Source organism: Macaca thibetana, chromosome 3 (genome assembly GCF_024542745.1).
Source record: "Macaca thibetana thibetana isolate TM-01 chromosome 3, ASM2454274v1, whole genome shotgun sequence".
In the NCBI taxonomy this organism is placed as follows: Eukaryota; Metazoa; Chordata; class Mammalia; order Primates; family Cercopithecidae; genus Macaca; species Macaca thibetana.
Window position 1 is genome coordinate 19,768,580 of NC_065580.1, and position 103,768 is coordinate 19,872,347.

Here is a 103,768-nt window from a genome sequence, read left to right on the forward strand (position 1 = left end):
GTGCCTGTAATCCCTGCTACTCAGGAGGTTGAGGCAGGAGAATCGCTTGAATCCGGGAGATGGAGGTTGCAGTGAGCCGAGCTCATGCCATTGCATTCCAGCCTGGGCAACAAGAACAAAACGTCTCAAAAAAAAAAAAAAAGTCCGATGTTGTTTGTCGATGTGATTTTTGATTGTTTGCAGCTTGCGCCCACCTCCCCCAATGATTGAGTTCTCTTTGTCTCTGGTGTTCCTATAATTTTCTTTTTCAATTTCATTGACACCCTGGAATGATACCCAGGTCTAATTCTAGTCTCTGGTTAGTAGTTGTGACCATGGAGAGTGAGCACTACTGAGATTGGAAAAAATAAACCTGAGATTTAAAAAATAGCTTTACTGTTTTTTTTTTTTTAATTTTTTATATATTTAGGGAGTATAAGTACAGGTTTCTTTTTTATAATGTTTAATTTTTGTGGGTACATAGTAGGTATATATATTTATGGGGCACATGATATCTCATACACAGGGATACAATGTGTAATAATCACATCAGGGTAAATGGGGATAGTCATCACCTTGAGCATTTATCCTTCATGTTAAAAACAATCCAGTTATATTTTTTGTTATTTTAAAATGTACAACTAAATTATCATTATTCTTTTTTTATTTTTTGAGACAGGGTCTTGCTCTATTGCCCAGGCTGGAGTGTAGTAATATGATCACAGCTCACTGTAGTCTTGAACTCCAGGGCTCAAGGGATCCTCCTGTTTGTCTTCTGAGTAGCTGGAACTACAGCCCTGCAACGCTGTGCCTGGCTATTTTTATTTTTAGCATCTGTTGTGCTATCAAACACTAGACCTTATTCATTCTTTCTATTTTCTTGTACCCATTAACCACCCCCACAGCATGCCCCACCCATATCCTTTCTAGCCTCTAGTAAACCATCATTCTACTCTCTATCTCCATGAGTTCAAGTGTTTTAACTTCTAGCTCCCACAAATAAGTAAGAACATGTGAAGTTTGTCTTCCTGTGCCTGGCTTATTTCACTTAACATAATGACCTCCAGTTCCATCCGTGCTGTTGCAAATGACAGGATCTCATTCTTTTTAAGGCTAAATTGTCCTCTATTGTGCGTATGTACCACATTTTCTTTATCCATTTGTCTGCTGATGGACACAGGCTGCTTTCAAATTTCGACTATTGTAAATAGTGCTTCAATTAACAGAAGTGTGCAGATGTCTCTTTGATAAACTGATTTCCTTTCTTTTGGGCATATACCTAGCAGTGAGATTGCTGGATCACATGGTCATCCTATTTTTAGTATTTTGAGGAACTTCCAAACTGTTCTCCATAGTGGTTGTGATAATTTACATTCCCACCAACAGTGTACGAGGGTCCTTTTTCTCCATATCCTCTCCAGCATTCGTTGTTGCCTGTCTTTTGCATAAAAGCCACTTTAAGGGGGTGAGATGATCGCTCACTCTAATTTTAATTTGCATTTCTCTGATGATCAATGATGTTGAGCACCTTTTCTTATACCCATTGGTCATTTGTATGTCTTCTTTTAAGAAATATCTATTCAGATCTTTTGCCCATTTTCAAATTGGATTATTACTTTTTTTCCCTATCGAGTTGTTTGAGTGCCTTCTTTTTTTTTTTTTGAGATGGAGTCACGCTCTGTTGCCCAGGCTAGAGTGCAGTGGCACCATCTTGGCTCACTGCAACCTCTGCCTCCCAGGTGCAAGTGATTCTTCTGCCTCAGCCTCCCGAGTAGCTGGGACTATAGGCATGTGCCACCACCCCCCGCTAATTTTTGTATTTTTAGTAGATACGGGTAAGGGAGGAGACCACCCCTCATATTGTCTTATGCCCAATTTCTGCCTCCAAAGAAAGAAGATGTAAAAACTAAAAGGCAGAAGTGAAATCCACAAGCAGACAGCCCGGTGCCACACCCTGGGCCTGGTAGTTAAAGACTAATCCCTGACCTAATCAGTTATGTTATCTACAGATTACAGACATTGTATAGAAAAGCACTGAGAAAATCCCTGTCCTATTCTGTTTTGTTCTAATTACCAGTGCATGCAGCCCCCAGTCATGTACCTCCAGCTTGCTCAATTGATCATGACCCTCTCATGCGGAGCCCCATTAGAGTTGTGAGCCCTTAAAAGGAACAGGAATTGCTCACTCAGGGAGCTCGGCTCTTGAGACAGGACTCTTGCTGATGCTCCCGGCCAAATAAACCCCTTCCTTCTTTAACTCCATGTCTGAGGGGTTTTGTCTGCGGCTTGTCCTGCTACATGGGGTTTCACCATATTGACCAGGCTGGTCTCAAACTCCTGACCTCATGATCCACCCACCTCAGTCTCCCGAATTGCTGGGATTACAGGCATGAGCCACCAAGCCTGGACCTGAACTCCTTCTATATTCTGGTTATTAATCCCTTGTCAGATGGGTAGTTGGCAAATATCTTCTCTGTTCTGTAGGTTGTCACTTCTCTTTGTTGATTGTTTCCTTTGCTGTGCAGAAGCTTTTTTCACTTGATGTGATCCCATTTGTCCATTTTTGCTTCAGTTGCCTGTGCTTATGGTTTTTACTCAAGAAATCTTTGCCCACACCAATGTCCTGAAGAGTTTCCCCAATGTTTTCTTGTAGTAGTTTCTTTGTCTGAGGTCTTAGATTTAAGTCTTTAATCCATTTTGATTTGATTTTTGTATAAGGTGAGAGATGGGAATCTAGTTTCATTCTTCTGCATGTGGATATCCAGTTTTCCCAGTACCAGTTTTTAAAGAGACTGTCCTTTCCCCAGTAGATGTTCTTGGCACTTTTGTCAAAAATGAGTTCACTGTAGATGTATGGATTTATTTCTGGGTTCTCTATTGTGCTCCATTGGTCTACATGTCTGTTTTTATGCCAGTACCATGCTGTTTTGGTTACTATAGCTCTGGGGTATATTTAGAGGCCAGGTACTGTGAGTCCTCCAGTTTTGTTCTTTTCTCTCAAGATAGCTTTGGCCATTCTGGGTCTTTTGTAGTTCCACATAAATTTTAGGATTTTTTTTTTCTATTTCTGTGCAGAATGTCATTAGTATTTTGCTAGGGACTGCATTGAATTTGTAGATTACTTTGGGTAGTTTGGACATTTTAACAATATTGATTCCTCGAACCAATGAACATGGCATATCTTTCCATTTTTGTGCGTGTCCTCTTCAATTTCTTGCATCAATGTTTTATAGTTTTTATTGTAGAGATATTTCACTACTTAATTCCTAGGTATTTCATTTTATTTGTAGTTAATGTAAATGGAATTACTTTTTTGATTTCATTTTCAGTTTGCTTGCTGTTGGCATGTAGAAATGGTACTGGTGCAACTTTATTGAATTTATGAGTTCTAACAGTTTTTTTTTTTTTGGTGGAGTCTTTAGGTTTTTCCAAATATAAGAGCATATCATCTGCAGACAAGGATGATTTGACTTATTCTTTTCTACTTTGGATGCCCTTTATTTCTCTCTTATCTGATTGTTCTAGCTAGGTATTCCAGTACTATGTCGAAAAACTGGTGAAAGTGGGCATCCTTGTCTTGTTCTAGATCGTAGAGGAAAGGTTTTCCATTTTAGCCATTCAATATGATACTAGCTGTGGGTCTGTCATATATAGCTTTTATTGTGTTGAGGTGTGTTCCTTCTATACCCAGTTTTTTTAGTTTTTTTTTTTAATCATGAAGGGATATTGAATTTTATGAAATTCTTTTCACTGTCAGTTGAAGTAGTCACATGGTTTTTGTCCTTCATTCTGTTGATACGATGTATCCCATTGATTGATTTGCATCTATTGAACCATCCTTGCATTCCTGGGATAAATCCCACTTGGTCATAATGAATGATCTTTTCAATGTGTTGTTAAATTTTGTTTACTGGTATTTGGTTGAGGATTTTTCCATCCATGTTCATCAGAGATATTGGCCTGTAGTTTTCTTTTTTTGATGTGTCTTTGTCTGGTTTTGGTATCAAGGTAATACTGGCCTCATAGAATGAGTTTGGAAAGATTCCCTCCTCTTCTCTTTTTTGAAATAGTTTGAATAGGACTGGTATTATTTCTTCTTTAAATATTTGGTGAAATTTAGTAGTGAAGCTATTGGGTCCTGGGCTTTTCTTTGCTAGGAGAATTTTTATTATGGCTTCGATTCTGTTACTTATTATTGGTCTGTTTAGGTTTTGGATTTCTTCCTGGTTCAATTTTGGTAGGTCATATGCATCTAGGAATTTGTCAATTTCTTTAGGTTTTTTGGCTTGTTGCTCACAGTAGCCTCTATGATCCTCTGAATTTCAAGTCCAGGTTTCTTACCTGCATATATTACATAGTGGGGACGTCTGAGCTTTTAATGTACCCATCACCTGAATAGTGAATATTGTACCCAATAGTAATTTTTCAACCCTCACTCCACTCCCTCAAAAATAGCTTTATTATACAAAGAAACCCACCTATTTAAAATGTACATTGCTATGAGAGTTGGCAAATGTATACAGTCATGTAATGACTACCAAATACATGTACATTAATGATATCCTCAGTCCTTTCCCAAAAGGACCTATCACCATTTACTCAGGGACAGTACACTAGGGAATACCCAACTATTTTGAGGATTATGAGACACAGGGTTTTAGTTAATATTTATACACAGAGACCCAAATGTCATCCTGGTTTCCTTTGTTGGAGTTGGCAGACGAGGTAATAAATGCAGTCCTGGCCAAAGTTCATCTTACTGTGGATTCACTGGGTCCCCAAGACCATTGGGTGGTCATTTCTCCTTCCAGGAACCTATGCCAGTAATCACCTACTTCCAGTCTTTTGGTTATACCAGAAGAAAATATCTTTTCTTCAGCTACTCTTAGATAGATGTATAATGATTATTAATAAAAGTCTAAATTTAACTTTTCATGAGCATCCTTCTTGATGTCTTTATGCATATACAGACAAATGTATATGCACAAATGAAATCACGTGTGTCTTAGTCCATTTTGTTCTGCTATAACAGAATACCTGTGATTGGGTAATTTATAATGAACAGAAAGTTATTATCTCACAGTTCTGAAGGCTGGGAAGACAAAAATCTTGCTGAGTTCTCCCATGAAGGAAGGCAGAAGAGCAAGACAGAGCAAACCCGCTCTCCAAAGCCCTTTTCATAGTGGCATTAATCCATTCGTGGGGGCTGAACCCTCATAATCTACACACCTCCCAAAAGATCCTACCTTTTAACAATGTTGCAGTGGGGATTAAGTTTCCAACATAAGAGTTTTGGAGGATATATTCAAACTATAACAACAACACAAAGTTATTTTGTAACCTACTTTTAAGACTTATCAGTATGTCTTATAAATGTTTCTAAAGTGTTTTTAGTTTCCTATTGTTGCTGTGACAAGTTATCACAAATTTAGTGGCTTAAAACGACACAAATTTATCTTACAGTTCTATAGGTCAGAAGTCTGAAAATGGGTCTAACTGGGCCAAAGTCATATTGTTGGCAGGACTGCAGTCCTTTCTGGAAACTCCAGGGGAGAATCCACTTCCTTTCCCTTTCCAGCTTCTAGAGGAAGCCTACATTGCTTGGTTCATGGCTTTCTTCCTCCATCTTCAAAGCCAGCAGCTTCAGCTGAGTCATTCTCATGCTGCCATGACTTTGGTTCTCCCTCTTCCGAGGACCTCTGTGATTACACCACGTCTGCCTGGATAACCCAGGATAACTGTCCCATTTTAAGGCCAGTTTATTAGCAACTTTAGTTCTGTCTGAAACCTTAATTCCCCCTTGCCATGTAGTTGCATGTATTTTAAGGTTCCAGGGATTTGCATATGGACATATTTGTGGGACCATTATTCTGCCTACCACAGTCATTAAATGTAAATCTACCTCACCATTTTTTAATGATTGCAAAGTATTATTATTTTTTGAAATAGGGTCTCACTCTGTCACCCAGTCTGGAGGGCAGTGGTGTGATCACAGATCTCACTGCAGCCTTGACTTCCTGGACTCAAGCAATCCTCCCACCTCAGCCCTCTGAGTAACCAGGACTACAAGCCTGGGCCACCATGCCCAGCTAATTTTTAATGTTTTTGTAGCAATAGAGTCTCACTATGTTGCCCAGACTGGTTTTGAATTCCTGGGCTCAGGCAATCCTCCTGCCTTGACCTCTCAAAGTGTTGGGATCACAGGCATGAGCCATTGTGCCCAGCTTATGATTGCAAAATATATTTTATAGATGCACCTGTATTTATGTAACCAACATCTTGTAGCTGGATATTCACTTATTAGTTCACCTAACAAATATTCACTGGATACCTACCATATTGCATGTTAGATGCTAGGGATATATTTGGGAACAATCATTTATGTTGTTTCCCTTTTACACTACTATAAACAATATTTTAATCATCAGGTTTGTGCCTATATCTTTATGCATATATCTCCAACTATTTCCTTAGAATACATTCCTAGATTTGGAAATGATGGATCAAAGGATAGTCTACATTTTGATACATTTGTCATACTGCTTGCCAAGCAAAGGTAGTATCTATTTATTTTCTAATACTTGGTGCATGAGAGTTTTCTCTACTCTTTTCCCGCTGGTTATTCTCAAATTTTTAACATTTACCCAATACAGAAGTGACAAAATTTATAGTTGCATATCTTTGCTTTCTAGTGAGACTGACTATATTTTTAAAATATCATCCTTATCCTGGAGATTGAATATTTTGTCATATGTTTATCAAAAATTTTAAGTAAATTCCAGGCCGGGCGCGGTGGCTCAAGCCTGTAATCCCAGCACTTTGGGAGGCCGAGACGGGCGGATCACGAGGTCAGGAGATTGAGACCATCCTGGCTAACACGGTGAAACCCCGTCTCTACTAAAAAATACAAAAAACTAGCTGGGCGAGGTGGCGGGCGCCTGTAGTCCCAGCTACTCGGGAGGCTGAGGCAGGAGAATGGTGTAAACCTGGGAGGTGGAGCTTGCAGTGAGCTGAGATTCGGCCACTGCACTCCAGCCCAGGCGACAGAGCAAGACTCCGTCTCCAAAAAAAAAAATTTAAGTAAATTCCTAGGTACAAATGCCTTAGTCATACAAGAAGGAAGAGGCACTTATAAGAAACATTTTAAGGCCAGGAGTGGTGGCTCATGCCTGTAATCCTAGCACTTCGGGAGGCTGAGGCAGGAGGATTGCTTGAGGAGTTCAAGACTAGCCTGGGCAACATGGTGAAACCCCATCTCTACCAAAAATACAAAAATTAGCCAGGCATGGTGGCACACACCTGCGGTCCCAGCTACTCAGGAGGCTAAGGTGGGTGGATGGTTTGAGCCCAGGAGGCAGAGGTTGCAGTGAGCCATGATTGTGCCACTGCACTCCAGCCTGGGTGACAGAGCCAGACTTCGTCTCAAAAAAAAAAAAAAAAAGAAAAGAAAAGAAAAGACAGAAATAACAAAAGAAAGAAAGAAAGAAAGAAAGAAAGATTTTAAAAATCAATATGGACCCTAGCTTTCCTCAGAAGAATGAATGATTCCAAGTCTAGGGTAGAAAAGGAACAAGATGAGTCAGAGACAACTTGCGTCAGAGAGCAAGGAAATTATCAGACTGATGGAGTCATGTCAAAAGTCATAGGAAGCCAGGCACGGTGGCTGCTGTTGGGTACCTGCTTTGGAAGGCATTTGAATGATTCCATCTAAACACATCCTTATCTTTTTCTCACTGAAATAAAATGATCAGGGTAAAGAATTATTCTTTTCTTCTTGAGACAGAGTCTTGCTCTGTCACCCAAGCAGGAGTGCAGTGGCATGATCATAGCTTGTAGTAGCCTTGAACTCCTGGGCTCAAGCGATCCTCCCATCGCAGCCTCCTGAGTAGCTAGGACTACACACATCTGCCACCATGTAAGGGCAATAATTTTTATTTCTTTTTTTTTTTTAGAGATGGCATTTTGCTATGCTGCCCAGGATGGTCTTGAATTCCTGGGCTCAAGTGATCCTCCCACCTCAGTCTTTCAAAGCCCTGGGTTACAGGCATGAGCCACTGTGTCTGGCTGGTAAAGGAATATTAAAGATTCCTTTGTTCTTAGGTTACATTAAAAAGTACAATGTAGGCCGGACACAGTGGCTCATGCCTGTAATCCCAGCACTTTGGGAGGCCGAGGTGGGCAGATCACCTGAGGTCAAGAGTTTGTGACCAGCCTGGCCAACATGGTGAAACCCCATCTCTACTAAACATACAAAAATTAGCTGGGTGTGGTGGCATATGCCTGCAGTCCCAGCCACTCGGGAGGCTGAGGCAGAAGAATTGCTTGAACCCAGGAGGTGGAGGTTGCAGTGAGCCAAGATCATGCCACTGCACTCCAGCCTGGGTGACAGAGCGAGACTCTGTCTCAAAATACAAACAAACAAACAAAAACAACAACAATGTGGAGCCAAGCACGGGGGTGCGCACCTGTGGTCCCAGCAGGCATGGGGGTGCGCACCTGTGGTCCCAGCAGGCAGGGGGTGCGCACCTGTGGTCCCAGCAGGCATGGGGGTGCGCACCTGTGGTCCCAGCAGGCATGGGGGTGCGCACCTGTGGTCCCAGCAGGCATGGGGGTGCGCACCTGTGGTCCCAGCTACTCAGGAGGCTGGCGTGGGAGGAAACTTCGCATCCAGGAGTTAGAGTCCAGCCTGGGCAACACAGCAAGACTCCATTCTCTAAAAACAAAGTTCACAGGACAGGAGTGGGTGTGAAGATTGTTTGGCAAGAGGAAAAGAGTTCTGGAAATTAGTTGCACGACAATGTGACTTTATTAAAACAACAAGGAGATATAACCTCATGCCTGTTAAGATGGCTACTATCAAAAAGACAAGAGATAATACGTGTTGGCAAGGATATGGGCAAAAGGGAACCTTTGTACACTGTTGCTAGAAGCCATTATGGAAAACATTATGGAGATTGCTCCACAAATTAATAATAGAACTGCCATATAATCCAGCAAGCCCATTTCTGGGTATATATCTGAAAGAAATGAAATCAGTATGTCAAAAAGGCATCTGCACTCCCATGTTCATTGGCAGCATTATTCACAATAGCCAAGACACGGAAACAACCTAAGTGTCCATTGGTAGATGAATGGATACATTGTTATATATATACATATACACATGCACACATGTACATATAGAGACACGATAGACTATTATTCAGTCACAAAAAGAAAATCTTGCTATTTGCAATTACATTATTCGTAATAGCCAAGAATAAACCTTGAGGGCATGATGCTAAGTGAGATATGTCAGACAGAGAAAGACAAATACTATATAATCTTACTTATATGTCAAATTTAAAAAAGATGAACTCACAGAAAGAGTAAAATAGTGGCTGCAGGGGCTAAGAGGTAGGGGATATGGGGAGATGTTGGTCAAAGGATAAAAACTTTGTCATAAGATGAGTAAGTTCTGGAGATTTAATGTAGCATAGTGACATTATTTGATAATAATGTGTACTTGAAATTTGCTAAGAGACTAGATCTCAAGCATTCTCATCACAGATACACACACACCTGGTAACTAGGTAAGGCAATAGATGTGTTAACTAACTTGATTGTGGTAATTATTTCACAATATAGACATATATAACATAATCACTTTGTACACCTTAGTTTTATACAATTGTATTTGTCAATTATACCTCATAAAGCTAGGGGAAAAAAGAATATGGTGAAAGAAAGATTAATAACCATAAAAAGTCTTCATTAAGAGCTACTTCTTATTGTAACTTTTTTTCTTTTTTTTTTTTTTTTTTTTTTTTTTTGAGATGGAGTTGCGCTCTTGTCACCCAGGCTGGAGTGCAGTGGTGCGATCTCGGCTCACTGCAACCTTCGCCTCCTGGGTTCAAGCCATTCTCCCGCCTCAGCCTCCCAAGTAGCTGAGATTACAGGCACCCACAACCATCCCCAGCTAATTATTGTATTTTTAGTAGAGACAGGGTTTCGCCACGTTGACCAGGCTGGTCTCGAACTCCCGACCTCAGATGATCCACCTGCCTCCGCCTTCCAAAGTGCTGGGATTACGGGTGTGAGCTGCTGCTCCTGGCCTAACTTCTTCATTTTTTTAAGACAAGGTTTTTGTCTGTTTACCCATGCTAGAGTGCAGTGGTGCCATCATAGCTCATTGTAGCCTCAAATTCCTGGGCTCAAGCAGTCCTCCTACCTGGGCTTCCCAAAGTGCTGGGAATTACAGTTGTGAGCCACCGCGCCTGGCCTATAACTCCTCAGGTTACTTGATAGCCTTATGCAGTTTTACAACATGCGCTAAACACAAATGAAGGGCAGATAAAAACATTATATTTAAAAACCCAATGTGAATGTACTTTACACCACTGAACTGTATACTTAAAAATGGCTAAGATGGGCCGGGCTCATGCCTGTAATCCCAGCACTTTGGGAATCCAAGGCGGGCAGATCACCTGAGGTCAGGAGTTCAAGACCAGCCTGGCCAATATGGTGAAACCCTGTCTCTACTAAAAATACAAACATTAGCCAGGCGTGGTGTCACGTGCCTATAGCCCCAGCTACTCGGGAGGCTGAGGCAGAAGAATCACTTGAACCCAGGAGGCAGAGGTTGCAGCAAGCCAAGATCATGCCACTGCACTCCAGCCTGGGTGACAGAGCGAGATTCTGTCTCAAAAAAAAAAAAAAAAAAAAAAAAGGCTAAGATGGGATTCTGGAAGAAATAAGAGTGTGATGTGAGTGTGCAGAGGCAAAAGAAATCAAGGAATTATGCAACCATGAAGCCAATGCTTAGTCTCAGACATCAGAGGCTTAAAGAAAGGGATCGATTAAAACCTAAAAAGGAAGAAAAGAAAGAATCCAACATACTAAAGGAAAGAGAAGTTCCTCAACACCCTTCCTGCTTATTTTTCCAATATAATACACAGCTGGGCCACCTTACCACATCCTTGTTGACACCAACTTTATCAACTTTTCCATTAAAGCCAAATCAGACTCAGTGCAGTCAATGATGAACTGTCTGTAGGCCAAGTGTATCCCTTATATAACTGATTGTGTAATGGCTGAAATTGAGAAATTGGGGCAGAAGTATTGAGTGGCTCTAAGAGATCTCCACGGATCCAAGGTTTGAATGATTACCATGCACACACAAAGGAACCGATGCAGATGACTGCTTAGTACAGAGAGAAACTCAGCACAAATGTTGCATTGTGGCCACGGTTGACCAGGACCTTAAAAGAAGAATCTCCAAGATTCCAGGAGTTCCAATCATGTACATTTCTAACCATAGATACAACATCCAATGAATGCTAGATGATTATGAAGTCCCTGGGTTCTAATTCTTACAAGACAAAGTTTCCCTGCCTTTCTTTTTTTTCTTTTTTTTTTTTTAAGAGATATTAAATGCTTTTATTTTCAATATTAAAAATCAGTATTTTAAATATTAAAATGGCGCTAATTTTAACAAAATGGCAGAAAAAAACCCCAAGGTACAATCTACAGGGAAACTCATCTTGACGCCCCCACCCCCCGCAACACACAGACCTGACTAGGCCCCAGTTGTGGGTGCCCAGCAGAGCTCCCAGTCACATCCATGTCCACACACACACACTCATGACAGGCTGGGGACTGGCCCAGGAGCAGGTACCAAAATAGTTTTAGAAACAACTGTCCAGTTCAGGCACTAGAAAAATACTCTTTCCAAAGTGAGGGGAAAGGAGAGTGTGTGTGGAGCGGGAGGTGGCACAAGGTGCTGGGCCCCACCTGTCCTCTTCCTTAGGCAGCAGGCCCCCAGGGCAGCCAAATGCCTGCAGGAGGGCTCAGTTCTGGCCCAAGTCCCAGGCCCACACTCTGGGGCTGGTGCTGCCTTTCTTTGACCAATTTTCCTCTTGTTACCAGTTTCCTCTGCCTTTCTTTGACCACTTTTCTCTTGCTGCCAGTTCATTGAACATGTAATAGCATGAATTATTATTCTATTCACCCATTTGCTCTATTATGAGCTGAGTATGAATAATTATGCTCACTTTTTTTTATGCTGCTTTGAAATTGATATTTTGTCTCATTTAAAAATTTTAAGGCTGGGTGCAGTGGCTCACACCTGTAATCCCAGCACTTTGGGAGGCCAAGGTAGTTGGATCACTTGAGGTCGGGAGTTTGAGAGCAGCCTGGCCAACATGGTGAAACCCTGTCTCTACTAAAAATACAAAAAATTAGCCGGAGGTGGTGGCAGGTGCCTGTAATCTCAGCTACTCGGGAGGCTGAGGCAGGAGAATCACTTGAACCCAGGTGGCAGAGGTTGCAGTGAGCCGAGATCATACCATCGCACTCCAGCCTGGGCAACAAGTGTGAAACCCTGTCTCCAAAAAAAAAAAAAAAAAATTTAAATGATAGTCAAGGTACAAAATCTCAGGAAGGATACGTTTTATACTTTGAGTTCTGTTGTACAATATGGTGAATACAGTTAATAATAGAGTGTTTTTTTTTTTTTTTTTTTTTTTGAGACGGAGTTTTGCTCTTGTTGCCCAGGCTAAAGTGCAATGGCGCAATCTCGGCTCACCGCAACCTCTGACTCCCGGGTTCAAGCGATTCTCCTGCATCAGCCTCCCAAGTAGCTGGGATTACAGGCATGCACCACCATGCCCGGCTGATTTTGTATTTTTTAGTAGAGATGGGGTTTCTCCATTTTGGTCAGGCTGGTCTCGAACTCCCGACCTCAGGTGATCCGCCCGCCTCGGCCTCCCAAAGTGCTGGGATTACAGGTGTGAGCCACCGTGCCTGGCCTAATAATAGAGTATTATACATTTCACAGTTGCAAAGAGTAAATTTCAAATGTTCTCATCACAAAAATATTAAGTATTTGAAGTGATGGTTATGTTAACTAGCTTGATTTTGTTATTCCACATTGTACCCAACAATTATGACATCGCTCTGTGACCCATAAACTTATACAATTATAAATTGTTAATTTACAATAAAAATAATTTGTTGCAAATAATGGTTAAGATGGTAACTTTTATGTTATGTGTATTTTAGCACAATTTAAAACATTTTTTTACAGTTCACAGGAGCCAGTTTAAAGGAACTCTTGCCGGACAGCTCAAACATCAAAATAAATAATGTTTGCAATTAATTGATACATATAAAATATGTAACACGCCATGGTTTCAAGGCTCATAATCCCAGCAAGCAGGCAGATTGTTTGAGCCTAGGAGTTCCAGAACAGCCTGGGCAACATGGTGAAACCCTGTCTCTACCAAAAATACCAAAATTAGCCAGTTTCATAACCCAGTCTCAAAATAAATAAATAGATAAAAAATTTTAAATACAATTTTAAAATTAAAAATAAATAAATACAAATTTAAAAAATCTCCATGGTTTCATGATACTTAAAAAAAAAAAAAAAAAAAAAACCTTGTTGGTTACTATAGAAGCTTGCTAGGGCCCTTGTTTATTTTTTTGAAAACTGATAAAAGAATTTTTCTTCCTCTCACCTTCCCTGTATAAACTGATTTTGAGAGTAATCAAATAGTTCAATGAGAAAGTTCTTCTTTACAGAATTTCAGTCAAAAAACAGATAACGAATGGCAGAATTAGGAACTCACTATTTTGCAACCCTAAATAAAAGAAGGCCTCTCAGCATGATGATCACAGCTGCTCCAACAGTTAAATGAAAGGTTGAAGGCGAGCTTTGCAATGGAGGGATCAGAGGGAGCCGACTGATTCTTAGCACCACCTAAGAAGCATAAAGTAACTGAACTTGAGTCTACTCAGCCTTTACATCTAATTACCAGTGTAAAGGCAATCTGAGTTACATAGGAACATGTTCAACAATCCTACATGGTATCAGCCAACCAAATTTGTAACATGGAGCATTCTACAACACAAATGACTCAGTTTCTCCAACAAATCAATGGCTTGGGAGAACAGTGGGGAAAGTATAGCCATTAAAAAAATAAGTGGGCCGGGTGTGGTGCCTCATGCCTGTAATCCCAGCACTTTAGGAGGCTGAAGCAGACAAATCACGAGGTTAGGAGTTCGAGACCAGCCTGGCCAACATGGTGAAACCTCTTCCCCACTAAAAATACAAAAAATTAGCTGGGCGTGGTGGTGGGTGCCTGTAATCCCAGCTACTCGGGAGGCTGAGGCAGGAGACTTGCTTGAACCTGGGAGGTGGAGGTTGCAGTGAGCCAAGATCACACCATTGCACCTCTGGCCTGGGCAACAGTGCGATATTCTGTTTCGGAAAAAAAAAAAAGTGTAGGCCAGGTACAGTGGCTCACACCTATAACGCCAGCACACTGGGAGGCTGAGGCGGGGATGATCGCTTGCGGCCAGGAGTTTAAGACCACACTGGCCAACACAGCGAGATCTCATCTCCAACTTAAAAAAAAAAGTGTAAGGGATACAATAGCTAAATGTAGTGTTGTACTTAGTTTGAATCCTAATTCTAGTAAACCATTTTGGAGACAATTGGAAAAATGTGAATAAAGACAAGGTATTAGATGATATGAAGAAATTATTTTGCTAGATATAAAGATTTCTTTTTTTTTTTGCAGCCTGGGCAACATGGTTCTACCAAAAAAAGTAACAAAAATTAGCCAGGTGTGGTGGCACATGTCCATAGTCCCAGCTACTCCGGAGGTAGAGGTGGCAGGATCGTTTGGGCCTGGGAGGCGGAAGTTTCAGTGACCCAAGATTGTGTAACTGCACTCCAGCCTGGGCAACAGAACGAGACCCTGTCTCAAAAACAAAACAAAACAAATTTTTTTGATGATACAAATAACGTGTTGATTGTAGAAAAATCAGAAAATACAGAATACAGAAAGAAGAATATACAATACCCAGTTCCATCATTTGAAGATAATCATTGTTCTTATATTTAGGAGCGTTTCCTTCTAGTTACATATTTATAAACTTAGTTTTGTTTTACCTCAGTTGCACAGGATTGGGTTGGTCATACTCTCTGGCTCAAGATGACACTCTCTCAGCAGTGGCCCTCTTTTATTTAACTATTTATAGTTTTTTTTAATTGTATGTTTATTTATAGTTTATTAAGGAATAAACCCCTGTGGCTCATCATCTACATGAAAACTAGAATCTGATAATAATCTAATATGGTATGATGAATCCTGATGATTATCTATGTGGCCTCCTCTCCATCTCAGCCGCTCCTCCCCAACTTGGTAACCACCATGCTGACTAGAGTTCATCATTCCCCTGCTTTCCTTCTGAGTGTATATGTTAGCTGTCTTTAACTTATAAAAGGTTACTGCTCTAAGAAATATATTGTTGCAAGAAACTGTAGTTCATTTATTCTATATAATATTCCTTTGTGGCTTTACTACAATTTATTTATCCATTCTCCTGTGAACGGATATTTGGGTTGTTTCTAGGTTTTCCTGGGAACAGTTCTGACAGGTAGTTAAATTTCATACTTCAAATTTCATCTTAAGATACACTACTTCCATGCCACATGCCACCTTTTCTTTTTATTTCCATAGGTTTTTGAGGAACAGGTGGTGTTTAGTTACATGAGTAAGTTCTTTAGTTGTGATTTGTGAGATTTTGGTGCACCCTTCTCCTGAACAGTATATACTCAACTTGTGGTCTTTTATCCCTCACCCCCTTCCCACCCTTTCCCCCTGAGTCCCCAAGGTCTATTGTGTCATTCTTATGCCTTTTGCATCCTCATAGCTTAGCCCCCACTTATGAGTGAGAACATATGATATTTGGTTTTCCATTCCTGAATTACTTCACTTAGAATAATCATCTCCAATCCCATCCAGGTTGCTCCAAATGCCATTAATTAATTCCTTTTCATGGCAGAGTAGTATTCTATGATACCACAGTTTCTTTATCCGCCTGTTGATTGATGGGCATTTGGGTTGGTTCCACATTTTTGCAATTATGATTTGTGCTGCTATAAACATGCGTGTGCAAGTATCTTTTTCATACAATGACTTCTTTTCCTCTGGGTAGATACCCAGTAGTGGGATTGCTGGATCAAATGGTAGTTGTACTTTTAGTTCTTTAAGGGATCTCCACGGTTTTCCATAGTGGTTGGACTAGTTTACATTCTCACCAGCAGTGTAGAAGTGTTCCCTTTTTACTGCATCCACACTAACATCTATTATTTTTTGATTTTTAAATTATGGCCATTCTTGCAGGAGTGAGGTGGCATCACATTGTGGTTTTGGTTTGCATTTCCTTGATCATTAGTGATATTGAGCATTTTTTCATGTTTGTTGGCGGTTTGTATATCTTCTTTTGAGAATTGTCTATTTATGTCCTTAGCCTAGGGTTTTCTTTTTTTTTTTTTTTTTTTTGAGATGGAGATTTGCTTTTGCCCAGGCTACAGTGCAATGGTACGATCTCAGCTCACTGCAACCTCTGCCTCCTGGGTTCAAGTGATTCTTGTGCCTCAGCCTCCCGAGTAGCTGAGATTATAGGTGCCTGCCATCACGCCTGGATAATTTCTGTATTTTTTAGTAGAGACAGAGTTTCACCATGTTGGGCAGGCTGGTCTCGAACTACTGACCTCATGATCCGCCCGCCTCCACCTCCCAAAGTGCTGGGATTATAGGCGTGAGCCACCATGACCGGCCATCTCCTTCCTCCTTCACCACAACCACCAAATCAGCCCCTAGGTGTATTTGGTATTCAGATTTCATTTAAAGAAAAAGTTTTGATGGCAACAAATGTGCAAACTTCTCTACACACTCCACACTCAACTGATGACATTCATTTTGTTGTGTGCTGTCTTATATTCTTCTCATACTCCTGAAGCTCCATGTTAAGGTAGTTTACAGGCACGTCACTAAGTCCCTCGCTCTGCTGCTCTGAGACCATCTTAATAGCCAGGAGTACTGTTTGAACATTATCATAAAGTACATACTGTAACCTTGAACCCTTGGTCTCAAGTGATCCTCCCTTCTCAGCCTCCCAAGTAGCTGGATGACAGGAATGTGCCACTACAGCTGGCTAATTAAAAAATTTTTTTTTTTTTTTTTTGTAGAGACAGGGTTTTGGTATGTTGCTCAGGCTGGTCTCAAACTCCTGGCATCAAGTGATCCTCCCACCTCAGCCTCCCAAAGTGTTGGGATTACAAGCATAAGCCACCGTGCCAGCCTAGAATTTTATAGGATGAAGAAAAGAGAGACAAGATGACTATTCATCTAAGAGAGAGATGTTCTTAATACAGGAACTAATCACTATTTCATTTTTGCCATTAGAAAGAAGATTGTGATATCATGCCTGTTATCACAATATCAACTATTGTGATATCATGCCTGTTTGCTAGCACCTTTCTGAAAGTGCACTAAGCCATAGAGGAGGAAAGCAGTCCCTTGGCTTCCATCTACTTGGATGCATGTGATGTGTGTGGCACACGTGGCAGAGCCATGGGCATCTTGCTAGCTGTTGAGCTTTGGGATCCATTCTGATTGCTTCTCCCAAATGAGGCAGGAAACATCTCATTCACATGGATACAAACATTCCATTGCCTTCTTTTATTGCTTAGTACTTTATTTCCACTGATGACATCAATCACATTATTGTGTTTAGTTGTGTATACTTCTGTTAGAGTTCCTTAAGAGCCAGGCCTGTGCATTATGTATCTTTGCATCCTAAGTACCTGGCATATGCTTAGCACACAATAACATAATAATTAGACGGGAACTGAATATATGAGGTTAGACCTCAGAAGTCACTTGCTCTACCAGTTACTGTATGTTTAATTATTCAGTCAACAAGTATTTGAGAGCTTTCTATATGTGATGTCCTACACTATGTACTGGTGATTTAACTTCTGAATGGGTTATAATTCAGCATGAATGGGCTGTAATTCAGCAAAAAGCCAAGCCTAGTATGATTCAGCAAGAACCACCAGCCTCTTAGTGGAAAGGGTTTCTTGGGGAATATGTACTTTCCTCTCTTTTAAAGAGTAACTTATGGGGTCCAAAACTTTATTTCTCTCCTTTCATTCTAGGGCTAGGAAAAAAAGGATAGAAGGCACATGATGTACTTAGGTCCCACCCTCATCACACTCAACAGAATATCATACTAAGAACCAAATAATAAACTTTAATTTGAATAATACAGTAGAATATAATAATTATTTTGAGGTACAAAAATAATTATAAAATATTTTTCCCATTTGCAAGTAATGTAGGCTATAGACTATAAATAGTACCCTGATGCTAGAAACTGTACATATTTCACTACATGCCTAAGTCTGAGTCTTCCTCTCTCCTCTATCATCACATGTAAGAAAACCAGCTGTGCAATACTACTTTGCAATCTTGAAACTCTGTTAAGACATTTCAGAAGTAGCTATCTTTAATAACAGAATGAGATGGTACCTTTCTTTATGTATGTTTTTTGAAGATGAAAAACATAGATGAAAAAGTTTACAAAACTCAGATTTCTGCCATTTTTGGAATATCTGCTTTTTTTCCCCCCCCAAAAACAGGAAAATGTCAGAGAGAATCTAGAGTGTTGAATTCAACAAAAGCTCATTTGAAAGTAAACCTCCATCAGTGGAAAAGCTTTTTGACTACAGGCAATTTGAAAATAATAGCAATTCACTGGAAGACAAATTTCACTGTGAAAACCTGCTGACGAGTTCTGCCTGTCTTTTTCTATTACTGTGTTTCCTAATATTTTAAGTGAGGTAAGAATTATAAGAATGATTCTAAAAATTATAGCAGGTTCTACATAGATGGGACCCCATCTAGTTCCTAAGATGCCGAGAGCCATTTATTATTTAAAAAGTAAGAACAACATGAGGAAACAGAAGCTTTGGCATATGAAAAAAGATGTAGCTTTGCTTCCTAGAATTCAGTTATTTAGGCCAGTTTATTTTGATTTGTGCTCTGAGCTGATTATATATGAGTCTAAGATAAAAGACAGAAAAACTGGCCATCTTCCCGAGTAGAGGTGAAATAACCCCTTGTGACAGTCCTGAAGGTGAAGGCGATCTTCAGTCATTGATCTCTTCTTGGCTGCTTTCACTCCTGCCATTTTTTCACCTCCTTTCTATACAACTCCTTCATCCACAAGTGGAGTGCTGGGATAAGTGGAACAGCTAATACAGTACCTATGGGGATTTTCCTGACTTCAGTGCTTGAGGAATTCTTTCTTTCTGTTCTCTTCCCATCTATTCTCTTCTAAGTAGGGATGGCTCTGCATTTTCTAGACCTTAAACTAGAAACCTAAGGTAACACTAGGTACCTTAAACTAATAGAAAAAAACTATATGGTGTAAAAACAAAGATAGTATAAAACGTAGAAAGATGTGGGTCTGTTTTCTGGAAATAGGTTGTGAGCTTAAGAATGCTCAGTTTGGCCGGGCGCGGTGGCTCAAGCCTGTAATCCCAGCACTTTGGGAGGCCGAGACGGGCGGATCACAAGGTCAGGAGATCGAGACCATCCTGGCTAACACGGTGAAACCCCATCTCTACTAAAAACTACAAAAAACTAGCCGGGCGAGGTGGCGGGCGCCTATAGTCCCAGCTACTCGGGAGGCTGAGGCAGGAGAATGGCGTGAACCCGGGAGGCGGGGCTTGCAGTGAGCTGACATCTGGCCACTGCACTCCAGCCTAGGCGACAGAGCGAGACTCTGTCTCAAAAAAAAAAAAAAAAAAAAAGCTCAGTTATATAATAGGTTTATGTTATAAGAGCTCAGAAACATGGGCTGGAATACGACTTACGACAGAGAGCCTAGCCATTAGGAGGTTCCCTCAGAGGACTTTACACAATTCATGTTTTATTATTGTTACATTAATAAGTGCCCGTAATGCATATAAATAATCACTGTAGCCCTACTTTCAAAACTGATGTTTGTTCAGAAAGATACATTAACAAAAACCTAACCTGCTTTGTTACCTAAAATATTATGGTACCAAAATATAATGGACTAGTGAGATTCATAAACATTGTTTCTTGAATACCTTTAGAGGTACTGCAATTTTTTTCATAGTACTCACCTTTTAAAACACTGCAGTACTCATCTTACTGCACTGTAACATGTCATTATTATCAACAATTTAATTACTGAAAGAGTAATCCCACAAATCTATCCTATTAATGACTGGACAGTTTGATAAAGGAACTTACTGCTATTCTTAGAATCACATAGCTAGTTATTCTTCCAAGATTCAGAGGTGCAGTTATAAAACCCCTTATGGAATTCCCCAATAAAATGGGATAATGTACAGAGATCCCTTAAAGTTAAATGATAGAATGATGCTGATTCTTGAACATCAAAGATGTTTGTTATTGCAGCCAGGGGACAATGCCATAAAACACTAACAAAAAAAAGTTATACTGTTTTCCTTAAAGTCAGTAAATTATATAAAAGTACTCTGAGCATTTTTGGAAGAAAGGCACCAGATAAGTCCAAAGTCTTATTGCTAGTAGGATCATACAGGGTCACAGACTATGGCACTCTGTTCAGCCAGGAGACTAGGTCTCAGCAAGTCAGTCTCTGACCTTGAGGCTTAAAGAGCAAGGATGGAAAATGTCAATAAAACAGAGCCCTGTATCACAGATTAAACTGGAGTGAAAATGATTTCCAGTTTTATGCCAAAGTAGAAGCTGGTTCCTAGGATGCTGGAGCTATTTTAGATGGGCACTCTGTTTTCTTTGGCCCATTTCTTCATGATCCGGATCATGTATTCTACTTGGGTGTTACCTGTGCTTCTCAGTAAATGGAGCACTTCTCGAAGGGTCTCTCTGAGGAGAAGATTTAAAAAGACAAAATGTTTCAATGAAGAATGAAAATTAAAAAACAAAATAAACTCTGAACTGTCCTTCATACTGTATGCCTTGTGGGGCATTTTTGGTAATAGACTCTTCCACTGTGTATTTATAAAGCAATTACAAACTTACTAGCCTTATGTTTTCACGGTGGCATAGTAAAATGGAAATTATGTGAAATCTTTCTTACCAATCCAAGTATTCTTTGTTTATCCATACTACCTATATACATACTGATAATCTTTTTGTCCTTTCTGAGATGATCTAAATATTCCAATTTCTATTCTTATTCTGCATGACTAGAAAGGGTATATCCAGAAGTTGGGGTTCAAGTTCTAGCTCTAACAGCAGCAAGTCACTTAGTTTGTCTAACTTGTGGATTTCTCCCTTGTTTAAGGTGGTAACCACCATCAACTAGGCATCACTCTCAAATTTATAAAATTTTACAAAGCCAAAGGAATAAGGGATTTTTTTCAAGAAAAATAATACATGAATAAATATGGAAGAGAGGAACATTAAGGACTAAGCCTAGCATTTATGTCTGAAGTAATTTAAATTTAATTAAAATTAAAACATATTTTAAGTAATGCATGCTAAAACTTCCCTATTGCCCTAGCAAATCTATAGGCGACTGCCTATGATCCTATTTGCTTAAGAGTCTTCTCATATTTTCTATTTCTTTTTCCCCACAAACAACCTCTTTCACCTAACCAAATGCTTTTAAACTTTTACTTAGAACTAGAAGTACTATAAGGTAGGAAGTAATGTTCGATAGATTATTTTCTTACAAAATTATCACATTTCCTATTCATATATGTATCAGTAACAAATACATTCCATGAAGTTATTTTTAGAAAATGGATTCAAGTTGGTTTTAATGTTTGTTTCAAATGAAACTATATGCTGGGCATGGTGGCTCATGCCTGTAAGCCCAGAACTTTGGGAGGCTGAGGTGGAAGGATCACCTGAGGTCAGGAGTTTCAGACCAGCCTGGCCAACATGGTGAAACCCTGTCCCTACTAAAAATACAAAAATTAGCCAGGTGTGGTGGCACGTGCCTGTAATCCCAGCTACTCGGGAGACTGAGGCAGGAGAATCACTTGAACCCAGGAGGCGGTGGTTGCAGTGAGCTGAGATCACGCCATTGCACTCCAGCCTGGGCAACAGAGCAAGACTCTATCTCAAAAAAAAAAAGAAGAAGGTATAAACCACTTATTTTATGTAAACTAATGTCTCAGTATTTCCTAGAATATGAGAAAGTGAAAGAAAACAAAAGAGTTATCAACCACATCTACTCCATTCCTAATTCTTTGAGACCTAAAGGACACAAGAAAAACCCAATAGGCAAAAAAACAAAAAACAAACAAAAAACCCAAAAGAGTAGAAGAGTTAAATAAAAACACTTTGTTTATAAAAATGGCTATTCATTTGGAACCAAATATACATCCTGCTCTTATATTTGGAGACTGTTAGTGTACTCAATGTATATATGACTTAGAATGATCTGATCCTATTATATATGATTTAGAATTATCTGATTCTACAAAATGAAAGATTTCTGGAGGAAAATGGTCAGACAGAAATATTTAACATCAACCTTTTTTTTCATCATTCTAAAACATCATTAAAATTGTGTGTTTTCAGAAGATATCATCCAAGAGAACAATTATTTTCCTGCACAAACAAGCAAATGATTAGAGGTAGTATTTCTTGCCTGTTTACTTACTTGGGTTCTCTCCCAGCTACGATCATCTGGAAAATGCCCACACAGGCACCCCTTTTGCCTTCCCAATATTCAGGGTTGGGATCCAGTCTCTCAAGGACATCAAAAGCTTTGGCAGAATAGTAAAACTGGCCCATCTGAGTAAGAGAAAGTATGTGGTAATACTTGCAGTAAAAAGATTGCACAGAAAGAACCTGAACATAAAGATAACATGAAACGGAACTGTATGAAGTAAGTGCATGGGTACTGACAACATTTTCAGTTAGCAAGTTAGAAAAACTTCAATTCCTAATTAAAACAATAAGAAGGAAAAATACAATTTGGGTACATAGGTTCAGTTTACACCACCTTATGTTCACTCGGTTTTCAACAGTATAACATTTTTTCTACATAGAGTCAAGTTATGCTACAATCAGCACTTTTGCCATTTCTTCTAATTGTATTCTAATCTTGAGGATAAGCTCTGATGATTGTGATTTGAACTGAGTATTTTTCAAGTCTCTTCAATACATTCTTTTCAGATGACTACTATCATTCATTTTATGCTAATTTGATCATGTTCAACTCGAGAACAGTCTTTCCCTAGTCTTGTTCCTAAATTCTCAGAATGCTTAGATGTATACTGACTACTATTCTAAACACTAAATCTTTCAAATGTTTAATGCATTTTGACAGACATTTTTCCCAAATGTACTACACATATCCTTGGCCTCATAGAACATGTTGAATGCCATTAAATTTTGCTTAGATTAGTTTTCTTTTATTTTAAAAAAAAATTTTAATTCATTATTTTTTTAGAGATAGGATCTGGCTCTATTGCCCAGGCTGGAGTGCAGTGGTACCATCATGGCTCACTGCGACCTCAAATTCCTGGGCTCAAGAGATCCTCCTGCATTAGCGTTCCAAGTAGCTGAGACTACAGGTGCACATCACCATGCCCAGCTAATTTTTAATTTTTTTCAAGACAGGCTCTCACTATGTTGCCCAGGTGGGTCTCAAACTCCTGGCCTCAAGTGATCCTCCCAGTTTGGTTTCCCAAAGTGCAGAGATTACAGGCTTGAGCCACTGCGCCTGGCCAGATGAGTTTTCTTACTTGGCAATCGTAAATGCATACTGTTACCAATTTCACCTAAGGCTTCAAATTGCTGGGCAACTCTCTTTATGGTTTATAACTTCTTTATTTCTGACAGATGTGTTTCTAAATCTTTGACAGTTTCCTTAAGACAGCCTTCTTAGCTTAGTCTTATTCTGTACTTCATAGGGAAAACACAACTTTCCTCTCTTCAATTCAAATTATATTTACACCTTCATTCATCCTTTCCTCCTTTCTGCCTAATCTCACGTGAAGCTTTTTTTTATTATGTTCAAGGTTTTTCCTTCTATTTATGTACTTTTTAAAAAAAGAGTCTTTATTGTGAAATAACACACATATAGGATGGTATATGAAACATTCACGTACAGCTTACTAATCATAATGTGAAAATACTGTAAACACTACCCAGGTCAAGACACTGAGAGCAACACAAAAGCTCTCTGTGTGTCACTTCCAGACCATAACTCCCTCTTTCCATACCCAGAGATAACTACTCTTCTGACTTTTATGGTTATCAGTTCTTTGACTTTATGTTCTCTCTTATGTACACACATCTTTAAACAATATAATTGAGTTCCGCTTCTCAGAACTTTATATGAACGAATACTGTAAATATTCTGTCTTGTACCTATGATTCAACATTATAAGACTCATCTATATTGCTGTATATAGCTGTAGTTGATTCATTTAAAAAAAATTTTTATTTGGAAGTATTAATAATTATAGATCCATGGACAAAGATAAGACAGAGGTCACGTGTACCTTTCACCTAGTTTCCTCCAAATGTTACAGCTTACATAAGGATCGTAAAATATCACAATATAAAAATCAGGAAATTGACACTGGTATCGTGTATGTTGATGATGGTCCTGTTATTTCATCCTGTGTGTAGATTCATGTAACCACAACCATGCAACTATCAAGATATCGAATTACTGTTTTGTTTTTGGACACAAGGTCTTGCTTTATCATCCAGGATGGAGTGCAGTAAAGCAATCACAGCTCACTGCAACCTTGAACTTCTGGGCTCAAGTGATTCTCCTGCCTCAGCCTCTTGAGGTAGCCACCATGACCAGCTATTTAAAAAAAATGTTTTATAGGACAATGTCTCACTATGTTGCCCACGCTGACCTTGAACTCCTGGCCTCAAGCAATCCTCCTGCCTTGGCCTCCCAAAGTACTGGGATTACAGGCAGTACTGGGATTACAGGCATAAGCCACCATACCTGGCCAAGATGCAGAACTATTATATCACCACAAAGATTTCCCTTGTTACTCTTCTACAGTCATATGCACAGCCCTCCCTGCTCACCATCCCTAACATCTAACAACCACTAATTTGTTCTCTATCTCAATAATTTTGTCATTTCTTTTCTTTTCTTTTCTTTTTTTAAGATGGAGTTGCGCTCTTGTTGCCCAGGCTGGAATGCAATGGCACAATCTCGGCTCACCGCAACCTCTGCCTCCCGGGTTCAAGCAATTCTCCTGCCTCAGCCTCCCAAGTAGCTGGGATTACAGGCATGTGCCACCATGCCTGGCTAATTTTGTATTTTTAATAGAGACGGGGTTTCTCCATGTTGGTCAGGCTGGTCTCAAACTCCCAACCTCAGGTGATCCACCCACCTCGGCCTCCCAAAGTGCTGGGATTACAGGCTGAGCCACTGCGCCCGGCCAATTTTGTCATTTCAAGAATGTTACATATATGAAAGCTAACAGTATGGGACCCTTTGAAACTGGCTTTTTTCCATCAGTATAATGTCCTTGTTATTCCCTGTTAATTCAAGTTACTGTGTGTTCCAATAGCTTGCTCCTGTTATGGTCACTCTGCAAATTCAAGAGGGACTCCCAACCAAAGTTTGGTTTGGATGGTGAAACTGAGGACACCACACACACACAGCAAGAGGATATGAAACATTTTCTTACACAGTTGAAGTCTAGGGAGAGTAGAACGGCCCTATTAAGCAGATCTGAAAAGGCCTGAGAGAGCACGGAAAGAAGACTGGCCTTTGTGTTTACTGTGGTTAGGAGGTGGGGCCGTGGTGAAGGTTCCTGTGCATGGGCAGGGACTTGTGTGGTTTAAATCACCCTATGGTGCCAAAGGAGGGAGCACGTAGGTTTTCTTATCATTTTGCCCAGATGTGGGGCACAAGGGGAAGAAGTAGGGGTGAGGCTTAAAAGCTGTCAGCAGTCAAACATCCAGAAATGGAGTCAGACTTCTCATTATAGTTCCTTTTTATTACTGAGTAGTATTCCAGGCCAAACCAGTCTGTTTAACTATTCACCTACTGAAAGACTTTGACTGGCTCCAGTTTTAGGCTATTACAAATAAAGCTGCGATTAACATTTAAATATTAAAATTTGTGTTACTAACATTTATGTATTTCTGTGGATATAGGTTTTCATTTACCTGGGATAAATACACAGGAATGCAATTGCTAAGTCATATGGTAAGTATGTTTATTAAAGAAACTGCCAAACTATTTCACAGTGGGTTTTTTTTTTTGATCCTTTTAATTTTGACCTATGTATATCAATATATTTAAAGTGAATTTCTTGTTGAGAACACATAATTGGGTTATGTTTTTTAATCCACTCTCTCAATAGATGTCTTTTAATTGGTATACTTAGACCATCTACATTTAATTATTGACATGTTAGGGCTTAATTCTGCCATTTCCCCCCTTATTCTCTTTGTTTTTCTTTGGCAAGGACATCACACATATGCTGGATAAAGACATGATTGTGTGATCCCCACAGAAGGAAGATAAGAAAAACCTGTATTTGACTTTTCTAGCCTTCACCTACACCTATCTTTTTCCTGCTGTTCCTGTAGTGTGATAAATTTTAGCCATGAGTATAGCTTTATATTGAGTCATATGAGTCCTTCTAGTAAATCACCAAACTAGTGGGTCGTCATGCGACCACTGAGACACTAGGTAATGCCAACTTGTTTTTCAAGTAGTTATCTTCCTTTGATGTTAACCCTATTCCCCTCTCATCTCCTCTAGGGCCTAACTCCATCAAAAATGCCCTATCCTCCTGAATTTTTAATCTGCCTGTTCAATGGCTCATTTTCTTCCGCCTACAGATATACTCCCCTATCCCCACTCTGAAAGAACTCTCCACCCCATCCCCCCCAATCCCAAACTCTGATTTTCCATTTAAGTTAGCACTACATTTTTCCTCATCATCAATATCAAATTTTTTAAGACTCTGGTCTACATGACACTCGCTGCATCTGCTTTGTAATCTGACTCTATTCTCTACCTGTTACTGTCTTCTCAGTCCTCATGCATTTCTATCCAGTTGCAGATTTGACAGTCTCCTGCCTTGGCTTTTGATTAAATAGGAGCAAGGAAAAGTAATGAAAAGCATTTTTTTTTTTTTTTTTTTTTTTTTTTTTTTTTTGCCTATTCTCATTGTTTTCCTTCTCTTGCGGTTCATCCTCTCTTTCATTTACTCTTGTTTCCCTTTCTAGACCTTAAACACTGGTGTTCCGCAAGGTTCCTCACCCCATTTACTGGTTAATCTTATTCTCTCTCATACTCTGCTATTGCTGCTGCTGCTGCTGCTGCTACTACTACTACCACTGCTACAACCATTGTGATTACCACCACTAACTACTGTTAACTTCTAAATCTACATTGTTAACTACTAAATCTACATTGCTAATCCAGACGAATACCAAAGCTCCAAGGACAGCCTGTTAATTTCCTACTTCTATTATCTCTGCTGGGAGCCTCAAAGACACTTCGGATTTAATATATCTAAAACTGAAATAATTTCCTGTCTTCTAATGTTTTCCTTCCCTCTGCCTCCCCTAATTTATTTAAGGGCATTGCCACCCACCAAGTCATGTTAAACTATTGTTTAAGTTTCCTATGTCTTAAAATCTTTTCCACTGATAGTGATTCACTTCTTTTTTTGGTAATGATTCACTTTGAAATGAGCTTTTGTTGATTAATTTAATACAAGATTCTCTTTACCTGACACTTACCTGTATTTTTGACATTTTTGGAACAGATATTCCAAAAATAGGAACTTCTAGAATTTGAGGCTGATTTTTAAAAAACATTAATCTATAGGCTAGGTCCCAAAACTACTACCTCCTCCTATCCTTTCCAACTCCCCCCAGCCCCCCCCCCCACACACCAACATATACACAAAACAGCCATTCCTTTACTAAATCTGACTAATTTTTTGTTCTCTTTTTCTGGTTCCTTTGTCTTTCCTGTCTGCCATTTGTACCTCAAAGTTTGGTTTGCATCTCTTCTCACTTTACATTGTACTTGGGTAATCTCACTGTTTTTCAGGGCTTCAGTTAATCCAGTCATGCACTTCACAACAGCATTTTGATCAATGATGGGCAGCATATATGACTGTGGTTCCGTATTATATTTTTACTGTGCCTTTTCTATGTTTAGATATGTTTCAATACACAAATATTAGCCATTGTGTTATAATTACCTATGGTATTCAGTACACGAACATGCTGTACACGTTTGTAGCCTAGGGAGCAATAGGCTATATCATATGGCCTAAGTGTATAGTGGGCTATACCATCTAGGTTTGTGTAAGTGCACTCTGATGTTTGTACAATGACAAAATCACCCAATGACACATTTCTCAGAACTTATCCCCATCATTAAGCAATACAGGACTGTACTTAAATGTTGATGACTCCCAATCTATATCTCTAGATGTCAGAAGACATCTTTCTTGAGCTTCAGTAGCAAATTTCCAACTACCAGATGATTATCTGTACATCAACACTACCTAAAGATTCATACCCTTTAGAAATCTAAAACTTCCTCTCTAATCATTTCATATACACGTAAATCTCTGAAATACTGCCTATCTCTGAGTTCAGTTCATTCATAAAAAGAATGGCTTCTCTTATAACACTATGTGAATCCTCTCGCTACTAGCCATTTAGTCTGTAGGACATTTTCCCCTAATATTTAGCCAATGCAGCAATATGATACTAATCTTCAATGTCCCCTTTAGTCTCAGTCAGACTCACCTTGTAGCAGTCATTAGCAATGAGCTGTAAGAGACTGAAGGACTCGCCAGAGGTTTCCATCTTAAGATAAAGTTCCCAGGCTAGTCTTGGTTTCTTATTCATAATATCTGCAAAAGGAATCAAAGATTTGTAAACAAATGAGTCATTTTTACATGTACAAAAAATAATTTCTGCACCTTATTATTCTATGGATTTGGTTCCGTATTCCAAATAAAGTGGTGGAAAGCTTTCATGGAAAGCTTGCAATGTTGGTATTCAGCTGGCTCCCTGCCAGAATTCTACCATACTTAAAATATTTAAGTTAGGAGTCACATAATTATGTCTTTCAGATCGGATTGACTTCTGGTAGTTCCTACTTTGCTCATATGCTTAAAAGAGGATAACTATCATTCATTCAATCCTACTCATAGTTTCAATCTCACTTAGAAGATATGATTGCTAAATTTTCCTCTGACTACAAAAACTCAGTGAACATTTTACTTAATTTTGTTTTTTTATTGAGACAGAGTCTTGCTCTGTCACCCAGGCTGGAGTGCAGTGGTGTGATCTTGGCTCACTGCAACCTCTGCCTCCCAGGTTAAGTGATTCTCGTGCTTCAGCCTCCCCAGTAGCTGGGATTACAGGTGTGTGCCACCATACCCAGTTAATTTCAGTACTTTTAGTAGAGCTGAGGTTTTGCCATGTTGGCCAGGCTGGTCTTGAACTCCTGACCTCAAGTGATTCGCCTGCCTCACGATCCCAAAGTGCTGGGATTACAGGTGTGAGCAACTGTGCCTGGCAAACATTTTAAATCTTGAGTTTTAAAAAGGAGCAAGAAAAGATAGTGAGTGAGAGAGAGAAAGAGACAGAAAGTAAAGTTCTATATCAAAAAATTACATTTTTGACATTTTGCCACTTTTCAGACTTGACCCATAGTGAAAAGTTACAATTAGTGTAGCAACATCATTTCACAAACAACACTAGAAGCTGAGACTCTGGAAACTGTAATGAGACTTTAGAAAGAACTTGACATTTTTCAGGCTATAAGTACTAGGTCAATGCTATATGGTAGAACTAATCACAGGGTAAACTTGCATGACACATTTACATGGCAACACTTACTGAGTTGCATTAACAACCCTTAATTTCAGTGTTTACTCATTCTCAGAACAAAATGCAAAATCAAATTAGAAAACATTCCATGCCATTTCCGAACAGATTATGTAACCAAAAAGAAAAAGAGGATTCTTCTTGTAACATTTAAAAGAAGACTCACAGCACCGAGCTAACCAGCTGAGGTAAATGTAATCATTTTTCATTTTCTCACTTTGGATCAAGAGGAACGCCTGCAAGAAGAGGAAAGAAAGGGAATACAGATGAGGATGGTTTTGCAACAAAAATACCCATTATTGGCTTGCCTTAGATTGATAATCACTGTAGCATTATAGATGACCAAATTCTAGGCAGGCTGCTAAGAAAAGTAAGGGACAAAATTGTGGCGATTTTAAAATATTGGCCGGGTGCGGTGGCTCATGCCTGTAATCCCAGCACTTTGGGAGGCCAAGGTGGGCAGATCACGAGGTCAGGAGATCAAGACCATCCTGGCTAACATAGTGAAACCCCGTCTCTACTAAAAATACAAAAAATTAGCCAGGTGTGGTGGTGGGCGCCTGTAGTCCCAGCTACTTGGGAGGCTGAGGCAGGAGAATGGCATGAACCCGGGAGGTGGAGCTTGGAGTGAGCCAAGATCACGCCACTGCACTCCATCCTGGGCGACAGAGCAAGATTCTATCTCAAAAAAAAATAAAAAAAAATAAAAATAAAAATATTACACCAGAAATTGATACTACAAGCTGACAAAAGTTGGTAAGGATATAGAAGATTCAAACAGAATAATTAACAACTGTATGATACATATTCTTTTTAAGCATATATGACCATGCTACACACAGGTCAGTAAGGCAAACCTCAACAAATGGCACATGCCACCATACTCAGCTATTTAAAAAAATTTTTTGTAGAGATGGTGTCTCACTATATTGCCTAGGCTGGTCTCGAACTCCTGGGCTCAAGTGATCTTCCCACTTTTCAGCCTTCTGAAATGTTGGGATTATAGGTGTGAACTAGCTCGCCCAGCCCAGACCACATTCTATGACCACAAAAATACAATTAAGTTAGAAATCAAATAAGTAAAGAAACATATTGATAGTCATCAAGCTGTATACTTATGATTTGTATACTTTTCTGTACATATGTTATATTTCTATAAAATTTGCTAAAAAGGGAAAATTTTAATATGGTTATAAAATCTATGGCTATTCACATTGTACCTTTTTTTTTTTTTTTTAAGAGACAGGGTCTCACTATGTTGCCCAGGCTGGAGTGCAGTGGCTATTCACAGGCATGATCATAGTGCACTGCAGCTTAAAACTTCCAGGCTCAAGCCACTGTCCTGCCTCAGCCTCCCAAGCAGCTGGGAATACAGGTGTGTGTCTCTGCACCTTCTCCACAGTGTACTTTTTAATGCATCCTAAGAACAGAGGAATCTTTAATAATCCTTAACCCTTGACCATTTTATTCCAGTGAGAAAAAGATAAGGATGTCTTTAGACAGAATCATTCAAATGCTTTCAAAAGCAGGTACCCACCTCTTCACCCTCACTGGTATTGCCTGTTGCAGCTTTGGCTTGGGCATAATTAAAGTTAAAGATGTCATCATTATAGAAGTAACTCTGAAAAACATCCCAAGAACAGGTCACATTGAGAATGAACATACAAAATATAAAACCATCAGTTATACCAGATAAACACAAAACTAACCTTAAGGATTAGTTGATGCCACTAATGCCACCATAGAAAATGGGCCATCTCTAACGATATCTTATCTTCTCTGATACATTCTACAGTATTTTGTATATAAAATCTTGTAGATAATTCTATACTGACCTTAAATGAGTTGAGGTAAATCAAGACATCATCAAATTGCTTAAGCAGGAAGAAACAGGAAGCCATGCACTGCCTCCCTGGTATTGTATCTGAAATGGAGCGGGAAAAAAACCCACATATATTCATAAAACTAAAATCCTCTTTAGCTGAAGTTTGAGTTATTTAATAATTTAGAGACAGGAAAATATTCCAAAATATCTTTCTAGATTCTGAAATTATATATTTTGTTCAGTGGACAAAACCCCAATATAATGGAGGTCACAGTCCTTGAGAGTGACCAATAATCTTTCTGGGGATTAACTCCCAGAGTCCAAAATGAACACACGCCCTGCAGGTTCACTAACTACATTAACCAGGTCATTTTCCAAGGCTTTGATTCTCTCATCCAACATGTGCATATTCAATTAGTGTGGCCTGGTTTCCATCATCACTTTTCTAAATCAACCTAGCACTTCCAATCTCAAATGGAAAAATAATTTGCCATGGAACCATCTGATTCTGATCCTGATCCAACTTTTTGCCTGATATCAGATTCCTATTTGAGTAGTGGAGGATTAGTGTAACTCCCACGCTTGCCACAGGCATTCCTAAAGCTCCTTATCCTGTTTCATTTTTTTCCTTTAACATTTATCACAGTCTGATATACTATGTACATCTGATATATATATATACACACACGCGTGATATATCTAATCAGATATACATATAAAATTTAAAACCATCAGTTATACCAGATAAACACAAAACTAATCTTAAGGATTAGTTGATGCCACTAATGCCACCACAGAAAATGGTGGCATTTTGTGGTGTATCTGATGAGATGTACATACATATAGTATGTGTATATATATATATCTGATATACATAGTATATCAGACTGTGATAAGTGATAAAGGAAAAAAATTAAACAGAATAAGGAGCCTTAGGAATGCCTGTGGCAAGAGTGGGAGTTATACTAATCCTCCACCACTCAAATAGTAATCTGATATCAGGCAAAAAGTTGGATCAGGATCAGAATATACATATCAGATATACATACGTAGTATAAATATATATGTACACACACACACTATATATATACTATATATTATTTCTTTTCTTTTTTTTTTGAGACAGAGTGTTGCTGTGTTGCCCAGGGTGAAGTACAGTGGTGTGATCTTGGCTCATTGCAACCTGTGCCCTGGGTTAAAGCAATTCTCCTGCCTCAGCCTCCCGAGTAGTTGGGATTACAGACACGCACCACACTTGGCTAATTTTTGTATTTTTAGTAGAGATGGGGTTCCACCATGTTGGCCAGACTGGTCTCGATCTCCTGACCTCGTGATACGCCTGTCTCGGCCTCCCAGAGTGCTGGGATTACAGGCATGAACCACAGCGCCCGGCCACTATATATTGTTTCTAGTCCATCTGCCCTACTAGACTTAAGTTCCACAATGGTTGGGAGTTTTGTTTGTTTACTGCTGTATCCTCAACAGCTCAATAAATTTTTATTGTATGAATGAATGAATGAAATGGGGAAAATAGTACGCAATAACTGGTATTGGTGAAACATTTGTGAATGTCCAGGAGTGATAAAAATATTTAATATGGCCGGGCGCGGTGGCTCAAGCCTGTAATCCCAGCACTTTGGGAGGCCGAGGCGGGCGGATCACAAGGTCAGGAGATCGAGACCACAGTGAAACCCCGTCTCTACTAAAAATACAAAAAATTAGCCGGGCGCGGTGGCGGGCGCCTGTAGTCCCAGCTACTCAGGAGGCTGAGGCAGGAGAATGGCGGGAACCCGGGAGGCGGAGCTTGCAGTGAGCCGAGATCGCGCCACTGTACTCCAGCCTGGGCAACAGCGTGAGACTCCGTCTCAAAAAAAAAAAAAAAAAAAATTAATATAATTTTCAGTTCAGCATGAACACTGTTACTCAGAATAGATGCCAGACATAGACAACCAGTACAGGCAGCACCATATTGGTTCATGCTGGCTAGCTAGCATCTCTTTTTATACCCCTTTCTCAAATCTTTCACTGAATCTTGGCTGATGAAATACTTTAATCACAAAAATGAAGTTTCAAGACTACTAGTGGGCAATATAGGTGACTATTATATAACTGTGGCAGAAAGAAAGCATTTTCTAAGCTTAATACCCATGCAAGTAATCACTATAGAAAAGAAAAACTTAATTAAAAATGGTTTTAATATTTTTTATTAATCTACTTTATTTGTTTTAAATTTTTGTGGGTATGTAGTCCATATATCCATACTGCATATGGACATCCAGTATATTTTCATACAGGCATACAATGCATAATAATCACATCAGGGTAAATGGGGTATCCATCACATCAAGCATTTATTCCTTCTTTGTGTTACAAACAATCCAATTATAGTTTTCTAGTTATTTTGAAATGTATAATAAATTATATTGTTAACTGTAGTCACTCTGTTGTGCTATCAAATACTAGATCTTATTAATTCTAATTTTTTTTTTTTTGTAGCCGTCCTCACTGTCCTCCCACTCCACTACCCTTCCCAGGCTCTGCTAACCATCACTCTACTTTCTATCTCCAAGAGTTCAAGTGTTGCCGGGCGCGGTGGCTCACGCCTGTAATCCCAGCACTTTGGGAGGCCGAGGCGGGCGGATCACAAGGTCAGGAGATCGAGACCACGGTGAAACCCCGTCTCTACTAAAAATACAAAAAATTAGCCGGGCGCGGTTGTGGGCGCCTGTAGTCCCAGCTACTCGGGAGGCTGAGGCAGGAGAATGGCGGGAACCCGGGAGGCGGAGCTTGCAGTGAGCCGAGATCGCGCCACTGCACTCCAGCCTGGGCGACACAGCCGAGACTCCGTCTCAAAAAAAAAAAAAAAAAAAAAAAAAAAGAGTTCAAGTGTTTTAATATTGTTTAGCTCCCACAAATAAGTGAAAAGTGTGTCTTTCTGTGCCTGGCTTATTTCACTCAACATAATGTCCTCCAATTCCATCCATGCTGTTGCAGATGACAGGATCTCAACTCATTCATCTCATCGCATCCTTTTTATGGCTGAATAGTAAGTATTCCACTGTGTATATGTACCACATTTTCTTTATTCCTTCATCTGTTGATGGATGCTTAGGGTGCTTCCAAATTTCTGCTATTTTGAATTGTGCAGCAATAAACATTGTTGTGCAAATATCTCTTTGATACGCTGATTTCCTTTCTTTTGGGTATTTATCTAGCAGTGAGATTTCTGTATCATATGGTCATCCTATTTTTGGTGTTTTGAGGAACTTCCAAACTGTTCTCCACAGTGGGTGTGCTAATTTACATTCCCACCAACAGTGATGCATTTCTCTGATGATCAGTGATGTTGAACACCTTTTCATACATCCATTTGTCATTTGTATGTCTTTTTTTTCTTTTCTTTTTTTTTCTTTTGAGACGGGGTTCCACTCTTGTTGCCCAGACTGGAGTGCAATGGCGTGACCTCGGCTTACTATAACCTCTGCCTCCTGGGTTCCAGTGATTCCTCTGCCTCAGTCTCCTGAGTAGCTGGGATTACGGGCGTCACCACCATGTCCAGCTAATTTTTTGTATTTTTAGTAGAGACGGGGTTTCACCATGTTGGCCAGGCTAGTCTTAAATTCCTGACAGGTGATCCACCGGCCTCAGCCTCCCAAAGTGCTGGGATTACAGGCGTGAGCCACGGCACCCAGCCTTGTATGTCTCCTTTTAAGAAATGTCTGTTCAGATTTTTTGCCCATTTTCAAATTGGATTGTTAGATTTTTTTCCTATTGAGTTGTCTGGGCTCCTTCTATATTCTGATTATTAATCCCTTGTCAGATGGCAAATATTTTCTCCATTCTGTGGATTGTCACTTCACTTTGTTGATTGTTTCCTTTGCTGTGAAGAAGCTTTTTTGACTTGATGTGACCCCATTTGTCCATTTTTGCTTTGGTTGCCTGTGTTTGTGCGGTATTACTCAAGAAATCTTTGGGCCAGGTCACTCACAAATGGTTGGGAACCTCATGTGTGCTCTGTCGTTACTGTTTGCACCCCCTGAAGGGGCCGCCAGTGGAGGAGGCCTCTGGACTAGGGTTTCTGTCTTTGTGTTAAATCTCTCCTCCAGTGTGGCCCAGTGCCAGGTGGGCTCCCGTGGGAAGCCTGCCGTCAGAACCAGATTGTTATTGTTGGGAAAGACAAAAAAGGCAGAAAGATCCCAGAATATCTGATCTATTTTAATGGCTGGAACAGAAGCTGGGATCAATGCGCGGCCGAAGATCATGTGCTTCATGATACCGATGAAAATCGTAGAATACAGCATAAATTGGCAAGAAAAGCTGTAGCTCGCCTGAGGAGCACAGGAAGAAAGAAGTGCTGCAGGTTGCCTGGTGTTGATTCTGCTTAAAAGCCTCCTCATTGACAAAAAAGATGAAAATGATGAAAACTCATTAAGCAGTTCCTCTGACAGCAGCAAAGTATGAAGAAATAAGTGAAGAAAGTGATACTGAAGAAAAGACTGAAGTGAAAGAAGAACCAGAGCTTCAAACAAAAAGAGAAATGGAAGAAACAACAGTAACTACAGAAATTCCTGAAGTTCTGAAGTAGCAAGAGGATGATTATTATTACATTAACAGAAGGAAATGGTTAGTGAAACTTTCATGCCAGACCAACATCATAATGATCTTGGAAGCATTTTGCTCTCAATGCAGCCTTTTCAGCCAATGAGAGGCCTCGTCACCATCATGCTATGCCACATGCCAGTAGGAACGTGCATTATATCCCAGAAGAAAAGAATGTTGACCTTTGTAAGGACATGGTGGATGGATTAAGAATAACCTTTGATTACACTCTACTGTTGGTTTTACTCTATCCTTATGAACAAGCTCAGTATAAAAAGGTGACTTTGCCAGGTGCGGTGGCTAACGCCTGTAATCTCAACACTTTGGGAGGCCGAGGTGAATGGATCACCTGAGGCCAAGAGTTGGAGACCAGCCTGGCCAACATGGTGAAACCCCGCCTCTACCAAAAATACAAAAATTAGCCGGGGATGGTGGCAGGAGCCTGAAATCCCCAGCTACTCAGGAAGCTGAGGCATGAGAATCGCTTGAACCCAGGAGGCAGAGGTTGCAGTGAGCCAAGATCACACCACCGCACTCTAGCCTGGGTGACAAGAGCGAGACTCCATCTCAAAAAACACACACAAAAAAAAACAAAAACAAAAAAAGGTGACTTCATCCATGTTTTTTTTTCTAATTAAGGAAATTGCCACAAACCCTAATACGATCCAGGAGGAACTCTCTCCCAGCCTGTCTTTGTTGAATTCATCCATGCCACAGTCCACAGAGAGTCAGCCAACCATTAGTGAACCAGACACCCCCAAAAGGCACAAAGCTGAGTTGGAAGCATTGCAGTCTCTGAGGCGGTCCATGAGCCACACCACCAACTGTGACAGACTTTCTGACAGCAGCACCTCACCTCCGCCCAAGGGCCAGCAGCAGCACACATCCGCCAGCATACCCAAGCTGTTTCTGCACCTGGAAAAGAAGACACCTGTGCACAGCAGATCGTCTTCACCTATTCCTCTGACTCCTAGCAAGGAAGGAAGTGCAGTGTTCGCTGGCTTTGAAAGGAGAAAAACTAATGAAATGAACGAGGTCCTATCCTAGAAGCTTATGCCTGATAATTACCCACCAGGTGACCAGTCGCTTCCACCTGTTACATTTACGGGGCATAACATTTGCTGCAATTGTTTGTAAAACTTCCAGAAATTCTTGGAAAGATGTCCTTTTCTGAGAAAAATCTGAAGGCTTTATTGAAGCACTTTGATCTCTATTTGAGGTTTTTTAGCAGAATACTGTGATTACTTTTTCCTAGAGTCAGCTTATGTCACTTCCTGTGAGGTGCATTACACAGCAAGAATCTCCGGGCTATTTATTACAATGTTGATGGTTCTGTAAGAACTCCTCTGTCTAGCTTGGTGCTCTGGGTTTCAGATGAACAACTATCAAGGTGGTGGGTCTTTACCCAGAGCACAAACACAATGCCCACGTGGGGGCTCTGACAGAGGTGGGCCCTGTTGTTTGAGTTGCCCACATACTGTAGTTATTCTGTTAGGAATTGTTTCCTGGGTGCCTATAGTGCTCTGACACAACACTTGCTACTGTGTAGGCCATCTGTGATAGCAGGAAAAAAGCAACTGGGTTCACAGTGAAATGTTTGTGGAAGCATACATAGGTTAGGCTATTTCAATAGACATTGCAGTTCATTAGCGAGAACCACATTATTTTGTTATTTGCTAGCATTAAATAAATTTTTTTTTGCAAATTGGTTTCATTCTTTTGATGAAGCTGGGCAACTCTGTCCAACAAGGTTTAGTTTGTACTTGGAAACCACAAAGTAGCCTCAAAGTATGTTAGAGGAACTCGATATTGATGGCAAAAGAAAATTTGCAGCTATACATTTGCTTCTAACAGTTCCCTCTCTGTGAAACATTATTTTTGGTGATCTAAAGAAAGCATTGCCTTTCTTGTTTGAGATTTTACAGCTATACTTTGCTGTGTAATGTTATGGTTACCTGTCTGTAAAATGTTAGTTTTAGTGATCTAAATAAAGCCTATCTTGTTTGAAAGAAAACAAAAACAAAAACAACACAAAAAGAAGTCTTCGCCCACACCAATGTCCTGGAGAGTTTCCCCAATGTTTTCTTGTAGAATTTTCCTTATTTGAGGTCTTAGATTTCAGTCTTTAATCCATTTTGATTTGATTTTTATATAGGGTGAGAGATGGGAGTCTAGTTTCATTCTTCTGCATATAGAACTCCAGTTTTCCCAGCACAATTTATTGAAGAGACTGTCCTTTCCCCAGAGGTTCTTGGCACCTTTGTCAAAAATGAGTTCATTGTAAATGTATGGATTATTTCTGGGTTCTCTTAATGTGCTCCATTGGTCTATGTGTCTGTGTTTATGCTAGTATCATGCTGTTTTGGTTACTATAGCTCTGAGGTATAATTAGAAGTCAGGTACAGTGATTCCTCCAGTTTTGTTCTTTCTGCTCAGGACAGCTTTGGCTATTCTGTTCTTTTGTGGTTCTGTATAAATTTTAGGATTGTTTTTTCTATTTTTATGAAGAATATCATTGGTATTTTCATAGGGATTGCATCGAATTTGTAGATTGCTTTGGGTAGTATGAACATTTTAACAATATTGATTCTTCTAATCTATGAACATGGAGTATCTTTCCTTTTTTGTGTGTCCTCAACTTCTTTTTTTTTTTTTTTTGAGATGGAGTCTCGCTTTGTTGCCCAGGCTGGAGTGCAGTGGCGTGATCTCGGCTCACTGCAAGCTCCGCCTCCTGGGTTCACGCCATTCTCCTGCCTCAGCCTCCGAGTAGCTGGGACTACAGGCGCGCACCACCATGCCTGGCTAATTTTTTGTATTTTTAGTAGTGACGGGGGTTTCACTGTGTTAGCCAGGATGGTCTCGATCTCCTGACCTCATGATCCACCCACCTCGGCCTCCCAAAGTGCTGGGATTACAGGCGTGAGCCACCACGCCCAGCCTCTTCAACTTCTTGCATCAATGTTTTATAGTTTTTATTGTAGAGATATTTCACTACTTTGGTTAATTCCTAAGTATTTAATTTTATTGGTAGCTATTATAAATGGGATTACTTTTTTGATTTTCACAGTGTTTGCTGTTGGCATGTAGAAATGTCACTGATTTTTGTTTGTTGGTTTTGTATCCTGCAATTTTACTGCATTTGCTTATGAGTTCTAATAGTTTTTTGGTGGAGTCTTTAGGTTTTTCCAAATATAAGATCATATCATCTGCAAACAAGGATAATTAACTTCTTCCTTTTCAATTCAGATGTCCTTTATTTCTTTATCTTGTCTGATTACTAGCTAGGACTTCCAGTACTATGTTGAATAACAGTGGTGAAAGTGGGCATCCTTGTCTTGTTCCAGATCTTAGAGGAAAGGCTTTCCACTTTCCCCATTCAATATGATACTAGCAGTGGGTCTGTCATATGTGGATTTTATTGCTTTGAGGTATGTTCCATCTATACTCAGTTGTTTTTGGGGGGGTTTATCATAAAGGGATGTTGAATTTAATCAAATGCTTTTTCAGCATCAATTGAAATGATCATATGGTTTTTGCCCTTCATTCTGCTGCTATGATGTACCCCTTGATTTGCATATGTTGAACCATTCTTGCATTCCTGGAATAAATCTCAGTTGGTCACGATGAATGATATGTTGTTGAATTCTGTTTGCTAATATTTTGTTGACAATTTTTTCATCCCTCTTCATTTGAGATATTGGACTTTAGTTTTCTTTCTTTTTTTGATGTGTCTTTGGTTTTGTTATCAGGGAAATACTGGTCTTAATGTGTTTGGAAATATTCCCTCCTCCTTTCTTTTTTGGAATAGTTTGAGTAGGATTGGTATTAATTTTTCTTTAAATGTTTGGTAGAATTCTACAGTGAAGCCAACGGGTCATGGGCTTTTCTTTACTGGGAATCTTGTTATTATGGCTTCGATCTCATTACTTGTTACTGGTTTGCTCAGGTTTTGGATTTCTTTATGGTTCAATCTTGGTTGGTTGTATGTGTCTAGGAATTTATCCATTTCTTCCAGGTTTTCCAATTTATTGGCATATCATTGCTCATAGGAGCCTCTGGTGATTCTTTGAATTTCTGTAGTATTGGTTGTATGGTGTATACATATTTGAGATGGGGGTCTCACTCTGTTGCCCGGGCTGGAATGCAGTGGTGTAATCATGGCTCACTGCAGCCTCAACTTCCTGGGCTCAGGCAATCCTGACACCTCAGCCTCTCAAGTAGCTGGGGCCGTAGGTGTGTGCCACCACACCTGGCTAATTTTTTTTATTATGATTTGTAGAGATGAGGTCTTCCTATGTTGCCCAGGCTGGTCCTGAACTCCTGGGCTCAAGCCATCTGCCAGCCTCAGCCTCCCAAAGTGCTGGGATTACAAGCCTGAGCCAGCATGCCTGGCTGGTTTTAATATTTTTATATGGAAAAAAATATCATAGGCAAAGTTTAAAGGCAAATGACCTACCAGAATGTGACAAAAGTTAATGCTCAAAAGAGCTCTTGAAAACTCTCACGCCTGTAATCCCAGCACTTTGGGAGGCCGAGGCGGGCGGATCACAAGGTCAGGAGATCGAGACCACGGTGAAACCCCGTCTCTACTAAAAATACAAAAAATTAGCCGGGCGCGGTTGTGGGCGCCTGTAGTCCCAGCTACTCGGGAGGCTGAGGCAGGAGAATGGCGTGAACCTGGGAGGCGGAGCTTGCAGTGAGCCGAGATCGCGCCACTGCACTCCAGCCTGGGCGACAGAGCGAGACTCCGTCTCAAAAAAAAAAAAAAAATAACATTTTATATCTAAAACTGATTCAAAGTTTTAAAACTCTCAGGAACAAAACAGCACATTTACTCTCCTTTATTTATTCTCTGATCCCACTTTCGCTGAGACGTTGAGAAGAACCAATTCCAATATTCTCTCTTATTTCTGACCTCCCACTTTATAATGTGAAGCCTAATAGATACATCCCTAGAGAGAGAATCAAACTTCACAGTCAATATATGCCCCATTCCAATTATAAAGCAGATTGTAAGTCCAGATTTCAGACATACCACATTCACTAGCTGATCCTCCCACCAACTGGAAGAACTGCTGGGCAATTTTCATATGATCCCTCTGAAAAACAAACTGAGCTGATATAGAGGAATAAGGTAAAAATATTTTTATCATACTTTATGGTTCTAACACATTTGTCAGGATTTAACATATACCCTTGTTTTAAATATTGCCCCAAACAATGCTAATTCTCATTAACATAACAACTAGACCCGAAACTGAATTAAAACCTGTGCAGGGACGGGAAGAAAAGAAGAAAAATAATCAAATCCTTAAATTCTATCCTAAAACTTCATTAAATGAACTCAATCATTCTACAAATATCTATTGCTCTTTTACCATATATCAGACCTTGGAACAGGAGCTATAGATATAACAAGCAGTATTTATTAAACTCATTTATTTAATAAATATTTGCTGCCTATCTATTATACAAGGCACTGCAGAATGCACTTGAGATAAAAAGATTTATTCATATCCCAGTTTGTTCCAAAAAGAACAAAGAATGCTACATTAAGATGGATAAGAGCAATTTTAGACAGTGTTTTGGTGTTTATAAAACTAACTTCTCCAGAGAAATAATTTTCCTCACTTTACAGATGCCAAAATTACAGATATACGGAAGTTAAAAAAAAGTCCCTGCAAATAAGAATGAAGTTGCACAATGATTTTTAAGTTTATTAAATAACTTGCTATTTAAAAATTGGACCCTTTTAAGAAAGCAGGAGTCTTCAGGGTTATAAGTGTTTTTTTTTTGTCTCTAAATAACACAACATTCTTTTCACAATGGAGTCTGGATTGGGGGATATGGAGAAATAAAAGGAACTACAGGAGAGCCTATTGCTGCTTGTGCTTTGATAGTCATTTTGTTCTCTTCCACACACCTATAACTTTGCAACCTACAGATTATCAGTGATTTCTTCTTCTTATTATTATTATTATACTTTAAGTTCTAGGGTACATGTGCATAATGTGCAGGTCTGTTACATATGTATACTTGTGCCATGTTGGTGTGCTGCACCCATCAACTGGTCAGCACCCATCAACTCATCATTTACATCAGGTATAACTCCCAATGCAATCCCTCCCCCCTCCCCCCTCCCCATGATAGGCCCCGGTGTGTGATGTTCCCCTTCCCGAGTCCAAGTGATCTCATTGTTCAGTTCCCACCTATCAGTGATTTCATACTCACTGAACCCATTTCCTGGCCAAGGGCTGCATTGACCACTCCTTTGAGAATATACTCCTAGAAATATGGAATAACACTGATTAAGATGAATGTGGAGCTATGAGATTATTTTCAAATTAACTGCTTGCATTAACTCAATATTTTATATAAATTATCAAAGATTACCTATAGTTACTTTTCTCTGTTCTATCCCTGGCTTGAATGAAAGAATTAGGAGTCACTCATTTAGTTTCCAGCAGCCAAGAATCTATATAACAAAATTTACCATATTTGTAAATTCTCAACCTTAAGCAAAAATAATTCAAGGGAAGCTCTAGGAGATAAGTTTCATTTCATTTAAATTCTATGGAAGAAGAAGTAAAATGTTGATATAATAATTTTTAGTACCTTCTCAACCACTGCCACTGTCTGTGACCATATCATATACATTATTTTCCCTTTCCAATTTTTTTGAGACCGAGTCTCGCTGTGTTGCCCAGGCTGGAGTACAGTAGTGCGATCTCAGCTCACTGCAACCTCCACCCCCAGGGTTCTAGCAATTCTCCTACCTCAGCCTCCCGAGTAGCTGGGATTACAGGCCTCAGCCACCACGCCTGGCTAATTTTTTTGTATTTGTAGTAGAGACGGGGTTTTGCCATGTTGGCTAGGCTGGTCTCGAAATCTGGGCCTCAGGTGATCCACCTGCCTCAGCCTTCCAAAGTGCTGGGATTACAGGCGTAAGCCACCACTTCTGGCCCCTTTCCAATGTTATAGTTACTTTTCTTTGCTAGTAATCCTTTTCCTAAAAAAAAAATAAAAGTGTCCTCTGATGTCCATTTATAAGGTATTCTCTCTTTTGGAGTCTTGAGGCCTCACTTGTATCCCTTTTTTCAGACTTGGTTCAATTCTTTAATAGATACCCTCCCTAGCGAGCAGCGTTATCAATCTTTCATTTAAGAGAGCTCACACACAGAACAGCATGAAAGAAGCTGAATCTTTTAATATACTTGAGAAATATACCTGTTTAAACTTCATGGGGTCTGGAAATATTTTCGTCAGTCCTTCATTCAATAAATGGAATGTTTACTATGTACTTCATGTACACAGTGTTAGAGATACAATATAGACACAGTCCCTGACTATAAGGAGTTAACAATCCAATGGGGAAGAAAGACAAGTTATAGACAATTTATGAAATAATTGCATGTATCTAGTTGTTAGTTTCATCAGAATTCTAAATTTTCATATTTCCAAACACTAAAGGAATTTTCCAAATTTCTTTACCCTTTTTGACAAAATGACTACACACAAGGGAGTTTAAAAACATGAAAAAGCCCAGAACATTCATTCTCATATCACAAGTCGCATATAACATTCCTAAATGAATACATATGGTCTTTTCCTGGTATTCTACAGGCAGGAGTCTGCCTGATCTTCTCTAATATGACTTCCAACTAGATTTCTGAAGTTCCACTTTTAGCAGAACTTGGTTAGTAAAAATGTAAAACATTCTCAGTTACCTGAGGAGTAGTAGGTTCCAGATCCTTAATTAAGTTATAAGCTTCTTGTACATCATCTGAAATACAACAAAGTAATTATACTAGTCTGTAATCCAGAAAACCCTTCTGAAGCAGTCCCTCCCAAAAGATAAGATCCTTCAGTACTTAAATATTCATGGGAAACATGATCTGTTTTATCCGTCTTCTAACTCTCCATATTCGGTGTTGAGTAGTTATGCTAAAAATAACCAAATCAAATATCCTTAGAAAACTCATATTAAGCCATGAAGTACCTTAAAAAATTGTTGAAGCTAAGAACATGGATGAGGCATTCTATGCCAATGGCATTGATAAGAAAAGCAACAATTTTTTTTAAAAAAGAGATATATATATATATTAAGTATATAGGAATTAAATGACATGAAGTCTGAGATTTGCTTTAAAATGTTTCAGGAACAGAAAAGAGGTGCTGAATGAAAAAAGAAGACTGGAAATATCCTGAAAAGTGCTGAATCCAAGGTGAGTATTTGGGTGTTTACTGTACTATTTATTTTTGTCTATGTTTGAAATTTTCCATAATAAAAATAATTTATAAAATATATATGCTGTTTATTTCATTCTTGTCCAAAACATATTTCTTTTTGCTTTTATATAAAATAGAGGCGGGCCGGGTACGGTGGCTCAAGCCTGTAATCCCAGCACTTTGGGAGGCCGAGACGGGCGAATCACGAGGTCAGGAGATCGAGACTATCCTGGCTAACCCGATGAAACCCCGTCTCTACTAAAAAAATACAAAAAACTAGCCGGGCGAGGTGGTGGGCGCCTGTAGTCCCAGCTACTCGGGAGGCTGAGGCAGGAGAATGGCGTGAACCCGGGAGACGGAGCTTGCAGTGAGCTGAGATCTGGCCACTGCACTCCAGCCTGGGCGACAGAGCGAGACTCCGTCTCAAAAAAAATAAATAAAATTAAATTAAAAATAAATAAATAAATAAAATAGAGGCTGGGCATGGTGGCTCAGACCTGTAATCTCAGCACTTTGGGAGGCCGAGGCAGGCGGATCACCTGAGACCAGGAGTTCAAGACCAGCCTGACCAACATGGCAAAACCCCATCTCTACTAAAAGTACAAAAATTAGCCGGGCACAGTGGCGCACGCCTGTAATCCCAGCTACTCGGGAGGCTGAGGCAGGAGAATTGCTTGAACCGGGGAGGGAGAAGTTGCAGTGAGCGGAGATCATGCCACTGCACTCCAGCCTGGGCGACAGAGTAAGACTCTGTCTCAAAATAATAAGAATAATAATAAATAAATAAAATAAAATAGGACGGTTTGTAAGTTCATATTCTTATTTTAATAAATAAATTTTCCTCCATGAGGAATATGTTGTCCTAGTTGGTTTCTACCATGCACCTAAAAAGGCCCACATTGTAACTGCAGGGCCCATGACCAAATGCCACCACAAATGCATGGTGGCTGCTACCCTGTACTCACAGCTGTTAGAAAAGGCTGCTTCAGGCGTTTGTCTAACAATTGTAATCTTACTTAGGGGCAATAAATATCATATCCTCTTTGAATAATAGTATTTCTTATAAGCAGCCTGGGATACAAAGAAACAAAGGCAGACAATCAAAGCAAATAAGAAACAGTTAATACTTTTTTCAAAAGACACAAGAAAATGTGAATGTACATTATGCAACAAACTAGAAAAAGAAAAAAGAACTATAAGGGAAGGGGAGGAAAAACAATGAAAAAGAAAGAATGGATAGAGAATAAAGTACAGAAAAATGAAAGGAAAAAAGAAAAAACAGAATGAGGGAGAAGAAGGTAGGAAGCGACAGAAGAGGAAAGAGGATATAAAAAGGCACAACAAATAACCACCAATAAACTTGTTCTATGAACTTGTTGCAAATATATTTTTGGAAGTATGGATTTAAAAAGTGAAGTAAATAGTTCCATCAGACATATTTAACTACTCTAAAATACCTCATTGTAAGTAAGACTAGGACAAATTTTTCTTACCTTGACGAAGGTAGTAAATCACCAAGTTTAGCCTAGCTTCAGGAATGACATCAACTAGGGGAGGTAAAACCTGCAAAGCCCCTTCACCTCCTCGGAAAACAACCTAGAGATATAGAAATCATGCTCTTATGGCAATAATTATGTATATATTTCTTAGTGACAATGTTTAAGGAGCTGGCACATATAACTGGGTTCATGATATTCAACTAAAATAGTACTGGGAATCAGTTGATATATTGAGAACTTTTATTATTGGCGGAATTTATTATTGCCTACCTAATCCGCATGCTTCTTACCTTCTCTCTTCTTTTCCTTCCTCTCTGCTTTTGATCCTCCTTAACAGCCTTGTCATAACTAAACATTTTATTTTTAACCCTATATAAAACCTACCTCCATTATCACTCTCTCTAAACCCTTGCCCTTTTTTATTCATAGCACTTACATCTTTATTTTATTGTATATTTCTTTATCTGTTTATCTATTACATCCACCAGAATATAAGCTCCATATGGCAAGGAACTTTGCATTTACTGTGTACTCCTAGCCTCTAGAACTGTGACTAGTATAGTCAGCACTCAGTTATTTTTTGAAAGGACGAATATATTTTTGAAGCTCTATTTATATATATGACCTTGACTTCGTTGGAAGAAAGCCATGATCTAAATTATAACAATATACACATATTGTATACCCACAAAAATTTAAATTAAAAATTTGAAAAAATAAAATTATAATAACTATGAGAAATAGAATAAAAGCATAACCCTTATTGTGTACATCTCTTTTCCTCTCCATAAGAACTGCAGAAAACTCCTAAAGTACCCAATAATTAACAAAACTTCTAGACAGACATTCTACATCAAAAACTCCATGAAGGGACTTATATATCCTTTCTGAGCCTGTTTCCTCATCTCTAAATGGCATTAGTAATGGCTACCTTTCAGGTTCTTATGAGGATTAAATGAGCTAAAGTGGGCTAAATGTGTGGCACGTATTTCAGTGTTTCATTGAATTAATTTAGTAAACATTCATTAGCATGTACTATATGCCCACTACTGTAACAAGCACGGGAGTTATAGCAGGAACAGGCCACTACCCTGTCACCCCAGACTATTCAAGTGGGGACAGACCTCCATTAAGCAAACAAATAAATATGTTATCAGGTGCTAATAAGTATTACAGAGATAAGCTAAGAAATCAAAACAAACAAAAAAAATCCATGAAAGGACAAGTTATTTTGCATACTGTTGTATTTCTAGAGCCTGGCATAGTGTATGGAATGTAGCAAACTGTTTCACAAATAAATGCACAGAAAGCAAGGTCATCCAGCATGAACTACATAATCTCTTCTCTCAACCCCAAAATATCTATCTAGTGATCTTTTTTGTTTCCTCTTTGAGATATTCCCTTCTTTTGCCAAGATTAATTCATTCACCTGTCTTCTTGAACCCATGGACTTCTAACTCCATCTGGACCTCTTTTCCCCTTTAATTATTGTACCCTCAGTCTTCCCAAAGTCCTGGTCCTACTTCTCAACTTTAAACACACACAAGGGGTTTTTGTTCTCTTGAAAAATCTTCCACTTGGTCCCACTGTTTCCTCTAGATAGTGCCCTATTTTTCTCTTTTCTTTCAATGCCACACTTCAAAAGTATGTGGCTTACTGCTTCTACTTTCTTCTCATCTTCTCACTCCTTAACCTCTCAAAACATTGGCTTCTGCTCTCAGCATACCAATAAACTCACTCTCAGGAGTCACAAATTCATCTCTTTAGCCAAATTCAATGGACTTTTCTGTCCTCTTGCTCCATGATGTGTCTGCAGTTTTGACACGGATGCCTACAAGATAACAATAATAACAACAACGCCATTTTTTCTTTTTTTTTTAGACGAAGTCTCTCTCTGTCACCCAGGCTGGAGTGCAGTGGCGCGATCTTGGCTCACTGCAAGCTCTGTCTCCCAGGTTCAAGCCATTCTCCTGCCTCAGCCTCCCGAGTAGCTGGGTCTACAGGCGTCCGCCATAACGCCTGGCTAATTTTTGTATTTTTAGTAGAGACAGGGTTTCACCGCGTTAGCCAGGATGGTCTCGATCTCCTGACCCTGTGATCCGCCTGCCTCGGCCTCCCAAAGTGCTGGGATTACAGGCATGAGCCACCGCGCCCTGCCTATCAATGCCATTTTCTAAATGCATACTGTGTGAAGCACCTTACACATTACCTCATTTAATCTTCACAAAAAAAGCAAGATAAGTACTTTTTTTTTTTTTTTTTTGAGATGGAGTCTTGCTTTGTCGCCCAGGCTGGAGTGCAGTGGTGCTATGTCGGCTCACTGCAACCTCTGCCTCCCGGGTTCAAGCGATTCTCCTGCCTTGGCCTCCTGAGTAGCTGGGATTACAGGCGTGGGCACCAGCATGACCTGCTAATTTTTGTATTTTTAGTACAGGTGGGGGTTTCACCATGTCGGTCAGGCTGGTCTTGAACTCCTGACCTTGTGATCCGCCCACCTTGGCCTCCAAAAATGCTAGGATTACAGGCATGAGCCACTGCACCCGGTCAAAATAAGTACTTTCATTTTCCCGATTCTACACATGAGAACACAGATTCAGCAATGTTAAGTGATTTACCCAAAGTCACAAAGCAAGTACATGGTAGAACTTGATTTTGACCTCAAATCTAACTTCAAAAGTTGATTTTTTTTTTTTTTTTTTTTTTTTTTTTTGAGACGGAGTCTCGCTCTGTAGCCCAGGCTGGAGTGCAGTGGCCTGATCTCAGCTCACTGCAAGCTCCGCCTCCCGGGTTCACGCCACTCTCCTGCCTCAGCCTCCCGAGTAGCTGGGACTACAGGCGCCCGCCAGCTCGCCCAGCTAGTTTTTTGTATTTTTTAGTAGAGACGGGGTTTCACTGTGTTAGCCAGGATGGTCTCGATCTCCTGACCTTGTGATCCACCCGTCTCGGCCTCCCAAAGTGCTGGGATTACAGGCTTGAGCCACCGCGCCCGGCCCAAAAGTTGATGTTTTTTAACAACCACTTATATTGCCCTGATATTTTTCAGGTTTAAAAAAATATATAAAAGTAATACGTGTTCACTGGAAAAAACTTAAAGTATTGGCCGGGCGCGGTGGCTCAAGCCTGTAATCCCAGCACTTTGGGAGGCCGAGGCGGGCGGATCACAAGGTCAGGAGATAGAGACCATCCTGGCTAACATGGTAAAACCCTATCTCTACTAAAAAATATAAAACATTAGCCGGGCAAGGTGGCGGGCGCCTGTAGTCCCAGCTACTCGGGAGGCTGAGGCAGGAGAATGGCGTAAACCCAAGAGGTGGAGCTTGCAGTGAGCTGAGATCCAGCCACTGCACTCTAGCCTGGGCGACAGAGCGAGACTCTATCTCCAAAAAAAAAAAAAAAAAAAAAAAAAAAAAAAAAAAAAACTTAAAAGTATTAAGAAAGAAAAATTTCCATATTCTTACTTCTCTTTCTAATCTCACTCTCTAAGAATTATCCCTATTTCATGTTCCTTTCAGTCATATATTCATATAGTGTTTCTTTACCATAGCTGTATATTATATCCACCTGGGATGCTTTAAAAAAAAAAAAACTAGGCCGGGCACGGTGGCTCAAGCCTGTAATCCCAGCACTTTGGGAGGCCGAGACGGGCAAATCACGAGGTCAGGAGATCGAGACCATCCTGGCTAACACGGTGAAACCCCGTCTCTACTAAAGAAATACAAAAAACTAGCCGGGCGAGGTGGCGGGCGCCTGTAGTCCCAGCTACTCTGGAGGCTGAGGCCGGAGAATGCCGTGAACCCAGGAGGCGGAGCTTGCAGTGAGCTGAGATCCGGCCACTGCACTCCAGCCTGGGCTACAGAGCGAGACTCCGTCTCAAAAAAAAAAAAAAAAACCAAAAAAAAAAAACCAAAAAAAAAACTGATAGCTGGGCTCCAGACCAACTATTAAATAAGATTCCCTGGGGGTGGGGCCCATGCATCATTAATTTCAAAAGCCTCCCAGGTGATTAAAATGTGCAGTTGTAAATGACATTACATTATCTAGATGATGCTTCTTGTTTGCCCTTTCTTGTCTCATTTGTTGATACTCCTTCCTCCAGTCATAAATACAGATGCTATTTTGGAACCATATTTTTCTGTTTTTAATCCTTTCTACAATATTTATTTAACTTCAGCAATTGAAAACCTTCCATATTAATCTGTCAATACTCTTACAATAACTCCTAAATTTATTCTCAAGTCTTTATCTTTCTCCAAGCTTAAATTCCAGACTACCATATAACCCATAATGCTCCAGAAAAATTAATCTGGCTTCTATTTAGAAACTAAATTTAAAGTTAAAAGATTAGATGCAGAAACTCATAGTAGAAACTATCCAAATAAAACTGTATCTGTGATGGACGCCTGAATTAGAGACGAAATGGAGTAAATATAAGACATTGCCAGCAAGAAGAGAATAGGATTTAGTAACTGAATAGGTACTGGAGATAAAGAGAAGGGGAGAATCTAAAACAGCTGTGGTTTACTGGAAGAACTGGTACTACAAAAAGGAATAGAGAAATCAGAAGGAAAAAGCATAGTTATTATTATTGCCACTTTTGGATGAAGAATCTCAGTAGTATTAGTTGATTTGCCCAGTGTTCCCAGGTATCTGAATTGAGAGCAGCTGTTCTGCATCTCACTATATTACATGGTTGATAGAATCATAATCTAGCCCTAAACCCAACCACCCATCCAATTTGAGTGTCTGCTATTCCCCACTACAAATTTACTGTTCTAGTAAGATAAATCTGCTCACAATCGTTTACATATGTCACCCTCATTCTAGCTCCATGTCCTTGACTAGAATGAACTCTCTAAATCTCAGCCATCCTTCAAAGATGCAAAAATATTTGCCATTTATTTTAAACCACAGGGGGATATGTTCCTTTGTCTTTCCCCAAAAAACAGACACCTGGATCTACGCTGCCTTGTGCTTCTTTCCAAATATTAAATATATTCCTGTTCTCCCAACAAGGACTTCCTTAAGGAAACAGACTAGTACTTTAAAACTTATCTCCTCCACAGTGAGGAGGTGTTCCCTTGGAGTAAAGCATTATTTGCTGGGGCTTCTCCTTTTATTCATCTTTCTAATGGCTGTGATATACCAAAGCAGAGTAGGACTGAAGTCAGTCAAGATGGCAAATCGTTATTCACCAGATTGTGCCTGATGAGTTCTTTAGCAAATTCAAAGGATGAAGAAGCATTGTCCATCAAGCTTTTGAGTTCTGCCTGAAATTTAAAAAAGAAAGGCTTATGAAAATGACAAGTGTATAGTTCTTATACCACATATTGACACAATGGTTTATAATTTACAAAGAATTTAACAAGCTATTTCATTTGATCCTCATGACTCTAGGTCAATGTAATTATTATTACCCACATTTTCAAATAAGGGCAATAATAAATGAAAACAATGAGGCTTATAAAAGTTAAGTGATTTGGGCTGGGCACAGTGGCTCATGCCTGTAATCCCAGCACTTTGGGAGGCCAAGGGGGCGGATCACAAGGTCAAGAGATCGAGACCATCCTGGTCAACATGGTAAAACCCCCATCTCTACTAAAAATACAAAAAAATTAGCTGGGTGTGGTGGCACACGCCTGTAGTCCCAGCTACTAAGGAGGCTGAGGCAGGAAAATCACTTGAACCTGGGAGGCGGAGGTTGCAGTGAGCCAAGACTGTGCCACTGCACTCCAGCCTGGTGACAGAGCGAGACTGTCTCAAAAAAAAAAAAAAAAAGTTAAGTGACTTGAAACTTATACTAAGCAGCAAGTTTGAAAACTGGGATACTCACGTCTGAAGACTCGTAGAGTTAGTTTTTTCTTTCAGTGTCAAAGGTGATGAAGGAGCTAAGCCTTAAACAACTAAGGCTGATTCTTTAATCTGAAAGGAGATTTTAAGAAATCCTCCTTTCATCCCTTTTCTATTTCTATTAGTGGGTTGTTCAGCTTTTCTGGATAAAAATAATTAAATTCTTGATTGTTCTTCACTAACTATCACAAACTCGTTCTGCCTGATCTCATAATTGGGAATGCATGTCTGCTCAGCAATTTTTCTATCACTCTTCTCTCGTCCACAGCACAGTTCCAAAGTTTTGGGTAATATTAGGTTACATCAGCAGTTTTCAAGCTTTTTGGTCTCAAGATCCCTTTTATACTCTATAAATGATCTCAAAGAATTTTTGTTTATGTGGCAAATAGCCCTCAATACTTATCATATTAGAAATTAAAACAGAAAAATTTAAGTATTCAATTCATCGAAAATGGTAGTAATAATATGCCTTAAAATATGTCGGAATTAACATTTGGTCTCAATTTCAGAGCAACTTGTCATTTCTGAAAATAAAAACAATCAAATTTTTTTAAAAGTTTAAAAATAGGCCAGCCGCGGTGGCTCAGGCCTGTAATCCCAGCACTTTGGGAGGCCGAGTCGGGCGGATCACAAGGTCAGGAGATCGAGACCATCCTGGCGAACACGGTGAAAGCCCGTCTCTACTAAAAATACAAAAAATTAGCTGGGCGTGGTGGCGGGCACCTGTAGTCCCAGCTACTTGGAGGCTGAGGCAGGAGAATGGCGTGAACCCGGGAGGTGGAGCTTGCAGTGAGCCGAGATCGCGCCACTGCACTCCAGCCTGGGTGACAGAGCGAGACTACGTCTCAAAAAACAAAAAAAAAGGTTTAAAAATAACAATAATAAACCCCACTACAAATTGACATACATATTTTTTTTACTTTAAAAAACTGTATTTATCAAATCAAAAATTTAGTGAGAACAGTGTTATTGTTTTACATTTTTTGCAAATCTCTTTAATGTCTGGCTTAACAGAGGATAGATGGATTATAATATCTGTATCTGCATTCGATCTATTTTGAGTCCATATTGTGCCAGGTGACAAGGACAAAAAAGAAAGCCCAATACCAGTACAAGGTGGGAAGTCTAGTGAAAGACCCTTCCCACAATCAGCAGGAACTACTAAAGAGCTACATGGCAAAGGAAGGATAAAATGGAATTTTCTATGAACTTTTTGGGGACCCCTTGAACATAAATTAATAAAATAAAAAAACAGTTGTATAATAGGATTAAAAACAAAAGTTGGTTTTTGAAAAGACTAAAAAAATGTGAAAATGTAAATGAAATTATCAAATTTTTAGAAAAATACAACTTACCAAAAATAACAGAAGAAGAAATAGAAAACATGCATAGTCTTATAACGACTAAAGGAACTGAATTAGGTAATTTAAAATCTTCCAAACCTAGACAGTTTTATCAATAAGTTCTACCAAACATTTAAGAAAAAGCCAATGTTATACAAACTCTTCCAGAAAGTAGAAACATATGGTACCTGCTTCAATTAATTCATTTTCCTTTGAGATAGATAACCTTTGCACCAAATCCTGACAAGAACTATACCAAAAAAGCAAATTATAAACCAATCAAACCAATATGTATTGATGCAACAAATTAAATAATAGCTATCTAATATGTGATATGTAAAGAGAAGAATGAACCATGATGAAGCTGGGTTTATTCTGGTATAAAGTTGATTTTTAAAATTTTTTATTTTTTTGAGACAGGGTCTCACTCTGCTGCCCAGGCTGGAGTTCAGTGGTGCCATCTTGACTCACTGCAACCCCTGTCCCCCAGGCTCAAGTGATCCTCCCACCTCAGCATCCCAAGTGTCTGGGACCACAGCTACACACCACCACACCAGGGTAATTTTTCTATTTTTAGTAGAGGTGGGATTTCACCGCGTTGTCTAGGCTGGTCTCAAACTCCTGACCTCAAATGATCCCCCCACCTCAGCCTCCCAAAGTGGTGGGATTACAGATGTGAGCCACCACGTTCAGCCTAAAGTTGATTTAACAATAGAAAATACTTCAAATAATTTGCCACAAGAATAAAGGAAAATATGATCGTTTCAATAGACAAAGAATACACGATGTTATACTTCAACATCTGATCCTTATGAAACCTCTTAGCAAACTAACACTGGAAGGGAATTTCCTTAATCTGATAAAGGATATCTTTTTAAATCTACATTAAACATCATGTTTAATGATGAAATATCATTTCTTAATGATGAAATATCATCAAAAACTTTCGTTTTGAGACAAAAAACCTTACAAGTGTGTGTGTGTATATATATATGTATATGTATTTTTTTTTTTAGATGGTATTTAGCTGTGTTGCCCAGGCTGGAGTGCAGTGGTGCAATCTTGGCTCACTGCAACCTCCGCCTCCCGGATTCAAGCGATTCTCCTGCTTCAGCCTCCCAAGTAGCTGAGATTACAGGTGCATGCCACCACGCTCGGCTAATTTTTGTATTTTTAGTAGAGACGGGGTTTCACTGTGTTGACCAGGCTGGTCTTGAACTCCTGCCTGCATGATCTGCCTGCCTTGGCCTCCCAAAGTGCTGGGATTATAAGTGTGAGCCACTGCACCCAGCCACAACAATATTTCAAATATTCAACAATGTTCCAGAGGCCCTAGTCGTGCAATAAGAGAGAAATAAAATTATAAGAATTAGGAAGGAAGAAACAAAATAATGATATGATTATATATATACATATATATAAAATACAAATGGATTTACAGGTAAATTATTAGGATTAATAAGAGATTTCTCAAAAGATGACATGCTAATGACCAACAGGTATATGAAAAAATGTTCAGCACTACTAATCATCAAGGAAATGCAAATAAAAACCACAATGTGATATCATCTCATTCCAGTTAGAATGGCTATTATCAAAAACACAAAAGATTACAAGAGTTGGCAAGGATGTCGAGAAAAGGGAACCCTTGTGCACTGTTGGTGGGAATGTGAATTAGTAGTGTAGCCATTATGACAAACAGCATGTAGATTCCTCAAAAAATTAAAAATAGAATTACCATACGATCCAGCAATCCTACTACTGGATATCTATCCAAAGGAAATGAAATCAGTATGTCAAAGAGGTATCTGCACTCCCACGTTCATTGCAGCATTATTCACAGTAGTCAAGATATGGAAGTAATCTAAGTGCTATCAACAGACAAATGAATAAAGAAAATGTGGTAAATAAACAATGAAACTATTCAGCCTTAAAAAAGAAGGCAATTCCATCATTTGCAACAACATGAATGAACCTGAAGGACATTAGTTAAGTGAAATAAGCCAGACACAGAAAGACAACCACCACATGATGTCACTTGTATGTGGAATCTAAAAAAGTTGAACTCACAGAAGCAGAAAGTAGTAGAGTAGTAACCAGGGCCTGGAGCCAGGAGGGTGAAGATTGGGAAGATGTTGGTCAAAGGATACATTATTTCAGATGGAGGGGAGGAATAAGTTCAATGAATCTATTGTACAACATAGTATACATTATATACAACATAATGTACAACACTATTGCACAACAATGACTTCTAGTTAATGACAATGTATTATATATTTAAAAATTGCTAAGAGAGTAGACTTGAAGTGTTCTCACCACAAAAAAAAATGTGGGTAATACATATGTTAATTAGCTTGATGTGACCATTCTACAATGTATACATATTTCAAAACAACATGCTGTACACCATACATATATACAATTTTTGTTGCTTTAAAAAATTGTTTAATGTAACTTAAAACAAGATAATCTAGCAAGATCTCTTAAATTGACCTCTTAAATTGATCCAAAGTCAATTTTTAAAAAAAGTTTTATTTTATTTTATGTGAACAGAGTCTCACTCTGTCACCCAGGCTGCAGTGCACTCCAGTGCAACCTCCATCTCCTGGGTTCAAGCAATTCTCCTGCCTCAGCCTCCCAAGTAGCTGGGATTACAGGCATGCACCATCATGCTCAGCTAATTTTTGTATTTTTAATAGAGACAGGGTTTGACCATGTCGGCCAGGTTGGTCTCAAACTCCTGACCTCAAATGATCCACCAGCCTCAGCCTCCCAAAGTGCTGGGATTACAGGCATAAGCTACCACACCCAGCCGATCTTAGGTCAGTTAAAAAAATCTACTGTAGAACTTACTCTTTCCCAGCTGGAACCATGAAAAGTGTCAAAGAAAAAAAAAAAAAAGGGTTCCAGCTGTGCCAGAACTCCTTAAAGAAAAGCATGGCAAAGGAATTTCATAGAGTTGAAGATTAAGAACCTGACAAAGACGTTTTTCCAAAAGAGACTTCAAAAGGAAAGAAGGTGGCCAGGTGCAGTGGCTCACACCTGTAATCCTAGCACTTCGGGAAGCCAAGGTGGGTGGATCACTTGAGGTCAGGAGTTCAAGACCAGCCTGGCCAAAGTGGTGAAACCCATCTCTACTAAAAATCAAAAATTAGTCAGGCATGGTGGTGGATATCTGTAATCCCAGTTACTCGGGAGGCTGAGGCAGGAGAATAGCTTTAACCCAGGAGACAGAGATTGTAGTGAGCCAAGATCACACCATTGTACTCCAGCCTGGATGACAGAGCTAGACTCTTTCTCAAACAAAAAAAAAAAAGGCAAGAAGGAGGCTTTTATATGAAACAGTTAAGCACTACCACAAGAAATACAGGCAGATGTACAGACCTGAGACTCCAGTGGCTAGGATGGCAAGAAAAGCTGGTAACTTCTACATACCTGTAGAACCTAAATTGGCATTTCTCATCAGAATCAGAGGTATCAATGGTGTGGGCCCAACGGTCTGAAGCCTTCCCTTTGCCAAATCTTCAGTGGCACCTTTGTTAAACTCAAGAAGGCTTTAGTTAACATGATAAGGACCGTAAAAGCATATATTACATGGGAGTATCCAAACCTGAGGTCAGTAAATGAACTGATCTACAAGCATGGTTATGGTAAAATCAGTAAGAAGCAAATTGCCTTCACAAACAACACTTTGATTGCTTGATCTCTCAGTAAATATGTCATCATCTGCATGCAAGATCAGATTCATGAGATCTATACTGTTGGAAAACACTTCAAAGAAACAAACAACTTCCTGTGGCCCTTCAAATGATCTCCATGAGGTGAAATGATGAGAAATACCACCCACTTGGTAGAAGGTGGAGATGCTGGCAACAGGGAAGACCAGATAAACAGGCATATCAGAAGGATGAACTAAGGTAACCACTGTGATTATTTTTGTAATTGGTCAGTTAATAAACAGTGACTGGTTTCAAACTGAAAAAAAATCTATTGTAGTTCTATACATCACTACAAAAAGTCAAAAAATGAAATTTTAAAATAAGATACCACTTACAATAACATACAAAATACCAAGTTCCTAGAAGCAAATCTAACAAAACATGTAAAAAGACCAATACAAAGGCCAAGCACGGTGGCTTACGCCTATAATCTCAGTGCTTTGGGAAGCCAAGGCAGGCAGATCACTTGAGCCCAGGAGTTCAAGACCAACCTTAGCAATGTAGTGAGACCTGTCTCTATGTAAACATTTTTAAAAATTAGTTGGGCACAGTTGCACACACCTGTAGCCCCAGCTACTTGGGAGGCTGAGGCACAAAGATCACTCAAACCTGGAAGGCAGAGGTTATTGTAAGCCATGATCCAGCCACTGCACTCCATCTAGCCTGGGTGACACAGCCAGAGCTTGTCTCAAAAAAAAAAAGAAAAAAAAAAAAAAAAAAAAAAAAAAAGACCAATACAAATAAAAAAAAAAAAAGCACAAAACCTGACTGAAAGAAATTAAAGATCTGGCTGGGCGCAGTGGCTCACGCCTGTAATCCCAGCACTTTTGGAGGCCCAGGCGGGTGGATCACCAGCGGTCAGGAATTCAAGACCAGCCTGGCCAACATGGTAAAGCCCCGTCTCTACTAAAAATACAAAAGATTAGCTGGGTGTGGTGGTGGACGCCTGTAATCCCAGCTACTTGGGAGGCTGAGGCAGGAGAATCGCCTGAACCCAGGAGGTGGAGGTTGTAGTCAGCCAAGATCATGCCACAGCACTCCAGCCTAGGCAATAAGAGCAAAACTTCGTCTCAAAAAAAAAAAAAAAAAAAGAAATTAAAGATCTAAATAAATGGAGAAAGATACTATATTCATGAATTTAAAGACTTAATATAAAACTATTAATTATCTCCCAACTCATCCATGGATTCAAAGCAACACAATTAAAATCCCGACAGGTTTGTTTCTGTGTTTGGATTTGGCAGGCTTGTTTTACAATTCATACTGAAAGATAAAGAGCCAAGAATAACCAAGACCCCCTTGAAGACTAACAGCATGGCAAAACTTGCTAGACCCACTACATGTGATGCTTTTTTTTTTTGAGACAGAGTCTCACTCTGTCGCCCGGCTGTAGTGCAGTGGCTCGATCTCGGCTTACTGCAACTTCTGGCGCCCGCCCAGGTTCAAGTGATTCTCCTGCCTCAGTCTCCCGAGCAGCTGGGATTACAGGCACCTGCCACCACACCCAGCTAAATTTTTTTGTAGTTTTAGTAGAGAAGTGGTTTCATCTTGTTGGCCATGCTGTTCTCAAACTCCTGACCTCGTGATCCGCCCGCCTCAGCCTCCCAAAGTGCTGGGATTACAGGTGTGAGCCACTGTGCCTGGCCTACATGTGAAACTTGATTACAAATCTGTAGTGATTAAGGCCGTATGGTAATGAGAGCAAGGATACACAAATGGATCAACATAATACAGAGTTCAGAAGCAGACATATCTAAACACTGGAATTATTTTCCAAAGGTGGCAGAATAGTAGGAAAAGACTGATCTTTTCAATAAATGGTCTGAAACAATGAGTTATTCTTATGAAAAAAAATAAAATTTGACCTCTGCCTCACAGTCTACACAAAAATCAATTCCATGTAGAATATGGACTTACGTATAAAAGAAAATTAGGAAATAAACAACATACCCTAAATAACAAATGGGCCAAACAAACCAAAAATAAAATTAGAAAATACTTTGAGATAAATGAAAGATACAATATAACAAAACTTATGGGATGCAGTTAAAGCAGTGCTTAGAGGAAATTTTATAGTTGTAAATGCCTATATTTAAAAAAGAAAATAAGAAAGACCACAAATTAATAACCTAATTGTAAAAAAAAGAGAAAACTAAACATAAAGCATACAGAGGAAGGGAAAAAATAAAGATTAGAGCAGAAATCAATTAAATAGACAAGAGAATGGAGAAAATCAATGAAACCAAAACCTGGTTCCTTGAAAAGATTAAGAAAACTTTTAGCTAGATTGACCAAGAAAAAAACAATAAACTCAATTTACTAGAATCAGAAATGAAAGAAGGAAAAATACTACTGACCTTAGAGAAATAAAAAGGATTACAGAAGAATACTATGAACAAGGATAGGCCAATATATTAGATAATTGAAGTGAAAGGGATAAATTCCTAGAAAGACATAAACTATCAGAACTGACTCAAGAAGAAATACTATTAATAGACCTACAACATGGGTCGATGTGCACAGACTGACTTAATGTCATTAAGATAGTATTAAGCCCCAAACTGATCTTTAGAGTCAATGCAATCCCTAAAGAAAGAAATTAGATTAATAATTTTAAAACTGCACTGAAATAAAAAGCCCAGGTCCAGATGGCTTCACTGCTTAATTATACCACTTAAAGAAGAGTTAATACCAATTCTTCACAAACTCTTCCAAAACACAGAAGACGGAACTTTTCCCCTTATACTATGTGGCTAGTATTACCCCAATACCATAACCAAAAACAAAAAACAAAAAAAACCAAAAAAACGGCCGGGCGCGGTGGCTCAAGTCTGTAATCCCAGCACTTTGGGAGGCCAAGATGGGCGGATCACAAGGTCAGGAGATCGAGACCATCCTGGCTAACATGGTGAAACCCCGTCTCTACTAAAAATACAAAAAACTAGCCGGGCGAGGTGGCGGGCGCCTGTAGTCCCAGCTACTCGGGAGGCTGAGGCAGGAGAATGGCGTAAACCCGGGAAGCGGAGCTTGCAGTGAGCTGAGATCCAGCCACTGCACTCCAGCCTGGGCGACAGAGCGAGACTCCGTCTCAAAAAAAAAAAAAAAAAAAAAAAAAAAAAAAATTACAAGAGAAGAAAATGATCAATATCTTTTTTGAATATGGACACAAAATCCTCCAAAAAGTTCTTAGCAAATGGAATCCTGTAATACATTAAAAAGATTATTCACGATGACCAAGTGAGATTTATTCCAGGAATACAAGGGCGGTTTAACATTCAAAAATCAATTAATATAATATACCATATCAATAGAATAAAAACCAAAAACTAAATGATCATCTCAATAGCTACAGAAAAAGCAGTTCCATTTAACATCCTTTCATGATAAAAACATTTGGAAGTTCCCCCACTTGAGAAAGAACATTTACAAAAAACCCACAACTAACATCATACTTAACAGTGAAATACTGGATGATTTCCACCTATGATCAGGAACAAGACAAGGATATCTGCTCTCAGCACTTCTATTCAACATTGTACTGAAGGTTCTTGTCAGGCCTCTGAGCCCAAGCCAAGCCATCGCATCCCCTGTGACTTGCACATCCGCCCAGATGGCCTGAAGTAACTGAAGAATCACAAAAGAAGTGAAAATGCCCTGCCCTGCCTTAACCGATGACATTCCACCACAAAAGAAGTGAAAATGGCCGGTCCTTGCCTTAAGTGATGACATTACCTAGTGAAAGTCCTTTTCTGGGCTCATCCTGGCTCAAAAACCTCCCCCACTGAGCACCTTGTGACTCCCACTCCTGCCCGCCAGAGAACAACCCCCTCTTTGACTGTAATTTTCCTTTACTTACCCAAATCCTATAAAACGGTCCCACCCTTATCTCCCTTCGCTGACTCTTTTCGGACTCAGCCCACCTGCACCCAGGTGATTAAAAAGCTTTATTGCTCACACAAAGCCTGTTTGGTGGTCTCTTCACACGGATGCGCATGACAGTTCTAGCCAGGGCAATTAGACAAGAAAAAGAAAGAAGAGGCATCCAGACTGGAAAGGTAGTAGTAAAACTATCCTGATTCACAAATTAATCTTATATATGGAAAATCCTCCTGAAAATCTTCAAGAAAGCTAATAAGTGAGTTCAGCAAGGTTTCAGGATACACTCAATACAAAAATCAGTAGTACTTCTATTCTCTTGCAATGAACAATTCAAAAATGAAATTAAGGCAACAAGTTAATTTACAATAGCATCAAAAATAATAAAATAGTAATAAATTTAACAAAAGAAATGGAAAACTTGCCCCATAAAAACCACCAAATATTGTTGAAAGAAATTTAAAAACACCTAAATAAATGGAAAAATATTCCATGTGAATGGATTTAAAGACTTAACGTTATTAAGAGAGCATTAATCCCCAAACTGATCTTTAATGCAATCCCTATCAGAATCCAATCTAGGTTCTCTGTTGGAATTGATAAGCTGATTCTAAAATTCATATTGAATTGTAAGAGATCAGAGTAACCAAAACAAGCTTGGAAAACAAGCAACAAATTAGGAGGCCTCATACTTCCTGATTTCAAAACTTGTTACAAGTAAGGAAGATAGTGTAGTATTAATGTAAGGATAGACATATAGACCAACGGAAGAGAACTGAGTCCAGAAGAAATGAATCCATTTGTCTATGGTAAACTGATTTTCAACAAGGGTGCCAAGACCATTCAAAGGATGAAAGAATAGTCTCTTCAACAAATGGTGCTGAAATAATTGGATATTCACATGCAAAAGAATCAAGTTGGACTTTTGCCTCATGACATTTACAAATGTTAATTCAAAATGGATCAGAGACCTAAAAGCTAGGATTATAAAACTCTTAGTGGAAAAACCAGGGGGAAATCTTCATGGCCTGGGACTTGGCAATGGAATCTTAGATATAACACCAAAAGCATAAGAAACAAAAGGCAAAAAAAAAAAAGAGATAACTTTGACTTCATCAAAATTAAAAACTTTTGTACTTCAAAAAAAAAAACGCTATTAAGAAAATGAGCCGGGCGTGGTGGCTCACGCCTGTAATCCCAGCACTTTGGGAGGCCGAGTCAGGTAGATCACCAGATCAGGAGATTGAGATCATCCTGGCTAACACGGTGAAACCCCGTCTCTACTAAAAATACAAAAAAAATTAGCCGGGCAAGGTGGCGGGCGCCTGTAGTCCCAGGTACTCGGGAGGCTGAGGCAGGAGAATGGCATGAACCTAGGAGGCAGAGCTTGCAGTGAGCCGAGATGGCGCCACTGCACTCCAGCCTGGGCAACAGTGCGAGACTCCATCTCAAAAAAAAAAAAGAAAGAAAAGAAAAGAAAATGAAGAGACAATCTTCTACAGAATAGGAGAAAATATTTGCAATTCATGTATCTGATAAGGGACTGTACCTAGAATATATAAAGAACACGTGAAACTCAATAACAAAAAGACAAATAACTTATTTCAAAAATGGGCAAAGAATAAACATTTCTACAAAAAAGATAAGCAAATGGCCGACAGGCACATGAAACAATGCTCAACATCATTAGTCATCAGGGAAATGCAAATAGAAACCACAAGATTCCACTTCACACCACTAGAATGGATGGCTAGAGTCAAAAAGTCAGATGATAACAACTGTTGGCAAGAACGCAAAGAAATCAAAATGTTTATAAACTGCTGGTGGGAATGTAAAACGGTGCAGTTACTTTAGAACACTCTGGCAGTTCCCCAGACAATTAAATATAGAGTTACCATATGACCCAGCGATTCCACTCCTAGGTATAAACCCGAGAGGGCTGAAAACATACATACAAACAAAAACTTACACAAAAAGTATAATGTTTATAGAAGCAGCATTTATAATAGGCAAAAGTTGGAAATAATACAAGTGTCTATCAACTGATGAATGGAAAAAACTAAAACAGGTATATTCATAAAACAAAATATTATTTGGTCATAAAAATGAATAAAATACTAATACATGCTACAACATGATGAACCTTGTAAACATTATGCTAAGTAAAAGGTGCCAATCATAAAGACCAAATATTATATGATTCCATATATATATGAAATATCCACAGCAGGCAAATACATAAAGACAAAGCACATTAGCGGTTGCTTAGGGCTGGGGGAATGGGGCAACAGGGGTTGATAGTTGAAGGGTATGACTTTTTTTTTTTTGAGACGGAGTATCGGTCACCCAGGTTGGAGTACAGTGGCACAATCTCAGCTTACCGCAACCTCTGCCTCCCAGATTCAAGTGATTCTCGTGTCTCAATTTCCTGAGTAGCTGGGATTACAGGTGTGCGCCACCACGCCCAGATAACTTTTGTAATTTTTAGTAGAGATAGGGTTTCACCATGTTGGCTAGGTTGGTCTCGAACTCCTGACCTTGTGATCCACCCGCCTCGGACTCCCGAAATGCCAGGATTACAGGTGTGAGCCACCGCGCTCAGCCATTTCTTTTATTTTTTTGGAGATGGAGTCTTGCTCTGTTGCCCAGGCTGGAGTGCAATGGTGCAATCTCAGCTCATTGCAACCTCCGCCTCCCGGGTTTAAGCAATTCTCCTATCTCAGCCTCCCAAGTAGCTGGGACTACAGGCACACGTGGCCACGCCCAGCTAAGCTAATTTTTTGTATTTTAGTAGAGTCGGGGTTTCGTTGTGTTGCCCAGGCTGGTCTTGAACTCCTGAGCTCGGGCAATCTGCCCGCCTTGGCCTCCCAAAGTGCTAGGATTACAGGCATGAGCCATCGTGCCTGGCCAACATTTCTTTTCGAGATAATGAAATGTCCTAAAATCGACTGTGGTGATGGTTGCACTTAAGCTGTGACTATACTAAAAAACCAATTGTACACTTTAAAAGGGTGAATTGTATGATATGTTAATTATATCTCAATAAAGCCATATAAAAATAAAACTATAAATTGAAGATGTAGGTCATCATATCTACGTTAGAATGAAAGTGACCTTTCCAAAAACATGACACCAATGTTAGAAACCATGTAAGAAATATTTCACGTGAAACATATCCTTTATGTTCTGTTCTATTTAACATACATATTAGGGTTTGTCTTTTCTAATTTACTAATCTTTGTCTTTTAATTGGAGAACTTAATCCTTTAAAATATATTGTAATTACAGAAAATTTGTGCTTACAAAGTAAAATAGGCTATTAGAAGATAATATCAGAATTGATTGGGCACAGTTGCTCATGCCTATAATTCCAGAGCTTTGGGTGCTCAAGGTGGAAGGATTAGTTGAGGCCAGAAGTTTGAGACCAGCCTGGGCAACATAACAAGACCCCATCTCTACAGAAAATTTTAAAATTGGCCAGGCATGGTGGTGCATGTCTGTAGTCCCAGCTACTTGGGAGGCTGAGGCAAAAGGATCACTTGAGCCCAAGAGTTTGAGGCTGCAATGAGCTATGACTGTGCTACTGCACAGCCTTGGTGACACAGTGAGACACTGTCTCTAAATAAATAAATAGATACATTTTTTAAAAAGATGGTATCAGAAAATATAATCTTGAGCTAGGAAATGCTTTCTTTTTTCTTTTCTTTTTTCTTTTCTTTTCTTGCTCTTGTTGCCCAGGCTGAAGTGCAATGGCGCAATCTTGGCTTACTGCAACCCCTGCCTCCTGGGTTCAAGCAATTCTCCTGCCTCAGCCTCCCAAGTAGCTGGGATTACAGGCACGTGTCACTATGCCCAGCTAATTTTGTATTTTTAGTAGAGATGGGGTTGCATCATGTTGGTCAGGCTGGTCTCGAATTCCTGACCTCAGGTGATCCACCCACCTTGGCCTCCCAAGGTGCTGGGATTACTGGTGTGAGCCACTGTGCCTGACCGGAAATGGTTTCTTAAACAAGATACAGAAAGCACTAAACATAAAGAAAAAGATCAATGTGACTATGTTTCAGTCCATAAAATCTTTAATAATTACAAACATTTACTGAGAGTTTACTATGTGTATCAAGTTAAGGACTTTACATACCTCATACCATTTAATCTTCACAAGAACCTATGATGAGTCAATACTATTATTTTCCCTGTTTCACAGATGATGCTTAAGGAGGTTAAGTATTTCACCTGAAGTCACATAGCAACTATGCCAGGGTTGAAATTTGGGTCTATCTGATTCCAAGTCCAAACTCATAATCTCTACCCTAGAGGCCATGCCAGTTTTGGGGGAAAAGTTCTTCAACTCTTCAGTCTCTAAAACCAGCAGCTTTCTCCTCTTTTATTTTATTTTTTTAAACCAGTATCTTACATTCAATGTTTCCATTTTTTCATCATCTACTTGCCATCCCTTCTGCCATACCCTTTATGAGAATTCCCAATCTGGGTTGTTACTCACTCACTCCTGATCTCCTTGCAACCTAGCTTCAAGCTCCAGTAATAATGATATCCTAATCAGATAAGGAAATGTAGGAAACGCTAATTAAAATGGCCTTTTCTCAGTCTTCATTTCTACTGACCTTTTGTACCTCCTCCTTCTTTAAATGTGATTCTCCTTAATTTGTCAGTCATACTTTTAATTTCTCATTCAACAAATAAGTAGTTGGCATCAACTTTGTGCAAGCATTGTGCCCAGTCCTGGGAAACAAATGTCAAAAGACACAGTCTCAACCATCAATGAGCTTGTTTAGATTGAAGATAATTAGGCAACTGACAAATAATAAGCAGAATGGAGACATTGTGTGTGTGTGTATTGCAGTATATTTTAGTGGTTAAGTCTATGTTGGAGTCAGATAGACAAAAGTTTGAGATCTGAATTTGCCACTTGTTATGTTAGTCGCGTAAGCATGAACAAGTTACTCAAAGTACTTTAAGAATTAAGTCAATCATTATAAATTATTTCCTGTTTACTTTAGAAAAGCAGGATGCTATTGGTGTTTGTGAGAGACTAAACAATGTAATATAGACCCCGTTATGCAAGTTAGAAGAATGCCTGAATTTAAATAGTTTATTAAAATTATAATAATTAAACGCAAACTCTATTTTATTGCTACCAAAAAAAGTTCTTCAGGTACATTTAACATAGCCTTCTACTGCTGGACTACATTATAAAATCAATATATAAATTACATTGACACAATGTCAAAGGAAAAAGCTTGCCTTTTGAGGTTAGAAGTACACTCTGATGTCCTAACTTGGATAATTCTAGGTGTATCCTATAGATAGGATATTGAGTAACCATACTAGACTATGGAAAAGAGATACACAGACAAACTGTAAACATTTAATAAATTGGACCATACACCAAAATTGGTAAATTTCCCCAAGACTGACTCTTGCTCTGTTGCCCAGGCTGGAGTGCAGTGGTGCAATCTCGGCTCATTGCAACCTCCTCCTCCCAGGTTCAAGCGATCCTCTAGAAAGGCAAGAATGTATTTCATTTATTTGTTCTTACTAATGGGTGAAAACTCTAAAGATACCAGATTGCAAATCCAGTCTATTACTAAACTGCTGATGCTGGAAACAAGCCAATTAGGCAGACTTGGGGGACTCTTTAGTTGAAATGACCATTATCCCAAAAATGTATTTTATTTAATATATATGTATATACTATGTGCTCAAGTGTATAATAAGCAATTCAATTTGGAGGGCAAGGGTAGGATTTTTAAAGTTTGACACATGCAGAAATTTTACATTTAAATTTTGGTGTCTTCTGACATCAACTAAAGTAATAACCATGTTAAATTATCTATTTATATTCATATATTTATATATAGATATAGTGTAGAACATATTATCTATTCTATATCTACCTATGATATGTATCTACCTATATCGATATATTGTATATGTATATATGTGTATATGTTAAATAAAATTATGTTATTAAAATGTTAGTAAAGTTACATGTTATTTAAAACATGTTAAATGAAATAAGAGGAGGTAACAACCTATGGCCTCCTGTGTTTTCTTGGTTTCCTATAAAATGAGAACTACAATAGCCTCTCGTCAGGGAAATTAAATAATAGATTTAAAGTGTTCCGCATGGTGCCTATAAGTTAGCTAATTTCTAAGTATTTATAAAATGTCCACCATTTTTGCCTCTTGGGCTAACCTTAAAAAAGAAGTTGACGTGTACCAAGCAGAGAAAGAAGGAAGTCATTCCAGGAGGGAGAATGCTGCACACGAAGCTATGGTGGTAAGAGAATATGGCCTGTGGAACAAATTCAATGGTTGAACTGAAGATAATAAGACTGACTAAAAGCAGGAACACTATTTAAAGGGCCAAAATAAGAGGTGAGAAACTCCTGGATTAGAATAGTAGCCAAGGAGAAGAAGGGATAGATAAAAGAGCTATCTAGGATGTATAGCTGATAGGAACTAAGGGATGATTACATGGAGATGAAGAAGAGAGCAACAGATATGCCAGGTTTCTAACGTGGTTTACTGGATGTATGTTGGTGACATTCAATCGCAGAGCCACACACATATTTTAGAGGAAGAAGCTGAAGCATTTGTTTTTTGTTTTTTGGTTTTTTTTTGAGACAGAGTCTCACTCTGTCACCTAGGCTGGAGTGCAGTGGCTCAATCTCGGCTTGCTGCAACTTCTGCCCACCTCCCACCCCCCGAGTAGCTGGGATTACAGGCATGCGCCACCACACCCGGCTAATTTTTTGTATTTTTAGTAGAGATGGGGCCATGTTGGCTAGGCTGGTCTCAAACTCCTGGCCTCAAGTGATCTGCCTGCCTCGGCCTCCCAAAGTGCTGAGATTACAGGCATGAGGCACAGTGCCCGGCCAGAAGCATTTGGTTTTAAACATAAACATTTGGTTTTAAATGTAAGGCATCTCGGTAAAATCATCTACAATTTAATGGACATAACACAGAGAATTCAGAAGTCAACATTCTTTTTAGAGTACCTGATAAACATATAATTATGTTCTTATAGAATCACACTGGCAATGACAAAGGGATAGTAATCAAGACTTAAAGATAGCAGAGTTTCATGAATAACTTGGAAAGTATAAAGTAATTCAAATTGGAATGAAGTACATTAAAAACACACTTTCATCAATACCTCAGCTGCTCTGCCGTTGTAAAGGCGAAAATGATTACAGGCTTTAAGATTGAGTGCGATGGTACTATCAGGAATTTGCTGAAGGTAAACAGCCAAAACTTCTTGAGACACATCATAGTAATCCAACTTATAGTAGCAGAGGGCCACGTAAACATTGAGGGCAAGGTATTCCCTATTAGATGAAATAATTAGGGTTAACCATTTAAGTCTACTTCACAGAAATGTCAAATTACAAAGCTCAAATAGACAAGGCGAAGAGGACAGTTCATGAATCTGCCTTAGGAAGAAAGAGGGTAAGATATAATCAGTATAATTATTTTCTTTTTGCATTGCAATATTTGGGTGTTTCGATATAAGTAGAGTGAAGGATGACAACTAGAGAAGAAAGGGAAAGTTCATGCTGTTCATATTGAAAAACTAATATATGTGATAATTGAACATAAACACAAGTACACTCCACACAGAAGACCAACAGACAAGACACGTAGGCTTGATGGCTGGAAATGGAAGCAGGTAGGAGGTAATGCAAAAGAGGATGGAAGGAAGGGGGATGAGATATTTTTGGGAAGGGAGAGAGAGGCCAAGTGTTTAGTGATAAAGTTGGAATGTAAATTCTTAACAATGGTTTGGGGCCGGGCGCGGTGGCTCAAGCCTGTAATCCCAGCACTTTGGGAGGCCGAGACGGGCGGATCACGAGGTCAGGAGATCGAGACCATCCTGGCTAACATGGTGAAACCCCGTCTCCACTAAAAAATACAAAAAAAAAAACTAGCCGGGCGAGGTGGCGGGCACCTGTAGTCCCAGCTACTCGGGAGGCTGAGGCAGGAGAATGGCGTAAACCCGGGAGGCGGAGCTTGCAGTGAGCTGAGATCCGGCCACTGCACTCCAGCCTGGGCGACAGAGTGAGACTCCGTCTCAAAAAAAAAAATGGTTTGTATCTAATTTTGTCAGCAAGTTACCTACAATGTAACTATAACACTAAGTCTGATACATCTAGACCATACATTTCAACAGGGGTAATATCAATATCACCCCCAAAGGGGAAAAATTGGTTCTTATCAGAGGATGAAAAAACTCATATTCATTTAATATGTAAAGCACTGTTATACATATAGTACATACATGGATATATATTAATATACATATATCAGTATATTAAAATTTCATGGGAGGGCAGTTGGGGGAAGAGTCTTTTAGAAGGGTGACAACGCAAAAAAAGGTAGAGAAAGCCTGATTTAGACAATATCTAATTCTTAATCTCACCAAATTATCAACTAAACAGATTTGAACGCATGGTGGTACTAGATCCAGAGGACACTAGATTCTCAAACTAGTTACAGAAGAAACTAAAAAAAATGAAAAAAATGTAGAGTAAGCATAAAAGGACACAGACCTGTTATCTAGCAGTATTCGCTTATATATATCAATAGCTTCTTGGTAGTGAGATCGCATATAGTGGATTGAGGCCAAACTGAGTTGATCTTCTGTGACATCCTGAAGATTTTGATGAAAGCTCATCAATTTTTTCTCATCATTAAACTAAAATTGTGAGAGTGGAAAAGACATGTAAAGATTCACATTAGTGTTGCTAGAGAAATCAATATCTAAGTGATAGAGATTTTAACTCTTCTTTAGCCATTGTGTCTCTCTCTTCTTCCTATTTCCCTTAGGTTCCTTGTCTTCTATTTCATTTCCTCTGCAAAGAAAGAATGCAAATAGCCTTGGGAGGCATAGCTTGACAACCACAGTGGAAAGCCCTTAGGTTACAGTTAATATTATTTGACCCCTCCCCTTATCTTTTCTTTATATTTTCTCCCTTTCCTTTTATTTTCTGTCTAGTCTCTTTACTAATACCTGGTAACATTTTTAATCTGTTCTTTCTTTCTTTCTTTTTTTTTTTTTTTTTTTTTTGAGATGGATTCTTGCCCTGTCCCCCAGGCTGGAGTACAATGGCACAATCTCGGCTCACTGAAACCTCTGCCTCCTGGGTTCAAGCAATTCTCCAGCCTCAGCCTCCCAAGTCCCTGGGATTACAGGTGCATGCCACCACGCCTGGCTAAGTTTTTGTATCTTTAATACAGATGGGGTTTCACCATGTTGGCCAGGCTAGTCTTGAACTCCTGACCTTGTGATCGACCCGCCTTGGCCTTCCAAAGTGCTGGGATTACAGGCATGAGCCACTGTGCCCAGCCAATCTGTTCTTTCATATCTCATTCTACTTGGTAGACAATAGGGAATCAAAATGTACTTCTCATCATGTAACTTAGTGAATTCAATTTTTAATTTCCTGCTCAACATTTTTTCATCCTTTCTTCAGTTACCATACATTGTTGTTGTTTGAGACTGTCAGAATTCTAACCTTGTAATGCTTATTTTGTTAGATGGCTGCTGCAAATATTAGTTGCCTTTTGCTTATATATGGGGCAGAACAGATATATTTTTGACAGTGACCCTTAATATGTAGATTGCTCACTGCCTGATACAGAGAATGACTTATTAGCTTAAAAATTTTGTAAAGAATTGTCTTCTGTAGACTATCTAGTTACATGGAAAAATGTTTATGATACACTTTTAGGTGAAAAGCCTGGTTATAAAACAATATATACTATGATCCAAATTTGGCAATATAAATATACATATATATACACACACATAAAAATACAAATTTTTTATAGACTGGAAGAAAAGAGAGTAAAACATTACAGTGTTAGCTTTAAGTGGCAGTCTTACAGGAAATCTTGATTTTTGTGTGTATTTTGTTATTTCCTAAAAGTACTATGATAAACATGTATTATTTTTGTAATCAGAAGAAAAACACAGTAAAATATATTTCTTTAAATTCAATCAAAGACTTTCACTACTAAATAATATTAGAGAAGCTTGTAGTAGGCAGTGCTCCCACCAAGAACATCTAGAAAATCTTAAAAACTACTGAAAAATCTATGTAAGAGGGGCTGGGGCAGTGGCTCATGCCTGTAATCCCAGCACTCGGAGAGGCTGAGGCGAGCAGATCACTTGAGCTCAGGTATGTGAGACCAGCCTGGGCAACATGGTGAAACCCTGTCTCTACAAAAATTCGCTGGGCATGGTGGTGCACACTTGTAATCTCAATTACTTGGGAGGCTGAGGCACAAGGATTGCTCGAGCCTGGGAGGCAGAGGTTATAGTAAGCTGAGATGGCGCCATTGCACTCCAGCCTGGGTGACTGGGAGTGAAATCTTGTCTCAAAAAAACAACAACAAAAAAATCTGTGTGAAGGGTTCATAGAGCTACCAAGTGAGTGAAGACTTCAGATACCAAGATCCCAAGCAGAACAAAAGTGCAAAGAGTGATTCTGATATTTAGTACCATTTTTCTCTAATGGTACCTACCAATTCTCAATTGGTGACTGAGTTGCTGAAAACTAAGCAGAGCTTCAAGAAGTCTTATAGGCTTAATGGACAAAAAAAAAAATAGAGATTGGAGCCCACCAGGTTATCAGTTGGGACCCCTGGAAAGCTACCCTAGAAACAGAGGTAAAATAGAAATAGACCAGCTTTAAATCGTTGTAATCTCTGACAGGTATCAGTTGATTTGCCCCTTTTCTATGTGCTTGCCAGAAGTAAAAGTAAATTCTAAATCCTTTCTGGAAGAAGACAAAATCATCCAGATACTCAAATTATCTCTCTATATTTTAATATACAATAGCCAGCATTAAACACAATATTGCCAAGCAAATCAGGAGATAAGAACATTTGACTGAAAACCAAGAAACAGCTGTCCAGAGATACACTATAGGAATTACTAGACATGGATTTTAAAAATAACTGTTATTAATATGTTTAAGAAATTAAATTAAAAATTAGGAAATTTTAACTGGAAATTAGAAATTTAAAAAGTAATAAAATGTGATTTCTAAAAATAAGACAATAACTGAAATTAAGAATGAAATAGATAAATAGAATAGCTGATTAGACAGCTGAAGAATGATGATTAGTAAAATAAATTTCTGCAGGAAATATATAGAAAATGTGACAGAGTGTTTACATGTGATACAAATTAAAGGTCTACATACCTACATGTTACTGGGAGCCTAAAAGGAAAGAAGAGTATAGAGTAGAAGCAAAATTTGAAGTAATAATGACCAAGGATTTTTTTTAATTAAAAAAAGAAAAAACCTCGAGCAAGCGCTATGAACCTGATGTAGTGTAATACAAAGAAAACCATATCTGGGAATATTATAGGAAAAGTGCCAGTAACAAAAACCAACGTATACATCTTAAACATGATCAGAAAAAAACATCTTCACAGGAGCAGCAATAAGACTGATGGCTAACGTCTCAGTAGAGACAAGGTCCTAGGAAGCAATAAAGCAACATCTTCAAAACGCTAAGCAAAAATAATTACCTACCTAGAACTCTACACTGAGAAAAAAATGCTTTAAAAAAGACAGTCAAATAAAAATGTGTTTAGACAAAAACTGAGAGAATTCATCACCACTAAAGGAAATATTAAAGGAAATTCCTCAAATAGAAAATGATTTTAGATAGGAGCACAAACATGCAAGAAGAAATGAAGAGCAATGGAAAGGATAAATATGGCTAAGTATAAATGAATATTTACTGCATAAAACAGTAATAAAACAGTCTTATGGGATTAGAAACATATAGACACTTAAAATATATTTCAAATTTGTACATAAGATGGAGAGTAAATGAGTTTAAATGATCTAAGGTCCTTTAATTTTCTAGAAATTGGTAAAAGTACTAATTAATATCAAACTTTTTAGTATGCAAAAGACACATGGTAACTGCTAAAATAATGTTAAGAATGTGACAGAGCGAGACTCCGTCTCAAAAAAAAAAAAAAAAAAAAAAAAAAAGAACGTATATAACTGGCAAGCCAATTGAGGAGAAATATATAGTTTTAAAAATCAATCCAAAAAAAGACAAGAAAGGAGAGAAAAAGGAACACAGACCACGTGGACCAGCTGGGCAAACAGAGAACTAATAACAGAATGGTAGTTAGGAAGCTAACCGTATTTGTAAATACATTAAGTAAATGGATTATATACTGAGGTTTTTTTTAAATAAAGATTTTAACTGGATTTTAAAACCCACAAAACTCAGGCCGGGCGCGGTGGCTCAAGCCTGTAATCCCAGCACTTTGGGAGGCCGAGACGGGCGGATCACAAGGTCGGGAGATCGAGACCATCCTGGCTAACCCGGTGAAACCCCGTCTCTACTAAAAAATACAAAAAACTAGCCGGGCGAGGTGGCGGGCGCCTGTAGTCCCAGCTACTCCAGAGGCTGAGGAAAAAAAAAAAAAAAAAATAAATAAATAAATAAATAAAACCCACAAAACTCATTTATATGCTGTTTATAAGAGTCACCTTAAATTTAAGGACATGGAAAGGTAGAAAGTAAAAGAATAGATGAGAGATATAATAGGCAAATGCTACCAAAAGAGCTAGTATAGCTTACAAATATGACAAAGAGAAATCTTTTAGAGATGAGAGCATGATAATATATGTTTCAGTCTACTAGGAAGACACTATTGCTAGACAGTCTACTAGCAATTCTAAGTTTGTGTGCACTTAATGACAGTCTGAAAAACATGTAAAGCAAAACTAAAAAGAGAAAGAGACAAAGTGACAATTGTGATGTGGAATTTCTAAATGTACCAAAAATAATTATTTTCATATAATGCCTGTGGATGATTAAACTTTCTGTAAAACAACTTAGCAATAAAGGCGGGGCGCGGTGGCTCAAGCCTGTAATCCCAGCACTTTGGGAGGCCGAGATGGGCGGATCACGAGGTCAGGAGATCGAGACCATCCTGGCTAACACGGTGAAACCCCGTCTCTACTAAGAAATACAAAAAATAGCCGGGCGAGGTGGCAGCGCCTGTAGTCCCAGCTACTCGGGAGGCTGAGGCTGGAGAATGGCGTGAACCTGGGAGGCGGAGCTTGCAGTGAGCTGAGATCCGGCCACTGCACTCCAGCCTGGGCTACAGAGCGAGACTCCGTCTCAAAAAAAAAAAAAAAACAACTTAGCAATATCAATTAAAAGTTTTAAAGTTGCTCATACCCAATAGGTATGTCCATTTCTGGGATGTTCAGAATGACATTTTTATAAATTTTTAAAATTATAAATAATCTAAAAGTCAAATAACTAGGAAACAGTGAATAAATAAAGGCACATATGATGCATTTGGTGGAATGCTATAAAACAATTTTTTTAATAAATTAAACAATTATTTAAAATTTAAAATTTGAAAAAATATTATTTAAAAAATTATTTTATCATTATCAAAATCATTACCATACAGCAATTCTGAAAAGTGTATATTTATTTCTAGGAGTCAGGACAAGGTGACTCTGAGTCTGTTTCCTAAGAGATAATAGGATAGTTGACACAAATTAAACTTCTTTTTTATTCTGAGACAGAGTCTCACTCTGTTGCCCAGGCTGGAGTGCAGTGACACGATCTAGGCTCACTGCAACCCCTGCCTCCTGGGTTCAGCTGATTCTCCTGCCTCAGACTCCTCAGTAGCTGGTATTAAAGGAGTGCACCACCAAGCCCGACTAATTTTTTTTGTATTTTTAGTAGACTCACAGTTTCACCATGTTGGCCAAGCTGGTCTCGAACTCCTGACTTCAGGTGATCCACCCACTTCAGCCTCCCAAAGTGCTGGGATTACAGGCGTGAGCGACCATGCCCAGTCTAAACTTCTTATATGACTGTTGCTTAAGGAGAAATAAAACCTAACATCTCTGAATAAATTCAGAGGGTAAAGAACATTGATAGAGGAGAATATCCTATACAATTAACAGTTATATTCCACTTGTTCTAGAAAACTATTAACAAGAATTTCTAATTAATTATCTCTCACTAGTGTTAGTAACAAGAAGGAAGAAAAATAAAAATATTTTTAAAACAAAAAAAATGTGAAATGAGAACATAAATACCTTGTGAGCCAAGTGGAAGAGGAGGCGGTTTTGGAGTCGGCTTTTTGAAGCTGAAAAAAAAATCCAAGCTGCTTATTAAAGAATTCAATAGTCTAGCAGTCCCTTGTAGGAATGAAATGAGACTCGGATGAATCTTCCCAAATCCTTATTTATCTGATCCTAATATATCTCTGCTGGAATACATACTGTTGGCCGGGCGCGGTGGCTCACGCCTGTAATCCCAGAACTGTGGGAGGCAGAGGCGGTCGGATCATGAGGCCAGGAAATCGAGACCATCCTGGCTAACACGGTGAAACCCCATCTCTACTAAAAAATACAAAAAACTAGCCAGGCGTGGTGCGGGGCGCCTGTAGTCCCAGCTGCTCGGGAGGCTGAGGCAGAAGAATGGCGTGAACCCAGGAGGCGGAGCTTGCAGTGAGCCGAGATCACGCCACTGCACTCCAGCCTGGGCAACAGAGTGAGACTCCATCTCAAAAAAAAAAAAAAAAAAGAATACATATTGTTTGAGTCTGGTCTCCACCTGCAGTAGCAGAAACAGCATCAAGAACTAGAAGAGAAATGTGCTAAGATTCTGCTCTTCTCCACTGGTTGTTCTACCTGATCCTATTACAGTGATCCACAACACAACACTCCACATGCATGGTTATAGTAACAGCCCACCTCTGTGTTCATATACCAAACCAAACAGTGGTAATAGACCCCCATGGTCATCTCAATGTGTGCATGAATCCACTCTCATTCACCTCTTAGTCCCAGTATTCTTTGTTATTTCCTTCTGATATCTCCTTTTCCACAATTATACTGCCATATTTTCCTAAATACTAGCCCAGTCTCTATTCTACAGATTTTCTAGCATAATTATGTGCCATACTGAAACAGGCAGTCAAGCAAAAATGTTAACGGCTTTTAAGTTCCAAATCTCCTTTGCACTCTTGGAAAACTTTCTGATTCTGGATATCCGATTCTATCTCTTTTACAGAAAAAGTCATGCTTCAATGTATAAGAAAGAAAAAAAGAAAAAATTATATGGAAATAGAGATAGCTACCATGATCACCTTATATGTGTCTAACACTGTTCTTAGCACAGATAAAGCCTAGAAATATGAGATTAAGTAAGTAACATAAAGGACCTAATAACTAAATTAGGAAAAACTACATTGGTACATATGAAATAATTTGGGTACAAATCAAGAAAGGCTTTGCTGGGCGTGGTGGCGGGCATTGTCTGCAGTCTCAGCTACTCAGGAGGCTGGGGCTGGAGGATGGCTTGAACCCAGGAGTTTGAAGCTATAGCATGCTATGTGCACACCTATGAATAGCCACTGTACTCCAGCTTGGGCAACATAGTGAGACCATGTCTTTAAAAAAAAAAAAGGGAGGGCGAAGGATAGCATTAGGAGATATACCTAATGTAAATGACGAGTTAATGGGTGCAGCACACCAACATGGCACATGTATACATATGTAACAAACCTGCACGTTCTGCACATGTACCCTAGAACTTAAAGTATTTAAAAAAAAAAAAGTCTTCAAGTTCCATGTCTGCCATGAATTTGGGCTAAAATTCTTTGTATGTATAAATTAATTCTACCTCGAATACATTCTTCCCTATTAGACATTACAGTGCCCACTTTCTCTGCATTTCCTTGAACTTAATTTGGTTCATCCTTTAATTAACTTTTTTTTTTTTTTTTGAGATGGAGTTTCACTCTTGTTGCCCAGGCTGGAGTGCAATGGCTCGATCTTGGCTCACTGCAACCTCTGCCTCCTGGGTTCAAGCGATTCTCCTGCCTCAGCCTCCCGAGTAGCTGGGATTACAGGCATGCGTCACCACACCTGGTTAATTTTGTATTTTTAGTAGAGATGGGGTTTCTCCATGTTGATCAGGCTGGTCTCGAACTCCCGACCTCAGGTGATCTGCCCGCCTTGGCCTCCCAAAGTGCTGGGATTACAGGCGTAAGCCACTGCGCCCAGCCATCTTTAACTTTTTCTACCATGCTTCCCTTTTATTCTTATTTTCAAATTTGAGTACAATTGTCCTGAGATGAATATCGTATGTAAGAAAGCAGAAGGGATGATTTCTGGATTCTTCAAACTGAAATTTCTGGGTTTCTCACTTAGAAACAGGAAAAGCAGGGCCGTGCGCGGTGGCTCAAGCCTGTAATCCCAGCACTTTGGGAGACCGAGACAGGTGGATCACAAGGTCAGGAGATCCAGACCATCCTGGCTAACATGGTGAAACCCCGTCTCTACTAAAAAATACAAAAAAACTAGCCGGGCGAGGTGGCGGGCGCCTGTAGTTCCAGCTACTCGGGAGGCTGAGGCAGGAGAATGGAGTAAACCCGGGAGGCTGAGCTTGCAGTGAGCTGAGATCCGGCCACTGCATTCCAGCCTGGGCGACAGAGCGAGACTCCATCTCAAAAAAAAAAAAAAAAAAAAAAAAAAGAAACAGGAAAAGCAGCCATAAAGTTCACAGCCATAAGAGCCTGAACAAAACTATACCTAACTACCACTAACAGCATGCCCATCCTCCTGTGATAGGGCCTAAGAAAGACACCTGGCCCTTTTTCTTCTTTTGTCCTTCTGCTTTTTGGCTGTAGCCTGGTGGGGTGTAGCACTAACTCTCTTTAAACATCGTTACTCAAATCCAATATTCTTTGAGGACTAAAGCTATTTTTTTAGCTTTCTAATATCAATTTTTTTTTCTCAAGAGAAAAAGGAATACATTAAGTTTTAAAATCTTCAAAACGACTCTTCACTATGAATGAAGAATATCAGATATAAGAGCCCCTTTACCTTTAAATCCAGCTGCTTCAGCTTGTTTATACATCCCAAGAAAGAAGTAGGTGCAAGCTAGGTTCACCCAGACTTCAGAATTACAATTTTCCTCTTTTGTAGCATTTTCGTATTCCTGAAATACATAGTAAGCAGTGATCTTGTTTTGGCAGCAAAGCAATTGATGGGCCATTCTTCCATAATGGAATAGGATTTCATACTGAGATTAAGTAACTTCACATTTAGGGAATCCTACATGTTCTGCAATTATTCTATACCTGAAAAGGTTAAATGCTGAAGCTAAAGCTCAATCCTACATCTGCAGGGCTGTTGTCCATATAATCTTATACTTGTGGGTTTTGTCCCCCAATTAATACTGATAGGGACAAACAAACAATAGAAACAAAAAGCAACTGAAACATTTTATTTCTGCCAACTAAAAAAGACATACAAGATACCCTTTAAGAAATTCACATGTTCAGTTAACTTAAAATCTCATGGCTTTAATACACGACAAGTTTCATTTCATTCTAATTGCTTTCTGGCTTTTTTGGCATCGAGGGAGGCTTCATATTTTTAAAATGTTTTGTTTTTCACGCCGGGCGCGGTGGCTCAAGCCTGTAATCCCAGCACTTTGGGAGGCCGAGACGGGCGGATCACGGGGTCAGGAGATCGAGACCATCCTGGCTAACACGGTGAAACCCCGTCTCTACTAAAAAATACAAAAAAAAAAACTAGCCGGGCGAGGTGGCGGGCGCCTGTAGTCCCGGCTACTCGGGAGGCTGAGGCAGGAGACTGGCGGGAACCCGGGAGGCGGAGCTTGCAGTGAGCTGAGATCCGGCCACAGCACTCCAGCCTGGGTGACAGAGCGAGACTCCGTCTCAAAAAAAAAAAAAAAAAAAAAAAAAAAGTTTTGTTTTTCCTGCCAAGAATACTCTCTGAGACTCACTTTGTCAACGACATTTTCCATATACTCTCACTTTTTATCAGTCTTTCCCAGGTGCCTTTATTTCATTTTCTTACTACATGTGGGTTGTTCTTTCTATCCTCCTATGCCTTTTACAAATACTGCCAGCCTCTATTCTGTCCTTTTCACATCTTCCCTTTCCCTTCACCAACTTTGTTCCTTTGTTCTTCATTTCGCCTCCTCATTACCTGTCCTCGAATATTTTCATTTTAGTTACGGGGGTTCTTCAAATTTGCTTAGATTACATCTTGAGAATGAGAATATGCAGGAAATGTGGCTGGGAGCGGTGGCTCACGCCTGTAATCCCAGAACTTTGGGAGACCGAGGCAGGCAGATCACGAGGTTAGGAGATTGAGACCATCCTGGACAACATGGTGAAACCCCATCTCTACTAAAACTCACAAAAAAATTAGCCGGGCGTGGTGGCGCACACCTGTAGTCCCAGCTTCCCCGGGGGTGGGAGGGTGGCGGTGGTGGTATGAAGCAGGGGAATCGCTTGAACCCAGGAGGCAGAGCTTGCAGTGAGCCAAGATCGTGCCACTGCACTCCAGCCTGGGCGACAGAGCAAGACTCCGTCTCAAAAAAAAAAAAAAAAAAAAAGAAAGTAAATCAATCCATAATCCCACTGATTAACTATTATAGATGGGTAGGTAGATGGGTAGGATTTACAATGACCAAGAAAAACAATTTCCCCAAAACAATTCTACTTGTAGAAATATAAATATAATCGTTCCTATGTCTAAAAATAACCAAGCAAAGGAAAAGCGAAATTCTCTTGAGAGAAGACTCATGAAAGTTTTTATCATAATGGCTTAATTTTCCTGTTCTGAAGATTTACTTAATAAATGCTAATACCAATATGTTGTACAATCTCATTAGTATGCATGTAAAAGTACAAAGTACACAAGATACATGTACATATACAGTAGCCCTCCTTTACCCACAGGGGATAAGTTTAAAGATCCCTAGTAGATGCCTGAAATCTCGGATAGTACTGAATCCTATATATACTATGTTTTTTTCCTATACATACACACCTATGATAAAGTTTAATTTATAAGTTAGGCACAATAAGAGATTAACACCAATAATGGATAATAGAACTATAACAACATATGGTAATAAAAGTTATGAGGATGTGGTCTCTTTTGCTCTCTCTCTCTCTCTCTGAAAATATCTTATTATACTGTCCTCATCTATTTTTAGACTGAAGTTGACCTCGGGTAACTCAGATTGACCTCGGGAAGCAAAACCATAGACAAGGGGAAACTACTGTAATAGAACATATTAACATATAGATGATTACTGAAGCCATAAATTTTTAAACAGTCAGTGGTTGCCTTCATTAACAAGTATAATTGAGGAATGCAAACAGATAACTTATTTTTGTTTCCTTCTGCATTGTTTGAATTTTACCATGAACATGTATTATTATAATATAAAGTTTAATAACATTTTAAACACAGTTCTGTTTGGAAAAAAATTTTTTTACACTAACCTCCAGAGCTCTCTTGTAGTCACCCAGGTGAAAGGCACAATATCCAATCCACAAATTAGTATCCTCTTCTTCTTCTCCAACATGACGTTTGAACTTCAGGTTAAAAATGTATTTAAAAAGCATGAAAATTTGAATAGTAAACTCTCTGTTTAAAAAAAAATGCTATGTTGGGTTACTAACAAACAACAGGCAATCTTAAGTATTAGAAGCATGACAATATGAGGTTTAATTAAACCTATGCCTACAGGACAAGTATCTTCTAATTGTCACAGAAATTTATATTTTCAAATATTTCACATTTGTCTTTCTGTATTAACTGATATTATACTCCAGAAAGCATTTGAGTTGCCTAACAATTCTGGGTGATATATAAGGAAGAGAATTATGTAAAATATTTAGAGCCAAATAACTGAAGGTTAGAGAGGCTGAACCATGAACTCAAGGCCACATGGCCAGTATGTGTGCTGTCAGGGACTTAAAGAAATGCCTGACTCCAAAGCTCATGTTGTCACCCTCTGTGCTCTACTGCATTAACCTCCCGCTTCAGTCCTATTGCATTAGCACACACATATATTTACTAATAGGTTGTAACCTTTCACTGAGGACTAGCCATTAAATCTTTCTATTACCCTTGAGCAGGCTAGCTTACCAGGTCTACAAGAGTTAAGGATGTTCAGAAGACTTGGCCTCACTTATGTCCATTGTGAACAAATATTTATGAATTCCTCAGCCAACAAAAGAAAAGCCTTATTTTGGAGGAAAGGACTGAGATCTTGACAGAGAATTCTGAATTTCCACGGTAAGATAAGATTTTTTTTTCACTCTACAGGGTGATAAATCAAATAGTGAGCCAACACATATTTACAGAGCATCACTATAGAACTTAAGGAGCCTCAGTCATTACAAGATGAAGACACCCCTTTGATACTTTCTTGTCTGGACTAAGAATTTACTCCTGTAGCTAACTCTACAACATTAGAAATCCTCCTCATACCAAATGCTATGAATTTGAGTATAGTGCCTTAATTCTGGAGATATTCTCATGTGAGGTCTCCCTGAATTCCCTGGAGCTACAGGAAAGCGCATGAGACTTCCTCACCCCAAACCATAGCAGTTTCCATTCCCATGCAGCATGGTACTCCAACTAACTACCTAAGAATGTAAGCAAAGAGCAGAGCCTCCCTGCCAACTTAAAGGCAGTCTGGCCCTGTAGTCCCAGCATTTTGGGAGGCCAGAAGCAGGAGCATCCCTTGAGCCCAGGAGTTCAAGACCAGCCTAGGCAACATGGTGAGACCCCCATCTCTACACACACACACAAATAGCCAATCAAATGAAAATTAGCCAGGCATCGTGGCACATGCCTGTAGTCTCAGCTACTTGGGAGGCTGAGGTGGAAGACTCGTGTGAGCCCTGGGAGGTTGAGGCTCCAGTGAGCCACCATCATGCCACTGCATTCCAGCCTGGGCGACAGAATGAGACCCTGTCTCAAAAATAAAATAAAATAAGGGCAACCTGGTGTTATACAATAAGGAAAATATGGTCACTGTCTTAGAGAAAAAAGAGGGAAACAGACTGACGGAAATAGATATATAGCACTCAGTCCACTGATTCACAGAACTAGAAGGTTCCTCCATGCCAACTCCCCCACTGCAAAGATGAGAAGGCTGATGCCTAAAAAGCTAAACAACATGTTCAATACCAGAGCACTTAGTAAGAAGGTGAACTAGGCCAGGCGCAGTGGCTCACGCCTGTAATCCCAGCACTTTGGGAGGCTGAGGCAGGTGGATCACCTGAGCACAGCAGTTTGAGACAAGCCTGGCCAACATGGTGAAACACTATCTCTACTAAAAATACAAAAGATCAGCTGGGTGCGGTGGCGGGCGTCTGTAATCCCAGCTACTCAGGAGGCTGAGGCAGGAGAATTGCTTGAACCAGGGAGGTGCAGGCTGCAGTGAGCTGAGATTGCACCATTGCACTCTAGTCTGGGTGACAAGAGTGAAAGTCCATCTCAAAAAAAGAAAAAAGAGAAAAAACAAGAAAGTGAACTATACATGGAAGATGGAGAAATACATGTAAACCTAATTATAACAATTATTAACAGTAGATTCAGAGTAATATGGATGGAGTAGCATTTTAAGAGAAATGACTAGGCCGGGCGCGGTGGCTCAAGCCTGTAATCCCAGCACTTTGGGAGGCCGAGATGGGCAGATCACGAGGTCAGGAGATCGAGACCATCCTGGCTAACACGGTGAAACCTCATCTCTACTAAAAACACAAAAAATGAGCCGGCGTGGTGGCGGGCGCCTGTAGTCCCAGCTACTTGGGAGGCTGAGGCAGGAGAATGGCGTGAACCCAGGAGGCGGAGCTTGCAGTGAGCTGAAATCCGGCCACTGCACTCCAGCCTGGGCACAGAGCGAGACTCCGTCTCAAAAAAAAAAAAAAAAAAAAAGAAAAAAAAAAAGAGAAATGACTGTGGCACAACACAACCAGACCATGCTGTCAGAACTCTTCATTCTTTGGTGCAACGCTTCACCCTCCTGTAACATGTGCTTCCCACAAAGCAGTTTTTCAAAGCGCAGTCTCCTGGGACCATCTCCATCAGGCACTTAGACTACTCACCTGAAAATGCAGATTCCTGAGCACCACTGCAGACCTACAGCAGGAGCCCAGGAATCAATATCTTATTAAGTACCCTAGGTAATTCCAATGTATATTAAAAGGTGAGAACTACTGCCATGGAGATTTGAAATATTTTCTGGGGCTATAATATTTTCAACCATAAGCATGTTAGAATTATTTAAATTTGATCAAAATTTCAGAACACATAATAGGAAAAAAATCATACATTGGTCAAGGGTTGGGATAAGCAATGTGTGAAATGACATTGTATTAAATGTCCCTTCACATTTTTAGATTGTAATCACCATTAGTAAACTAGACATACTCAAAAGTGGCCCTCAAGAAATTAGGTTTTTGTTTGTTTGTTTGTTTGTTTGTTTTTTGAGATAGAGTCTTGCCTTGTACTCAGGCTGGAGTGCAGTGCAATGATCTTGGCTCACTGCAACCTCCACCTTCCAGGTTCCAGCAATTCTCCAGCCTCAGCCCCCTGAGAAGCTGGGACGACAGGTGCGTGCCACCATGCCCAGTTAATTTTTGTATTTTTAAGAGACGGGGTTTCATCATGTTGGCCACGATGGTCTTGATCTCTTGACCTCATGATCCGCCTGCTGGCCTCCCGAAGTGCTGGGATTACAGGTGTGAGCCATTGCGCCCAGCCAAATTTAGTTTTTTAGTTCATTTTTTATCAGGTTTATAGTTAACTTAGAATCCGGAATCTGTGCCAGACTAGATTTACAGGGGATTTGTACAGGAAGCCCCAGAATGCACGCACCTATTACAACAGCAGAGCAACCAGCATTCTCACCTAATCATTCATCTACAGTCTGGTATTCACATGCTAAGAAGCAACGTTCTTTGGGCATTACCTCCAATAGGGTAATAGCTCCAGTGAAATCTCTTTTTGAAAGTAGCTCCTCTAGTTTTGGAATCTTCCTACCTTTCTTCTTTTTTTTGTCAGTGGGCTGTACGCCTCTGCCTACAGCAGGTTTGGCCCTTGAAAGCATCTGTAAAAGAAACAAAGACAGCTGTATGGTCGAATTCTGATTATCAGATTTAAACTGAGAGTGGCAGCTCTATAGTTTAAAAGTCAAGGCTGGGCACAGTGGCTCACGCCTGTAATCCCAGTACTTTGGGAGGCCAAGGCGGGCGGATCATGAGGTCAGGAGTTCGAGACCAGCCTGGTCAACATGGTGACACCGCGTCTCTACTAAAAATGCAAAAATTAGCCGGGCATGGTGGCAGGTGCCTGTAGTCCCAGCTGCTCGGGAGGCTGAGGCAGAAGAACGCTTGAACCTGAAGGCGGAGTTTGCTGTGAGCTGAGATCACGCCACTGCACTCCAGCCTGGGCAACAGAGCGAGACTCCGTCTCAAAAAAAAAAAAAAAAAAAAAAAGTTATAAGTCAAATCCTTAACAACGAACCCCAGGGAAGCCTATTCAAAGTTGCTTTGTAACAGGTATTCTAGTAGAAGAGCCATCACCCAATACTTAGGAAGGACCAGACAGCTACTCCCAACTTTATCTTCACTGGCTAGAGATGCTTTCGCACAGCTTCTGTCATCTCAGCTTTCCCTTCCTCTGCTTCCCATCCCACGAGTGGTTTAGATGTGGGTAAATGGAGAAGCAGGAGGGAAGAAAGCATCGAGGTATCTACAGTTGCATCCCTGTCCCCCGTGGGAACACAGGGAGAGCTGGGGATTACCCTCTGCGGACACACCTAGACTTTACACAGAAGTGTGCTGGGAACCTCGAATCGCCAGCCTCAGGACCTACTCAAAGTAATCCCTCACTATTCAGAGCCACTAACCATCTTGACGTCGGTCTTGTGAGTCCCCTCCAGACAGCAAAGGCCGGGCCTCAGCGTTTCGCCGCATCCACACAGGACGCTCTGTCTCCACGGCAACCCCGCCGCGAGGCTGGTACGTCGGGGAGAAAAGCTCGTTGGAGAACCAGCGCCCGCGGCTTCTTGGTTCCGTGCAGCTTCTGCCGCGGAAGAGCAGCGGTTCCTCTTGGGAGGAGAGCGTCGTTCTCTGTGCTGAGAGCGAAAGTTTGGTTGTGTCTCTATTTATGAGTTTACTTTAGGAAAAGGCGAATTGGAATGGCATTGTTTTTCAAATGCAAGTTTTCTGGGAAGGAAATTTTCAGGGACCACTTCCGTTTTGGGCCGCGTTGGACTCCATAGCAACCCTTGGCTGCGTGCACCGCAGAATCTTGGTCTCTGGCTGGTGCGGGAAGCTTAGAAAATTTCTGCTGAAGGAGTTGTAGTTCTGTGATTTGGAGGCAGGAGTGCATCAAAATACAGTTTCCTATTTCCACAGATACATCTACACACAATAGAGAACTGTAATAAATATTTGTCGATTGGATGACTTAATTTATCTATCTTACTCTGGAACCCAGTTAATGCAGGGGCAACCATAGTCTTTAAATTCACGAAATCGTGAAATGTTAGAGTTGGAAGAGACCTTACAGGACCTCTGGTCAACCCCTCAGAATTAACAGACTGAAGAACTAACATCTTGTTAGTTAACTAATGTCAGCCTAAAAAGCTCAGGGATCCAATTGAAAGAGTTTATTCAAGTGCAAAGTGTGAGGGCGGCTATCCCGGGAACCAGAGACAGCAAAGAATGGTGATCCGTGCTCCCTGATGTAGGGAACGGTGAGGGTCGTTTATATCGCCAAAAACAGGGGTGCTGTACATAATTACAGCATTTTTCTAGATGAGGCTAACGTACACAGAAGATTCAATTCACTACTATTGATTATACTCTAAGGGGGATGTTTAATATTCTATTGTAAAGAGGTAACAATCACGGCCGGGGCGCGGTGGCTCAAGCCTGTACACAGCACTTTGGGAGGCCGAGACGGGCGGATCAATCAGGAGATCGACCATCCTGGCTAACATGGTGAAACCCCGTTCTACTAAAAATACAAAAAAAAAAAAAAAAAAAAACTAGGGGCGAGGTGGCGGGCGCCTGTAAGCTACTCGGGAGGCTGAGGCAGGAGAATGGCGTAAACGAAGCGGAGCTTGCAGTGAGCTGAGATCAGGCCACTGCAAAGAGCCTGGGCGACAGAGCGAGACTAACAATCACAAGGGTCTCTATCTCCAACGTCATTTAGTCTGAATAAAGAATAAAAAATCTGGTTAATATATAACATCAACACAAAGATCAGGAAGCAACAGTCATGCACCAGAGAAGAAAAACAGCCATGTTCTGTGATTTAGTTTACAGGGCTTAACGTTTCCCCTTGGCATAATATGTTTGGAAGGTGCTGAAATTTTCTTTTTACATTTTCCCTTTTCTTCAAAAGCTTTCGGAGAAAGCATTATAGAAGAATTATATTCTCAGGCCGTGTATTTGATCAAACCTCATGTCACTAGGAAGGCTCCTTCCTGGCAGTCACATCCCAAGGAGGAGGGGAAATTGGAAAGGACCAAGTCCGAATTATAAAGCAACAAGAGAAAGTAGTTCTGGAACCTGATTCAGGCTACATGGCTGCCTCTTCAAACAAACAATTATCTGAGTAGTCTTTGTTCTAATTTTCTCAGCTGTGTGTTGACCCAATTGCAGTTAAATACCATAACAGCTCTGTAGACAAAGGCAAGACAAAACACAAACTATGATAATTCCTAAAATACATGACAGCTTTTGCCACCAAGGTCCCCAAGATCCAAATCAACTACTTAACTGGTAGCTTAGAGAGGGTTTTGGATCCGAAAGGTTAATTATTAGAGTTTTTCAAATCAGTCATTACTTTGGTAACATTATTTGATTCATCTGGGATATAAACACAGCATTCAGTTTCTGTCATAGCACAGGTTCCTCCTTGGGCTGCAGTATGTCTAAGACCATACAATTTTGTAATACAGTCTTCTCAAGAGAGTAACTTTATTATTTAACAATGAGACATTCATGTGGCTGTCATTTAGGGCTTTTTGTGTGTAATTGGTTAGGACCTCTATATGGTGAATGACATCTTCAATACCCAGTTGTGGTACAAAGACAGAAGTGAATCTAAGTGGCTTCTGGAAGGTAAGCACTTTCTATTTCTTCTGTTAAAGACACTATTGCGTAAACCTTTACAGTAAGTTCCAGATTCATCCTTTAAATGACATCCATCTGTAAACCGAACAACATCAGCCTAAGAAAGAAAAGTCTCTTGCAGATCAGTCCTAGGAGAAAAAAAGTTTATCAGTTAGAGTTATGCAATTATGTGGTGTTTCATCTGAAAGTGAAGGAAAAAGAGTTGCAATATTTAGCTTATTACATCCAGAGATGGTCACATGATAAGCTAAAAGAAGTGAAACTTCCTATGAAGCTAGTCTACTCATTGAATAATGTTAAGTGTGTTGTGAGTTTAGCAATGCTTCCACAGAATGAGGGATGAAATCAGTAAGGGGAGTTTCTTTTCTCCCAGAGTGTTATTAAGGAGAAAAGGAAAGGCCCTTTTAAGTTCGATGGAGCACCCCCATTTTTTTATTTTCTGCCTCCACCTGTTGTTCTTTCCTTTTTAGTTTTTGGCAGTTCTTTTTAATGTGATCAGGCTTTTTGAATTAATTGAAAGCGTATAGTTAGGTCTACTTGGGGGTTTATAAGGATATTTTGAAGGTCCAAATTGTGTGGACATTTGTTTCCACTGTAAATTCATAATTTTATTAGCCTTGCTCTTTTGTTTGGCCTCCTTCTCAGTTTCATCTTCAGTTATGAGACAACTGGTCAGCAAGACTGACCAAATTATGAGTTTGAGAAGTGGCCCAGCGAGAGTTTTGTCTTTTCACTATTAGTGCTAATTCTTCATCTAACCCATTTATAAAACTGGAGTTGAGAAGGGTATCATTTTGATTATTAGCGTAGCTTTCTTCAGATAAACCCAAATATTGTTTAAGTTTACTCAAACCCTCAAAATATGATATTACTGACTCATCTGGATTTTGTTGACCTTGTTGTATTTTACTACAGTCTACTACTCTTTGAAACAGTGAGGAGTGGCTTGAAGCAAAGCCTTTGCAGTTTTGTGTGTCTGCCTACAGTCCTGAGCATTTATGAAAGTCTTCTAAGAGATTTCTTTTTTCTTTTTTTTTTTTTTTTTTTTTTTTTTGAGACAGAGTCTCGCTCTGTCGCTCAGACTGGAGTGCAGTGGCACAATCTCGGCTCACTGCAACCTCTGCCTCCCGGGTTCATGCCATTCTCCTACCTCAGCCTCCCGAGTACCTGGGACTACAGGCGCCCGCCACCACACCCGGCTAATTTTTTTTTGTATTTGTAGTAGAGACGTTTCACCATGTTAGCCAGGATTGTCTTGATCTCCTGATCTCATGATACGCCCACCTCAGCCTCCCAAAGTGCTGGGATTACAGGAGTGAACCACCTCACCTGGCCTTCTAAGAGAGTTCTATAATGGGCCTTGTCTGTCTAATCTTTAGCTTTACTTTCTGATAGTCACATGTGAGTTAGTTGATATAAATCAGAATAACCAGGGCCATAAGCTCAGATATTTAATTCAAATTCTCTAGCAAAACCAATAGGATCCTGGTGAGGGTCGGGGAATAATTTACTATGCCTTTAAGTTCTACCTTAGACCATGGTTGATAAACTAAAGCAGGTTTCCCTCTACCAGATACTGGATGTTCATGAAATGAAGCCAAAAAAGTGGGAGCAGGTGGAAGGGGAGGAGAAGGAAGAGAAGGTCAGTCTGGGCAAGGTAGTTCTGATAAGGAGGGATAGAGAGAAGGGGGAGTAGGAGGAGGAGAAGCAGCAGTTTCAGCAGCTTTTCTGAATTAAAGTTTTAGAGAGCTTTTCATTTGCTTTCTATAGGAAAAGAACTCTGTCACAGCAGCTTTTGCATGCTTCTGGGTAGCATTGGAAATAACTCTCCAAATTATATTATTTAATTCTAGAGCTGGCTTTTTCTAATTGTGCATGTGAGCAAACTAACTTAGGCATTTCACAAGTACCCCACTTTGGCCATTGTAATTCAGCATCTTCCTGTGTCAAATAAGACCATTTTTCCCAATACTGACAGGAGGTAGCAGGTGCGATGACTCACACCTGCAATCTCAGCACTTTGGGAGGCTGAGGCAGGAGGATCACTTGAGCTCAGGAGTACGTAGAGTGTCTCTACAAAAACTCAAAAAATTAGCCCAGCATGGGGGTGTGCGTGTGGTGCCAGCTACTTGGAAGGCTGAGGTGGGAGGATTGCTTGAGCCCCAGAGGTGGTGGTTGCAGTAAGCCAAGATTGTACTATTGCACTCCATCCTGGGTGATAGAGCAAGACCCTGCCTCATAAAACAGACACACATACACCCATATTTGTGTATGTAGGGTGTGTGTGTGTATATATGTATATATATATATGTATATATATATAGACAGGAGGTGGCACCATAAGTCTTGTACATAAATTTAGCTGGAGTTTCTAAAAGTGGGTCCTCCCTTAAAGAGGACTTTGTTTTAAATGAACAGTTGACCATAATTTGTATCCTCTTTTAAACTGACCAAAGATTGAAAGGGAAAGATGTTTTGGGTCTAGTGTGCTGCTTAATAGTGATTACTCCTCAAGGTTTCACCCATGAGTCACCTCTCCCCTCGTATGTGTCCCAACGAAACCCAGAAATTTCTGGGAGTTTAAGGCACCGGTAGCCCAATTCCTTATGTGTGCCCACCGGGCAGATTTCCTTGCATATTCTTCTTTGAGATTTCCCTAGAGCATAGTTACACATCCCAAGCTATGAACTCTGACATCCTTACATGACCTCAATCACCTAAGGTGCTTTTCTTCTGGGAGGAACAAGGTCTTTTGCATTTGGGACTTACGTCCTCATATGAACCCTTTTGTGAATTTTTGGTCACTGAAGAAGAAAACTTAAATGTCAATTTTAACTGAGCTCCAAAACCTGGGTCACCAACCTGGGTCCAGTTTCAGACCACAATCAAAAAAAAATTTTTTTTTGAGTCATAGTCTCACTTGGTTACCCAGGCTGGAGTGCAGTGGAATGATTTGGGCTCACTGCAACCTCCATATCCCGGGTTTAAGCAATTCTCCGGCCTCAGCCTCCCAGGTAGCTAGGATTACAGGCACATGCCACCATACCTGGCTAATTTTTGTGTTTTTAGTAGAGATGGGGTTTTGCTGTTGGCCAGGCTGGTTTCAAACTCCTGGCTTCAAGTGATCCACCTGCCTCAGCCTCTCAAGTGCTGTGATTACAGGTGTGAGCCATTGGGCCTGGCCTAAAACCACAAATTTACCTAAAGCCACAAACATTCAGTTTCTGTTTTCAGAGAGAGAACCTATTTTGTTCTCTGATCAAATTCGAATGACAGAAAGGGCCATACAAAGTCTAGCAAGTAGTTCAACAAACCTTAACTTCAAAGAAAATTGAACGTCATAAATCTGTGAAAGGCAAAACAAGCAAACAAAACTTCTATCTTAAAGTAGAGCTTCAGTTCCAGCTCTGTGGAGCATAGAACTGGATTGCTTGCGTAAAGTCTGAATCTCAGTCAAAGCCAGAGAGATTCAAAACCTGAGAGGAGCCTTGGCAGAGCCCCCTGCCAGTTCCAATGAGGTGGGAATGAGCAAAAGCCACTCCTGTAGACACCAAAGCTCCGAATGTCAGCAAAGAGGCATAGATCTCAGGAGGCCTGCTTAGAGTCTCTGGATCATCAAAATGTCAATTTAATATAATCAAACAGCTCAGGATCCAGTTAAAAGTTTATTCAAGTGAAAAGTGTGAGAGCGGCCATCAGGTAAACACAGACACCAAAGAAAAAATGGTGATCAGTGCTCCCCGATGTAGGGAAAGGTGAGGGTGGTGTATGCAGGCAACCACAGGTGTGCTGCACAGAATTACAGCATATTACAGCATTTTCTTTCCTTTCTTTCTTTCTTTTTTTTTTTTTTTTTTTTTGAGACGGAGTCTCCCTCTGTCACCCAGGCTGGAGTTCTGTGGCACGATCTCGGCTCACTGCAAGCTCTGCCTCCCGGGTTCATGCCATTCTCCTGCCTCAGCCTCCCCGAATAGCTAGGACTACAGGTGCCGGCCACCATGCCTGGCTAATTTTTTTTTTCTTTTTTTTTTTTTTTTTTTGTATTTTTAGTAGAGACGGGGTTTCACTATGTTAGACCCAGGATGGTCTCGATCTCCTGACCTCGTGATTCGCCTGCCTCGGCCTCCTAAAGTGCTGGGATTACAGGTGTGAGCCACAGCTCCCAGCCAGCATTTTCTATATAAGGCTAATATACAAAGAAGATTTAATTCACTACTACTGATTACACTCTAAGGGGGTTGTTTAACATTTTGTTGTAAAGAGGTAACAATCACAAGAGTCTCCATCTCCAACGTCATTTAGTCTAGGTTTGAATAAAGAATAGAGAGCCTGGTTAATTTACAACATCAACAAAAAGATCAGGAAGCAACAGTCATGCACCAGAGAAGAAAAACAGCCATGTTACGTGACTCAGTTTCCAGGGCTTGACTTTTCCCTTTGGCATAATAAATTTGGAAGGTCCTGAAATTTTCTTTTTTTTCACAGTGACAAGTTGGGCAAAATGAGGTAATTCTCCCAAGTGAATTTAAGTAATTGTGGCATTGTTGAGTTACATTACATACCCTCCTGAATAGCCTATGGAGATTCAAGTAACCATGAGCTCATGGAAGGCAGGTGTGATTTTTTTTTTTTTTTTTTGAGACGGAGTCTCGCTCTGTCGCCCACGCTGGCGTGCAGTGGTACAATCTCAGCTCACTGCAGCCTCTGCCTCCCAGGTTCAAGACATTCTCCTGCCTCAGCCTCCCAAGTAGCTGGGATTACAGGCACGCGCCATCATGCCCAGCTAATTTTTTGTATTTTTAGTAGAGATGGGATTTCACCATGTTGGCCAGGCTGGTCTGGAACTCCTGACCTCAAGTGATCCGCCTGCTTCTGCCTCCCAAAGTGCTGGGATTACAGTCATGAGCCACTGTGCCAGGCCAGGTAGGTATGATTTCTTAGATTCTATTGCATATTTCTCATGCTCTGACGACCCACCACCACACCCCCCACTGTCCCTGTCACTCCGCTGCAATTACTTGGTGAGTAAATGAATGACTAGATATCTTACTTCACTGATTATATATATAGAAAAACATCAATATACAGAGATACATAAAGACAGCTACATGTACAGATTTCAGATAAGCACAAATTCACCAGTAATGTATTTATAATTCTTTTGGTTCCAAATTTCAGAATTATCCCTATGTTTGGTTGAATTTAAAACAAAAATTATTTCTAGCTCCTCTTTACAGAAGAATATTCTTGTAGGGGAGTGAAAAATGACTTCCCTCTACTCTTCTAAGTTCCTTGGCTGGGCTATGAATTAAATTGACATAAGATAGATTAACAAGAGGAAATCCATTTTAAATTATGTACATACCCATGCAAGCCCCACAAATGTGAGATTCAAAGAAGGGTCAGATGATTGAAACTTACATAGCACCCTGAGGTACAGAGGGGAATAGAGACTTTGGACTTCTGGGTGGGGGGTGGTGACACCTGTTATGAGAATATGAGGGGTGGAAGTGTATGGTGAACAAAGGTTTCTTGTTATGCAAATGAAAAGCCTCTCAAGTAATAAAGGTTCTCTTGGAGCAGTCCTCAGAAGAAGAGGTGGCTGTCTAGGCATGATGTCAACCTCCGGTCTCCCCTCCTGTGATCCAAGTTAATTGTCCCTGGTTGATAAGATTCCAGAGGAGGAGATTCATGACAATTGAGTTCCTTTTGGAGGATCCCTTGGTCTGTTTTAGGCAGATAATCAGAGCTCAGAGAAAGCCTCTGCCTGCATCTGCTGTTCCCCAAGTGACATCAGTTCAAAGTAATCAGCATGTCATAGCATCATACTTTGGGGTGGCATTTCTGAACTCCCATTGTATATTTTTGGTGATAGCTTGATATATCATTTAAATTACCATAAAACCCACACTTTTAAAGCGTGAGTGGCTTTTAGTATATTCACAGTGTGCATCCATTATCACTATTGAATTCCAGTACACTGTTATTACCCCAGAAAGAAACCCCACACCCATCAGCAATCACTCATTATTTCTCCCCTCCTCCCAGCCTCTGGCAACTACTAATCTCTTTATTGTCATTATATATTTGTCTATTCTGGACATTTAATATAAATGAAATCATACATATGGAGGTCCATATACCATACAGCTCAGTGTTGGAAAATTTTAAATCAGCTTAGCAAACTGTTCAATAAAATGTTTTATCCTCCTACCTTGACAAATATGCTATTATGAAGAAGGTCAGGCTCCAATTTAGAATTCTCAGATTTCTCAAAATTCTGTTGTGGATGTGGCAGTACAGAGAGATCCAACCCCAACCCTCAGCGCAAACCCATGTCTTCTCACTCCAGGTTCTCTCCCACACCATGTAGGGCTTTGTGCATGTATGTGGACACCCAGCCCACAAACTCAAGCTATAGTCACCCAACTCAACTGTGATTTGTCATTTTCTAATAGACCTATAGGGAGGACAGACCCCAGGAAGATACCTGCTCAGGTGTGGAAACAGGCTTGGGGTTGCATCAGCAGGGAATTCAGAGTCCTGGGCACACAGCATCGTCAGGTGAGGTGCAAGGACCCCTTAGCTCCATGGACTTTTCATTCGTGGCTTAGGGTGTGGCCACAGTACAGAGCCCAGAGCAAGGGCTCCTCTTGCCAGGGTCAAAAGGGCTGATGATACTATAAACAACCCTACTGAATTTCCTAAGTCAATTGAAATGACCACTGACTTCCAACAGTTGGGTATAGCTTTAAATCTCTAAATTCTGGTAGAGGCTGTTTGAACTGCAGCTATAGTTATGAAGGGCAGAATATGACATTGAGTGTACTTGAGAAGAAGTTATTATTCCTAACTACAGCTCTAATGGTATTATGAAACACATCATAACATAGGTACACAAAACCTGGTTGCATAGGTAACAGGCAAAGTTGGAACTTGCAGTTTCATTGCAGCTGCAACGGATCAGTGGATTCTGAGGGACTGTAAAACATAATCCAGGTTTTGATGATTGTATGTCTATAAAAATTTATTAAAAAGCATTGAATTGGCTGGGCGCGGTGGCTCATGCCTGTAATCCTAGCACTTTTGGAGGCTGAGGTGGGTGGATCACAAGGTCAGGAGTTTGAGACCAGCCTGACCAACATGGTGAAACCCCGTTTCTACTAAAAATACAAAAATTGGCCGGGCGCGGTGGCTCAAGCCTGTAATCCCAGCACTTTGGAAGGCTGAGACAGGCGGATCACGAGGTCAGGAGATTGAGACCATCCTGGCTAACACGGTGAAACCCTGTCTCTACTAAAAAATTACAAAAAACTAGCCGGGCAAGGTGGCGGGCGCCTGTAGTCCCAGCTACTCGGGAGGCTGAGGCAGGAGAATGGCGTAAACCCGGGAGGCGGAGCTTACAGTGAGCTAAGATCGGGCCACTGCACTCCAGCCTGGGCGGCAGAGCAAGACTCCGTCTCAAAAAAAAAAAAAAAAAAAAAAAAAAAAAAAAAAAAAACTTAGCCTGGCATGGTAGTGTGCACCTGTAATCCCAACTATTCAGGAGACTGAGGCAGGAAAATCGCTTGAACCTGGGAGACGGAGGTTGCAGTGAGCTGAGATCACACCACTGGACTCCAGCCTGGGCAGCAGAGTGAGACTCCATCTCAAAAAAAAAAAAAAAAAAAAAAAAGCATTGACTTGTACACTTTGAATAGGTGAATTATATAGTACCGTAAATAAAAAATAAAATTCTAAGCCCCCACCCACCCCCACAAACATCTGAATGGACCCCTCCTCTTTACCAAGGGCGTTCCAAGGTTAATCTGAAAAACTAGTTCAGGCCATGATGGGAAGTGGGAGCTAGACATACCTCATTATACCCTCCTCGCTTTTGGAATTACAGACAGAATAGACTCTTTAAATCTGATAAGAAACATTTATTCTCTTGTAAGCCTGCTAACTGGAGGTTTCATGTGCATAATAAAACCTCGGTCTCCACAATCCATTATTGTAAACCAGATATTCCTTTCTGTTGATAACAACTTTTTCAACCAATTGCCAATCAGAAAATCTTTGAATTTGCCTATGACTTGGAAGCCCCTACTTATAAATGTCCCACCTTTCCAGACCCAACCAATGTATAGCTTACCTGTATTGATTGATACCTTATGTCTCCCTAGAATATATAAAACCAAGCTGTGGCCTGACCACCTTGGATACATGTTCTCAGGATCTCCCAAGGGCTGTGTTCTAGGCCATTGGTCACTCATATTTGGCTCAGAATAAATCTCTTCAACTATTTTACAGAGTTTGACTCCTTCTATCAGCAGTAAGTAAATTGTATCTTGCTAAATCTGGTTTTGTTTGTTTGTTTATTTTAAAGATAATCCAGCCCAGAGCTTAGAGTGCTGCTCTGGAGTCTCTGTTTCTCCAATTCAGCCCTGATACACAGTGATATTGACCCTAGGTTCTTAGAAACCACTGTAGAAATCATGTCTCTGTCATCGACCAGGGCCATGAGTTGCTGAAGGAATGCCAAGGCACTAAGTTTTGGCATTTCCTACTAGGGTTGATTTTCCTTAAGGAAAGAAAATCTCATGAAAAGGAGAATCCTCCACTCTCTGCTACAGAGCCACAGTAAATCTATTCATTGGCTCTGTTTGAGGGCTGTTAGTTTTTTTCTTTTTTTACTAGGTTTACAAATATTCTGCCTTACCAAAAAAACAAAAGAATGTTTTGTTTTTTCTGAATAGAGATTGTTCCTTCTGGAAAAAAAGAAGGCTTTAAAAACCATATTCTGGCTGGTTGCAGTGGCTTACACCTATAATCCCAGCATTTCAAGAGGCTAGAGGTAGGAAGATTGCTTGAGTTCAGGAGTTCAAGAACCAGCCTGGGCAACATAGTGAGTCCCCAGCTCTACCAAAAAAAAAAAAAAAAAAAAATTAGCTGGGGGCAGTGGTGTGCACCTATAGTCCTAGCTACTCTGGAGGCTGAGTTGAGAGGATCCCTGAGCCCAGTCTGAGGCAGCAGAGAACTGTGATCTCACCACTACACTCCAGCCTGGATGATAGAGCAAGCCCCTGTCTCAAAAATAAAGCCCAAATTTTTTCTGCTCCCTCTTAGTGAACTATATGAAATCGTGGGGGAGAGGATTACTGATGGCTTGTTCCAAGCAAGAACAAGAGTGACTCTTGGACCAAGCATTTGAAAATATACTCCTTAAAGAAATACATTTTTTTCAAGCCAGGTAAAGTGGCATGCACGTGTAGCACCAGCTACACAGGAAGCTGAGGCAGGAGCATCCCTTGAGCCCCAGAATTCGAGGCTATGGTACACTATATTCATGCCTGTGAGCAATGACTGCGCTCCAGTCTGGGCGACAGAGTGAGATGCCCTCTCTAAGAAAAAAGAAAAAAGAAAGAAAAAAAGACATTTTTCAATCATTTTAAAATAGCATTTTCTCTTATTACAAAAGTACTTCATATTGACTGCAGAAATTTGGGAAGATACTGAGAAGTAAAATCAAGAAAATGTAAATTATCTATAAAATGTATAACCAAGAAACAACACCTATTATCATTTTGGCGCTTTTTAAAAAACGATTTAATAAGTGCTAAGGGATAACCATGTTGTGGCTCAACTATGAATATGTTGGCAGACTGAGACAGCTACAGGTGATAATTGTTGAAGCTATATGATGAGTACATGGGCACTTTTTTAAAAATTTATTTATTTATTATATTTTTTGAGACAGAGTCTTGCTCTGTTGCCCAGGCTGGAGTGCAGTGGCGCGATCTCAGCTCACTGCAAACTCCACCTCCCGGGTTCACGCCATTCTCCTGCCTCAGCTCCCAAGTAGCTGGGACTACAGGTGCCCGCCACCACACCCGGCTAATTTTTTGTATTTTTAGTAGAGACAGGGTTTCACCATGTTAGCCAGGATGGTCTCCATCTCCTGACCTCATGATCTGCCCGCCTCGGCCTCCCAAAGTGCTGGGATTACAGGCTTGAGCCACCTTGCCCGGCCATTGGGCATTTATTATACTATTCTATTTTTGTGTAGAAATTTTCTATAATCTAAAATTAAAAAGAAAATTTATTTGAAAACTCCCAAATTCTTCTTTATGGCTGAAGTTTAACTGAAATGAGTTAAAGACATGGGAGACAATATTTATTTCAATATTATTACAATATAAAAGGTACGGTGGCTCAAGCCTGTAATCCCAGCACTTTGGGAGGCCGAGGCGGGCGGATCACAAGGTCAGGAGATCGAGACCACAGTGAAACCCCGTCTCTACTAAAAATACAAAAAATTAGCCGGGCGCGGTGGCGGGCGCCTGTAGTCCTAGCTACTCAGGAGGCTGAGGCAGGAGAATGGCGTGAACCCAGGAGGCGGAGCTTGCAGTGAGCCGAGATCGCGCCACTGCACTCCAGCCTGGGCAACAGCGTGAGACTCCGTCTCAAAAAAAAAAAAAAAAAAAAAAAAAAAAAAAAAAAAAAAAACAATATAAAAGGTAACTTACCTTTTTTTCCTTTTCTTTTTCTTTTTTTTCTAGACAGTGTCTTGCTCTGTCACCCAGGCTAGAGTGCAGTAGTGCAACCATGGCTCACTGTAGCCTCAACCTCCTAGGCTCAATCGATCCTCCCACCTCAGCCTCCCTAGTAGGTAGAACTACAGGCATGTGCCAGGATGCTGGTACATGCCTGGTAATTTTTAAATTTTTCTGTAGAGATGAGGTCCCCTATGTTGCCCAGACTGGTCTCAATCTCCTGGCCTAGGCAGTCCTCCTGCCTCAGCCTCCCAGAGTGCTGGGATTACAGGCCTGAGCCACTATGTCCTGCCTGGTAACTTATCTTCATAGCAGTTAAAACGAAGTAGCTTTGTTGGGTTGGGCATGGTGGATCATGCCTGTAATCCCAGCACTTGGGATGCTGAGGTGGGCAGATCACTTGAGGCCAGGAGTTCGAGACCAGCCTGACCAACATGGTGAAACCCTGTCTCTACTAAAAATACAAAAATTAGCAAGGCGTGATGGTGTATACCTGTAATCCCAGTTACTCAGGAGGCTGAGACAGGAGAATCGCTTGAGCCCAGGAGGCAGAGGTTGCAGTGAGCTGAGATTGCACCACTGCGCTCCACTCTGGGTAACAGAGACCCCATGTCAAAAACAAACAAACAAAAACAAAAAAATTAAGTGGTTTTGTGTGAGGATACTATAAAAAATAATTTTCAACTTGTGATTGCTAGCATAACCGTTTATTTGGCAGAAAGATAATTGAGAAATCAGAAAGCAATATAAACATAAAAGGAAGCTAATGGGAAAATATCAGGTGTTCCAATTCAGGGAGCCCTGTAAGGAGGGCCTCTGTATGTCAGCTAGCTGCTGAGGTGCCAGGCCTTGTTGTGTTGCATGGTTCACTTCCTCCTGTAGTGCTGAAGGCAGCTGCTAGCAAGAACTGAAGGTGACATAGGGTTGTATGCCTTGGAGTCAGCAAGACCCAGATTTGAATCCTGCCTCTGCTGCTTCCAATGTGTGCTAACCTGTGTTTCAGTGTTCTCCTCTGTAAGTCAGGGTAATAAAACTCACCTCACTGATTTGCTTAAGACTCACCAGATACATAAGCATGAAGCAGTATGATATAAGCAATCAACATTCTTATCGCTTTCAGTTTCTGCTTAGTGGCTTCGCTGGGTGGTTCCGGCTCAGAGTCTCGGTGAGGTCACAGTTAATTGGGGCTGCAGTCATGTGATGCCTTGAGCAAGGCTGAAGGCTCCCCTTCCCACTGGCTTACCCACATGCTGGGCAGCTTAGTGCTGGCCATTGGTGGGAGAGTTTAGTCACTTGCCACATGGACCCCTCTCTAGGGCTGCTTGTGTGTCCACCCAACGTAACGGTTGGCTTCTCCAAAGCAAGGGATCCAAGAGAGAGCAAGGAAAAACCCACAGCGTTGTTTTATGACCTAGTCTTGAAAGTCACACTGTTATTTTGACAGTATCCTATTGATTACACAGATCTGTGCTGTTTAGTGTGGAAGGGTGCACAAAGGTACAGATACCTGGGGGTAAAACCCACTGGGAGCCAGCTGGGTACCATCTCAGGCCATCATCACCAAGTTAACCCCACCTCTGGATTTCTATATCCCCATTTTCTCTGCTCTCAGATATGTTACTGGAAGAAGGGTTGCAGCCTGAAGTTCCTCATTTTAACACCACCAAAACAAAGTTTGTAAATATATCCTCTAAGAGGAACATGGCCCTTCTCCAACTCTAAAAGTATACTTGCAATTCCTTCCCTTCCCAGTACGGTACTCCCGGAGGCACTTGCAGTGATGCAGGTTGGAGCTAGGGAAAGCCCTGGTGCCTGCCCCCCACTGCAGCCTTCCCCTATTTGTCTGACCATTTGATTAATGCTTCTCTTGACTCCCATATCTCCTGTAGAACACCTGTTTGGCATGGACTTTGGACATTCCAAATGTCCAAATCGGACTCAATTCTCTGATGTTTATGTACGTTTCTATGACTTAGCATAGCTGACTCATTGCAGCCTGTATGTTTTCTGCTTCCCCTTCTGATCGGTGGTTCAACGGGTTCATATGGCTCAATGTCACCCTAACATGCCCTAGCAACTTCAGTTTTGCACTCTCCTCAGATCTATTTCATTGAAACTTTCACAAATACCCAGATCTTCTAGTAAAATAACAACAAACAATAATAATAATAAACAAAAAAATAAAAACAAGGGCAAGTATCAATTGAACAAAAAAAATTCTCCCTCTCATTACCTGAACAATCTTTTCCCTCTCTTCTCTTTCCCTCCCATTCCCTTCCCTTCCCCGTCAGTCCTCTAAAATGAATGTTCTATACTCAATTGTTTTATTTCTTCACTTCGCACACTTTGATTTCCAACTTCAGCATTCTGAGAGAACTGCTCCGTCAAGTGAGCTGGAATAATATGAGATTGTATACAGGAGAATTTACTGACATAAGGGCACATCTCAGGATACGAGGTTGAGCATCCTGGCAAGAACCAGGTACAAAATTGCTGCTAGGGTGGCTCCCTGAATCCCGGAAAAGTGCTGGCTCATGAAGAGTGAGTCTGAAGTGCCTAAATTGCTATGTCAGGCAGTAGAGGAAAGGATTACAGGACTCAGAAAAGGGGACATGCTGAAACAGATGTAAGGTTAGGCCAGAACACCCACCATGGGATTATGTCCTATAGGATGGCTCAAGGAGCCATATTCATCAAGGCCATAGGGAACGCATTGATGAGAGGTACAGCAACATTGCTAATAAGTTCAGTGGTGCTTTCCCCAGTAGAACATAGTTGATGGAAGGAGGGGCTGTCCTGGAACTTGGCTCACTGATAGCAATGAAGATGATGGAACCCTGATGCACTAGACACCAGAATGACGGCACTTAAGGGCAGAACGACAAAATCAGAGTGGCAGCTAACAGGACCTGACTTTTAGGGAGTTGTAGGGATTGTAAATAGCATACAGTTTCTCTAGGAAGAACATAGACGCATGGGTAGTCAAAAAGTTCAAATGGCCCTCAACATACGATTTTTCTGCCTCACCATGGTGTGCATTCAGTAGAAACTGCACTTTGAATTTTGAACTTTGATCTCTTCCCAGGCTAGGGACATGCCATATGATACCCTCTTGTGATGCTGGGCAGTGGCAGCAAGCCACAGCTCCCAGTCAGCCACGTGATCACAAGAGTAAACAACTGATACTGTACAGTATACTGAATTCAAAAATTACATGATGAGATATTCAGCACTTTATTATACACTAGGCTTTGTGTTTGATGATTTTGCTCAATTGTAGGCTAATGTAAGTGTTGTGAGCACATTTAATATAGCTTAGGCTAAGCTATGATATTTGGTAGATGAGGTGTATTAAATATATTTTTGGGTTTTTTTTTTTTTTTTTTTTTTTTGAGACAGAGTCTTGCCCTGTCACCCAGGCTGGAGGGCAGTGGGTGATCTAGGTTCACTGCAACCTCCGCCTCCCAGCTTTAAGCAATTCTCCTGCCTCAGCCTCCCGAATAACTGGGATTACAGGTGTGAGCCACCATGCCTGGCTAACTTTTGTATTTTTTTTTTTTGGTAGAGATAGGGTTTCATCCTGTTGGCCAGGCTGGTCTTAAATTCCTGACCTCAAGTGATCTGCCTGCCTCAGCCTCCCAAAGTGTTGGGATTACGGGTGTGAGTCACCGTGCCTGGCCTAAATGCATTCCTTACTTACAGTATATTCAATGTATGATGGATTTATTGGGCCATAACCCCATTGTAAGTCAAGGAGCATCTGTTCTGCTTCATAAGTATAATCTAAAATAAAAGAATTAATGAGCAAGACAGTGAGAAAAACATTTCCTTGCCTGGTTTCCATTCCTGAACCAATGTTCAGACTCAGAACCCACTGAGTGAAGTGGTGGCCAAGTCACCAAGATGAAGGACCTGTAACACTATGGCAAGAACATATTGCCACAGTTCCTCTGATTCTTCCCCTAAAGAGATCTATAATATTTATTCCAATGATGGAACACTGGGGATAGGGAAATATGCAGACATTTTGGTGACTGTTGGGTACAAGGTCAGAGGTCAACTGACGCCCAAAGAACTGAAACATTCTCATGGCTTCCATGTCAGAGTGGGAGCAAATGCAGTCCTGACTGAGATCCAGCTTGCAGTGGGTTCCCTGGGTTCATGAACCCACCAATTGTCCTTCTCCTAATCTTCACATATGTGGTTGGGATTGCCACACTTGGGAATTGGGCTAACTCTCACATTCATCCTGATTTTGTAGAGTGGAGCTATCACAGTAGGGAAGGCTAAGTGGAAGTATCTGAAACTGTCCCACACCCCAGCCAATGTAGTAACTACAGAATAGCATTACAGTCTAGGCTGAGGAGGATGGCAGATATTAGTGCCACTCTTAAATATCTAAAGGATGAAGAAGCATGGTCCCTATGATGTTTCTGTTTAATTTGCCAGTGTGGACCCTGCAGCAATGGGATGGTTCCTAGAGAATGACTTCAGACTACTGCAAGGAAGTAGTAGCTATGTACTGGATATAGCATCTTTGCCAGAGCAGATTTATGTAGCTTGAAGTGGTTTGAGGCCATTGATCTGGTGAATGCATTCTTTTCTATTGCAATCAAGAAAGAGAATCAAAGAGTTCATATTCATACAGAATGCACAGCAACAAGACTGTATAGTTTTGCCACAGGGTTATATTCCTTTTCAGTCCTCTGCTGTAATCTAGTCCAAAGAGAACCGGAGCATTTGGACATCTCATGTAACATCACATTGATCCATCACATCGAGGATGTCATGCTGCTAAGCAGGATGAGAAAGAGGTGAAGAGCATGGTAGAAGCCTTGGTATGACACATGTGCTCCTGAGAGTGGGAAATAAATCCTACAAAATACGTTGACCTGCCACTTCACTAACGATTTGAAAGGTCCCTTGGTCACCAGTGTGCTGGGACATTCCTTCCAAGGCAAAAGAAAAATTGTTGCATCATTTATACTTATTGGAAAGAAGGAAGCACAAGGTTTGTTAGGAATCTTTGGGTTCTTGATAAAACACATTTCACACCTAAGAATACTGCTGCTGTGCATATACTGGGTTACACAGAGGTTGCCAGCTTTGAGTGGGACTCAGAACAAGAAAGAGCTCTCCGGGCTGTGATACAAGCAACCCTATTGCTTGGACCATAAAATCTGGCACAGCTTCTCATATTGGAGATGTCAGTGATGGAAAAAGATGTAGTATGGGATTTATGGTGAGCCCCAATAGAGGAATCACAATGCAGACTCCTTGGATAGTGCAACAAGGTCATGCCAACTGCAGTGAAGGATTACACTCCTTTCAGAAAACAGCTCTGAGCTTCTACTGGGCCCTGGTGGAGACACCAAGTGATCATGGATTCAAAACTGGCTGCCATCAGCTACGTCCTGTTAGACAAACCAAGTGATAAGGTCAGGCAGGGTCACTATCAAAGCCATCATAGGATAAAACTGGTACATCTGGGACTGAACACAAGTGGGACCAGAGGGCACATGCACATGCAAGCCACATGAGCAATTAGCCCAGATTTTCATGTCACTCACTACAGTTGCACCAGCACCTCTCCCCCAGCCTCACCTGTGGTCATGTGAGGGGGTCCCATATAACTAGCTAAAGGAGAAGGGAAAAAGACCAAGTTTGGATTAAGGATGGGCTAGCTTAATATGTGGGTACAAACTGAAAATGCATGGCAGCTATATTACAGTCTCACTCAGGGAAGGTCTTGAAAAACAATGGTAAGGGAAAATCTCCCCAGGGGGAGGAGCTTTGAGAGTGCACCTAGTCATCACTTGGTATGGAAGGAGTATGGCCTAGGGTGAGAACATACATGAACTCATGGACAGTGATGGTGGCCTGGCTGGGAATTTGGGAGCCTAAGAGTAAAAGGAAGCATATGAATAGACGTATGGAAGTGGGCAGTTCATATCACATTAAGACCCACAAAAGATCTGCCAACTACACAAAATAACTTGGCCAGTTAATGTTGGCCAGGGTTAGTGAGAGGCTGCTCCCCCACTGCTGCACGAAGAGGCCACGGTGGCCAAGATGGAAGTGATACAAGAACCTAACAGCATGGATTGTCATTTGCCAAAATGAACATAGCTGCTGCCACCTCTGAATGTCTGATCTGCCAGCCATAAAGACCAATGCTAAGCTCTATTCCTTAATGAGAACAATAGACTACCTGGTGACCGGTAGACTACATCGGGCCCCTTTTGTTCTGGCAGAACCAGTAGTGGTTCTCACAGGAAGAGGCAGTTATTCTGGATTTGGGGTTGCCCTTTCCCCCTGCAGAGCCTCAGTAGTAGCACTCTCTCTCTCTCTCTCTTTTTTTTTTTTTCAGACAGAGTTTTACTCTTGTTGCCCAGGCTGGAGTGCAATAGTGAGATCTCAGCTCACCGCAACCTCTGCCTTCTGGGTTCAAGCGATTCTCCTGCCTCAGCCTCCCAAATAGCTGGGATTACAGGCGTGTGCTATCACATCCGGCTAATCTTGTGTTTTTAGTAGAGACAGGGTTTCACCATGATGGTCAGGCTGGTCTCAAACTTCTGGCCTTAAGTCA

The 103,768-nt window shown here is 40.2% G+C and overlaps 1 protein-coding gene and 2 pseudogenes across 2 annotated transcripts; 2 read left to right on the forward strand and 1 right to left on the reverse strand.

Moving 5' to 3' along the window:
* Window positions 1-10,736: 10,736 nt before the first annotated feature.
* Window positions 10,737-11,836, forward strand: LOC126951129 (rRNA-processing protein FCF1 homolog; annotated as a pseudogene). Its single transcript, XR_007724364.1, has one exon. The product of XR_007724364.1 is annotated as an rRNA-processing protein FCF1 homolog (transcript).
* Window positions 11,837-18,049: 6,213 nt separating this feature from the next.
* Window positions 18,050-84,516, reverse strand: IFT56 (intraflagellar transport 56). The gene is made up of 18 exons (XM_050784995.1): window positions 84,406-84,516; window positions 83,467-83,604; window positions 79,982-80,074; window positions 77,538-77,652; window positions 74,742-74,791; window positions 69,186-69,331; window positions 67,793-67,964; window positions 51,017-51,091; window positions 45,819-45,921; window positions 43,824-43,879; window positions 42,328-42,381; window positions 41,132-41,195; window positions 31,508-31,596; window positions 31,210-31,293; window positions 29,839-29,908; window positions 28,584-28,690; window positions 22,471-22,604; window positions 18,050-20,720 (listed from the first exon to the last, which is right to left on the reverse strand). Exons 1-18 carry the CDS (start codon window positions 84,406-84,408, stop codon window positions 20,609-20,611), a joined length of 1,665 nt encoding a protein of 554 aa, XP_050640952.1. The 5' UTR covers window positions 84,409-84,516; the 3' UTR covers window positions 18,050-20,608.
* LOC126949744 (male-specific lethal 3 homolog) lies at window positions 32,436-37,538 on the forward strand (annotated as a pseudogene).
* Window positions 84,517-103,768: the final 19,252 nt, after the last annotated feature.

Excerpts from the sequence above, each read along its gene's own strand:
- IFT56 (XM_050784995.1), bottom strand. Across the intron at positions 31,597-41,131 it reads AGGATCAGCTAGTGAATGTG|ATACAATACCAGGGAGGCAG; the intron begins GTATGTCTGAAA and ends GCTCCATTTCAG. Across the intron at positions 28,691-29,838 it reads CAGCTGGTTAGCTCGGTGCT|ATATTATGAATAAGAAACCA; the intron begins GTGAGTCTTCTT and ends TTCCTTTTGCAG.